This window comes from Triturus cristatus, chromosome 7, assembly GCF_964204655.1.
Source record: "Triturus cristatus chromosome 7, aTriCri1.1, whole genome shotgun sequence".
Classification (NCBI taxonomy): domain Eukaryota; kingdom Metazoa; phylum Chordata; class Amphibia; order Caudata; family Salamandridae; genus Triturus; species Triturus cristatus.
This window is the reverse complement of record NC_140590.1, coordinates 978847458-978991636: the sequence shown is the minus strand read 5'-3', so window position 1 is coordinate 978991636 and position 144179 is coordinate 978847458. Positions and strand designations below refer to the sequence as shown.

At 45.1% G+C, this 144179-nt stretch overlaps 1 long non-coding RNA gene across 1 annotated transcript; it reads left to right on the top strand.

The window, feature by feature from the left end:
- The first annotated feature begins 58331 nt into the window (after window positions 1-58331).
- LOC146810945 (uncharacterized) lies at window positions 58332-102015 on the top strand. Its single transcript, XR_014965756.1, has 3 exons — window positions 58332-58907; window positions 91745-91829; window positions 101661-102015. It is a non-coding gene; the product is annotated as an uncharacterized LOC146810945 (long non-coding RNA).
- Window positions 102016-144179: the final 42164 nt, after the last annotated feature.

The following is a 144179-nucleotide window of genomic DNA, read 5'->3' as shown; positions in this document are numbered from 1 at the left end:
CTTGTACCTGAGCCCGCTGAGTGACTCGTGGCTCAGACAGACTCTCACGGTCCCGCCGGACCCCGACTACAACAACGTATCCCCCAGCTCGAGGATTGTGAGCTGTGCGCCAGATACGTCCCTGCCTTGAACCTTTGCCAGAGACTGTCCCGCTACCCCCTACCCCTTCCGAGACTCATTGAGCCCGTGCTCTCCTTGTACATATTTGCAGTGATAACCTACTTGATAAAGATTGATTTCTAAGGACACACGGTGTGGTCACTTTGTGTAGTGTGGTGCCAGAAGTACGATCCTAGGGACGAGATTCCTCCCCCTGGGGAGTCTCCCACCAGTGCCCGGCTACGATACTTCGAGGGTGGGTCTCAGGGTAGTCAGGACCCCTTTCCGGGCTCCTCTGAGGTCGCCGTCTAACATTGGTGGCAAGCGACGGGATTCGGGCCCATCACCTAGAGATCGTACCGTGAACGACGGACGCACTACCGACAAAGATGGCAGAAGGAAGCGCCATGAGCCCCGCAGAAACCAACGCCAACAGGGTGTTCCAGGTGGAGCATCTAGAAGAATACACACACAAAGAGCTAAAGCAATTTTGCAAAGAACTTAAAATCGCTACCACCGGTCTCAACACTAAAGATTTGCAGAAAGCACTGAAAACTTGGGTGGATACCGGGGCCTCCCGCCCAGAAGGCACGGGGGAGCGCCCCGACGAAGCCGAACCCCCCCAAAATGAAAACAGCAGCAATCAGGTGCGAGGCATCGTACCAGACGGGGGCCTATCCCCGGAAGAACTCGCGGACAGAGAGAGAAGTCGTAATCATGAACTCGAGTTAGCCAAACTCAAAATCGAAGGCGAATTCCTTTGCAGCATGTGCTTCAAGTTCATGGAGATGGTCCCTGCTCATCCCTAGTTACGGCAATGCTGTGTGGTGCAGATGCAGTGCTGGATTGGCCCCAGAGCCTGGCTCCTCTGTCCAAATCCATATCATGTCATTTGCAAATGTGTCATGCTCTCCATAGTTTCTCAGTGGCATGGTGGGTGAACCAACTGTGTGTTGCAGGGCCTATATATGTACCTTGTATTGTAGATGTTACTCATCTTTCATTTCAGGCTATGCACTGTAACCTATGTAGATTTGACTCATGTGACATATGTATACAGGTGTCTGATTAATTCCTGTTTGTTCACCTTGCCCACAGCATCGTCGGGGGACACGGATGGAGACACCGGCACGGACCGTGCGGAGGGACCGGGCACCAGTGCCAGCAGTGACACCTTAGCTGGCACATCGAGTGTAACTGAGGCCGAGGGGAGTGAGCCGGAGGACCTGTCCACTGCCACCACAGATTATGAAGCTGACGGGTCCGAGGCTGAGCACTCCGAGGGGGCGGAGGCTGCTCCAACAGCTGACAGCAGCACAACATCTCTCCCTGCCCCCTCCATTGCCATCACCGGCCTCCCACTTGCTCGTGTCCCTTCCTGGCATGCTAGGTCACCACGTGTCTCCTTCCTGCCAGGCACCGCACCCCCTGCCCCTGTATCCACTGCTGCCGCCAATGCTGAGTCTGTGGACATCCTGCGGCAGTTGCAGGTTGGTCAGGCTGCGATGCTTAACGTCCTCCATGGCCACAGCCAAGTGCTCACCAACATGGAGGCATACTTGGAGGGCATTTCAGCATCGCAGGCTGACCAACGCAACTTGCTAAGGTCTATTGACTCGACACTGTCTGCAGCAGTGGGTCTCCTGCAGCACTTCGTCCCACCCCCTACCCATGCCCCATCCACACTTTCCACTCCCATACCTGTCCCACGTACACCCAGACGTCAGCATGCACACACCCCACCAGACACAGGCACCACACCAGCAGGGAAGGACAAGCGCACACCTCCTGGCACGCACACACAGGGTGAAGTAGACACACCCACTGGGTCAGGGGGCAAACGTAAGACACACAGCCAGAGTGGGAGTCCGCATTCTGCAAAATCCACTCCCTCCAAATCCACTCCCCTCAGCTCTCCTGGCCACAAATCCAGCAAGGACTCCTTCATGGCTGCTCTGTCCCTGAGCCCCACAGTGAAACCACCCCGCAAGCGGTCAAAGGAGTCCCCGGTCAGGGTGGTTGAGTCCCCCCCCTGTCCACACCCTCCCCGGGTAGCGCTGCGACCCATTCCTGTGACCCCCCCCTCCTTGGAGCCTGTGGTTCCTTTGGGTGCAGGGGAGACGCTGAGCGACCTGGCAGTAGTGTGCAGCGCCGTGCTCGAATCCACCTTTGGCGCTGCCCCACCCCCTGTGTTGGAGTCGTCCGTCCCTGCACCCACAACACCTCCCCTTGCCCCTCCTGTCCCTGCGGTGCCTGGTCCTTCCCCCCAACATGATGCCCCCCCCCCCTGTGGAAGACAAAGGAGTCTGACTGTGCAGGCAAGCTAGGGGACACACGTACCACTGTGTCCCCCATCCGGATTGGAGTCATGGACTGCCCTATGGGCCTTGTATATATTGACATTTATGATCATTATTATTTACATCCTGCTGAATAAAGCAATTTGTTTTTTCCTTTGAACACTACTGTTTATCTGGTATTGCTGTTGGTGGACCTGCTCCATGATTTTGGGTGGTGATAATGTGTTGGGTGTGTGGGAAATGTAGTCTTGTGCTGGTCATAGGGTGGACCCTGGTATCTGTGTGCCATCACAAGCTGTTGGCTAAATTACTTTGTTCATGTAAACAGTTACTGCATGGTGACATCGTCCCAAGGTGTGTTCCTTCCTCTGTGTAACCTGACATCTTCCCTGCAGGGTGTTTCCACTATGTGATGCTGAGCTGTGTCTACATCAGCTGGGGGTGTGACGGATTCCTTTAACTTTGCACATGCATGCTGAGCGATGTCTCCACCTGCATCATTCGTGGCATCCTTGGTGGTCACTGTACTTGTGTATGTAGACTGTTGACAAGACTTCATGTGGACATGTTCTCTTTTAGGCGCTATGCATGTGTGTACTTCCAGCCTCGCACACATGTGGTACATGTACTGCAGGGTCTTTGTGCACCTGACTGACATTTGTGGGCATTGTATCTGTGGGTACTCCACCCTTTGCGTTCCATGGGCACTGCTGGGAGGACTCTGCACCCACCCCTCCTGCGTCTGGGCACTGCTGGGAGGACTCCACACCCACCCCTCCTGTGTCTGGGCACTGCTGGGAGGACTCCACACCCACCCCTCCTGCGTCTGGGCACTGCTGGGAGTGATAGGCCCCCACCCCTCCTGTGTCTGGGCACTGCTGGGAGGACTCTACACCCACCCCTCTTGCGTCTGGGCACTGCTGGGAGTGATAGGCCCCCACCCCTCCTGTGTCTGGGCACTGCTGGGAGGACTCTACACCCACCCCTCCTGCGTCTGGGCACTGCTGGGAGGACTCTACACCCACCCCTCCTGTGTCTGGGCACTGCTGGGAGGACTCTGCACCCACCCCTCCTGCATCTGGGCACTGCTGGGAGGACTCCACACCCACCCCTCCTGTGTCTGGGCACTGCTGGGAGGACTCCACACCCACCCCTTCTGTGTCTGGGCACTGCTGGGAGTGATAGGCCCCCACCCCTCCTGAGTCTGGGCACTGCTGGGAGGACTCTACACCCACCCCTCCTGCGTCTGGGCACTGCTGGGAGTGATAGGCCCCCACCCCTCCTGTGTCTGGGCACTGCTGGGAGGACTCTACACCCACCCCTCCTGCGTCTGGGCACTGCTGGGAGGACTCTACACCCACCCCTCCTGTGTCTGGGCACTGCTGGGAGGACTCTGCTCCCACCCCTCCTGCGTCTGGGCACTGCTGGGAGGACTCCACACCCACCCCTCCTGTGTCTGGGCACTGCTGGGAGGACTCCACACCCACCCCTCCTGTTTCTGAGCACTGCTGGGAGTGATAGGCCCCCACCCCTCCTGTGTCTGGGCACTGCTGGGAGGACTCTACACCCACCCCTCCTGCGTCTGGGCACTGCTGGGAGTGATAGGCCCCCACCACTCGTGTGTCTGGGCACTGCTGGGAGGACTCTACAACCACTCCTCCTGCGTCTGGACACTGCTGGGAGTGATAGGCCCCCACCCCTCCTGTGTCTGGGCACTGCTGGGAGGACTCTACACCCACCCCTCCTGCGTCTGGGCACTGCTGGGAGTGATAGGCCCCCACCCCTCCTGTGTCTGGGCACTGCTGGGAGGACTCTACACCCACCCCTCCTGCGTCTGGGCACTGCTGGGAGGACTCTACACCCACCCCTCCTGTGTCTGGGCACTGCTGGGAGGACTCTGCACCCACCCCTCCTGCGTCTGGGCATGTACGCTCCATACATACACTGTTGGGGTGGGGGTACGCTCCATACATACGCGGGTGGGGGTACGCTCCATACATACACGGGTGGGGGTACGGTCCGTACATACACGGGTGGGGGTACGCTCCATACATACACTGTTGGGGTGCGGGTACGCTCCATACATACGTGGGTGGGGGTACGCTCCATACATACACAGGTGGGGGTACGGTCGGTACATACACAGGTGGGGGTACGGTCCGTACATTCACTGTTGGGGTGGGGGTACGCTCCATACATACGCGGGTGGGGGTACGGTCCGTACATACACTGTTGGGGTAGGGGTACGCTCAATACATACGCGGGTGGGGGTACGGTCCGTACATACGCTGTTGGGGTGGGGGTACGCTCCATACATACGCGGGTGGGGGTACACTCCATCCATACGCGGGTGGGGGTACGGTCCGTACATACACTGTTGGGGTGGGGGTACGCTCCATACATACGCGGGTGGGGGTACGCTCCATCCACACGTGGGTGGGGGTACGGTCCGTACATACACTGTTGGGGTGGGGGTACGCTCCATACATACTCGGGTGGGGGTACGCTCCATCCATACGCGGGTGTGGGTACGGTCCGTACATACACTGTTGGGGTGGGGGTACGCTCCATACATACGTGGGTGGGGGTACGCTCCATCCATACGCGGGTGGGGGTACGGTCCGTACATTCACTGTTGGGGTGGGGGTACGCTCCATACATACGCGGGTGGGGGTACGCTCCATACATACACTGTTGGGGTGGGGGTACGCTCCATACATACGCGGGTGTGGGTATGGTCCATTCATACACGGGTGGGGGTACGGTCCATACATACACTGTTTGGGTGTGGGTACGGTCCATACATACACTGTTGGGGTGGGGGTACGCTCCATACATACGCGGGTGTGGGTACGGTCCATTCATACATGGGTGGGGGTACGGTCCGTACATACACTGTTGGGGTGGGGGTACGGTCCGTACATACACAGTTGGGGTGGGGGTACGCTCCATACATACGCGGGTGGGGGTACAGTCCATACATACACTGTTGGGGTGGGGGTACGCTCCATACATACGCGGGTGTGGGTACGGTCCATTCATACACGGGTGGGGGTACGGTCCGTACATACACTGTTGGGGTGGGGGTACGGTCCGTACATACACTGTTGGGGTGGGGGTACGCTCCATACATATGCGGGTGGGGGTACGGTCCGTACATACCCGTGCCCACGCTGTGGAGTGCTTGTGTGGCCCGTACCCAGGCCTTTGGCACATGGGTACGGGCCGTACCGCCATTGTTGGGGTGACGTGGGTGTGGGCGTGGTACGACTCGTACCCACGCTCTTAAGGCGTGGGTACGGTACGTACCTGTATTGTTGTGTTGCCGGTTCGCGTCGTCGCCCACTTCCGTTGTGGCGGACGCTGGCGTTGCTGGACACGCCCCCACCCCCTCGAAGTGACCAGGGCCTGGAGGTCAGGTATGTCCAGGGCATGTGTGCTGTGTGACTTGGGTGGGGGTTTTGTGTCCTGCCCCTGCCCCCCCCCCCTTTGCCCCTTGGTTTTGTTCTGACCTTCTGCGGCGTCTGCGTTGGTACCTGTAGAGGAGGTCGACTGCTATGAGGGCCGGGATGACACGTAGGTTCGGGTCCATGTCTGTCCGTCTCGTACAGGTGCTCCTTGTGCGCGTCGTCCTGATTTCCCGGCAGTTTTTGGCTGCCGGAAAATATTCTCCGCGCGGGATGATGTCGGTGCGAGTCGTACTTCCTGGTTCATGGAACGCAGGCTGCATGCGTCCCGACGTCACGTTGGCGCTTTTCCGGATGTCATTTGTATGTTTATTTTCCTCGGTTGGTGTTTTGTACGATTCGTTACGGAAATAGTGTTTCCGTGCGAATCGTACTTGCATGTTTGTAAAGTTTTGCAACCGGGTACGAGTCGGACGGAGAATACGCTCCGACCGACGGTTCGTACTCCTAATCGGCACCTTAATGTTTTATTTCTTCTTTTTATTGTAGTTCAAAGCTTTTGATTTCCTTGGTGGTGACTCCTACTTGTAGTTTAAGCATTGATAGAGCTGCAGCTTGTGTAGTTAAATGTGTTAGGTAAGAAACAGTTTTTTGTAATGTTTATTCAAATGAGTATCATTGTCCTGCATGAATGTGTTTTTAACTGTTTAAAAATGGCAGCATATTTATATCATGTTGTATTGCGTGTAAAATTTACTGTGGATTTGTGCAAGATGTGTATTGTGTTGTATTGTGTGTAATATTCTTTTGTTTTTTCTTTCTAGTGGGAAACTGTTGTTGCTTGATGTGTCTGTGCAGAGTAGGTGCAGTTGATCCTCACTCTAGCTGTCTGCTGCAAGTTAGAGGTATTTTTTGTAGTTTAAAGTTACTTGTATGGTTCACATCGATATTATGTTTTAATATCACTATATATGTATCACACTAGAGGGTTCTAACAAACGGAGTAAATAGTCACATCCACATCACTACTCCAGAATATGATCCTCACACAAAGTAATGGGATGCTGATTCGACAAGACAACCAAAGTGTATCTTTAAATGAAGAGATGCAAAGGAAAGAGAAAAAGGGAGGGGGGGAGTCTTATCTTTTAAAGATGAGAACCCTCACTCACCCAAAGGTGACATGCTTCATCATTGGGTCCCCTCTTACACACTGTAACCGCAAGGTATGCAGTGTGGGCTACAACTCTCCGAAGAGAGGAGCGTGAGGTGTTTTAGAAGGTTTCCAATTTTGGCAATAGGAGTGAGAGGCAGAGTGCAAATAAAGAGCAAAAAGGTGTATTAAAACTAGCTCCTAGGTGACAAAAACAATTTTAATAGATGCCCCCATGCGCTAGAGTTAAAAAGAAAGTGATGTACAGGACTGAAAAAATGTCCTAATCGTCAACGGTCAATGCCAGTAGTTATATTTAATGTTTGATACAGCCACAGTTTGTTGAGGAGGATTTTGATACAGTGTTGTTTATTGTTGTCTTGTTGTTGTGTTTCATTAGTATATTATAATACAACAAGGGCACCCAAGTTAGGTCGACCAGGGACCCTGGGAATCAATTATTTTAAACAACAACGGTCCCTAGAAAGTTCAAGATAAAGAAACAACGGAATGAATATAGACTCAATCAGTACTATATTAAGTGGACTTGTCCAGCCGGACAGAGGTCAAGTATTTACTTATAAGCAGATAAACAATCGTTTAGACATTAATACATAAAGTGAGACACAAGCCTGTGTCCTATTTGACCAACCTAGAACAATACAAAACAAAACAAAACAACAGGGGGCTCAGGCAAAGCTCATGGTTTCTTGTGAAGAAACAGTAAACATTTTCAAAGAAACAAATCGCGTTGAACACCTTTACACTTTTAAAATTAATTATTTAGGACGTATAAGGTGTTTTTAAAGTGTCGACGGCATTTGGATCCATTGGGGGAATACAAGGATCATCATCAGGACAATGAGTAATATGCCGGTATAGTAGAGCCTGAATAACCTGGGACAAAATTGGAGGGGGAAAAGATTTAAAACGAAGGATTAAGAGAGGATACATTTAATCACAATTAAGCAAGAGGAGGGGTGTTTTTGTAACTTGTGAAAATGCTGACAACTTAGGAGGTGGTAGGGATAGAGCCATACATGTACTGTGAGAAGGGTGATAAAACCAACAAGGTTAAAAGATGATGCTTGGTGAGCCAAGGATGAGTGTGCATATACTAAGGAATTATCATGGCGATGGTTGGGACGGATAACAAATTAGCATACGGTGAGATTAACCGCGAGCAATCCAAAGGTAGGGGCAGGTGAGAACGTGAGATAGACTCACCATGCAAGTAATGCGTTACAACGCTATCAATTAATCAGAAAATGCATACTAGCGAATGGCAGGCACATTTGTAAGTACACTCCGAAAATACAGAATTGGAGAAACCTTATTCACGCAGTGAGCGACAGTATTATAGTTAATGCGGTCAATTCCTTAAGAACTAATTCCAGCATAGCGAACAATATATTAATTGAGTAACATGTGTATTAAGGTTCTAATTCGTCAATGCGAACGGAGTTGAAACGAAGGAAAAAGTGAACCCGTGGTGATGTGAGGCTAAGTAGGCTTACCGGTGAAAGAATCGAAGGAGAGGGTGGTGTGAGGGCTAGGTGAATAGACCAACCGGTAGTGTGGGGGCAAATAGGCTGAAACGAAAATGCTTCCGGGATTACCGGTATGTAGGAGGAACGGGGAATAGTCCGGCAGAGAATAGGTATAACGTCAAATAACAGCTGCGGCTGGGGAAAAAGGATTTCTTGGTTACAGCGATGCGAGAGTTCCCGGGTAGAGGAACGTGTATCTAGTGCTCGAGGAGTGGCGTCACGGTGTTAGTATGTATGTTAACTCACCGGAAGACGGAGGTTGGATCGGAGCCACGTGTGCGTACTCAGGGGCACAATGGCCTGCAATTGAAGGGAGGGAGAGAGAAGGGCGTTAGCCAGAGGTACGGCCAGTACAGGAGGGAATATAGCGCATACCATAGCTATGACTTACCGATAAGGTATTGAAACAGGCTGAATAGCGGGATTCCGGTTCCGACAATGCGGGAACTGGGAGTTTGTGTGGGTGGGAATATAAAAAGCCTTAGGAGTAACGTGATTGGTTTTACGTAGTTAAGTGGGACGTGAGTGAAATAGAGAGAGGACTGACGGCACCCTCAAAGGGAAGGGGCCATCTTGGAAGGCGATTAGTTGAGGAAGATAGGCATTAGTGGTGCATGTGAGAGGGGAAGAGCAAAAGTCAAAAATTATATATACAATTAGAAATGAACCATTAAAACAATGTAAATTTAGATTTAAAGCTCATGACAGTAGTAAACAGCTTTACAGTAGAGCACTAATCTAGATGAGTGTGGTCCAGTCTTCGAGACGGCTCAATCCAGTATTGAGACTGTTAGTTTTCAAATCCACTTTAGCTCTTCTTTGTTCAACAGTTTCGAAATGTCTCCGCCCCTGGGTCAGAGTTTAACCACAGTGATAATGTTCCAACGTATTTCGTCTTCAGAGTGTCCATTCTCTACAAAATGTTCAACCAGGGGGGCATTTGGTGTCTTACACCTGATTCTACTGCGGTGCTGGGAGATTCGTAGTCGGATTTTTTGAGTGGTCTGTCCAATGTAGATTGTATTACATTGGCAGAAAATTGCGTATACAACATTGTTGGTGTTACAGTTTGTAAACATTGTCAACTCATTCTTAATGTTGCCAAAAACAAATTCTTTACATTCAATTGTTAATGCACAAACTATACAATTACCACATTTTGAGTGACCTTTTAGAGGTGGTAGTGCCCAGATATCGTTCAGGGTGTTGCTGCTTTTTTTGGTGTTGGGTAATGCTGCACAGACCAAATGGTCCTTGATATTTTTGTTTTTCTTAAAGGCAAACATTGGGCGTTCTAAGTTAAGGGTCCTAGCATTCAGAACTGGCCAATTTTTTATGATGGTCTTCCGTATAGAATTAGATACTGTGCAGAAGGTAGTTACGCATACCAGACGGGTAGCATTGAGTTTGGTTTTGGGTTCTAGTAAAACCTCACGTGGACAATACGATGCTCTTTTCATTGCATTCCGTACAAGTCTGCGAGGGTATCCCCTATTGGTGAGCTTTATACAAAGCAATTTGGCTTCAAGGAAGTAATCTTCCTTCAGAGAACAGTTCCTACGAATGAGCAGTAATTGTGAAAAATGTAGAGAGTCTCTGAGTGCACGGGGTGGTTACTGTCATAGCTAAGCAGAGTGTTACGCTCGGTTGGTTTGCGGAATAAACTTGTTATAAGGATGCCATCCTTGTGTTTAATATTAAGGTCAAGGAAAGGGATGGACTCCCTATCATAGATCAATGTAAATCTCAGACCGCCACAGTTGTTGTTAAGCCAATGAAGAAAGGGCTCGAGTATTGTCTCATTAGCCGGCCAAATCATAAAGACATCGTCAATATATCGTTTCCATTTGCAGATACATGAAGAAAAGGGGTTTGTGGCTGCTAAAATGCAATTCATCTCCAATGAATACATATAAAGAATGGCCAGGTTGGGTGCAAAAATAGCCCCTATGGAAGTGCCCTTTACTTGCTGGTAGGACTGGTCCTCAAATAGGAAAAAGTTCCTAATAAGACAAACCTCCAAAAGTTGGAGTATATAATTAGTGGGGACTGTATGTGGGCGAGGTCTTAGATTGAGGGTGGTTTCCATCACAAGTAAAGCGTCTCTCTGAGGTATATTTGTGTACAGGGACTCCACGTCCAATGTACACAGAATATTGTGGTTAGGATCAAAGGGATGGTTTTCAATTAAATGAATCATAGACATACTGTCCCGGATGTAGCACTCAGCGTGGGGGACAAAGTCTTTGATAAAATGATTGACATAATGACCCAAAGGTTCTAAAATAGATCCGCAACCGGACACAATGGGCAGACCGGGAGGGTTTCCAGTCTCTTATGTACCTTAGGTAGTGTGTAAATGACGGGGGTCCTTGAGCATTTGGTGTTTAGGAATTGATGTTCCTGTCTACTCAGAAAACCTTGTTGAAGGCCATCGTCGGTAATCTGCTGAATTAGAGTCTGTAGTTCCTTAGTAGGGTTTGTCGGTAACTTACAATAGTGATCTGTGTTGGCTAGTTGGCAATCAACTTCATCCCTGTAGTTGTTAATCTCTTGGAGCACTATCCCCCCACCCTTGTCTGCAGGTTTAATCACTAGGTTGGTATTCTGGCACAGGGAGGATATAGCTGTCTTTTCTTCTCTCGTAATGTTGTAAGGGATGTAGTCATGTGCGTCAGCGAGATTGGCTACCTCTTTTAGAACCAGTTTTTTAAATGTGATGATCTCACTAGGGATCATACTGGCGAAAGGTGAAAAGGTGGAAGGGGGCCTTAGTGGTGTGTTAGTGGCCTTGGGGGGGCTGGGGTTCTGTAAGAAGTAACTCTGTAGTCTAATTTTGCGGAAAAAAACGTTGTAATTCCGTCTGTAAATCCAGAAAGTTGGGATATGAGGTAGGGACAAATGCCAGCCCCTTACTCAATAGTGAGATCTCATGGCTGGATAGTTCATGTGTTGATAGGTTAAAGATGGGAATAGTCAGACTTTCAGCGTCCATATTGATATCCATCGCAGAGTTCACCATTGATAGAACTTCTGCCTTGACTGACGTTCCCCGGGGGGATTGTACCAGCGAGGTTGTTGTTTTCCCCATCCTCTCTTTGGAGGATCTGGTTGGTCTAGCCCTAAAAAATGAGTATTAGGTTTTCGTGTTGAGTTACTTGTTCCTTCTCCTGCGTCAGAACTGTCGGAGGACTCAGCTGAGGTGTCCGAAAACCCTACTAGGTTGTGACGTCTGTTAAAGTGACCCCAAGGTCTGGAGTTCTGGGGGTTGTTGTAAGATCAGTTAGTGTAGAAGTCTTTGTTAAGATAGGGTTAGGCACGTTCTTGTGTGAACGCTTTTATGTCCTTTTTAACTTTGTTGGATTTCTTATTCTGTTCTATTCGATGAAATACCTCTACTGTTTTCTCAACTTTTTCTATTAGTTTCTTAGCATCAGGAACAGTGTTGCTATCTTTAATCTGTTTCTCAATGTCACTAATGATATTTGTCAATTTCTTAAGTTCTTCAGTGGCAATGTCAATGCCAAGCACCATCCAGTGTCTGGAACATGAGGTGCCTATATAGCTGAAATTATTGATGTATTTAGGATTGTCTGTAAATACACCAGGAATATTTCTAACTTGCAGGCCAACCGGAATGGTATTGGATTTGAGGTATTTGGTGAGCATGCGTATCATTAACTCAAGGCGGATGAATTTTTTATTTTGCTATTCTAGTTCTTCTGAGTGATTAGTACTATTACTACTGCCAGGGATATCGTCCGAGCTTGTAAAAAGTGAAGGGCCTTCTAAAATCTTTTTGATGTAGTCATCTGAATATAGTGGTGCGTTGTCAGACATAGCAGGTTAAATTTGTGCAGATTTGGGGGAGTGTAGCACAGTGTGAGGCACAGGGGAGAAGGCAGACAGGACCCGGGGGAAAGACCCACTTCGGAAAGGGGTAATAAGGTATTCACCCTTACAATCAAGCGATTGCGCTAAACATAATATAATACAACAAGGGCACCCAAGTTAGGTCGACCAGAGACCCTGGGAATCAATTATTTTAAACAACAACGGTCCCTAGAAAGTTCAAGATAAGGAAACAACAGAATGAATATAGACTCAATCAGTACTATATTAAGCGGACTTGTCCAGCCGGACAGAGGTCAAGTATTTACTTATAAGCAGATAAACAATCGTTTAGACATTAATACATAAAGTGGGACACAAGCCTGTGTCCTATTTGACCAACCTAGAACAATACAAAACAAAACAACAGGGGGCTCAGGCAAAGCTCATGGTTTTTTGTGAAGAAACAGTAAACATTTTCAAAGAAACAAATCGCATTGAACACCTTTACACTTTTAAATTTAATTTTTATTTTTTTTATTTTTATTCCTCGCGGTTAATTTCACCGTATGCTAATTTGTTATCCATCCCAACCATCGGCATGATAATTCCTTAGTATATGCACACTCATCCTTGGCGCACCAAGCATCATCTTTTAACCTTGTTGGTTTTATCTCCCTTCTCACAGTACATGTATGGCTCTATCCCTACCACCTCCCAAGTTGTCTTTCCCCCCTCCAATTTTGTCCCAGGTTATTCAGGCTCTACTATACAGGCATATTACTCATTGTCCTGATGATGATCCTTGTATTCCCCCAATGGATCGAAACGCCGTCGACACTTTAAAAACACCTTATACGTCCTAAATAATTAATTTTAAAAGTGTAAAGGTGTTCAACGCGATTTGTTTCTTTGAAAATGTTTACTGTTTTTTCACAAAAAAACATGAGCTTTGCCTGAGCCCCCTGTTGTTTTGTTTTGTTTTGTATTGTTCTAGGTTGGTCAAATAGGACACAGGTTTGTGTCCCACTTTATGTATTAATGTCTAAACGATTGTTTATCTGCTTATAAGTAAATACTTGACCTCTGTCCGGCTGGACAAGTCCGCTTAATATAGTACTGATTGAGTCTATATTCATTCCGTTGTTTCCTGTATTTCATTAGTAAGCATTATGGCTGCCTGTAGGCTGACTGCCCAGCAGGTTGTTGGTTTGCTTTATGTATCTGCCTCTGAACAGGACTCTGACAATGACTCTGAATCTGAGGCAGACTATCAAGTTGAATATTCTGGCAGTGAATCTTTTGTCCGAAAGGAATCATCTGATAGTGAATCTACTTTTAGTGCTGATGAAGTGGCACTTTTAGAGGAGGACACTTATATGCCAGTAGAGCAGCAAGAGCAAGCTGGATTGCAGGCCCAGGCTGGGAGGCTTCCCATTGGATGTGCTGAATGAACCCAGGGTTGCCCCTAATATGGTGAGGCCTGTTTTGCCTGCCTTTAGTGGTGTTGCAGGGTGTAGAATCAATACAGAGAACTTTTTGCCTATCAATTATTTCCAACTGTTTTTGATAATGTGTTTTTGGATGATATTGTTGAGCAGACTAATTTGTATGCAGAACTGTTTTTGAGGGACAACAGTGCCAACATTAAGATCCACTCTAGAGCTACCCAGTGCACTCCCACATATCTTCATGAGATTAAGTAGTTCTGGGGTTTAACTTTGTTGATGGGATTGCTAAGAAATCCATCCTTGTTTATATTGGTCTACTAGTCCCTTGATGGCAATTGCTATATTTTCAGCAACCATGAGCTGAGACCAGTATGTACTTTTGCAACGGATGCTCCATTTTGTGGATAATGCTACAACATTGCCACGAGATCAACCTGATTGTGACCATCTCTTCAAGATTTCTCTTGTTCCTGACTATTTAGTATATCATTTCTCAGAGATCTATGTTCAAGGGAATAATATCTGTGAATGAGTCTCTGGTCCTGTTCAAAGGCCATTTGGTTTTCAGACAATACATTTCCAACAAGAGAGCACATTCTGCTATTAAGATGTATATGCCATGTGAAAGTGCCGCTGGATATGTGTATAATTTCAGGGTGCACACTGATAGGGATTATTCAACTGACCCCCTTGGTTGCCTGTCCACTTTTGGAGTCAGTAAAATAATTATGTGGAAACTTGCCAGAGAACATTTCAATAATTGTCAACATTTATACGTGGACAATTTCAACACAGGTGTGTCATTATTTAAGGAATTGTTCAAGGTAGGAACTGTGGCATGTGGCACTATCTGCTCTAACTGAAAGGTTACCTGAAAGAGATTGTGTGTAAAAAAGTCAAAGGGAACAGAGCAGTGCCTTGCATAGCAATGACCTTGCTTTGAAATTTTCAAACAGAAGAGATATCCACATTCTCACAATTATTCCTGATGAAAGCATTTCACCTGTGACGGTTTGGAGTCAGGTAGAAGAAGTGTATATTTTAGACTATAACAAGCACTTGTGAGGTGTAGATAGAGTTGATCAATGGTTGGCGCCTTACAATGCTGCTCAAAAGTCATACATTGGGTCCTATGAGTTAGCTGTTCATTTGTTGCATTTGGTATCCTTCAATGCTTATGTTGCTTTTATAGAGTGTGAGTCTTCGCCAAGGGACACTCATTGGCCTAGGTTTGATTTGTTCCTGTCGTGGGCTCCTGGCCCAGCCACAAAAGTGGGGCAGAGTTTTTATTGGGATAAGTAGGGGAACACTGGATTGTACGAATTGGGTGACTAGTTTTCAGAAATGTCTGTATCTGGTAGGTTTCCCTAGGTGGTCATCGATCTTCGAACAAAAAAATGCTACTACCCTCCACTGCCAAATCAGATAATGTGTTTGACAGGAAATATTGATGTCTTCACATTGCATGTTGGGGCTTTCCATGTTGCAGGCACTAGGCAAACCCACACAAGTGAGGTACCATTGTTACCATAAGACATAGAGGAATGGTAGGTGGTAGAAAATGTGTTGCACCCTGTAGATTCCAGAACTTTCATCACAGAAATGTGAGCAAAATGTGTGTTTTTAGTCAAAGTTTGTGGTTTGCAAAGGCTTCTGAGTAGGAAAACTTGATGTGAGCCACACAAGTGACTGCTACCTTGTTTTCCCTAGGTGCCTAGTTTAAAAAATGTTCAGCTGTACAGATTTGCTAGGTTTCCATACCTGCCTGCTGCACTAGGGCCAAACTCCACAGCTACCCACAATGAAGAAAAGGGTCAGGTTTCAGTGAAACCAATGCAAAGTGTCCATGTTGTTTTTTGGGCATTTTCCTCTCCCAGGCATTAGGCCTACCTATACATGTTAAGTACCATTTATATCAGGAGGCATGTGAGAATACAGATTAGTAGAACACTTGTTATTGCTAGTGGTATTTCTCTGCATTTGTGCCTTCCAAATTTTGAAAACTGACCTCTGAATTACCTCTGAATCACATGCTAGAATGAATACCCACATTTTTGGAGATGTACAAATAACCACTGCTCCTAAACTCTGTTTCTGGTGTCTAGTTCAGAAATACGTGGGTTTCCATGTTTCCTATTTTCATTCATTATATTTTACCATATGAATTGCTATAGACCCATTGCACAATGGAAAATCATTGTAAGGTGCAGTTGAGTTGTTGGCCCTGGGTGCCTCGGGTTCTTAGCAAACCAACAACCCTATATATTCCTACAATCAGTAGGTTCTAGAGGACCTAATGGCACATTGCTTTTGTAAATTGGCCACTGTGACAAGAAGTTACAAATGAAAACAATGTCACAAATGGGTGTTTTTTTCCACTCATTTTTTTTATTATTTCAACAGGTAGTTTCTTTGGGAAAACCTTGAGGGATCTATACAAATGAACCATTTATGAACTCTGAATTCTGTCTACTCATCAGAAAGCTGGAGCTTTCCTGGATGACCCATGGGTTTCACCCTGATTTCCACCACAAACTGGAAGTGAGTTGAAAGCACATACATTTGGAAAAATGGGCTATGTCTTTTAAAAATGCCAAAACTGTGGTAATAAAATAGGTTTTTGATTCATCTCTGCATGTCCCTGAATACCGGGAAGATGGTGACTTTAGCACAGCAAACCTTTTGTTGATGGCATTTTTAGAAAAATAAGAAACACTCTAGTACTCTTTTCCTATTTTTCCCAAAAACCCAGAATTTAGCTCTATTTTGGTTATTTTCTCAGTCCCCTCTAGGGGTTGGATATAAAAGACAGAGGATAATAATGTTGTGAGCACGTTGGGATAATTGAATGAATTAATGAAACTATTTTCTAGCTACTCGAAAGAGTGTCCCAGTGCTTTTAGACATGCCAAAGAGTATTAGACAGAAGTTTATCTGCCCATACCCATACCTAACATCTAAATAAGAATGTTTCCAGTTCCTTTTAAAATGTAACTTCCTCAGGGATAAATCTTAAATATGCAGGTAATTTATTTCACAAGCTTGCTGCCTTAACAGTGAAGGAAGAGCCTCCCCTCTGAAGTTTCTAAAAGCGAGGAGTCAAAATAAGGCCCTCAGAACTAGAGCTCAGAAGCCTCCCAGGGCAATATGTCTTAATGCATTAATTTAGGTACATAGGACTCTATTTTAGAGGGCATGGTGTGTTAATGTCAAAGCTTTGTTCCTAATGCATTGATGAACTTGCAGCCAGTGAAGTTTGTCCTGATATGATGACATCGAGGTACATTTCTGGATTTTAATTAATAAACAGACTGCCATACTGTGCATGACCTGTAGCCGCTGGATCAGATATTCCGGGAGACCATGGTATAGAACATTGGCGTAATCTAGGCTAGAGAAAATCAGTCACCTAACCACTGTCACTTGGGCCTCATGGGGAAGCAAGTGAAAACATTTCTTCAGCATGCAAATAACCCAGAAACATGATTTCACCACTGCTAGCACCTGTGCTCCGAATGAAAGCTGGTCATCAAACACCACACCCAGATTTCTGACCACCACCAATGGAGGGGGCAGACTTGGCACACTATTGGGCCAGGCCCCAAGCCAGCCAGACAGGGGATCCCGTACAAACAATAAGACTTCCGGCTTATTCGAATTGCACTGTAATCGGTTGGCCTTCAGCCCATCTAGCAGTGCCACCATACAGCTGGAAAAAGCAGCCCTCACACGTGCCTTTGAGTCAGTTTAATGATGAAACACCTTTTGCAACAAAACAGCAGCTTTTGCAGTAGGTCAGTTTATGAATAGATGTATGAATATAGGAATCTTGCATGATGGGAATGCTAAAGATGTTTTACCTCCAGCATGATATATTGAATTGGAGCTACAACTACAATTCAAAACAAAGAGATACACTACCTACATTGGTGAATTTAGGACTGGATTAATTAAAAAAGAATTTTCCTATTAACACAAGATGAGCATCTTAATACCTCTAAGGCCTGCTAAAATAAGGACAATAGTATCTATCAAGCCTACTGTAAAAGGAAATATGAATACTTTAACAAATAAGGAACGGTATTGTTTTATTTTGAATTACTGCAATTAGGAGGCAGATTATATGAAAGGCTCCCTGTTTTATGTTATGACAGTGATTGTTGGAAATGACCATCTATTGTCTGGTATTCCTCCCAGCTTTTTGCCTTCAGTCCCCTATTTTTGCTGAACTTGTTTTTGTTGTCTTTTGGACTCTGCACACTTTACACCTGGTAGCCAGTGATAAAGTGCTTATGCTCTCACTTCTAAGCATGGTAAAATTGGTATACACATGACTTGTACTTTTAATGTACTTTTATGCCTCAAGTTTATGGTACTAACGGGCACATGCCTCAAGCTAGGCAATTACGATTCCTTAATAGCGATTATTAAGGAATCGCTATCGCAATTGCCTATGCATGTAGGTTTTGCAAAAATATTTGCGATTCCTACACATTCCTTAATTGCGAATCCCAAATAGCGATTCACAATTAAGGAATGCCTTCCCATTCATTCCTATGGCCTACAGGCCCATAGGAATGAATGGGAAGCCATTCGCAATTTGCGAGTACCAAATAGGTACTCGCAAATTGCGAATGCAATTTGAAGTGTGCTAGGGGGCCTTAAAGGCCACCCTACTGCACCCTCAAATTTGGCATGTATGCTCATGTGGCACACACATATGCAGTTGATGGTAATTAGCGTTTCCTAAATGCGAAGTCGCATTTAGGAAAGGCTTTGATGCATCCCAAATAGGGAATCACAATTTGCGATTCCCTAAAAGCATTCGCAATTTTACCTATATTGCGAATGGGTTTTGGGTTTGATGCATCGGAAATAGTATTTAACCGGCCGCAAATGGCCCGCTTCTGTGAATCGGCCCGTTTGCGGCCGGTAAAATGCTTGATGCATGTGCCGGTATATGTTTGCAGGGCCTATAAAGTAATTGCTACTACTGAGCTGGAGCACTCGTTGTGCCACCCACTAAATGGGCACTGTAAAACATGTTTCAGACATGCCATTACGGCCTCTGAGGGAAATGTTTTAAACTGATATTTCAAAATGGCAAAATAATCCTTCTGCCTGGCCTAAATCTTTTAGTTCACCCTTAAGGTAGGCCCTAAAGGCTCATAGGGCAAGATGCATGGTATTTAAAAAGTTGGAAATTAATACTATGTTTTACATGTACTAGCAGTAAAAAGAAACACCTAAGTGTTTTCTCACTGTGGCACTTAATAAGTGAAATCTTCAGTTTGAGAACAGCTGCAGAAATACTTCTTCCACTCACTTAGTTTAAAATCCTTTTACTAGTAAAGTCAGATTTTATTTTACGATTTTGAAAATGCCACATTTAGAAAGTAGCCATTTTTCACCCTAAATTAAATGTTCCTTTCTGCCAGTGTCCAGGTTCACATGACTGTTAATGGCTCTCTGTAGTGTGATGTGTATTCCTTCCGGCCAGTGGACAAAAGGACCTTGGGTGTGGGGAAGGGTATTTCTCGCTTGATCAGGATGTCCTCGGGGTTGTACCCAACCCCTTTCCTGAGCTTCAAGGGATACTCTGAGGGCTGTGCACAGCCCCTTCCTGACTTCTACACTGTTGCTAGCAAATGCAGCTCACACCTGGACCTACTTACTCTTTGTTTCACTAGACAGACTGGAGCCAAACCCAGGGGAGTGTGAAGGACTGACCAGCACCAGTCACCCGCCCACTAACTGGCACTGAATATAAAGATGGCCCCCTCAAAACCTAAAATCAGAACACTCCTGGACCTGAGAAGATTGCGAAGAAGGACTGCCCTGCTGTCTTAAGAAGGAAGACTGGACCTGCTTGCCTTAAACCCAGGACCCCAAAAGTGACTCCAATGATCATTTAGCTGAACTCCTGCTTGAGCTACAGAGACACAAAAAGCTTCCAGAGGACTCTCCTGCTTTCCAGCTGACTGGACTTCTCTGGACCTGACCTGGTCCCCATTACTGACCCCTGAGGGAGTGAGTCCTGAGCCCTGAAGTGCTATCTTCAAGGTCCTGAATCCTTGGTTGGAATCAGAGAGTACTCCTCCCTGTTCAACTGAAGGTTTTATGGGATCTGATGCAGAACGGCATTGGCCTATGCAAGGCCTCAGATGACAACACTGCACAGCTCCTGTTTGGCAACTTCCTTGCATCTGATGTAGAGCGATGCAGGATGATCCGGGGCCTCACAGTGCGGCACCATGCTCCTCCCGATTGGTGCAGAACCACGCAGGAAAAAGAAGGGACTTTCACTGCAGCACCTTGCAACCCGGTCGGTGGCCTTACTGAATCCGAGACAGAGCAATGAAGTACCTCATATTGCAGCACCGCACAGCTCCTGATCGGCGGCTCAACAGACCGATGCAGCACAAAGCAGAGCTATGTATCGCAGCACCGCACAGCCCCTGCACCAAGGTCAAAAGGCATAACTGCCACTGGACTGCACCTGGTCTGTTTCCTGATCAGCGCTCCTTCGCATTCCGCATAAAGGTTTGACTTTGTCCTATTCCAGCACGAACAGATACTTGCAGTTGATGCTTTGCACCTTTTGGCAGTACTTGAAATTTCAAAACTCAAAAGTCAGTTTCTACTGATTGGATTTAGTCATTTTGGAGTCAAATTATTAATTTAATTTTACTCTATTTTTCTAAATTGGTGTGGGATTTTTCTTGTGTTGCGTTTCCACTTTAATACAGTTTGAGTGCTGCATCAATACCTAACACATTGCCTCCAAGTTAAGCCTGACTACTTTGTGCTAAGGTACCAGAGCTTGAAGCACAGGTTTATTTAGTGACTTTAAAAGTTCACCCTATTAAGGATTGTTATTATTCTTTGACGAGGGTTCTCATATTCTTCAACAAATAATCCAACTTCTTAAAGTGATTTTTTACAGATTAATATAGACAGAAAACCATCTATTTATCTGGCTAAGTGACTTTTGATACTCTCAGTCATGACTGCACAGCTAATAGATATGCAGAGTGACACACAGTGTAGTTTAAAAAAGGGCTACGTTTTCCTATTGAAGCTTTAAACAGTGAAACATTTAATAAAATGCTGATGCCATTTCATTGTACTACATGAGTGATACATACTTAATGTCTTCTATAACACTAAAATCTTGAAAATATACTAGTTTTGAGTTCATTTTTTTACAAAACACAAAAGAAATATGCATAGATACAGATACATTGAGTAAAATATATATATTCTTACAGATGGAAATGTCTAAAAAATAAATACCATCAAATTGGGAACTCTAATTATAGATTTTCATCCCACTACCTATCAACTAAGGATGGTGTGGAAAGAGAAATTTTAGAACGTATTTGAATAGTGAGTTTTAATGATGAACCAAAAAGTAAATATATCCAAGGTATAATAAATGTTACATTTAACTGCATGGTCCTAAATACAGGAGGTTAAAGACCTATTTGCCGAGTCATTAACATTTGTGATCCACAGAATAACAGTAGAAAGCATGGGTTTCCACAGAATAACAGTGGAAAGCATGGGGTTTTCCTCACAGCCTATGGAATATATTGAGATTCTAATATAGACGTGGTAAATGAAAAAGAAAATAGAAAGATAAAAGAAAGTCATACGAAATTGGAATAAAAGCAAATATGGCAAACAATGCTTGTTTGATAGGATTGCTTTTTAGTTGATGAGCTGTGTAATGCAATGACATTAGTGTTGTGTTTTAGTTTTTAACAGGCATTTATGAAAAGGAAATTTATGAAATATGGACGTATTCGCTATATCTTGTCCTAAAGATGGTCTGATGAACCTATAGATCCACCAAAACGCTGCATCCACAGTTGCTGACTCTCATCATTATTTTAAAAGTGTATTAATTGTAAAATGATGGGATTACTTTTATTGGGATTGAAGTTAAGATTTCTGCTATAACATTGTTAATAAAATTTATTTTGTGCTGTGTTAACATTATGAATGTTGTAAGGATTAGTGACATAAAAACGTAAATGTTTGATACATTATGATAAAAGAGTAATTTGTAATACACAGATAGTTAGAAATATAAATATATATATATCTTTTTTTTGACATTTGATAGCTTTTTGTCCACTGTTAGCTCGAAGGGGAGTATAACTAGGTGATATATAACATTAACACACATTGAAAAAGATATGCTACATATGTCACCCAGAAAATGTCAAATTTAAAAGCATTAATTCAAAATGCTTTTTAGGCAAAAATCATAGAAACTCATGAAATATGTAAAATTATCCATATATTCAGTACAACTTTAAACACGTCAGCATTAGAAGAATTATTAGCCAACACGGGAATTACACAACAAACACATTTGGAGTCATGTTAAAAAGAATAAAATAGTTCAGTACTGTGCTTTCTAAATTCCATAACCAATTCAAAAATAAAACATCAAATGAAAAAAGTTGGCTACTTCTTTTAGGTGGAGAATGGAAACACACTGGATATATAGAAGAGACTTACCTCCAAAAATCATTAGAACATGACATGAGCATAACATTTAATGGAAAACTATTGACACTAGAAAAGGTAGAAGCAAAAAGGAACAAACAGCAGAAGAAGAAAAAACCCATAAAATGACAACAGTATTACATTGGAACTGTAGCTAAATTTAGCAAAATTATGTATTAGTACTAACATTTAGTATTAATGTTAAAGATTTTTATACATGCTTGTAGAAATAGATAAAACAAAAAGCAAATGCAATTTCTTGCTTGTTTAAATGATGATGCACATGAATGTGTCCTACTATACTTACGGATGGTCGGAGCACATCATGCATATGCACAGTAGTGCATCAAGATTACCATGCAAGAAAACCAGTGCCATGCTTCCAAAGATTAAAAATATTTAATGTAAAGTCACAAAAAGTATATAAATAAAAAAAGCACCATAAATACTTTTAATAACCCAAATTAAGAAATAATAAACATTTAATTACAACGAAGGGAACTGCATTTTCCATGTCACCAAAGTTCCATAAATATTAAGTACAAAGTATACGTTTCAATGACCAGGTGCTAAAAAATTCAAATTATAAATGGTATCTGTTCACTTTATATATTGCAGCAGAAGGGAATACAGTTTAAAAAGAATGAGATAATATGTCAATACAATCACAATTAAAATACAATAACACAATCGTCACAAAGTGTTCTAAATGGTATTAAAGTTTGTAAAGTGTCACAAGAACTTTAGTAACTCAATTTGTATAACAGTATCATCCTACAAATATGCTTCTCTTCCAAAATGAGTTCAGTTAAAACTAAAAGACATGCTTTATTTAACTTTTAAAAGGATTATGTGGAAAAGGTTTGCATCTGCTGCATATTGTTAAGGAAAATACACAAATTAGAGGGATAACAGATTTTATCGAACAAACACTTTTTTACTAATAAATTAAGTTCCAACCAATACCAAAAAATATGGCAGAAAGTCATATGTACTAAAAAGTGCTTATTGCATCTCAGTGTCTTTAATCCCTTTTACAAAATGAAAATTTATATTAATTACCATTTAGAACATTAAACTGGTAATCAAAACCTTGAACAAACAAAAGTATGGTTAAAATTAATTGAAAAATAGAACATAAAGAAGTTAAAACGGCCCACAGTTTCATTACATAGATTAATGACATTTAAAGAGAAGTGTGGAGTTCGTTTTTCCCAATTTTTCCCTCCATCGTACAGCTTTTTTTCTTTGACAATCTTGGCATTGGTAAAGCTCCTCTGCAGCTGAGGAAACCCATTTTGGTTAATTTAGAATGGGCACTTATTAACTTTTTTTCTTTTAAATGATTATTGTGTCTATGGAGAGACCAGCTGCTGCTTTTCTAACTATCTTGAAGAATATGTGTAAACTGATCTCAGCTTGTTTACTGTATTACTCTTCAATCAGACATGTCTTAATCCCCTCTCCTATTTGGTATAATATTTTCATTAAATTAATAATAGAGTGATATTTTGAAAAAATCTATATGACATAGGTTAAATCCTTGGTACATCAATTATTTGAAAAACAGTAGTTTATATACTTTTTGTCAGCTGCAGGATAAATCGCCAAATCCTATTTTTGTTTTTCTAGACAAAATGATAAACTCAAAGATGCTATGTGAGATTTGTCTAACTTTTCCATAAATATTACAGTTATTAATAAGAAAATTATTAATTTTGATGAATGAGATGTGCCTAAAAAAGATTGTATTTATAATTTTCTCAATATATTGGATGTTAACATAAAAATGTAGTCTACTTTCTGGGCTGCAAACACTGCACTAACATGTTTTTTCCTGTACAATAGATTATTTTGCACTACAATATCCCTTCTTAAAATAAATGTCTCTATATCTGAGTAGATTTATATACCTCATTTGCCTTCGTATTACATATCTGAAAATACTATACCTTATTTTGGAGAAAAAACGAAATATAGGATGCTAGCTTGATAACCACAATCTGGAAAATAAGGAAAATCCTAGTCCTTGAACAAGTGAAGGACTTTTAAAATAAATCCACAAGACAATGTAGACACTAGAGGTATTACACAAGAAAACAAATGAACAGAAAAGGTGAGAGATACTAAGGATTCAGTAGAAAGATAGGGATACGTGTTTAGTCTGATGTAGAGGTATCAGGGGTTTAAGGTATAGAGGTAATAGGTTATAGTATAGGTAGGGGTAGAGGCTTCATGTATAGGTAGGGGTGGAGGAACTAGAGTAAGACACTAGAGTATAGGCTGGGGTAGAACACTAGTGGGTAACCTGATGTGCTAGGATATAGTTAAGGGTGGAAATGTCAGGGTATAGGAAGCAGGCCGGGATGTTGTTCATAGAGTTTCGCTACGCAGAACTCCGCAAAGTGACAAAAAAAACTCCACGGAGTTCCGCAAGTGGCAGAGTGTGGTTCGAACTGCTGTTCGTGTTGATCTTCCTGCCGCTCGAGTAGAAATTCTACTCGAGCAGCAGCTCGCACTTGCCAACTTACCGTTCATGAGCGCGAGCGGGGCTAAAGCTCCGCTGCACTACGGGGAGTTTTCTGCGCTCCGCAAGCTACGGTATAGGCAACGGTAACAATATTAGGGTAAAGGTAGTGTTAGAAGTACCTAACGTAGGAGTGGAGGGATTATGGTGCAGGTATGAGTAATCATACTATGGTATATGTAGGGGTAATTGTGCGAGGCTGTATGCAGATGTAGAGGCACTAGAAAAAAATAAAAAGTAAATGGAGAAGGTTTACTCAGAACAGTTCTCATTAAATATGTTTTTCTCCAGGAACACCTGACACAACAATAGGTAGCTTAAAGGAGAAAACTTGTAAAATTGAACCCAGCAACAAAATAGAAGCACTAGTAAAGAAGAAGGACCAAACCCAAAGAAAGGACATAGGAGTGATTTATAAAATGGTGGGTGGCCTGCAGCCCAATAAGTCAGCAGAGGCTAAGGCCTCTGCTTCCTTAGTGGAGGACTTCCTACTGTATTTTGAGAACAAATGTTGACTGTGTGGGATGTTTCTAATGAAAGTATATCCTTTAGTATGATGGATGTACTTTCATTGCTATTGAATGCTTACTGGGCTACCATGTTGATATGGCCTGGTTGGTAACTCTTTTCCCAAAGCAACAGTTTGTTACTAGAAAACCAAAAGAAAATGTCCCTGATATGCAGGGAGTTAACTCCATGTGCATCACAGATATTTCAGCATTTTCCTTCCTGAGACTGCCATGCCATGCAGGGCACCCTGGAAAGAAAATAACAGTGACAATCATTCCACCCTAAAGAGGGAGACATGACCATCACTGTGACCTGATTGCCCATGAACTTTGTATCTGAAGTTAATGTATAACATCTTACAGACCAAGAGCCATAGAGCAAATTGGGGGGATAGGGAGACCGTTCCTGCACTTTATGCACTACACGCACTTTAGGGTCTACGGAAAATACAGCACATATCCTATTCTTCTGCCCGGCATATGGCAGGCCAAGGAGGAAATGGATTTGACCGCTGTGCAACTCATTGGGATTTAGGAAGCACGAAGAGGCACTGAGGGTACTCACAACTAGCACCGCACCGCACATAATATTTGCCCTATTCCGATATTTGTTTGTAGTGGGACTAATAGGAAGCAAAATGGGGCTAAAGCTGTGATGTCGTAACGGCCAATGTACCCATAATTGGGAACGTACCTCAAATTGAATTAAAGAACCAGTTATTTTTTTTAATTTACTTTCTCTTTTACTGTATCAAATGACGTTTTTAGCTAATTTTAAAAAGAGAAGTCATCGGGATGGATGTAATGGAATGTCTAGTGACCGATTTAAATTGTTTTACTCAAAGATTGAGGATTAATTTACTGAGAGTATTTATATATACTGCTTGATGCATTTTAGATTGTATTGTGAATGTTTGTACTATTATGAAACCTTTATGGCCCTTGGCCGAAATAAAGTATTTACACACACAATAGGGCAACCAGGTTAAGTGTTCTGACATACGGGGTCCAAGCTGATTCCACTGGAAGGAATACAGCAGCTCCTGTACCTCTAAATATGTCAGGAGAAGTGCAGGTTGGGTGGTGTAGGAGCATGACCAATTTATGAAGGTGCTCCTGCTGTGCCTAGATATAAATAAGCCTGCATGTTTGAAAATCAGATGATGTCATTTGAGATATTATCAGTGATTAATAGAAAGATGGTACATAAGTATAAATGGGGGTTATAAGTATGACTTATAGTGATATGAAAGCGGTGCATATGTGATCATTTCAAAAAATAACTATAAGTTATGAATTTATTATGCTTGTGTAGTTTAAGGTGTGTTTGGCACAAATAAGATAAAAATAAGTGTGTAAGGCGTGCATAAATCTTAAAAGTAAGAGATAACTATAACTGTAGAATTTATAATGTTTATGGAGGGAATTTGGGATTCTATAATAAACCTAAATAAAGTTTTCCTAACTATAACTGACATGTAACCTTTGTTTTTTTGTGTGAATTTCAATAGTTTTTACAATATTAGTAACATTTTTGTAATATTCGTCCAGTTTAGTTTAGTGGAGTGGAGAGTTATTAAGTGGAGTGTGGTACAATATAGTGGTGGCTATTGTTATAAAGTGTACTCTGGGACACTGTATTGTGGTACAGTGAAGGCAAGTGAAGTGGAATGAGGTATAGTCAAGTAGTGTACTAGTGGAGTGCCATACAGCGGAGTGGCATAGAATGGAGTGGGGTACAGTGAACTCAGCTAAGAGAGTGGCGTTTATTGGAGTAGCATAGAGTGTAGTGATGTACAGTGCAGTGGTATAGCATACAGTGCAGTGTGGTCAAGTGGAGTAAGGTCCTGTGAATATTGTAGAGCGTATTTGCGTACACTGTAGTGGCATAGAGTGTTGTGCTATACACTGGAGTGTTCTCCAGTTTAGGGTCCTAAATTGGAATATTGTGTACTGAAACAGCATACAGTGGAGTGGCATAAACTAAAATAGCGTACACTAGAGTGGGTTATACTGGAGTGCTATAGAGTGAAGTGGAGTAAAGTTGTGTGGTGCACAGTAGGTTTATGTAAAGTGGAGTGTGGTTCATTCCAAAGGTAGACTTGGCTAAAATACTAGACAGGGTACCAAAATTCACCCGGAACGCTAGATTTCAATTGATTAATTTATATGTCCTAAACAGGGCTTAACTCACCCCGGACTGCAATAATAGATATTTTAGAGTAGACGGTGCAGCCTGCCCGAGACGTGGGGAGATAGGAGCAGATTTCATACACATGCTGCGGCAATGCCTGACCCTGCAGTGTACTGGAAGGAGGTAACGACTGCTGCGGTGGAAATAGTGGAGAAGGAGGTACCTTGTTTCCCGGGTCACTGTCTATTGGGTTGGTTTCCCCATACATCGAAAATTAGGATCACAAGTAGATTCCAGGACCTAGCATTTGTACTATCAAAAAGGGAAATTAACAGGAAGTGGAAGTCCACTGGGGCCCCTTGAGCAGCTGTCTGAAGGAGGGATCTGGAGAGATGGACTAGCTATGAGGGGGAGGTTCTTATGAGAGATGCTAGAAGGGGCATAGGCACACTGGACATAGCCTGCGCCTGGCAGGCACTGGTGGACTATTTGTAGAATCCAGATTCGTAGTTGCAGGAACCAATCGCATTACCCAGGAGGGTCCCATGCCCTCCCATCCCCGCAAGCTGGAATGGTGAGTGAATGAGCTCATGTATGAAACAGCACCCCCCCACTCACATTCATGTAAACAAAGCACAACAAAGGACAGACACCTATAATCCATTTGAAGCGAATTACGAATTGGGGCGCTACTAAGCAGAGGGAGGTAATGAAGGGAATATCTTATGGGCCAGTATCGACTATTAACGAGTGTAATTTTTTAAACACTGTGCTCAAATGAAACTTCCATAAAATCAGTTTAAAAAAAGTTGAATGTGGTAGATTGCAGTGTTGCAAAGATAAATTGTGTAAAATGGAGTGAGTATGTTGGAGTGCCGTACAGTGCAGTGCAGTGGTGCCGAGCAGTGTACTGTAGACTACAGTGTAATACAGTACAATCCAATAGCGTATAGTGGAGTAGAGTGGGGTACAATAGAATTTAATAGTGTTTAGTGTAATAACGTTGAGTTTAGTAGCGTTAACTGTTTAGATGTAGAGTGTAGTGCTATATAGTGCAGTAGCATACAGTATAGTGGCATCCAAATCGATTGGGTTAATTATAGAAGCGTAGAGTGCACTCACATACAGTGAAGTGTGGTTTAGTGGAGTAACGCGGAATGTACTCTTGTAAAGCAAAATAGTATACAGTCGATTGTGGTACAGTGCAGTGGCGTATAGTGCATTTCAGTACAATGCAGTGATGTGGAGTGTAATAGCGGAGACTGGAATAGTGTACACTCCAGTAGTTTACCATCAAGTGGACCATAGTGGAACAGCATGTAGTGGAATAGCATAAATTGGAGTAGGGCACAGTGGAATAGCATAGAGTTGCAAGCCGTTCAGTAGGGGCGTCCAGTAAATTGACATATTCAAAAGTGTAATAGAATACAGTGGTGAACAGTATAATAGCGTAGAGAATAGCGTTGGACATTGCAATGGTGTACAGTCCAGCTAGGTCGAGTAGAGTGGAATAACATACAGTGTATTAGCATAGAATGTAGTGCATATACTGTAGTGTCGTAAGGTGGTGTAGCATACTGTAAATTCTGTACATTGGAGTGGTGTAAACTAAACAGCTGGACAGAGTGTGTAAATTAAAAGAAATTTAGTGGTTTTTTTGGGGGGCGGGAGTATTATATAGCGCGAACACAACCCAAAGGTATCAGAACACTTTACATGAGCTCCAGTTGCATTACAGATGGACACATTCATTTTGTTGGGCATGGGGAGATTAAGTGATTTTCCCAGAATCACAGGATGTTGAGTGTCCCAGTCGAGACTCAAACCCAGTTCCCCATAATTTGTAAATGCTGTAGGAGTCCCAAAAGGTGGTTAAATTCAATGCATGTTGCTTTATTTATTTCAATGTGGGTATTGTGAAATCCGTCATTCGGATTTTGTGAAAATTTGGCTGGATTACATATTATGGTGCGCATACGCTTATTTTGGGTTGTGCAGGTAAGCAGTATAACTGTTTTAGAACTTAGCATTTTTTAAAGTTTGTGAGATCAGTTTGTGTGGTATGTTTTCGTAATATGGATATATTTTATTGTACTACCACGGTACATAGTGTTGCCAAATCATTAGCTGATGTCTGTCTTTACAAAAGTTCAAGATTGTTTTTAGGCACACTTTTCCTGTGTTCCGCGTTTCGCCTTCGGATATAGATGATAGCTTTGGTATTTTTGACCTTCCTACTAACACTTTACTCTAATGTGGTAATAGGTTTTGCAAAATATTTATACGTTTCTTTATTTTTTTGGGGGGGGGTTGTGCGGTACTACCGCGTAACCACAAAATTATTATGTAAGGTTACCATTCTTATTTCTAAATTCGTCTACATTTTGGTGGCTGTGGATGGGCAATGGCGTCTTATGTCATGTAGTGTTTTCGAAATTTTCATTTGTATTTTTGGTACTGTGGTAGTACTACGGGACTTTGTAATTTAAATAAATATATAATTAAACTTATAAGCATTTTTCTCTACCTATTACCACTTTAATAAAGTGGTAATAGGTATTGGATAAATACCAAACATAATACTTACCTACATTACAAGCTGTAATGCAGAACACAGGGAAACTCGAAGTGAAAACAAAATGGCTGCTTTTAGCTTTTGTAAAGACATTAGCCAATCAGCTAATGACTTGTCATTGCAATGTACCTTGGGAGTACTGTGGTACCTCAGATATAGCTGACAAAACACTTACAGCATATGAAATACTTACCCTACTTACCTGCAGTACCCCACAGAATTATCCGCACACCATCACATATAATCCTGCAAAATGTCATCAAAATTCAACAGATGGTTTTCGCACTATGTAACATACAAAAGTCTATGTAAAATGCACTGGATTTTATGCCCGTTTTCGGGGTATCCTTTTTTTTCTTTGCACCCCTCTTGACCAAACATCGTGAAACTGTCACTACTGCGAGAATGAAGCAGGGACAGGAAGTCCGCAAAGTCTTGTGGATATTCGTTAAACGGGTGCAAAGTTCTTAAGGGACATAAATTCAAACACATTCCTTTCTCTTGTGGCCCAAACTATAACTACAGAGTGACTACTGCCACTATGTCATATATATATATATATATATATATATATATATATATATATATATATATATATATATATAAACATAATGAAATGCTTCTACAAATGTTGACATTCTGTTCAGAAAATAATTTTTTTATCTTTGTAGGACAGCTGTATAGACAGCAACGGGGGACCGCAATGGGCACGTGCTTCACCCCCAGCTAAGCAAACCTTTTCGTGGGCTGGTGGGAGAAGTACGTGGCCTGGAGGGATACCCCGGAAAAATGGTTGGACAAGGTGATATTTTGGGCCCGCTATATCGATGATTTATTTATCGTGTGGAAGGGCTCATATTCCTCTGCTGAGGAATACATATCAGTTTTGAATATGAATGATCTCAACCTAAAATTCAGCGGCCATATCAGTAGTACCCAGGTTGTATTTCTAGATCTAGAAGTCTATGTAGAGAATATGAAGATCTTGACCAGGCTCTATAGGAAGCCAACAGCCGTAATGCCGTGCTACACGCTAAAAGTTTCCATGCCAGAAGCATGGTAAGCAATATCCCCTATGGGGAATTGCTGCGTATCAAATGCAATTGAGCGACAGATGAGGAATATGAGATAGCCAAGAAGGAAACCCTGATTCGATTTAGAACTATGTGGTAAATAAAATTCCTTTACCGGGACTTAATTTGATACAGAAACATAATAAAATAGCTCAGTAAAATGAGAGGCAGAATCCGTGGTATTAGAGGTTCGGAATGGGCTTTATTCCAATGGACGATTATAATCGGTTGCTCCAAGTTCCATCACCACGGGGGTTCAGGAAGTGAAGTACATACTTTATTGACAAGAAGTGACTTTTATAGTACATACATTACAATGAAGCGAATGCAGTAGGCGTAACAATTGATAAGGAGAATGACGATTCATATGCGTAACCGAAAATGGGTGTAATAAGGAGTAAAAAGGAACATAATTGGTTATGATGTCACATATAGGTGGATCTATAAGATAATACTTGGCATAGATGCGCGCGCAGCAGCATGACGTGTGATTGACGTGCAACTAGGGGGTGAAGGGGACTTGACATTTAGCTCTACATGTGGAGACGAAAAGTCTGGGGGGTCAAGTCAACCTAATCCCAAATCATATCTAACATCCTATGTTTAAAGAACTATGTTATCCACAAAAGAAGGACTCTCGGACAGAATCTATTCTATACTGACTGTGCGTGCGTGTACAAGCGTCTAAGTGTCTACACTGAATGCGAGGGGGTAGGAATATTCCATGGTAACGGGGCTATGAATTACTTGCATGAGGACAGAGAAGCCGAGCCTTTGCTCAGTAGCTGGAAGAATGTTTACTCAATTTGCTAGACAGGAATGCATCGGCTAAGGAGTGAAGCAGATAATTCGAAGGCGAAAATACAGTTCTTGGCAGAGAATAGGCTGATGTCAGGCTTCGTGAGCCGCGCAGAGAATGAGACAAAGTTCATGGTCACAGATGCAGGCTCAGACTCGAGTTTTCAGAGGCAGAAGGCAAGAGGAGTTTGATGACAGGATCAGGGCCTACTTGCCTGGACTGTAAAATGGCATAAGTGAACCATACAAAGCCGGTGGCCTTTCGTACTTAGGAATGGAATATCCGGCCTATTCATGGCGGATCTGACAGAGGACATGTTGACGATGGACGCACATGTGTTTGCGTCTTCATAACTGGAACTGGAGGGAACATACATGTACTTGTGACATGCACATAGAACCGTTGGGGTCCAAGATAGGGGACATAACTGACCAGAAATATCCATATTTCCACATTCCCTCCTTGTCCCCTACTTGCCCGTTAAGAGATATCAATCTTCATCAATCCATTGATCTGTTCATATAACATCATTTGTTCTTCTTTCTTCTTCCGTGATGAATGAAATCTTGGTGGTGGAATACACAATGTGGCACACAGACCACAAATCGCTGGTCCACATTGTAGACATAGACAGCAACTGAATAGTATGAGAAGGCCAATACCTAGGAAGGATACAACTCTCCATCCCCAGGCTGATATCACACTCCAAAACCAACTGGACCAAGTCCAAGTGCCTGGGTTCTGGTGTATCTGGTTTACAATCTTATGAAGGCGAGTGATGGCTTTATATACTGATGGCGAATTTTCTGGTATGAATACGCAGCAGCTTGATCCGATGACCCTACAAGCTCCGCCCCTATCAGCCAGGATGACGTCAAGAACAAGACGATTTTGAAGCACAACAATCCGCATAGCAGACTGCTCTTCTGTTAAATTGCCTAGGGCGGAAATAGTTTCATTCACTACTGCTTCAAGGGTTCTAGTTAATCTACGTATCAGCTTACTATTAGTAACAGTACCTATATAGGGAAAGATGCCTTTATTGAAATCTACATACTTGTCCCATGCCGTCTCAGTATAATCGACAATTGGGAGATCTCTCCGCTCTCTATTGTGTACTAAATGAATATTTCTGTAATAATCAGGAGGAGCTAGGAAAACAGGTGGCAAAAGGAATGCAATGTAGCAGGTACCATCCCAATCTAGAGGTAGACGCATATATGCAGTCTGACCACATATAAAGTAGGAGTGGCGAGAAGCTCTAAATGAAGATTTGCCTTGATCACTGAATTCTACTATAGTAGTGCATTTACTATGGCCCATATGTATGGAACCAACCTTTCTTACACACAATTCACCCTTTACTGGGAATACTGACATGGTGGGCAAAATTAGTTCAACTTCGGATTCGACATTCAGTATCATGAGATTAGGTGTAAAATTACCTAATCCATATACTTCATTTTCTAGATCAGTTCCTGTTCTTTTGGGGCGACCCTCCTTGTCAGGGTAGCAGACCTTGAGTAAAACTAGGTTCAGGTTTCCCCATACCCAATGATCTTGGTAAACTGCTGTGTCTGAGTCTATGGAATTGATTAAACTAAACCATGCTCCACAGGAGCCATTATGTGTAAACGGATGTGGAAAGAAAGGCAGGACTCCTTCATAATTCTGATAGGGAGGGAGCCGGCCACACACCCAACAATTAGTGGCATTACTAGTCTGATGGGAATGATGTAACATACTAATGAAAGTGTTATTGCGCAGCGCAAGTCTATAAGACAATTCATGCGGAGGTAAGTCACTAAAAGAATGTTCAGCAGTAACATTGTAAACATTTCTGGCAATAGGGTAATATATGTGCAACAATATACTTGCAGTAATTATTAAAAGACTCAAGAAAAACAAGATTAATAATGTCACTATGCAGTGGCTACGCAGTGATTTACAATACGCCTGTCGTTTCAACATTTTCCGGGTGTTTTCTCTACTCAGGTCCAAGGGATACATGTCAAAGACAATTCAACCGCTTCACCTTGGAGAGGACTTAAACAATCAAATTGCTCGACTGGTTGGGCCTAAGCTTCAGTTTATAGTGTTCAGAGTTGCTCTGTTCAACAAAAGGAAGTTTTGAGTCAATGGGTGAAGACACACGAGGTGGGCTGTTTACATCTGCAGGAAGTCCATGAAATTTCTTGATATGACTTGAATGAATCCAGCCTTTCCTGCCTTCAATCTTCACGGCTGTTCTTGTGGTCAGCAGGACCAACTTGGGTGACTTCCACCTGGGCTCCAGCTGAGTCTTTCGGTCGAAATTCCTCACAAGTACGAGGTCCCCCGGAACTACGTCATGGGGTTTCACCTCAGTGTTGTCGGGAAAGGCTGCAGCTACCTGTGAACGACAAGATTGTAGTGCAGACATCAAGGAAGCCAGGTAATCTGTCAGCATATTACAGTCAATATCAGTTATTTTGCGTGGTATGGGCGTCCCCCACATATTTGGTGGTCTGCCGAAGATCACCTCATACGGGGATAGCCCTGTTCGAGAGTGTGCTACCATTCTCATGTAAAAGAGTGCAACGGGTAAGGCTACTACCCAGTCGACACCTTTCTCTCTGCATATTTTGGACAATCTGATTTTCAGTATCTGGTTATGTCTTTCTACGAGACCTGCTGCCTCGGGGTGTCGGACACAGTGGAATTTCCACTGATAACCTAACAGAAGTGAGACATGTTTCATTAATTCGGATGAGAACGGCTGGCCGTTATCTGAGTGAACAACACGTGGTAAACCGTATCGTGGGAAGAATTCTCGAACCAACTGTTTGGCAGTAGTCGGGGCAGTGTAATCTGAAACCGGGTATGCCTCCGTCCAACGGGACAGAGCGCAGACAACTACGAGAACATATTTGAATCCTCGACATCGTTCCATCTGGATATAGTCCATTTGGAGTACTTCAAAAGGGTGATTAGGAGGATGAAATCCACCCTGTTCTACGGGAACGCTTTTTCCTGGGTTAAACTGGCAACAGATCATACAGGTACGGACCTTTTGTTTGGCTGCTGCTCGCAAATGTTTATTGAACCAAATGTGTTGAATGCTGTCTAGCATAGCTTTTTCTCCGAGATGTGCTGGACTATGTGTAGTGTTAATTATAACTTGGACCATTGAATCAGGAAGGAACCACACAGACTTTTCCTTCATCATCCATCCTTGGTCCGTTTGGATCCCTCCTAATTCAGTCCATTTCTTTATTTCGTCTGGTGTAGCATGTGTCTGTATGTCAATTACGTCAAGAGTAGGATCTTTAACTGTCATACAATGTGTCGGCATCGGGACTATTGTCTTTGTCATGTCGGGGGTTTGAGTTTGAGCAGTCTGTTTAGCTGTTCTGTCGGCTAGATCATTGCCTTGGGAAATGATATCAGTAACCTTCGTATGAGCCTTACATTTCATAATCGATATTGCAGTGGGTAGATGTATTGCATCTAATAAGGCATGAATGAGGGGTCCGTGCTGAATGTGGGCACCGTGGGAAGTTAAATAACCTCTCTCTCGCCACAGCACGCCGAAGTCATGGACGACTCCGAATGCATAACGTGAATCAGTGTATATGTTGACTTTTTTATTCGTGGCTTGAATACAGGCTTGTGTCAGAGCGATGAGCTCTGCGGCTTGAGCTGACAAGGTATTTATACGATTAGTTTCAATGATTTCAGTGTCTGTTGTGACTGCATAAGCGGCCACTAACTCTCCTGTACTTGTTCTCATACATGAACCATCTACATACAACGTCAGATCTGGATCTGACAATGGGACATCGGTTAAGTCTTGTCTGGGTTTTGTCGTTATTGTAATAACTTCAATACAGTCATGAGCTAGTGGGTCTGTTCCGGTTACTGGCAACAGTGTGGCAGGATTCAATGTGTTACAGCGTCTGATTTCTATATGTGGCTGAAACAATGTAAGTTCGTACCCTGTAAGTCGCGCTATAGTCAAGTGTTGTGTTTGCGTTCTATTTACAAGAACCTCCACTGCGTGTGGTACTTGAACTGTCAATGGATGTCCTAACACTATGGCATCGCTTTGTCTGATTGCTAAAGCTGTCGCTGTCGCTGCCACTGATTTTAGGCATGCAGGCAAAGCCTGGGCTACTGGATCTAATGTACTAGAAAAATAAGCACATGGTTTGTGTGCTCCTGCTTGTTCCTGTGTGAGTACTGACAAGGCAGTACCTTCGCGTTCTGTAACAAAAAGTGAAAACTGTTTTCTGTAACATAGCGTTGCTAAAACAGGTGCTTGACATAAAGCTTTCTTTAGGCTTTCAAAAGCTTGTGTATGTTCCTGAGTCCAAGGGAGAACAGTCGATGCGGCTGCCTCCTGTGTTGTCAACTGAATGAGTGGTTTTGCTAGAAATGCATACTGAGGGATCCACTGCCTACAATATGAAGTGAGGCCTATGAAAGCCCGCACCTCCTTTTGCGTCTTGGGTATTGGCATGTTAGCTATTAACTGAATGCGGTCGGGTGTAAGCTGCCTTCCCTCCTTGGACAGCGAGTGTCCAAGATAAATAACTCGCTGGACACAGAATTGCAGCTTAGAAGGGGACACCTTGTGCCCCTTTTCGGCTAGAAATTGTAAAACTGTCAGTGATGCTTTTTCACATTCCGGTTCGCTTCTCGCGGTGATCAGCAGATCATCGACATATTGAAGCAGAGCAGTGTTAACTGGCATGTGGATACTGTCTAGTTCTCGTTTCAGTGCTTGGCTATAGATGCTGGGGCTATCTGTAAATCCTTGAGGTGCGCGTGAGAATTTAAAGCTACGCCCATTTAAACTAAATCCGAACAAATATTGGCTTTCCGGATCTATTGGGACGCTGAAAAAGGCATTCTTGAGATCGATTACAGTAAAGAATGTCGCATCGGAATCAATAGCTGTCAGTAATGACGAGATATCTGGGACCACAGGGAATTGTGGCACAATGCATTTGTTTAACTCGCGCAGATCAATAACCAATCGATAGACTGGCGGGGCCTTCGGATCTGTTCGTTTAAGAATCGGAATTATCGGTGAATTACATACATTGGAGTCTGTTTCCACAACTACTCCTTGGGCAATGAGCTCGTCAATGATTTGTAGTAAAGCCACTACAGCATCTGGTGGTAACTTGTATTGTCGCATTCGTGGTAGCACCACTCCTGCCTTTAATGTGACTCGATATGGTGTAATATTCATGCATCCGACATCAGTAGGGCCTTGTGCCCATAGGTGTGTAGGTAAAGTCTGCAGTCGGGGATCCATGTCTCTAGATACATAGTGACCTTTAAAATCACGTAAAAACAACCTTACTCCTTCCGGAGAACAACATATTATGGCTCCTAGAGCTTTCAGTGTTTTTATTCCTAACAAGTTTTCTGGACATGATTTAGTAAGCAATAAATCTGTAGTTCGGGTCAGAGGTCCTATCGTAAGTGGAAGTGGCTGTGATACTTCATTAACAATAGGTTTTCCTGAAAAACCAAGGGAAATATTCTGAGAGCCTGAGAGGGGTGCCCCTGGAACTTCACTACGTTTTATAGTTGTTCGACTTGCCCCTGTATCAAGTAAAAATGTTCTATCTTGGCCTAATAATTCACTATGTACATAAGGTCCTTCTTGATCTACTGGGATTTCAATAAGGGGTAAGTCAACTTCCCTCTCTAGGCTTTTTCATGCGTAACGCTGATACTCAGGATATTCATACTGTGCGGTCTGATACATTTGTCGTGTTGTTGTCTGTGTGGCAGCAACAGGCAGCGCTGGTGCAGCTGGCACAAACTGTATAGACTGTTGTGCGGCTGGCATGGCCTGTGCATGCTGCGGAGCTCCTTGTTCATTCTGATCTTGTCTAAGTGGCCGTGGTCTTTCTTGTGTTTTACCTATGGCGATATTATGTTTTAAAACTGGACAATCGTGTACGTAATGACCTGGCTTTTTACAATAATTACATGTCCCTTTTACAGGTCCTGCTGAATCGGAATGTGTCATACCCTTTTTATGTCCTTCAGCTGGAACTGTCTGGGAAACTAGCATTTTCATTTTCGTGTCTTTCATGCGTCTGTGTTCATGTTCTTGTTCCTCTCTAATTCTATTGTGATGGTACTGTAACATTTGTAACATTTGTGATGGAGTGTTACCTTGCCAGGTACTCTCGAATTTTAATACTCTATTCTTTACTTGGGGCAGGGCATTTTCTACTAATTTTGTTACAAACAGATGCGGGTATGATTCGCTACTTGCTTTTATGCCACTATTTATACCAAAACATTTTTCAAATCGGGCATAGTAATCACTAGTGTCTTCATCTTGCTTCTGCTTACAGGCTGAAATTGTTCCCCAATCTTCCTTTTTCGTAGTTAATAAACGTGGCAGTACCTGTACTAGCAAACCTGGTAGTGCTTTAGTTTTATCCCCAAGTCCTGCTCCTGCAGTTCGGGCCTTTTCTTCTGCTTCTAATACTGACCATTCTATCTTTTGGTCTCCTACCTCCCACTCTTTTTCCTTGAGTTTCTCATAAATACCAGCAGGCATCAATACCTTTAATATTGTCATAATGTCGGGATAGGTATACTCTCCCATGAGTAACATGTCTTTAATTTCTCGGTGAAAACCCGCTGGGTCTTTGTCATGACTGGGTACCACTTTCTTCATTTCTAACAATTCTATTTTCGATATGGGCGTATATACAAATACGCGCTTAAACTCGTTGTCCTCGCCTTTTATTGGGTGCACTTCTCGTAAAGGATTCTGTCTATCCATGTGATACGTGGTTCTTTCCTTAATGGGTAATGAAACATGTTCTGAACATACAAAAAGAATATATTGCTTTCTTGATTCTAGAATTTCTTTAATTAATTTAGTACCTGAACCTCTCCATTTATTCATAAGTAATTCAGTCAATATGTCAGGTAAGGGACCAGGGTCCGAATGCTGACTCCGATATAGTATAATGAGTTGTTGAATCATATAAATCCCAGCTAACCTCTGTTCATCTGGGGTGAGATTCAAAAATGTGCGTGTTACTGTATCATCACTATATTTTCCGGGACTGTCCACCCAATGGACAGCTGCCCTGGCTAAATCTTGTTCATCCATAGAATCGAGAAAATGATAACCCCTTCGTTCTCGGAGTAGTTTGTCGGCGGCTTGGAACGAATGCTCGTTAGACCTGATGTTAATTATAGGTATTTGGAAATTGCTGTTATTATCTGGACATATCGGACGTATCGGGTCAATAAGGCCTCTATTACTATTACAAGATCTTCCTCTTCCTACATAGGCTATGGTGTCTGACTGTCCTGCGGGCAGTCCGGACCCTTCCTCCTCGTTTTGTTCGAACTCGTCTACCGCTAATCTTTCTTCGTGTAGGCGTTCTATTTCTTTACGGATCTTTCGGCACATGGCTATTATACAATTTTGTTTATCATGTCTACCTTCTGATATATTCTGGCTCCATCTAGTAAGGATTTGCATTGCTTCCGGGTCTACCCCCGGTCGGTCTTCATTTCTGATCACACAATTTATGAGGAAACGTAACAGTTCCCCCTGTATCTCCACTTTCTGGTATTCCATAGCTCTGTTAATACATTCTGAATCTCGCCCTGTTTGGACAAAATGATATATTTTATCTAGATGCGCAGTCATTCCTGGTAACTTCCCTAAATACACTACGGCTCGTCTGATACGCAATGATGCCAAGGTCATTTCGTCCTCTTTGCCGGGCACAGGGTCATATCTACAATCTATAAGAAGTTCCTTAAGCGTACGGGCATTTACGAGTTTGGGGGTACTTGAATGTGCTGACTCTTGAAAAGTAAGTTTATTTATTCTGGGTGGCGTAGAAAAAATATTGGTAGCACCTCCCGTAGCCCCATCTGGGGTGTCGGGTGTGAAAGGATTCGTTGAACGTGACACAGCAACTATAGGTGTGGACACAGCTATAGAAGTAGCTGTAGGAACAGATGCAGAAACAGATGTGCTTGCCGGAACTTGTGACTCGATCTGTTGCTGTAGAGATACTGGTACTGGGTCTTGGCGTTGAACCTCCCTGGCATGCGGTCTATGTGGGGCGGAATTAGCATATTCGGGAGCTGCGTCATCTAAATACGAGGAAAGAAAAACATCTTCTGCGGTTCTAGGATGCCCCTTAGGATGTACCTTTATTGGGAATAACGGGGGTGGCAAGTCTTTCGGTATCTCTGGAGTAGCCTTAGGTAATCCTTCGGCTAGGAGGGGATACATACCATTCATAAGGGCATTTCTTTGTCTATCTACCTGTTCTGATTTCACTCGGATACCTTCCTCAATTAATAGATTTTCTCGAACTTTATTTGAACTCTCTTTATTCTTTTCTTCCTGTCGGAGTGCTTTTTCTGTACGTCTATGAGATTCTTTACGCCATAACTCAACGGCGTCTTTCTGTGACTGTCTGACTTTCCTTTTCCATAACTCTTCCTCGACTTTCATGATGCACTCTGCATCCCAGGTCCCCGCTGTGGGCCACCTCTGACTTTCTGGTAATTCCTTGGTATAGTCTACCCATAAATCAAGGAATAATATAGCGTCTAAGCCATGTTTGTGATACATGAAGTGCCCTGGAGTGTCCCTAGGAGGAATAGGGACGGCTTCTTCGAGTACCCCTTTTCTAGTAGTGATCTGTCTTAATTTCGAAAAGAGCGGCATATTGACAACTGATCCGATACTTAATCTTGAACACACTTAATACAAAAGCACAATAATGAACAACCATTCATACCACAATATGCAGGACGTTTAACACATTAAACATTAAACATTAAAACATCTTTTAACCTTTAAAATAACCAACAATGATGATCGTCTGCATAACTAATCACCAAGCATAATTCTTGACAATAACTAGATACTTCGGAATACTTGATATACTGCTAAACAGTACAGATACACTGCTAAAACAGTGCAGACCGGATTTGTGTACCCAAACCCGTCTTGACCGGCACAACCTATGTGCACGTCAGAAATGCCTCCCCAGTAATGGTACTCACCGGGTAGCTTCGGAAACGGAAGGCCTCGGAAACTGAACTTGGACCGGACTGGACTCGACTCGACTCGTCGGAAACTGGACTCGACTTCGAACTGGCGGGCCTCTGTATACCTCGGATCTTGCTCTCTCAGCTAGGCTCTGGTCGGGATACTTCGCACTTCTCACCGCCTCGTCTGGGTGTTGATCGCAGCCTCAGTCGCCCCCGCTTGACCGGAGGGAGATACAGGAAATCCTGCTGGTACGCGTTATTGTCCGTCCAGCTGTGGCAGGAGACCGGGCCTGCAACTCACCGCCGGCGCGTGAGATGAGAAAGTGTCCCTGTTCGGGCGCCATTCATGTGGTAAATAAAATTCCTTTACCGGGACTTAATTTGATACAGAAACATAATAAAATAGCTCAGTAAAATGAGAGGCAGAATCCGTGGTATTAGAGGTTCGGAATGGGCTTTATTCCAATGGACGATTATAATCGGTTGCTCCAAGTTCCATCACCACGGGGGTTCAGGAAGTGAAGTACATACTTTATTGACAAGAAGTGACTTTTATAGTACATACATTACAATGAAGCGAATGCAGTAGGCGTAACAATTGATAAGGAGAATGACGATTCATATGCGTAACCGAAAATGGGTGTAATAAGGAGTAAAAAGGAACATAATTGGTTATGATGTCACATATAGGTGGATCTATAAGATAATACTTGGCATAGATGCGCGCGCAGCAGCATGACGTGTGATTGACGTGCAACTAGGGGGTGAAGGGGACTTGACATTTAGCTCTACATGTGGAGACGAAAAGTCTGGGGGGTCAAGTCAACCTAATCCCAAATCATATCTAACATCCTATGTTTAAAGAACTATGTTATCCACAAAAGAAGGACTCTCGGACAGAATCTATTCTATACTGACTGTGCGTGCGTGTACAAGCGTCTAAGTGTCTACACTGAATGCGAGGGGGTAGGAATATTCCATGGTAACGGGGCTATGAATTACTTGCATGAGGACAGAGAAGCCGAGCCTTTGCTCAGTAGCTGGAAGAATGTTTACTCAATTTGCTAGACAGGAATGCATCGGCTAAGGAGTGAAGCAGATAATTCGAAGGCGAAAATACAGTTCTTGGCAGAGAATAGGCTGATGTCAGGCTTCGTGAGCCGCGCAGAGAATGAGACAAAGTTCATGGTCACAGATGCAGGCTCAGACTCGAGTTTTCAGAGGCAGAAGGCAAGAGGAGTTTGATGACAGGATCAGGGCCTACTTGCCTGGACTGTAAAATGGCATAAGTGAACCATACAAAGCCGGTGGCCTTTCGTACTTAGGAATGGAATATCCGGCCTATTCATGGCGGATCTGACAGAGGACATGTTGACGATGGACGCACATGTGTTTGCGTCTTCATAACTGGAACTGGAGGGAACATACATGTACTTGTGACATGCACATAGAACCGTTGGGGTCCAAGATAGGGGACATAACTGACCAGAAAAATCCATATTTCCACAACTAGAGGTTATTCTGATAATACCCTCCGCACGGCAATAAATAAAGTACAAAAGACATCTAGACTTGAATTGTTGATTCCTAAATCACATCAGACTGATGATACTTTGGAAGAGGTAGAGCCAGTACGTATAACAACACGCTTTAACACGCAATCCTCGAAGGTTGTTCAGATGTTTAAGAAAAACTGGCAGATTCTCAAAACAGATAAAGTCTTAAAAAGTGTAATTTTGGTGCAACCCCTCATTATATATAGAAGAGCTAAATCTATCAAAGATCATCTAGTCTCAAGCCATTATGTGTCCACTACACATAGAGAAGAGCCTATTGTGGGATTTTTCCCATGTCTTAAATGTAAAGCCTGCAAATTCAGCCATAAGAAGAGTACCTATGGGATACAGGGAAATGGGTATATATCGACCAGAAAAATCAATTGTTTGCTTAATTGCAACTCTGAGTTCACAATATACTGTGTAGAGTGTCCCTGCCCAAAAAAGTAGATAGGTAGTACCATACACCCTGCCAAGAGGCGTATTTTAGAGCATATGCGCGCAATAGCTGAAAAGGACAGCACCTATCCGGTGGCTCGTCATTTTGAGACTGTCCATCAGAGTAATCATGATTTGTTAAAATTCAATTACCCAGACCAAATTCCCAAAAATGAGAGAGGCGGGGATAGGGTCAGGCAATTACGCTTGTTGGAGTCCAAATACATTATAGAGCTTGGCACAATGGCTCAACAAGACTTGAATAATGATGAAGAGTTGTGGGCACACTTAGACTAATGGCCTTTACAGTTTCATTACACCTCTGAAAGCAAACAAAATAGTCTATTGTCTCTATAAATGATAAACTCAAAAACTACTGTAGTGAGCATGTTTCCTAAGGGAGGTATCTATACTTGTGTCTATTCCTGTAATAATAGGACAAATCACCCTTTCAGGGCGCAATTGTAAATATTATATATTAAGGAAATACACCTTTTTGTCGCCTAGATTTGTGATCACAAATCTCCACGTAATAGAACCATATGCCCATTTAGGGTGGTATAATTTAACCACAGCAGTTGTGTACCCCATATATAAGAAACTTTAAAGCCTCGCAAGTAAAAGGCATGTTATATCAATAGAGAAGCTTAGGACAACTCAGTGATGTTGGCTCTCAATGCCATATTTGCGAAATGATGACAAAAAATATACATGTTATTATAGATGAATTGTGACATAGTGTGGCTTAAAAAATAGCCTATTTTTCACAAATCATTTGAGGCTAACATTAACAACAAGATTTGGGATTGTCACATGAAATGGTTGAAAATGCGTACCGATATAATGTGGAGATGTGATGAGTTATGGTTTTCAGATATTTATCTATTGTGATTTTGTATGGCACCACAACAGGCTTTAAGATGGCCGCCACTGAATCAATGCATTATGTATGTATCAGACCATCTTTTAAGTCTACCATTTTTATCTGCACTTTTTTTACTTTAAAACGGTGGTGTTTTATGAACAAACTGACATTGACAAAGCTGTAATGGTGAAACACGTCTGTCAGCGCTGAGGGGGGATACACCTGAGTAAAGCAAGCTCTTATCACAAATTCTCGTGTGTGCTCCTGTGGTCCGTGCTCCGTCTGTTTGAGGGAAGGACACTTGAAAACGGAGTAGAGCGTATATATATATATACACACACGGGATTGAGGGAAGACGCTGTTCTCCGTGGCCCATCTACGGGCTTGAAAAGATAGAAATTAGTGCCACCAACGAGGGATGTAAATATCAGGACTTCAGCTCCCATAATGCAGCAGTCATTTGACTGGCCAATCTGTGGGCGTAATTACAGCATTTAAGGGACTGAAACCGGATGCACGCATTCAATTCCGATAAGCCTCTGAGGAAGAAAGAATAGAATTTCGAAACGCGTCAGGCGGAGGAATTGGCTGTCCTATGTGAGCAGAGAACGGATGTCTTTCCATACCCTGATTAAAGGCTTACCACCTTGTGTTTGTGGTCGAGTGCTGACTCAACGTGTGGGAACTGGTAACTTGGAGCTTTGATGTTTGGCGGCTGCCCAGCTGCCGAGTCCCGCACCGCCCCAAGAGGAAAGGGGACACGCGGCCTGAAATATTTCACGCCGATCTGTGGTCCACACACACGGGATTGAGGGAAGACGCTGTTCTCTGTGGCCCATCTACGGGCTTGAAAAGATAGAAATTAGTGCCACCATCGAGGGATGTAAATATCAGGACTTCAGCTCCCATAATGCAGCAGTCATTTGACTGGCCAATCTGTGGGCATAATAACAGCATTTAAGGGACTGAAACCGGATGCACGCATTCAATTCCGAAAAGCCTCTGAGGAAGAAAGAATAGAATTTCGAAACGCGTCAGGCGGAGGAATTGGCTGTCCTATGTGAGCAGAGAACGGATGTCTTTCCATACCCTGATCAAAGGCTTACCACCTTGTGTTTGTGGTCGAGTGCTGACTCAACGTGTGGGAACTGGTAACTTGGAGCTTTGATATATATATATATATATATATCTATCTATATATATATATATATCAATACTTTTCATCGGCGCTCACCGCACCGAAAGTTGCCTTCTCCCCTTTTCCCTGCCACTCACAATGGCGGTCCGTGGCGAGGAAGTGAACCTCAACAAATGCACCGAGGCTGAATTCATCGGAGTACGAAAAGATAACAGCAACCACGGACTCTTAAGGTTTGAATGCGCTAATTTATTACACAAAAATGGCCCACTCTACGCGTTTTGGGACTTGCTCCCTTGTTCACGAGTGTGGTGGTTACAATAAAGTGATGTTTAAATAAACAGCCATGTGATCACGTAGAAATACATCAACATAGAGAACAGACTTCGTGTTTGAGAGTTACTTCACTCTAAATTCAATACAAATAGGCAATTCCGCCATCTTTCAACGGTGTGAGTCTCATGGTAAGAAAAACTTTCATAATAGTCCCAATCTTAGTGAGACCATTATTACATTCATGAAAAAGGAACAGAGTAAATACATCAGTAATACTCCTTAATTCAAAAGGTTGGAAACTGTGTCTTAATCTATGCCAGTGTCTCTGAACGTCTTGCGCTATATCTTTGTGCTGTTGCAGCTTTACACAATATAATCCCGGTAAACCAAAATGCACCAATCCACAGATACTTTAGCTTATTAGCATTTCAATGACGACTTCTCTGATCTCTATGAAAACAAAAAAAAAAAACATAAAAAATCATAATTAAATCACATTATCATTTTAACTTACAACATACAATAAACCACAAAAACAGACACTTCTAGAATAATAAATTCATAAATACTTAAAAATTTGTTTTTCGGCTGAGACAGAATGAAGAAACAATGACCTTATTTCTTTAGTTTTTAGATCTCAACATTCGAGGACTTATTCCAAACTGTACTGAGAGTATATATAACCCGAGCAGTGCCAACACACGTCAAGTAAGGTATGCTCTCTCAGCCCAAATGAACTTCCATTTCTTCATCACAGTTGTGTCCATTAGGAACTAAGGTCTTATATTGTATAATCAATTTGGACTCAAGGCGTCTAAGATCTTGCACTCTATTCCCACCTCTTTCGTTGAGTCGTATTGAGTCTAATACACAGAAATTAAGCAAGGAGTTATTTTGCCCATGGTGACTCTGGAAGTGTCTTGCCATTGGATATTGCTTGTCCCCATTCTTTATTGCACGCAAATGCTCCAATTCCCTTTTCTTTGCCTTATGGATTGTGCTACCAATATATGCTTTTTTGCATGGGCAGAATAGGGCATACACTGCAAATTCTGTGTTACAGGATGTGTGTTTCATTATCTTGAAAGATTTGCAATCTGATGACAATTTGCATTCTTTCTTATGTGAACTGTTTTTACATGCCTTACAATTGCGGCATGGATAAAACCCCTGTATTCCCAGACTTCTCATCTCTACTGGTTCAACTGCTCTGCAGAGGGTGTCCTTCAAGGATTTAGCTTTTCTAAAAGTGATCTGGGGCAATGTCCCTATATTGCTTACAAGATCTTTATCAGTGTGTAACACTGGCCAGAATTTGGTGAGACTTTTCCTTACGTCATGTGCCTGTCTACTGAAAGTGGTAATGAATCTGATTTTCGGATCCTCTTCACTATCGTTTTTTTCTATCATTAATGAGGCTCTCATTCTCTCCTTCACCTCAGCTCTGGCCTTATTAATCACTGATCTTGGATAGCCTCTCTCAAGGAATCTTTGTATCATGATTGTTTCCTCTTTTTCATAACTTTCAGACGTGCTACAGTTACGTTTAGCACGTAAGAGTTCTCCAAGGGGAATACTGTCAATAAGGGAATGCGGATGACAGCTTTTAGCATGGAGTACGCTGTTTCCTGCCGTGATTTTCCTAAAAAGTGAACTTTCCAGTTTGTTGTTATGTATAGTAAGTGTTAGGTCAAGGAATTCTAAAGTTCTGTTGGACCATTGACTTGTAAATTGTAAATTGAAGTCATTAGAGTTAAGAACCTTTACAAACTCTTTTGCCTCACCTTCATTCCCCTTCCATACACAGAAAATGTCGTCAATATAACGGACCCAAAGTGCTACTCTGTCTTTGAAGAGATCTAATTTCCTCACAATCAGTTCCTCCCAGTACCCCAGATAGAGACCCGCAATGCAAGGAGCAAAGCAGGTCCCCATCGAAGTACCGAGGGTCTGTTTAAAGATTTTGGTGCCGATTACGATCCTGTAAAAAAATTCCCCGTACGACTCGTATCCGGTCTTTTTACCGTACGAATCGTACAAGTGCAGTACAAACTGCCAAGTACAATTCACATGGGAAAAACTCCATACGAATCGCATTGGGAATTATTCCCCACACGTCCTCGGGTCGGAAAATGTGTCCGACACATCCTCGGACGATTTACCGTACAAATGTGAAAAGTGAAGTCTGACCGCGCAAGTACGATCCATCCCGTGCGTCCGATGTTACAACCGGATGGAAAAAACACCGTCCGCACCGAACTCCCATAGCAACCATGGAGACATGTGCCCGCATACGCGCCCAACACTCCCCCCAGCCCTCCTATGTACGAGTCGAATCCCCACCCGTGTATGTACACCCGTGTACGTACGAGTCGAACCCCTACCCGTGTATGTACACCCGTGTATGTACGAGACGTACCCCCACCCGTGAATGTACACCCGTGTATGTACACCCGTGTATGTACACCCGTGTATGTACGAGACGTACCCCCACCCGTGTATGTATGGATTGTACCCCCACCCCAACCGTGTATGTACGGCCCGTACCCTCACCCGCGTATGTATGGAGCGTACCCCCACCCCAACAGTGTATGTACGGCCCGTACCCCCACCCCAACCGTGCATGTCCGGCCCGAACCCTCACCCGCGTATGTATGGAGCATACCCCCACCCCAACCGTGTATGTACGACCCGTACCCCACCCGTGTATGTACGGAGCGTACCCCCACCCCAACCGTGTATGTACGGCCCGTACCCCCACCCCCGTATGCATGGAGCGTACCCCCCATCCCAACAGTGTACGTACGGACCGTACCCCCACCCCCGTATGCATGGAGCGTACCCCCATGCCAACAGTGTACGTACGAATCGTACCCCCACCCCGTATGCATGGAGCGTACCCCCACCCCAACCGTGTATGTACGGCCCATACCCTCACCCGCGTATGTATGGAGCGTACCCCCACCCCAACAGTGTATGTACGGCCCGTACCCTCACCCGCGTATGTATGGAGCGTACCCCCACCCCAACAGTGTATGTACGGCCCATACCCCCACCCCAACCATGCATGTCCGGCCCGTACCCTCACCCGCGTATGTATGGAGCGTACCCCCACCCCAACCATGTATGTACGACCCGTACCCCCACCCGTGTATGCACGGAGCGTACCCCCACCCCAACCGTGTATGTACGGCCCGTACCCCCACCCCCGTATGCATGGAGCGTACCCCCCATCCCAACAGTGTACGTACGAACCGTACCCCCACCCCGTATGCATGGAGCGTACCCCCACACCAACCGTGTATGTACGACCCGTACCCTTACCTGCGTATGTATGGAGTGTACCCCCACCTCCACCGTGTATGTATGACCCGTACCCTCACCCGCGTATGTATGGAGCGTACCCCCACCCCAACAGTGTATGTACGGCCCGTACCCCCACCCCAACCGTGCATGTCCGGTCCGTACCCCCACCCGCGTATGTATGGAGCGTACCCCCACCCCAACAGTGTATGTACGACCCGTACCCCCACCCGTGTATGTACAGAGCGAACACACACCCCACCAGTCTAAGTACGGAGCGCAGCCCAGGCCCCAACACCAGCACCTTCACCCAACATCGCGCATGTACGAGTCGTACCAAGCCAGAGACAAGGACAGCACTGTACAACAAAATGGCCCATGTACACACCGTACACATGCTAAAAACACACGTACACAACCAGGACAAAGCAAAACAACACAAGAATACTCTATTCGAATCGCACAAAGCCACAAAACATGTCCAATAAGCACAAATACAACACATTCACTGACCTGCAACTGCCAAACTCCCAAACAGAGGCCCAAAACACAACCACTCCTTATAACACACCCACCCAAAGTTCAAACACAGCCACACCCACCAATGGACCAATAAAAACGGCCCACAGATACAAACCATGAGCCTTTGCAACAGACTCACTGCTGCCAGACCCCACAGACAACCCATAGCACCATACTTGAACCTTTACTACACCTTACACTTGCACACCTTCACACCCCCACCTTCACAAACACCCCCTCATCACATTCACACACACACCTGCACAACCACACCCACACACCCACAACCATCCACACCCACACCCCCCACAACCATCCACATCCACACCCACACCCCTCACCATGCCCACTAACAAGAATCCAAAGTTCACTAGCCAAGAGTTGGAGGTCCTTGTCGACGAAATCCTCAGAGTCCAGCCACACCTCTTTGGAACATTGGTCAGACAGACCAGCATTTCCGAAAAAACAGCCATGTGGCAGACGATTGTCGATGCTGTGAATGCTGTTGCGTCCACCAGAAGGACCAGGCATGAATGCCAAGCCAGGTGGTACGATCTGCGGAGGAGGGTCCGAGCCAAAATGACCGACGACCACAACCAGGCCAACATCACTGGAGGAGGGCCGCCCCGCAGACGCGTACAATACCATCCCTGGGAGGAGAGGGTGATGGCCATACTGCCGGTGGTGGCAGTGGACGGAGTAGAAGGACTCCGAGAGCCGGGTGAGTACACAAACAACTCACCTCACATGGGGGGAACGTCATCCACAACCAAACTCACAATCATGCACGCAACCACCCCAAGCAATCGCATGACTCAACCACACTCCATGAACACGCACATGCCACTAGCGCCACCATGCCCCATGCACCCAGCTGGACAATGCCAAGTCACAGGCCACAGAAAACACCAACACAAGACACGGTAACCCGGATGGCGGGAGTGTGGGCCCCAAAAATCACATTGTGCAACTCAGAAGCAGACAACAATGCCCTCTGCCCATATGGCCTAGGTCACAGCCAGAAAACAGTGTGTCCCCACACAGGAAAGACTTGCCAGCAAATGGCGGCCGCCTTGCATTAAGACATGGGGCTGAAGGCACTTTTTGCACATGACAGCAGCTAATGAACAGCCAACACTGTGAAAGAGTGGCAGCACACACCACCACAGCAGCAGCGCAGACACAGACACTACACCCAATGGGTGCCTGGAGATCAGAAACAAACTCACATGAACAAGCCAAGGGCCATTCAAAGATCTGCAAAAAGTGTGTGCCTAGGAAGCTGGGCTGAGGTGACAGAGGGTGACACACAGAGGGAGGGAGAGGGGGAGAGAGAGGGAGGGAGACACAGGGAGACGGACAGAGGGAGGAGGCTGACACAGAGAGGGAGGGAGAGGGGGACAGAGAGGGAGTGAGAAAGGGAGACACAGGGAGACCAATTCAGCCTTGGGTGGTGTGGGAATGTCTGCTCGTCAGCAGGTGGACTGCGTGCATGTAGACAAGGGTGGCCAGTGCCTGAATCCCCCTCTCTTCTCCATGGCAAAACACTGGGCCATGTCTCAACCTGTGCACGAGCACAACGACAGCTACCTGCATTATATAAGTGTGTGGAACAACTCCATGTGCCCACGTACAGTGCAACACGGAAGGCGCCAATGCATGGCTCGCCACACCTGCTCACTCCACTGCTGACTGCAGTCACAATTGACGCAGCAAGTAAGACTGTGTCACACATAGGTAAAGTCTCAAAATATGTGGCCAAGGGACATACCCATGCACAAGTGCACTGTGAGTGGAATGCAAGACATATCCAAATACCCAGAGGAAATGTGCCAACTTTGAAACGAATGAAACATGGATGTTGCATGGAACATAAATAACATTGTCTCTCTCACACACAGGTCAACATCGTGGATCACCCCCCCCACACTGGGGGGGAAGACTCACAGGACCCGGCTCTGCGGGATGACGATCCCACCGGCAGCGACGACTCTCACCACTCTGTGGACGACCCCGACCAACCTGGCCCCTCTGGTGTCCAACCCCCTGCAGCACCTGCGTCAGGTACAACTGGGCCAACCACCACCCCCACTCCTGCCACATCCCAGGAGACACCCAGGATCCCTGCCCCACCACCACAATGCAGCCAGGCTGACCAGGAGGTACACGGTGTACCGGGCACCCAGGAGGAGGCAGGCAACAACGCTAATGCCACCCCTCAGGGGTCCCGGAGACCCGATGTGCCCACAAGGGCAGGCCAGGTGCAAGTGGGCAGGGGTGGTGGGAGTGGAGGACGGCGGAGGCGCGAGCCTGACCAGTTGGCTGCGGAACCGGTATATTCCCATGTCAGAAACATCCTGGACACATACCAGCAGGACACCACGGGCATGGGCCAGGTTGTGTTCACCCTCAACGAGATGAAGGGGACCCTCGAGGAGATCAAGACCCAGCAGGCCCAGCAACATGCGGAGCAACATGCCTGTCTACTGCGACACCAAGGGCGGATGGAGGACAGACAGGCTGAGCTCGTGACGGTGTTCACGGGAATTCACCGTACACTCCGTCGGATGGCCGACAACATGGGCAACCCTCCCTGTGCCACCAGGCCAAGAACATCACCACCCACAGGGAGGGATCAGGAGGAGGAGGAGACATCCGACGGAGCATCCCAAACATCGTCACGGCCTGCTTCTGAGGGTTCCCGCAGGAGGGCGGGTCGTCCACGGAAAAGACCGTGAGGGTCGGCGCAACAGCACCATCTCCCAGGACACCTGGCCTGGCACCTGGCCCACTGGACCAACAGCAGCACATCAGCAAAAGACATTCTCTGCCACATGGACTTGCTGGTCACTGTCTGACCAATGTTGACAAAGACTGTGGCATGGACTCTGATGATTTCCAATGGCAAGGACACCAACTCCCCCAGTGAACTTTGGATTCCACACACCCGGAAAGCCCCTCTTGTCATACCCCCCCCCGTACCCCAACACAAATAAAAAGTCACACGATAAAGAGATGATGACTACATTTTGCATTATTACCTTACATGTGTCTTGTAAAGTCTAACCATGCCTGAGTTCTCATATGACTTCAACCATCCATACCCTGGGGCCTGAGTCTGGCACAGGACACACATGGGTCACAATGTATTAGGCAAGACACACATGGAGCACCATACACACCCGTGATGGGCCCAACCAGCTGAGGGGGTGGCCGCACAACCGTGCCGACAGACATATTGAGAACAGCGACAGTCATGCGCAGAGGTCAGGGATCATGTGGAGTGTCCTGGGGGGCACCCAGGTATGTGTAGACAGGTGGCAGAACCATGTCCTGCAAGCTTGAGTCAGGTGGATGCAGAGAATGGTGGCCTGGCCAACGTTGGATGCATGGGGATGGCACATGTCACAATACCCACACAGTCATGGACATCATGCACAATACAGAGTCTAATATGACCGTGGGTAGTCACATGTCTGGTGTGGTAACCCCTGTAGCGGGTATCAGGGGACACTTGCGTGTGTTGTTGACTGTGCCATGCCAGTGACGCTCATCCCAAGTGTGCAGTACGACATGCACACATGTCAAAGGAGTGAAGGGCATGCCTGGCACATATTGCACCGTCACACATAACATCTGTACACATCTCATCATACATCTATTGCCTTCTCGACTCAGGAGTAATGTACCACATCACAGCCTTTCACACCTGTGCCCCACACATGTAGTACTGCCCAGACAATGCCTTGATGTCCATCCATGGACAAGTATGTCAGCTCTATTCCTTCCTGTGTGCTGCCTGTCACCACTGTGATGTGTGAAAGGCACCGTACATTCGCTCTGAGGGCCTGTGTACGTTCCCTATCACTATGGGAGTGCTGCCGTAGGCCTACCCATAGTGATAGTGAGCGTACAGGCGCGTGTACGGTCCGTATCACTATGGGTATGCATACGCGAGCACACCCATAGTGATAGTGAGCGTACAGGCACGTGTACGGTCCGTATCACTATGGGTATGCATACGCGAGCTCACCCATAGTGATAGTGAGCGTACAGGCACGTGTACGGTCCGTATCACTATGGGTACGCATACGCGAGCACACCCATAGTGATAGTGAGCGTACAGGCGCGTGTATGGTCCGTATCACTATGGGTACGCATACGCGAGCACACCCATAGTGATAGTGAGTGTACAGGCTCGTGTACGGTCCGTATCACTATGGGTACGCATACGCGAGCACACCCATAGTGATACGGACCGTACACGCGCCTGTTCGCTCACTATCACTATGGGTGTGCTCGCGTATGCGTACCCATAGTGATACGGACCGTACACACGCCTGTACGGGCCGTTGCTATGCATTTGGGGTGCCCTAGGGCCCCGGAACGCACCGTACCTGTGTGTGAATCTCCAAATGACATAGGGGACACATGAGGGACAAGTATAAAGGCCTACATACATGCTGGGTGTCATGGAGACCAAGTTTAAAGTATGAATTTTTTTCTACAGGTGCACAGCAAAAGTCAGTTTGAATGAATCTACTTTGTTGCAATGTGGTTCTGGAGTTGACATCATGCTCAAGATAAAAACAAAATTAAAACCCACTGACTGTGCTAGGTTTGAAGGGATTGGAGGAAACATAGGAGGCAAATGTGAGTGACCAATCACTCTGTGCTCCTGTGCATGAAACAGGCCAGCAGGCAGATATAAGGCAGCCAGGTCCCATGAGAGAGCACTTGCCTGCACATCTTTGGATTCTACGACCCAGCTGCTGCTCCTGATTCCCTGGAACCATGTCAAGGTCTGTGGAGAGGGCACAGCCTTTCACCCTGGAGGAGAACCTGGCATTGCTGGATGTGATCCTCCCACAGTACCCCCTGCTGTATGGGCGACCAGGGTATCAGGTCAGTGCAGAGTCCACTAGCACAGACTGTGTCCCTTTTTCGTGACTGTGACTTCTGCCATTGTGTCCAGGTGTGACACACATGCAATGTACTGTAGGGGGGGTCTCAGGGGGGGGAATGCCTGATGTCTCCCAGCCAGAGCATGCCGTGGTGCATGTCTGCCGTCCTCACTTGCATTGTGTTTACTGTGACAATCACTGCATGGTGCATGCCACATTCTGCCTGTCTTATCCTCCTGGGAATGTAGCCTCTACAGTCCTCATGTGATTCTGCCGTCAGCCCAGTGTGACAGGTGACTGTACCCACAGATGTGTGTTAGTTCTGTGTACCTGTGCTGAGAGTGTCCACATGATGTGTTCGTACCCTGGACATCGGTTTGTGTGTAAGTCCCCTGTCATGTGGGTGGGTGTATATGTGGAGTGTAGCACCCAAGCTGCATGAGGAATAGATATACCCTGCCCATGTGATGTGAGCAGGGAGCAGTGCTGTGTGTCTGACGTGCAGAGCCAGCCCCACACCTGTGAGCCCCCCCGTCTAGTGGCACATGTGCAGAGTGAGGTTTGTAGCTGCATTTGGCAATGGGAGGTGAATGTCCTGTGCCTGTGTGTGTCTGTGTACTCTGCTGAGGTAGCGTGAGTGGCCTGTGGCATGTGACTGCTTTGAGGTGCTGCACATAATCCTGGTGTAGCTTGTGATGCACAGTGTGAGCCTGGATCATTGATTGTGTCGTTGCCCTCATTCCACCTGTGTACTTTAAATGGCACGTACTGTTTTTGCCCTTCCCCAGAGGATCATGTCCCTATGACAAAGGTGCAATGCGTTGGATGCATACTATGCCTTGTTGTAAACAGCAAAATTGTTCTAATATGTGTCTCTGTGACATGTGCCAGGTGTATTGATGTAGTGTCACTTGTTCATCCTCACAGGTAGGCGCCTCTGCCAAGAAGCAGATCTGGATGAACGCCGTCAGTGCCGTGAGGAGGACGGAGGGTCGCAAGCGGCGCCTGGCCCAGGTGAGAAAACGCTGGCAGAATATCCGGTGCTGGATGCGGAGGATCGCACGGGTCCTGCTGGGGGACTCACCTGAGACCCAAAAGAACCGCGGGCGCCGCCGTCTGACCCACATCCACAAGCGTGTGCTGGCGGTGGTCTTTCCAGACTTGGACAGGCGCTTACAGGAGAAGCAGCAGCAGGAAGGGGGTAGGTACATGTGTGTTTGTTGTGTGTCACCAGCATTTGTAAGTGCACAGTTGCATGGATACACTGCCAGGGTTTAAAGGTGCTGTGCAGATCCTGTTACCCACAGTATAGCGGTGCTCTCCTGCCTCCCTTCCCTTCCTTGCAATGTGTTCCCTGGTCTGTGTGTAGTCACTCCTTCACAAGGTTATCTAGGCTGGCACTTTATCCACGTGAACAATGCCTGTAGCATCATGTGTGGGGGTGGTGTGTAACAGGTTTTGGGACCTTGCCTGTGCCCTGGCCAGTTCAGTACTTGTGGGTTCCATGTCAGTTGGCACTGATGCTGAGTCCAGACATGGGAGTTAGTCTCTCAAGTGTCATGCCTTACAGCACGCATGTCCTATGTTGTGGCCTGTGACATGATGTGCATGAGTGTGCGATACGCATAGTGCAGGGATGGTGGCTTGTGTTGCAGTCATTCCCATTCAGGACCATGGAGTTGTGTGGCCACTACTGTCCCCTGGGGCATATTTTCCTAGGTGTCATGTGTGTCATCACAAAATGTGGACACTCTCAGTGTCTACAGCATAGGTTGTGTTCTGTGCCATTGTCCCCTGGCACCATGTATATTGACGTAAAATGTAGTACAAGTGTCCACTATACAGCCTGACCTGATTTTCCTTGTTCATACTCACGGTGGCCAGTGCCTGTGTGTCTTGTTACAATCATCTGATGATGACCATTTGTACATGATTATTTGGACAGGTGCACCTTGGGTATTTTGTGTCCAATCTTGCATTTATCCAGCCCATGTGTATTTCACCCAGACTAAGAGATGTAAGTGCTTCCTGTGTCTCAACAAATTGTCTCATGTAGGGGGTGGTTGGTGCGGGCAAAGCTTACATGTCAAAACCTGATATCTCCTTGCTAGGTCTGGCCAGTGTGTGATGTTTGTCTGGACATACACTCAAGGTGCAGTGAGCCAGTCATGGTGGGCATGTTTTCAGTATTACCTATGCAGCATGTGACTAAAGTTCATGGATATGGTCCCTGCTCATCCCTATTTTCGGCAACGCTGTGTGGTGCAGATGCAGTGCTGGATTGTCCCCAGAGCCTGGCTCCTCTGTCAAAATCCATTTCATGTCATTTGCTATTGTGTCATGCTCTCCATAGTTTTTCAGTGGCATGGTGGGTCAACCAACTGTGTGTTGCAGGGCCTACATATGTACCTTGTTTTGTAGATGTTACTCATCTTTCTTTTCAGGCTATGCACTGTGACCTTATGTAGATTGGACTCATGTGACATATGTATACAGGTGTATGATTAATTGCTGTCTCTTCACCTTGCCCACAGCATCGTCGGGGGACACGGAGGGAGACATGAGCACAGACGGAGCGGAGGGACCGAGCACCAGTGCAGCGGTGACATCTTGGCTGGCACATCGAGTGGAACTGAGGCGGAGGGGAGTGAGGCCGAGGACCTGTCCACTGCCACTACAGAATATGAAGCTGACGGGTCCGAGGATGATCTCTCCGAGTGGGCGGAGGCTGCACCAGCAGCTGACAGCGGCACAACATCTCTCCCCGCCCCCTCCATTGCCATCAGCCGCCTCCCACTTGCTCGTGTCCCTTCCCAGCGTGCCCAGTCACCACATGTCTCCTTCCTGCCAGGCACCGCACCCCCTGCCCCGGTCTCCACTGCTGCCGCCAATGCAGAGTCTGTGGACATCCAGCAGCAGTTGCAGGTTGGTCAGGCTGCGATGCTTAATGTCCTCCATGGCCACAGCCAAGTGCTGAACAACATGGAGGCATACTTGGAGGGCATTTTCTCATCGCAGGCTGACCAACGCAACTTGCTGAGGTCCATTGACTCGACACTGACTGCAGCAGTGGGTCTCCTGCAGCGCTTCGTCCAACCCCCTACCCCTGACCCATCCACACTTCCCACTCCCATGCCTGTCCCACGTACACCCAGACATCAGCATGCACCCACCACAACAGACACAGGCACCACACCAGCAGGGAAGGTAAAATGCACACCTCCTGGCACGCACACACAGGGTGAAGTAGGCACACCCACTGGGTCGGGGGGCAAACGTAAGACACGCAGCCAGAGTGGGAGTCCGCATTCCACAAAATCCACTCCCTCCAAATCCCCTCCCCTCAGCTCTCCTGGCCACAAATCCAGCAAAGACTCCTTCATGGCCGCTCTGTCCCTGAGCCCCACAGTGACACCACCCCGCAAGCGGTCAAAGGAGTCCCCGGTCAGGGTGGTTGAGTCCCCCCCTGTCCACACCCTCCCCCAGTGGCGCTGCAACCCATCCCTCCGACCCCCCCCCTCCTCGGGGCCTGTGGTTCCTTCGGGTGCAGGGGAGTCGCTGGAGGACCTTGCTAAGGTGTGCAGCGCCATCCTGGCCTCCGCCTTTGGTGCTGCCCCACCCCCTGTGGTGGAGTCCTCCGTCCCTGCACCCACGACACCTACCCTTCGCCCTCATGTCCCTGCGGTGCCTGGTCCTTCCCCCCCACATGATGCCCCCCCCCTGTGGAAGACAAAGGAGTCTGACTGTGCAGGCAAGCTAGGGGACACGCGTCCCACTGTGTCCCCCACCTGGATTTGAACTTTGGATTGCCCTATGGGCATTGTACATTTTGAACTTTGTGGTGACCAAATATTAATATATGATTAGCACAGTATATCTAAAACCAGTCCGCTTAATTTTAGCCTAACCAATAGTCCGAAACTCCTGTTAGGCCTAATGTGATAAAAGGGCCGGGAGCAGAACGACGGCCATTTTGGTTTGAGGCTCCCTCGTTGTTCGGTCACATGGTCTTTTCTGTCCACCATTTACCCTTAGTTTATCATGCTCTGGTTAGGATGAAGTAATCGAGTTAAATATATAGTTAAGCCCAGTGTATCTAATATGTCTAATCAATATGAAGTCGCAGTTTGTTATTCATGTGCTGCAACCCACTGAGCTATCTTTGTAATGTGCAAGCTTCAGGTGTATAGAATTGTTTCTGTAATGTGGAAGCTTCTATCTTATTCTTGCCTTCTCAGTAAGAGACTTGTTATGCTACATTGCTTTCCTCCAGCTAAGTCTATAATATGGATGTTTCTGTATGTTTCTGTTATAAGAAATAGAAGCTTGTTAATGGCAGAGAAGACCTCTGATGCAGACATTTGTTCTGTAGCTCCGTGCATGGCACAATCCCCCTCCCTCTTGGAGTGTGATTTACTAAGAGCAGCTGAAAGTAAACGGTCTGAGGCCCCAAGGCCGAGTTGTGAGATAAGCACATTCCTGTGCCTGAGCTGAGCTAATTATATGCGCCAAATATGGGTCTTCCTCTCTTCCGAGCCAACTTGTAGATTTCCATGTGCTGACTTCATGTATTCACTGAAAGTATATCTGTCTGGTTTTGACTGTAATTCTTCAGTCTTCCTCGGCGCACCTGATGGGTGAGGGTCGATGAGGCTCCTCTATATAGAGTTCTGTCTGGCCAATAAACGCTTGAACCTTCTACGTTGCCAACTGCTCATTATTTGACTTACATTGCAGGCCACTGGTAAGTGTGGACCTTGAGACTAAATTTTGGATACAACAGTTGGCGACCACGAAGGGACCCCGTGATAGGGCCTTCTAGTCACCCTTCACCGGGGTTCTACGAGCTTAACTCAGGAGCTGACCGTGTTGGTTTTGAGAAGTTGGCGGCGGAGAACGGACATTCGTACCTGGGTGCACCCGGTGAGTAATTTGTTTGTTTGAAGCATGCGCTGTTGAGCAGTGCATTTGTTTGAAGCACGCGCTGGAGAGCGGTGCATTGACTTTGAGGCACGCGCCGGAGAGCGGTGTGCATTTTGTTTGATTTGAAGCACTCATTGTGAACGGTGCATTTTGAAGCACTAGGTGCATTTTGTTAGAAACACGTGCTGTTGAGCGGTGCATTTGGAACAGTTAACTGCATTTGATCATTTGGAACAGTTAACTGCATTTGATTTGAGGGGTCATGAGGACCCTAGGAGAATTACGGCGGTCCTGCAGGATGGTCCATTAGGGACTGACTGTAGGGACTCCGCGGATCTTTTGTGATTTGGAGACACTGATCAGACGCCTAGTTGTTACCTGTGTGTAACACATGGCCGGATTGCACTCGGAAAAGCCTGTGGCTGTATCTGGGTAGCCATGAGACATATCTGAGGTGCGGCTTGGACCACATCAGAACAGTCTCAGTGGTGAACCAGGGAGGCAATGGGATGGTCCGTAGTCCAGTTCGTGGTTACCCCTGTCTGACAGCCTCTTGCCAGTCTGTTGGAAGACTGCTTGTTGTGATTTTGTCGGTCCTTTTGAATAATTCTCCACGAACGGGAGTCGACGGGCTCTGTTCGTTTGTTTGGATGCATCAAGTTTGGATGGGTTGAACTGCAGAAAACGTTGTGTACACCTATTTTGCATTTTTGGTTAAAGCGCCGGCTATTTTTTGGGAAAATGTGTGTGAGTGGCGAATATATGCCTGCAGAAAAAAAACATGGCCATGTAAATGCGAGATTGTATGTTGGTAGGATTGCTCAGTTGGATGTAAGTAAGCTATTAGTGAATAAGAATATTGTGGTATGCTCAATTGTGTTTTGGAGGTTGCTAGCGCTGGAAAAAGCGTGTGATTGAATGACTGTGAATATGTGAAAAGAATTCTGAGAAGTGAGATTGTTGAGGAGTAAGTTTAATTTTGGTCTCATCACCGTCAATGCGTCGCAAAAGGAAATTGAGAGGGGTGTAGCTAGAGAAAGAGCAACCCCTGTGATTTGATGACACCCCTAATGTACAAAGTATTAATGTAAAATAATTAGTGAAAAGTTTAGCTTGAGAAAAATTGTGGGTATTTCGAATTTGCAAATTGTTCATGAATATAGGTTTGTGTTCTTGGTGGTTCAGTGAGTCAATGTGCTGGGTCCAGACGGTTGTAGGTCCTGATTCACGCTGAACATGCAGAGACTATTTGCTCTGTACTAGTAAGTTATGTGCTGTACATTATTCATAGTGAGCGTTTTTTCTAAACTGAGATTGGAAAAATAAGATTATGACCCCCTGAAAACAAATTGTATATAAAAAAGGATTTTTCAAAAGGGCGAATTATTGCAGTTTATATGGAATTGGGAAGACTTTTTGTCTTTGACAGCTTCAGAGTGAGGAGAAGGTGGGGGCTAAAGAGCGCAGAATGCCGGGAGGTGAAATCACTGCTCAGAAAGCTTCTCTGACATAGAATCTGTGTAATGCCCGCAGCCGGGGAGCCTTGGAAGGAGGGGGGCCGGGAGTAGATAGAGAACAGATGGCTAGCAGCCCAGGCTCAAACCAGCACTGAGGGGCTATTTTTAGCTTCTCTGATAAGACAGGGCAGCTGAGAAACGAAACTCCAGAAGCCTCCCTTTGTTCTATTCTGTGCAAGACCAGTGCCCAAGGAAATGTCTATGGAAGACTGCTGTCTTTATTTCTTGCATTGATTCTAGACAAAAAAAAGTAAAATGATGCTCTTGCTTGAAATTTTGAGGGCTATATGCCTATTTAAAAACGATTTTTCTAATTCAGACAATTCACAGTGGAAATTGTGGCCCAAAGCTGTCACCACCTAACTGGTAAAATGATAATAGTTAAGTAATGGGAATTTATTTTTGTGCATTATGTTTTGTCTTTTGATTAAAAGTTATAAGTGTTATTTTGTCTGTTATGGGACATGTTTTTCTTTTGTGTGTGCTGTAGTTCTCTCTTCTGTCCACAGATTGTTCATGGATTGTTCTGGGTGGTTTTAAGGCTGACAAGACACGTGAGTTGGATTGGTAAAGTGATCAAAAGTTTATAACTATGTAAGGAAACATGAGATATGCGCCGTCAAATAGGAAATCAGGGTACATTGTATTGAAATAAACATATTTTTGTCATAACACCTTTTCAAAAAAGAAATGTTCGTGTGTTTTTCATTTTTTATTCTTGCTGATCCTGTGTTGTCAGAAACGACACAGTCAGTTCATCTGACAGCTGGCCATCATTAAGATGACCTGCTGTCAGATGGGGGTGTGAGTAGGGCAGAAAAATCAGTTATTAATTTTTAGCCTGACAAATTAAGCAGGCCAGAATGTTCGGCTCTGAGCTGTAGGTACAGTAATTGCGCATCACTGCTCATTTATATATGCTATTGTAGTGTGTCTATGCTTTCTGTGCTTGGTATACTGATGGCTTGGCATATCTAATTTTTATTTTATATATGTTTTGTTTTTGTGTCGTATTGACAAATTCTGTTTTAACAGTAATACAAGTTCTCCTGTGCGTAACAGAGATGGTCGCAGCGCTTGGCTGGAACTTGTTCACAATTACTAAATTCCACAGACATGATATTATCATTATCATGCTGTCAAAATAGTAGACAAACACGTTATCAGTGTATGTCTAATTGGTATTGGAAATGAATAAAACAAAAAGGTTATGTAAGACTAAAATATGTGTCACATGACTGCCCTTCTCTTATAGACAGGTAGCCTTGGTCATATGTTTCCAGATTGGACATTATGGAACCATTTTGATCTGTACATTCTGGTCTCAGAATGATTATCGAGACACGAAAGGTGGCACAATTAAGCATAAAACGCTTTGGGTTCGAGTGGCAGACTTTAAAGAACGTCTCCCACTCGTGAATGTAATTCACACTCTTGGTCACCAAAGACTTGGTGTCCATGCTGTCGGCAACGGCTTGGCTGACGAGGCAGCAAAAACAGCAGTGGCTACATACTTAGTGGCAGCGGTAACCAGATCAAAGAGTAAGATTGATGATGACATCTTGGCAGCTATTGCTGCTACAGAAAAGGGAGGCGATTACCCGAAGGGTTTTCCTTCTCGTTACATTTACCATTTAAGTCCTGATAATGTCCCATTAGTGAGGATTAACGACGTTGGTGACAGAATTATTCCCAACGCGGACTGCAGACCCGCACTGATTCTGGCTGCTCATGAGGGGTTGGCGTCAGCCCACGCCGGAGTGTCAGCCACTATATCTCTGCTACAACAACGTTACTGGTGGTTCGGTTTATATAAACAAGCGCGCGCTTATGTTCTCGATTGTGACATTTGCCAACAGATTAAACCTTCTACTGTTGCGCGCCCATCACAAACACAATTGTACATATCCAATAAACCATTTGGTTGTGTTTATTTGGATCACTGCGGTCCTTTTTCTTCTGATACTGCGTACAAGTACATCTTGGTTGCAGTGGATTCGTGCACACGTTTTCTGTGGGTATGGCCACAAAGGAGTGCTGACTCGCGGACTGTCATCAGAGATTTGCGTGTCTTTGTGGGAACTTTTGCGTGTGGTACCTTCCATTCTGATCAGGGCCCTGCGTTTGCCTCTAAGGCTTACAAGGAGGCTATGAGAAATTTGGGGGTCCTAGTCAAATTTTCGTCCCCCTACCGACCTGATGGTAATAGTGTGGTGGAGCGAATGAACCGTGACTTAAAGCAATCATTGACAGCCCGTGTTTTGGGCACAGGCCGAAACTGGCTAGCCCATTTGTATAACGTCCAACGTGCACTTAATAATCTCCCTAGAAGGTCTCTGGGTGGGCGGACCCCGTACATGATGCTCTTCGGAATAAGAATGTTTGTACCAGACCTTGATGGTCTAGACATGGCGGCGTCGACCGCACCCTTTGACGTAGATGATCACTGTGCTGTTTTACAGACTCTGCAAGAAGCCAGAGACACTCTATCGAAGGAACACATGCCCTCCACATCTGAAGCTGAAGTTCAGATTCCGGTAGTCGGCTGGCTACCCCGAGTTGGTGATCTGGTCCGTGAGAAGGTGGAGAACAAGAAGGAGTTCGGCCCCTCTTATCGTGCACCAGTTCCAGTGCTTGGAGTGCAGGGTACAAGAACAGTCGTTTTACCTCCACTTCCTGGTCGCAAAGAAAACAGGTACATCTCTATTGACAATGTCAAACTTCAGCGAGTGGCCGATACTTCTTAGTGTGACTCCAGCAGTTTCATGCCAGACGCTGCAAAGAAATTCAATGTTGACTCTTGCTTCTAACACCTTGCCTGATGTTGCCATCGAGATGCAATCGGTTACTGATCCCTTGTTGATACCATCGGCTGGTGGTTTGCCCGAAGAGACCGAAGACGAGCCTTCCTGCGAGAAGTCTCCTGATGCTCCTGTGATGTGATTTCACTAAGCTGATCTTTGAGGTATGGGGTCCCCTATTCAAGCCTAAGAGACCTTCTATTAGCATAATAATAATATTAGCTTCTTAGTAAAGGCGCACCTAACGTTTGGTCTATGAGTTGAAACGCCTTAGTAGTGCTTACATTTAGTCCACAGCACCCTCATTCTTGTTTCCGGATAACAAGTCTGACGGATTTCAAACCTACCTAGTTCTATTGATATAGGTTCCTTCAAGCTTGATTATTAAAAAGGTTATTGAACCCTTGTGCTACTGAATACTTGAAGTGTAGCTTGTCCTTATGGCAATTAATATTGCGGCGCATAGCCGTGCGGCCCTGAAACGTCACTTGACGCAGTATGGGGTGCCGGACGCGGGCATGGACGTCATCTTTGTGGTGGGAGCCGATGCGGCTCACCCCTTTGAGTTGTTTTACTCTTGGGTGACGATTCCGGCAGTCAGTGGTAATGATAATACATTTCATTCTTACACTGCCACTGCCGTGCCTGCTGCCTATGCGCCTTATAGGACACAGGAGATACCAATATCTGCTTGGCAACATCAGATTTGGTTTAATGGCGCCCTCCCCCATGTGGTTATACCGCCAAGAATGGGCCCTTTATCAATTGCGGGGGCCACTTGGCCGGTACTAGCCGGATTTACGCCTCATCCCCGTTACCTCACGGTGACGGTGGATGAATTGCGTGTACTACACACTGCCCTTATAACAGTATATAGGGCGTTAGTGCAGTATGTGTCGCGCACTGTACAGGCGGGGGCGCCTGTTAGTGCGGGACAACCTAGTGATCGTCACGCGGTGGTCATTAGTCCTGTTATGGTCAATTCTGTTGTGGGCAAGCGCCCCCTCACAAGGGATGATTATCCTTTTTGGCTTGCTGAAAAATTTGACCAAATAGAGGCGGTTTATCGGCATACAACTCCTGTGGAGAAACACAGGATCCTCACCATTAGTTTGCCTAAAGACTTAGTTCCCCATATAGATGACTGTGTATCCTGGGGTAAGATTTTTGCTGCGACGTACGCGCAGTGCTTCGGCACTCCGTCTATGTTACAGCTGCCCTCCATCATTAAACAGGTTCAAGAGGACCATGGAGCGGAGTCTGCGATAGAATTGGGGATGCGGCTCCTCGGAGATTTTGGCCTGGTGGCTACCATGATAATGGGAAACCTTAAGGGTGATGCGTTGCACTTTCAGGTTCGTAATGAACTGAAGAAGGTTGCTGAAGAGGACAAGCCGCAGGAATTTGCTAAAATAATCGCAGAAGCATATCGTGATTTGGGTCGTAGCTCTTTAGGAGTTAAGCCTGTGATCAAGAATACCGATTCTAAGCAGCAGGGTAAGGCAGGAACTTCTGGTAAGGATGAACGACCCTTTTTTCCAAAACAAAAGTGGCCGTTTAAACAACAGGGCAAGCAGCAGCAGAAACAGGGCTCTCGGCCTGCCTCTCCCGTACAGTCAAGTAGTGAACGCACTTATGATCTGCGAGATCGTGCTACTATTAAGTCTCCTGATAGATTTCAGGTTTCTGAACCGCGTTCTCCTCGTTCTTCACAGGAAACATCGGCTACACAGTCTGGTGGCGGAGGAGGTGGCAAAGGTCGGGGTGCTCCACAACAGCGTGACCAACCCCGACAGACTGAGGGTAAAGGCAAGCAGGACGAGTTTGCTCGACAAAGACCCCCGTTTCAGAAGAAGAAAGTGGCGGCTCTGACGGCAACATATGCCTCAGATAGTGCGGACACAGCTTCGGAACCGGACATGGGCGCTGACGCTACTAGACAGCGCAGCGGAAATTACCATAGTCCGTCAAGCTCTGCGTCCATTTCTGGCGGCGACAGCAACTGATGTATTGGTTACTGTTGAAACAGCTGACACCAGAGTGGCTCCCCCTGATAGACTTTATGAAATAGTCTTATTAATAGAGGGTGACATACAACGTACTATAAAAGGGATTTTTTGGGATAATCTGACCACCACCTATGATATCCTCCTAGCGGAGGCAGATTGGCCCCCGGCCTTCATTTTGGACGCTCCTAGAGGGGAGGAGAAAATCCTCCCGTCCTTTGCGCACACGGTGCCTAAGGACCAAGCTGAAATGTACGCTGGTGAGTGGGCGCTGGCGCTTGCGCCAGCGGTATATCGTACTCAGGTGGGTTGGGACCGGTTGTCCCCCTGCCATGAGATTCCATTGCGGTCTATGCCCCAGCCTCAGCCCCAATATCCCATGCGTCGTGAAGCTAGACCCCACGTCGCGGCGATCCTTGAACAATTGGAATATCAGGGTGTAATTGAAACATGTGTGTCCCCTATGAATAACCCTTTGTTCACTGTGACGAAGCCTGACGGCTCGTACCGTTTAGTTTTGGATTACCGGCACCTAAACTCCCATTGCCGGACCTGCGCGGTACAAAATACACATAGCTCGGCTCTAGTCGACAGTCTCGTGCGTAAACGATTTAAAACGACACTTGACATTTCCAATGGCTTTTTTAGCCATAACCTGTCCACACTGAGTAGCCAGTGGACAGCGTTTACTTCGGGCGGTAAACAAAAACAGTTTACGAGATTAGCCATGGGCTACAAAAATAGCCCTGGCGTCTTTTCCGCTCGCGTGGTTTCCCTCTTAGAAAGAATAGACCCCGAGGCATACTCCTATGTTGACGATATCTACCTCACGGATGACGAGCTGTTGCCGCATCTGTCTCGAGTCGACAATATTGTAGTGAGTTTTGCTGACTATGGCTACAAATTCAATTTTGCGAAGTCTCACATCGCGGAATATACAGTGTTGTTTTTGGGCTACGAGCTCAATAATGAAGGAAAGGGGTTAGCTCCCCACTTTCTGGAGAAGTGCGCATGCTTGAGTGCGCCAACGACACTAAAGAAATTACAATCTCTACTGGGCTTTCTGAATTTCGGCCGTACGTACATTCCTGATTATGCCCAGCGTATCAAGCCGCTTTACGCCTTGGTACAACCCACATTTTCGAAGTCTAGCTGGCAGCTGGAACATTCTAAAATTTTACAGTCTTTACAGGCTGACCTTCTTGCTTCACAATATTTGCTGACACGTGATAACCGCACCAACCTGGTAATAAGAATAGTGCCAGGCGCCGTGGGTTTCACGTATTTGACGTTTAATGAGGGCGATACAGTCCCCATTGCGTACAAATCCCACTTGTACACCTCTGCTGAATTACGTTTTTCCGCGGTCGAAAAAGTTCTGACTGCTGTCCAGATGGCGATCCTTAAAGAACGCGCACTGTCACATGGGAAACAGATTCTGGTTGTAACACCCTATCACGCCTTAGAAGCGGTGACAAAGGCAAGTGTACCAAATTCTAAAGCTTTGCATCCTCGGTGGATACAATGGGCCACAACACTGACGTCGCCAGACGTCACCTACATCTTTGATGCCTCATTACAGACTCAAGAGTTCTTGCAGTATGACTTCGTTCATCCAGCTCCTCTGTCTTTGCGCCCGCTCGAAGAATACCATTGTGTCATATACACTGACGGGTCTGCGCAGCCCGCAATTGGATCAAAGCACGCCTACTCAGCGGCTTGCGCAATTGTCGTAGGTACTTTCGTAAATGGTGAATTCCAATCTGATGCAGTGCATACGCAGTCATTGGGCGATTGTACCGCGCAATTGGCGGAGCTTCGGGCTCTAGTGCTTGCACTGGAGTTTGCTGATCCCCGAGTCACTACTGTAATAGTGAGTGATTCTTTTTACTGTGTCCAATCCTATAATGACAATTTACACTTCTGGTCTCAGAATGATTATCGAGACACGAAAGGTGGCACAATTAAGCATAAAACGCTTTGGGTTCGAGTGGCAGACTTTAAAGAACGTCTCCCACTCGTGAATGTAATTCACACTCTTGGTCACCAAAGACTTGGTGTCCATGCTGTCGGCAACGGCTTGGCTGACGAGGCAGCAAAAACAGCAGTGGCTACATACTTAGTGGCAGCGGTAACCAGATCAAAGAGTAAGATTGATGATGACATCTTGGCAGCTATTGCTGCTACAGAAAAGGGAGGCGATTACCCGAAGGGTTTTCCTTCTCGTTACATTTACCATTTAAGTCCTGATAATGTCCCATTAGTGAGGATTAACGACGTTGGTGACAGAATTATTCCCAACGCGGACTGCAGACCCGCACTGATTCTGGCTGCTCATGAGGGGTTGGCGTCAGCCCACGCCGGAGTGTCAGCCACTATATCTCTGCTACAACAACGTTACTGGTGGTTCGGTTTATATAAACAAGCGCGCGCTTATGTTCTCGATTGTGACATTTGCCAACAGATTAAACCTTCTACTGTTGCGCGCCCATCACAAACACAATTGTACATATCCAATAAACCATTTGGTTGTGTTTATTTGGATCACTGCGGTCCTTTTTCTTCTGATACTGCGTACAAGTACATCTTGGTTGCAGTGGATTCGTGCACACGTTTTCTGTGGGTATGGCCACAAAGGAGTGCTGACTCGCGGACTGTCATCAGAGATTTGCGTGTCTTTGTGGGAACTTTTGCGTGTGGTACCTTCCATTCTGATCAGGGCCCTGCGTTTGCCTCTAAGGCTTACAAGGAGGCTATGAGAAATTTGGGGGTCCTAGTCAAATTTTCGTCCCCCTACCGACCTGAGGGTAATAGTGTGGTGGAGCGAATGAACCGTGACTTAAAGCAATCATTGACAGCCCGTGTTTTGGGCACAGGCCGAAACTGGCTAGCACATTTGTATAACGTCCAACGTGCACTTAATAATCTCCCTAGAAGGTCTCTGGGTGGGCGGACCCCGTACATGATGCTCTTCGGAATAAGAATGTTTGTACCAGACCTTGATGGTCTAGACATGGCGGCGTCGACCGCACCCTTTGACGTAGATGATCACTGTGCTGTTTTACAGACTCTGCAAGAAGCCAGAGACACTCTATCGAAGGAACACATGCCCTCCACATCTGAAGCTGAAGTTCAGATTCCGGTAGTCGGCTGGCTACCCCGAGTTGGTGATCTGGTCCGTGAGAAGGTGGAGAACAAGAAGGAGTTCGGCCCCTCTTATCGTGCACCAGTTCCAGTGCTTGGAGTGCAGGGTACAAGAACAGTCGTTTTACCTCCACTTCCTGGTCGCAAAGAAAACAGGTACATCTCTATTGACAATGTCAAACTTCAGCGAGTGGCCGATACTTCTTAGTGTGACTCCAGCAGTTTCATGCCAGACGCTGCAAAGAAATTCAATGTTGACTCTTGCTTCTAACACCTTGCCTGATGTTGCCATCGAGATGCAATCGGTTACTGATCCCTTGTTGATACCATCGGCTGGTGGTTTGCCCGAAGAGACTGAGTATGCTTATCCTACACGTGGTCCCTCACCTGTTTTCCAATCTACGGCGCTTGGACAATCCCGTTTCTCCTTTGACACTAACTCATTGCCCTCAAGCCCCCCATCGAACATTGCAGTTTTTTTCAGCTGGTTTAAGAGACATTTTTTGATTGCCCCTTGGACATACATTTGGCTGTTGCTTTTCAGTGTTTTTTTGTTTATGTCCATTGGATTTGTAATAGTTTTTTTCCGTCTTGTGGATGGCCACTATCTGAGTGAGAGATCGACAATTAGACTTATCAATGGAACTTTGGCCCCCCACTCCTCGTCCCACATCATGAAGAGGGACCAGACTTTTGTGAATATTACTGCCTGGCCCGTCTTGGATGGAATCGCATGGGATGCTGTTAAATTCCAAATTCATGGGCCTACAGAGGTCATTAATGTACCTAATGTATTTCGTGTTTCTATGGGTGATGTGGTTAGGCAGAACATACGTTCTGATGATTGGGATGTACACGCCATTGAATCACTGTTTTCTGATTTGAAATATTATGCCGCTTTTGATGCTGAAGATTTATACGAAAATGCGGCTAATTATGCGGAACAGTATTGTTTTCAACATTATGGCAATCATTTCCTGCATAAAGCAAATACGTTTAGAAATTTTGTAAATTTTACCCAATGGGAACACTGTCCTACTGCCGAATTCGGAAGTTCACAAACACTGGTTAACAAGTATTCATATTTTACCGATTTCAGTGTTTCCAACCCGGCAGCGTTTTATTTTAAGGTGCTGCCTGAGTCTGCCGCAAAAGTTAGACTGACACACACGAAGCTACTTTATTCTAAGTCCTTCATGGACGAGTTGTCAATCAAAGGTTATGATGTATGGAAGGCTACTATTGATCTAAAGTCGGTTTGGGGTTCCAAGCCGTGGCAGGTACAGGGTACAGAGGCTTTACATCGTGCCTGTCTTATACCAAATCATATTTTATTTTTAAATTCATCCATCTTCCAAACCACCTGTTTCGGATTGGCTACTTCTAAACAATTAAAGTCACCTTCTGTGCCAGATCTGGGCGCTTATCCCAATTGGGATAACCACACAGATCTGTCCCGCGCTGCTTTGCAATCCTTAGTTTCAAATACATCTTTCAATATTTCGAAAGTTGATAGTGAGGGTTGGTTAATTTGGCAAAGCAGTTCAGATATCTGTCAACGACGTTTTCTGGGACTGAAACCGGGATATACTCAAGAACGTGTAGACCCTCGGTTTGAGTCGTCACATACTGTCACTACATACTCTGTGGGCAAGTTATGTCAATCTTGGCTGCGACATTCCACTTTGGCGTCTGTCAAGGATCACTTATCACAATTACATGACAGAATAGATTTGAATGATTTTGTTAAGGGTCCTGTGAGCGGCAGAACCAAAAGGTGGGCGTATGCTATTTACAACGAAGTCTGGAAGTTGTCACAGATTGAGGCGGCTTCCAGATTGAGAGCTATTGACCAAGCAAACATGGAGAAGGTTTTAGCCGTTATAGATAATAGCATTAGCACTCTCTCTTCTAGGATTTATACATTAGATAATATTGTTTCGTCAGTTGTTGATATTGTGCATGATGATATGTCTGTGTTATATCATGGTCAAAACCAGTTGCGTTCTGTTATGCAGTTTGCGTGGACATTGCAGACGTTAAAGGCAGGGAGGGTCCCTTGGGACTATTTGAACACTACATCGTTATTCCTTCCCTTTAACCTTACTGACAAGCAGCGCTTTATGTCCATGAAGGATGCTACATATTCATTGTTACATATTGAAAAATTAGAGCCATTGCCCTTCTCAGTAGCGGAGATCAATTCGGCTACGTGGCTAGCACACGGATTGATAACTCTCCCTTTTGCGCTTTTTAAGTTTACGTCTTGTATGAAACATTATGCTTTAGGTAGATATGAACCGCTAGGCACCGCTTTCATACACGAGGTTTGGTCCCTCCCCTTTACGTATAGATGTACTAGGGACGGAACTGAGGTTTATTTGAAAGGCGAGGAATGCACCACGTCACCAGACCATTCCTTGGTTTGTAGGCACATTCAATTACACGGCGCGTGCAATGTACAAGCCCCGAATTTGGCCTGCGTTCTGCGAGGTATCCCAGTGCCTATGATTACCTGGAATCGAAGGCCAGATAGAAACATCCAGCCGCCCATGCGGGGGTGGAAAGAGAACATTATTGCAGCAGACAACTTTCTGCGAGACAGTTACTATGTATGGGATTCCCACTAACATCCCACAGCAAGCTTCAGTATTCAAAATTAAATAACTACCGTTAGCAAGCAGCTTGAAAGAAGGGGTAATCATAGGCACTGGGATACCTCGCAGAACGCAGGCCAAATTCGGGGCTTGTACATTGCACGCGCCGTGTAATTGAATGTGCCTACAAACCAAGGAATGGTCTGGTGACGTGGTGCATTCCTCTCCTTTCAAATAAACCTCAGTTCCGTCCCTAGTACATCTATACGTAAAGGGGAGGGACCAAACCTCGTGTATGAAAGCGGTGCCTAGCCGTTCATATCTACCTAAAGCATAATGTTTCATACAAGACGTAAACTTAAAAAGCGCAAAAGGGAGAGTTATCAATCCGTGTGCTAGCCACGTAGCCGAATTGATCTCCGCTACTGAGAAGGGCAATGGCTCTAATTTTTCAATATGTAACAATGAATATGTAGCATCCTTCATGGACATAAAGCGCTGCTTGTCAGTAAGGTTAAAGGGAAGGAATAACGATGTAGTGTTCAAATAGTCCCAAGGGACCCTCCCTGCCTTTAACGTCTGCAATGTCCACGCAAACTGCATAACAGAACGCTGGGATTCTGCTGATACACAGAACTATGCGAAGAACCCCAGGACCTCAGTGAATTGTGGTGTACCAGAAACTCACCTCAGAACCCAGAACCCAGTATCCGGCTAGCATAAGTGTCCCATTAGTTATCCGAGATTTAGCTCGGCGGTCCCAATGTGTAGACAACCCAGAACAAGCGACTCAGTACATACTCAGGAATGGTGGGAATCGGAAATACCTGTTCGTATATTATTCTCACATCAGTCCACAACAATAATCAACAGAGACACGTTGTAAATAAAAGAGGTTTATTTTTATAGACCACGTGTCCTAAGATGCAGTACTTTTGCTAATACAAGCAGACAAATGATTAATATCAAAACCAGCAACATAGTTACAATACCATACAATATAAAAGTGGTGATCATATTATAATGTCAGTGGATACTACCACCTTCCCTTTACTAAGAAGCTAATATTATTATTATGCTAATAGAAGGTCTCTTAGGCTTGAATAGGGGACCCCATACCTCAAAGATCAGCTTAGTGAAATCACATCACAGGAGCATCAGGAGACTTCTCGCAGGAAGGCTCGTCTTCGGTCTGCCTAATAAACATGATGTCTGTGATACTAAAAGCACTAATTTTCAGGCATTTGCAGCTGCGCGTGTGTTATGGCTAAATAGTGGGCCGATCAACCTAGAGCGAAAAACATGCATTGTGTAATAACCCAGACTGTTTGTCACACCATGTACAGACCAAGGTCGCTGCGCAGAGCCTGGGATAGTAACAACAGATCGCGCTTGTGTGAAGCAAGTCTCGAGTCAACAGTTTGTTTTAAGAAATAACATGTAAACGCAGTGTCGTGTGCAAAAGCAAAAAGATGGCTTTCTAACATCTAACGTGGTTATGCTAACTTAACAATGCCTGTACGTATTCAGAGAGAACTCACTACACACCCCCTTGATCGAAGCACTATTTAGTAGGCAAGAAAAGAGAGAACGCAGAGTTCAGTTTCGTCAGAGCAGAACAAGGCGTAACCAATTCAAACGTTCAGAATGAGTTAAAGTCTGAAACGAAAAAATTGAAAAGCAACAGGGGAAACTGTGGTGTCCGGAAAAAAAATATAATCAATAAAAAAAAACTCAAAACAACCATCATGGAGAAAACAAAAAAGTAAATGCCGCGGCAGGGTGCTGTCCAGGAGCGACAGGTGCCAAGGACGATAGTTCAATCAATCCATGAATGTATAGGCAGCATATGTGGCAACCGCTTCCAACAAAAAATCATTTGCAGGGCCAGCGAAAGTCTCAGCCATCCAATCCATCAACGAGAAGGAACACACGTGTTCTTCAATCAGCGGAGCTTCCAGCACGATCAGAGGGCACCCGGAATGCACTTCCAAATAGCTCATAGCCAAGAAGTTGCAGGCAGCTGTAGAGATGTCCCAATTACCCAGGATCCCATGTGCTGCTCCACACGCCATTATCCGGACACCAGAACAGGTCAACTCGTGAGACACTAAGGGCCTCATTAGTCGATCGAAATCCGGCACCGGAGACACCAGGCTGGTCAAGCACAAATCCAAAGGCCATTCAAAGGGGCAATCCAGGCAGTGTAGCACAGGCTGTACGCAGGTGAAGTAGCAATACCGGAAGGACAATCCATACGCCAGGCTCAAAGTCGCCAACGGCAGAGTTCCATAAAAGTCAAGCATCCTATCCCGAAGAAGCTGCAGGCGGGACAGGTGCCCGAGTGGCACAGATGGAGCAGCCATTTCGTAGAATGAAAAGGAAAAGCAGCACACCTGCCGCTAGCGCCAGAAGTAGCGGAACACCTCCAAAGATGCTCGAGAACAGAGAATGAAAAAAGCCCGGAACCACACCAAAAATAGTTTGGAAAGAGGTCACGAGACCCGAGCCCACAAGTTTAAAAAAATGAGCCAGGCCGGTCGTGGACGAGGCATTGAAAATAGTTTGGATCAAAGAGCCGAAATGTAGGGGGAGGTCAGTATTCAGAAGCGCCTGTACCTCTGTGCGCGTATTAGCAACGTGAAGGTCGAATGTTTCACGAGAGGAAGTCAAAGACACCTCTTTTTGGGACAATAAGGCTCTTATTCTGCTCAACTGATTGAACTCTGCTTTCAAGGTTGGAATCGAAGGCCAGATAGAAACATCCAGCCGCCCATGCGGGGGTGGAAAGAGAACATTATTGCAGCAGACAACTTTCTGCGAGACAGTTACTATGTATGGGATTCCCACTAACATCCCACAGCAAGCTTCAGTATTCAAAATTAAATAACTACCGTTAGCAAGCAGCTTGAAAGAAGGGGTAATCATAGGCACTGGGATACCTCGCAGAACGCAGGCCAAATTCGGGGCTTGTACATTGCACGCGCCGTGTAATTGAATGTGCCTACAAACCAAGGAATGGTCTGGTGACGTGGTGCATTCCTCGCCTTTCAAATAAACCTCAGTTCCGTCCCTAGTACATCTATACGTAAAGGGGAGGGACCAAACCTCGTGTATGAAAGCGGTGCCTAGCGGTTCATATCTACCTAAAGCATAATGTTTCATACAAGACGTAAACTTAAAAAGCGCAAAAGGGAGAGTTATCAATCCGTGTGCTAGCCACGTAGCCGAATTGATCTCCGCTACTGAGAAGGGCAATGGCTCTAATTTTTCAATATGTAACAATGAATATGTAGCATCCTTCATGGACATAAAGCGCTGCTTGTCAGTAAGGTTAAAGGGAAGGAATAACGATGTAGTGTTCAAATAGTCCCAAGGGACCCTCCCTGCCTTTAACGTCTGCAATGTCCACGCAAACTGCATAACAGAACGCAACTGGTTTTGACCATGATATAACACAGACATATCATCATGCACAATATCAACAACTGACGAAACAATATTATCTAATGTATAAATCCTAGAAGAGAGAGTGCTAATGCTATTATCTATAACGGCTAAAACCTTCTCCATGTTTGCTTGGTCAATAGCTCTCAATCTGGAAGCCGCCTCAATCTGTGACAACTTCCAGACTTCGTTGTAAATAGCATACGCCCACCTTTTGGTTCTGCCGCTCACAGGACCCTTAACAAAATCATTCAAATCTATTCTGTCATGTAATTGTGATAAGTGATCCTTGACAGACGCCAAAGTGGAATGTCGCAGCCAAGATTGACATAACTTGCCCACAGAGTATGTAGTGACAGTATGTGACGACTCAAACCGAGGGTCTACACGTTCTTGAGTATATCCCGGTTTCAGTCCCAGAAAACGTCGTTGACAGATATCTGAACTGCTTTGCCAAATTAACCAACCCTCACTATCAACTTTCGAAATATTGAAAGATGTATTTGAAACTAAGGATTGCAAAGCAGCGCGGGACAGATCTGTGTGGTTATCCCAATTGGGATAAGCGCCCAGATCTGGCACAGAAGGTGACTTTAATTGTTTAGAAGTAGCCAATCCGAAACAGGTGGTTTGGAAGATGGATGAATTTAAAAATAAAATATGATTTGGTATAAGACAGGCACGATGTAAAGCCTCTGTACCCTGTACCTGCCACGGCTTGGAACCCCAAACCGACTTTAGATCAATAGTAGCCTTCCATACATCATAACCTTTGATTGACAACTCGTCCATGAAGGACTTAGAATAAAGTAGCTTCGTGTGTGTCAGTCTAACTTTTGCGGCAGACTCAGGCAGCACCTTAAAATAAAACGCTGCCGGGTTGGAAACACTGAAATCGGTAAAATATGAATACTTGTTAACCAGTGTTTGTGAACTTCCGAATTCGGGAGTAGGACAGTGTTCCCATTGGGTAAAATTTACAAAATTTCTAAACGTATTTGCTTTATGCAGGAAATGATTGCCATAATGTTGAAAACAATACTGTTCCGCATAATTAGCCGCATTTTCGTATAAATCTTCAGCATCAAAAGCGGCATAATATTTCAAATCAGAAAACAGTGATTCAATGGCGTGTACATCCCAATCATCAGAACGTATGTTCTGCCTAACCACATCACCCATAGAAACACGAAATACATTAGGTACATTAATGACCTCTGTAGGCCCATGAATTTGGAATTTAACAGCATCCCATGCGATTCCATCCAAGACGGGCCAGGCAGTAATATTCACAAAAGTCTGGTCCCTCTTCATGATGTGGGACGAGGAGTGGGGGGCCAAAGTTCCATTGATAAGTCTAATTGTCGATCTCTCACTCAGATAGTGGCCATCCACAAGACGGAAAAAAACTATTACAAATCCAATGGACATAAACAAAAAAACACTGAAAAGCAACAGCCAAATGTATGTCCAAGGGGCAATCAAAAAATGTCTCTTAAACCAGCTGAAAAAAACTGCAATGTTCGATGGGGGGCTTGAGGGCAATGAGTTAGTGTCAAAGGAGAAACGGGATTGTCCAAGCGCCGTAGATTGGAAAACAGGTGAGGGACCACGTGTAGGATAAGCATACTCAGTCTCTTCGGGCAAACCACCAGCCGATGGTATCAACAAGGGATCAGTAACCGATTGCATCTCGATGGCAACATCAGGCAAGGTGTTAGAAGCAAGAGTCAACATTGAATTTCTTTGCAGCGTCTGGCATGAAACTGCTGGAGTCACACTAAGAAGTATCGGCCACTCGCTGAAGTTTGACATTGTCAATAGAGATGTACCTGTTTTCTTTGCGACCAGGAAGTGGAGGTAAAACGACTGTTCTTGTACCCTGCACTCCAAGCACTGGAACTGGTGCACGATAAGAGGGGCCGAACTCCTTCTTGTTCTCCACCTTCTCACGGACCAGATCACCAACTCGGGGTAGCCAGCCGACTACCGGAATCTGAACTTCAGCTTCAGATGTGGAGGGCATGTGTTCCTTCGATAGAGTGTCTCTGGCTTCTTGCAGAGTCTGTAAAACAGCACAGTGATCATCTACGTCAAAGGGTGCGGTCGACGCCGCCATGTCTAGACCATCAAGGTCTGGTACAAACATTCTTATTCCGAAGAGCATCATGTACGGGGTCCGCCCACCCAGAGACCTTCTAGGGAGATTATTAAGTGCACGTTGGACGTTATACAAATGGGCTAGCCAGTTTCGGCCTGTGCCCAAAACACGGGCTGTCAATGATTGCTTTAAGTCACGGTTCATTCGCTCCACCACACTATTACCCTCAGGTCGGTAGGGGGACGAAAATTTGACTAGGACCCCCAAATTTCTCATAGCCTCCTTGTAAGCCTTAGAGGCAAACGCAGGGCCCTGATCAGAATGGAAGGTACCACACGCAAAAGTTCCCACAAAGACACGCAAATCTCTGATGACAGTCCGCGAGTCAGCACTCCTTTGTGGCCATACCCACAGAAAACGTGTGCACGAATCCACTGCAACCAAGATGTACTTGTACGCAGTATCAGAAGAAAAAGGACCGCAGTGATCCAAATAAACACAACCAAATGGTTTATTGGATATGTACAATTGTGTTTGTGATGGGCGCGCAACAGTAGAAGGTTTAATCTGTTGGCAAATGTCACAATCGAGAACATAAGCGCGCGCTTGTTTATATAAACCGAACCACCAGTAACGTTGTTGTAGCAGAGATATAGTGGCTGACACTCCGGCGTGGGCTGACGCCAACCCCTCATGAGCAGCCAGAATCAGTGCGGGTCTGCAGTCCGCGTTGGGAATAATTCTGTCACCAACGTCGTTAATCCTCACTAATGGGACATTATCAGGACTTAAATGGTAAATGTAACGAGAAGGAAAACCCTTCGGGTAATCGCCTCCCTTTTCTGTAGCAGCAATAGCTGCCAAGATGTCATCATCAATCTTACTCTTTGATCTGGTTACCGCTGCCACTAAGTATGTAGCCACTGCTGTTTTTGCTGCCTCGTCAGCCAAGCCGTTGCCGACAGCATGGACACCAAGTCTTTGGTGACCAAGAGTGTGAATTACATTCACGAGTGGGAGACGTTCTTTAAAGTCTGCCACTCGAACCCAAAGCGTTTTATGCTTAATTGTGCCACCTTTCGTGTCTCGATAATCATTCTGAGACCAGAAGTGTAAATTGTCATTATAGGATTGGACACAGTAAAAAGAATCACTCACTATTAGAGTAGTGACTCGGGGATCAGCAAACTCCAGTGCAAGCACTAGAGCCCGAAGCTCCGCCAATTGCGCGGTACAATCGCCCAATGACTGCGTATGCACTGCATCAGATTGGAATTCACCATTTACGAAAGTACCTACGACAATTGCGCAAGCCGCTGAGTAGGCGTGCTTTGATCCAATTGCGGGCTGCGCAGACCCGTCAGTGTATATGACACAATGGTATTCTTCGAGCGGGCGCAAAGACAGAGGAGCTGGATGAACGAAGTCATACTGCAAGAACTCTTGAGTCTGTAATGAGGCATCAAAGATGTAGGTGACGTCTGGCGACGTCAGTGTTGTGGCCCATTGTATCCACCGAGGATGCAAAGCTTTAGAATTTGGTACACTTGCCTTTGTCACCGCTTCTAAGGCGGGATAGGGTGTTACAACCAGAATCTGTTTCCCATGTGACAGTGCGCGTTCTTTAAGGATCGCCATCTGGACAGCAGTCAGAACTTTTTCGACCGCGGAAAAACGTAATTCAGCAGAGGTGTACAAGTGGGATTTGTACGCAATGGGGACTGTATCGCCCTCATTAAACGTCAAATACGTGAAACCCACGGCGCCTGGCACTATTCTTATTACCAGGTTGGTGCGGTTATCACGTGTCAGCAAATATTGTGAAGCAAGAAGGTCAGCCTGTAAAGACTGTAAAATTTTAGAATGTTCCAGCTGCCAGCTAGACTTCGAAAATGTGGGTTGTACCAAGGCGTAAAGCGGCTTGATACGCTGGGCATAATCAGGAATGTACGTACGGCCGAAATTCAGAAAGCCCAGTAGAGATTGTAATTTCTTTAGTGTCGTTGGCGCACTCAAGCATGCGCACTTCTCCAGAAAGTGGGGAGCTAACCCCTTTCCTTCATTATTGAGCTCGTAGCCCAAAAACAACACTGTATATTCCGCGATGTGAGACTTCGCAAAATTGAATTTGTAGCCATAGTCAGCAAAACTCACTACAATATTGTCGACTCGAGACAGATGCGGCAACAGCTCGTCATCCGTGAGGTAGATATCGTCAACATAGGAGTATGCCTCGGGGTCTATTCTTTCTAAGAGGGAAACCACGCGAGCGGAAAAGACGCCAGGGCTATTTTTGTAGCCCATGGCTAATCTCGTAAACTGTTTTTGTTTACCGCCCGAAGTAAACGCTGTCCACTGGCTACTCAGTGTGGACAGGTTATGGCTAAAAAAGCCATTGGAAATGTCAAGTGTCGTTTTAAATCGTTTACGCACGAGACTGTCGACTAGAGCCGAGCTATGTGTATTTTGTACCGCGCAGGTCCGGCAATGGGAGTTTAGGTGCCGGTAATCCAAAACTAAACGGTACGAGCCGTCAGGCTTCGTCACAGTGAACAAAGGGTTATTCATAGGGGACACACATGTTTCAATTACACCCTGATATTCCAATTGTTCAAGGATCGCCGCGACGTGGGGTCTAGCTTCACGACGCATGGGATATTGGGGCTGAGGCTGGGGCATAGACCGCAATGGAATCTCATGGCAGGGGGACAACCGGTCCCAACCCACCTGAGTACGATATACCGCTGGCGCAAGCGCCAGCGCCCACTCACCAGCGTACATTTCAGCTTGGTCCTTAGGCACCGTGTGCGCAAAGGACGGGAGGATTTTCTCCTCCCCTCTAGGAGCGTCCAAAATGAAGGCCGGGGGCCAATCTGCCTCCGCTAGGAGGATATCATAGGTGGTGGTCAGATTATCCCAAAAAATCCCTTTTATAGTACGTTGTATGTCACCCTCTATTAATAAGACTATTTCATAAAGTCTATCAGGGGGAGCCACTCTGGTGTCAGCTGTTTCAACAGTAACCAATACATCAGTTGCTGTCGCCGCCAGAAATGGACGCAGAGCTTGACGGACTATGGTAATTTCCGCTGCGCTGTCTAGTAGCGTCAGCGCCCATGTCCGGTTCCGAAGCTGTGTCCGCACTATCTGAGGCATATGTTGCCGTCAGAGCCGCCACTTTCTTCTTCTGAAACGGGGGTCTTTGTCGAGCAAACTCGTCCTGCTTGCCTTTACCCTCAGTCTGTCGGGGTTGGTCACGCTGTTGTGGAGCACCCCGACCTTTGCCACCGCCTCCGCCACCAGACTGTGTAGCCGATGTTTCCTGTGAAGAACGAGGAGAACGCGGTTCAGAAACCTGAAATCTATCAGGAGACTTAATAGTAGCACGATCTCGCAGATCATAAGTGCGTTCACTACTTGACTGTACGGGAGAGGCAGGCCGAGAGCCCTGTTTCTGCTGCTGCTTGCCCTGTTGTTTAAACGGCCACTTTTGTTTTGGAAAAAAGGGTCGTTCATCCTTACCAGAAGTTCCTGCCTTACCCTGCTGCTTAGAATCGGGATTCTTGATCACAGGCTTAACTCCTAAAGAGCTACGACCCAAATCACGATATGCTTCTGCGATTATTTTAGCAAATTCCTGCGGCTTGTCCTCTTCAGCAACCTTCTTCAGTTCATTACGAACCTGAAAGTGCAACGCATCACCCTTAAGGTTTCCCATTATCATGGTAGCCACCAGGCCAAAATCTCCGAGGAGCCGCATCCCCAATTCTATCGCAGACTCCGCTCCATGGTCCTCTTGAACCTGTTTAATGATGGAGGGCAGCTGTAACATAGACGGAGTGCCGAAGCACTGCGCGTACGTCGCAGCAAAAATCTTACCCCAGGATACACAGTCATCTATATGGGGAACTAAGTCTTTAGGCAAACTAATGGTGAGGATCCTGTGTTTCTCCACAGGAGTTGTATGCGGATAAACCGCCTCTATTTGGTCAAATTTTTCAGCAAGCCAAAAAGGATAATCATCCCTTGTGAGGGGGCGCTTGCCCACAACAGAATTGACCATAACAGGACTAATGACCACCGCGTGACGATCACTAGGTTGTCCCGCACTAACAGGCGCCCCCGCCTGTACAGTGCGCGACACATACTGCACTAACGCCCTATATACTGTTATAAGGGCAGTGTGTAGTACACGCAATTCATCCACCGTCACCGTGAGGTAACGGGGATGAGGCGTAAATCCGGCTAGTACCGGCCAAGTGGCCCCCGCAATTGATAAAGGGCCCATTCTTGGCGGTATAACCACATGGGGGAGGGCGCCATTAAACCAAATCTGATGTTGCCAAGCAGATATTGGTATCTCCTGTGTCCTATAAGGCGCATAGGCAGCAGGCACGGCAGTGGCAGTGTAAGAATGAAATGTATTATCATTACCACTGACTGCCGGAATCGTCACCCAAGAGTAAAACAACTCAAAGGGGTGAGCCGCATCGGCTCCCACCACAAAGATGACGTCCATGCCCGCGTCCGGCACCCCATACTGCGTCAAGTGACGTTTCAGGGCCGCACGGCTATGCGCCGCAATATTAATTGCCATAAGGACAAGCTACACTTCAAGTATTCAGTAGCACAAGGGTTCAATAACCTTTTTAATAATCAAGCTTGAAGGAACCTATATCAATAGAACTAGGTAGGTTTGAAATCCGTCAGACTTGTTATCCGGAAACAAGAATGAGGGTGCTGTGGACTAAATGTAAGCACTACTAAGGCGTTTCAACTCATAGACCAAACGTTAGGTGCGCCATGTTGCAGGGATTCTGCTGATACACAGAACTATGCGAAGAACCCCAGGACCTCAGTGAATTGTGGTGTACCAGAAACTCACCTCAGAACCCAGAACCCAGTATCCGGCTAGCATAAGTGTCCCATTAGTTATCCGAGATTTAGCTCGGCGGTCCCAATGTGTAGACAACCCAGAACAAGCGACTCAGTACATACTCAGGAATGGTGGGAATCGAAAATACCTGTTCGTATATTATTCTCACATCAGTCCACAACAATAATCAACAGAGACACGTTGTAAATAAAAGGGGTTTATTTTTATAGACCACGTGTCCTAAGATGCAGTACTTTGGCTAATACAAGCAGACAAATGATTAATATCAAAACCAGCAACATAGTTACAATACCATAGAATATAAAAGGGGTGATCATATTATAATGTCAGTGGATACTACCACCTTCCCTTTACTAAGAAGCTAATATTATTATTATGCTAATAGAAGGTCTCTTAGGCTTGAATAGGGGACCCCATACCTCAAAGATCAGCTTAGTGAAATCACATCACAGGAGCATCAGGAGACTTCTCGCAGGAAGGCTCGTCTTCGGTCTGCCTAATAAACATGATGTCTGTGATACTAAAAGCACTAATTTTCAGGCATTTGCAGCTGCGCGTGTGTTATGGCTAAATAGTGGGCCGATCAACCTAGAGCGAAAAACATGCATTGTGTAATAACCCAGACTGTTTGTCACACCATGTACAGACCAAGGTCGCTGCGCAGAGCCTGGGATAGTAACAACAGATCGCGCTTGTGTGAAGCAAGTCTCGAGTCAACAGTTTGTTTTAAGAAATAACATGTAAACGCAGTGTCGTGTGCAAAAGCAAAAAGATGGCTTTCTAACATCTAACGTGGTTATGCTAACTTAACAATGCCTGTACGTATTCAGAGAGAACTCACTACACTCGCATCTTAACACTTGAAATGCCTGTTTTAAATAGGACTGCCACCAGAAGCGCCTTTATTGCTGATGGGCAAAACAGCTGTTGCTGTTGCCACAAATGGAACAGGAATGTTTATTTAGCTAAGACTCCCTCAGAGTGACAACTTTGCATTTTAGAATGCTGTAAACGGGTTAAAAGTTGTCATGTTTTTAAATTAGGCTATTGGGTCTGGGCTTCTGAAGGGAGACGTTTGAATATGAAAGGCGAGGGATGCTGCTTATTGTATAGGTGGAAATTATTGCAAAACAACCGGTTTCTTTAACAGATAAATTATTAATTATGAAATTACCAACATTAATAAGTGTTCTTAAACTTGGTTTTCCAAATATTTAGGAATCTTAGCATTCCTATTATGGCCTCCTAGCATTAATATTGACTTCAGGTTGGTGTAGGTTCACATAATAGGGACATTTGCATATGAGATGTCATTTGGCCAGCCTATGAGCTAACACAATGAGGTTTGTACATTTGCTAGAAGGATTTCTCGCCATTTCAAAAGCGCTGTGTATCTCCTATAACTTTGCCTATGCCCAGTTGCTACACGCAGGGATTGATAGTGTTGACAGACACCGGGTCTGATAGTGTTTGACAGCAGTGAAATCTGTTTCAGATTTTCTCCTGTCAAACAGGGGGGAAGGAGGAGAATATTGGCTTCCTGCTGGCCCCTTAGGAGGTTCGCTTCCCGCTAGCCCCTTAGAAATTAAGCCCCTTGGAAATTAAGTTAGCCCCCTTAGAAATTAAGCCGAGGTAATATGTATGTTGCTCTTCCTTTTCTCTCATGTTCTATTGTGATCTTTAAGGGGAATTAGTGGTGGGTAATTTTTGTTCTACTAAGCTTAGGCGAAATGACTAGTTCTTCATTAACTAGTCTGTGTGAATACACTCACAGTCTTTACTAGGAGCTGATGTTGAGTAATTTGGATTAGGAAAAAAACAGTTTTGTCTTCTTGCAGCCCTTGGTACATTGTTCAAGTACGCATTCCCAGGCTATGTACCATGGACCCCCATATCATGTCAGCATGTGAAGTTAGCATGATGTATCTTGGTTTGTAACCATACTTTATATACACGAAATATGCTTTGTAGGATGGCCTATTTCTCTCTATGTTCCTTACACGATAGAAAGGGCTGAAGAACTATACTGAAGCCATCTTGGATCATGACCAGTCGCGCCACAGGCCACGTGGTTCCTTTTGCCCACCATCAGCATGATTTAGCTCGTACCAGCCAAGAGACAGGTTGAATTGTATTTACGGCTAAGGCCCAAGGTCACATCTGCTATAGGGAGTATCAAGCGAATTCCTCTAGGCCTGGGACGAGAAGGGAGTCACCCTGTCGACCTTCTCTGTAAAGATAGCAACCCCTTTGTGTGCAGCTGTAATTAAATATGGTATGAGCTCAAGAGTAGTCTCATGGCATATGGCCACTCCCTCAAAGATAGCAGGCCGCCTGTTTTCAGTCACCTTGTTAAATACTAGGAACTGTTTTTCTGTACTTGGAAGAAAATTAACAACTATGTTACATTTCCTACATCACTAGGTTCTGCGGGATCTTCCAGAGTAAAAGGGAGAATGATACCCTGCAGAACGGTGATAAAGATGAGTCCTAATTTCCCATCAGTGCCAGCTACAGATGAGGGCTACATGTCCTGGCCCTACAGTCTCAGTACCCAGAAAGTAGTGAAATTGGACCGTGGTTGCCAATGCTTCATCAACTACAGCATCGTGCGTGCTTCATTGGATGACGTCGGACATCAGAGAAGGAGGAGGCCCGTGGGCCACAGAACCTCAGTGCAAAAGTGCAAAAGAGAGGGATCCCTGTTATTGATGGCAGGACCGTCATTCAATTTCTTCAGTTTTCTACCTGTCATGTGCTAGTAACCTCTGACAGCGCACGGTCCCCTGACCCCCTTGGCCTGAGTTTTGGCCAACCCCCTTTTCCTTTGTATCAACGGAAAGGCAGTGCCCCATAGAATCTACGATTGGCAGAAGGCACTATATTGTGGTATGTCAACAAAAAGAGGGATAAGTGGGTAAGATTAACGAGGTCCAGTGTACGTACCCTAACGACTAATGAGACAAAAAGAGTACAAAGTTCCTCAGGTCAAAGAAGAGAAGGTAATAGTTTCAGCAAGAATTGTCGTGTGTCACGGAAAGGGGGAAACCCTTTTGTTGGAACTAGGGCTCTCACACACCCAGCAAGCTAGGTGTCATGCTTCATTATTTGAGCCTGCCCCTCGTCACGTCGGCGCTGCAATTCCTGACGGGCTCCCAATAATGGGGCTCTTTGGCGGGGATCTTCTGTTCCTGCCGAAGGGTGCTGTGGGGGTAAGGGGCCCTAGACTGTGTAGATGTGGTGTGAGGATAAAATAGGTACTGTTAGTCCACGAAAAAATGTATTTAATGAAGTGGTAAACAGCCTAATTAAAAGAAATGAGAAAATGAGGTGGGGATAGCTACTAGTGGTTATGACGCTAGTTGTGTATGCCCTACACTCAGGAAGTGTATTGCATCAGAGATAGATCTTGAGAGAACAGTAACAAGGTACTATGCATCTAAATGCCTGTCCAATCGTAATGAGGGAAGCATGAATTTTCCTTAACAGATATGACAATGAAGTGTAGGATTCCAATGGCTCAACCTCATTGAGTATGCTGGTTCTTTCCCTTGAGCAGAATGTTTCCCTTGAGCAAGGCAGTGATTTTGTGTAACAATGTGTGCATTCAGTTGAATCAGTTAGATGTATATAATGTGAGAATGTCTTTATTAGAAAATGTATCTGAGTACCTGTATATAGTAATGCAGAACATATCATTCCATATATGTCGTCCAAGAATATAGGTTGACCTAGGTTTTAGGCCTCAATTTGAATTTTCCACATGCCATCTCTTTGGCTTTCAGAGACATGATTAGTTAAATGAATGTTGGTTCAGTGCAAAGTAGTGGGGATCTCACCCTCTGCAGACAATGGAATGTCCGATTCTTGGTTCCAGTGGCACTTACGGAGGAAGGAGTGTTCCCCGTTTAGTTCTTGTTCGAATATTGGCTACATTACCCCAAAAGGGGCCGATCCTATTCAAAGGCTGCACTGCCTAGCATCTGAAATCCATACAGATACAGGTACCTGGTCTATTTCTGGTTGATTTGGGGTCTTTTGACTACCTGGGGTTGGAAGCTCTTCATGATCCTTTTAAGAGTAGCAGGTTTCCTCTTTACTTGCTGTCTGTGTATCCAATGCGGTCCGGCCTGTTGCGTTTCCTGTGTAGCACAGGTTCGCCCATCTATTCCTAAGCCCAAGCCTAGTCAGACCCGGATAGATACTCAGCGGGCCCGAAAAGGAGACACATGATCTGATGCAGATAGATGAGGGAATCTTTGAAGATTGAATCGATTTTTAGCTATACTGTGCTAAAAGGGCCGTTCTGTGGTGACCAAATATTAATATATGATTAGCACAGTATATCTAAAACCAGTCCGCTTAGTTTTAGCCTAACCAATAGTCCGAAACTCCTGTTAGGCCTAATGCGATAAAAGGGCCGGGAGCAGAACGACGGCCATTTTGGTTTGAGGCTCCCTCGTTGTTCGGTCACATGGTCTTTTCTGTCCACCATTTACCCTTAGTTTATCATGCTCTGGTTAGGATGAAGTAATCGAGTTAAATATATAGTTAAGCCCAGTGTATCTAATATGTCTAATCAATATGAAGTCGCAGTTTGTTATTCATGTGCTGCAACCCACTGAGCTATCTTTGTAATATGCAAGCTTCAGGTGTATAGAATTGTTTCTGTAATGTGGAAGCTTCTATCTTATTCTTGCCTTCTCAGTAAGAGACTTGTTATGCTACATTGCTTTCCTCCAGCTAAGTCTATAATATGGATGTTTCTGTATGTTTCTGTTATAAGAAATAGAAGCTTGTTAATGGCAGAAAAGACCTCTGATGCAGACATTTGTTCTGTAGCTCTGTGCATGGCACAATCCCCCTCCCTCTTGGAGTGTGATTTACTAAGAGCAGCTGAAAGTAAACGGTCTGAGGCCCCAAGGCCGAGTTGTGAGATAAGCACATTCCTGTGCCTGAGCTGAGCTAATTATATGCGCCAAATATGGGTCTTCCTCTCTTCCGAGCCAACTTGTAGATTTCCATGTGCTGACTTCATGTATTCACTGAAAGTTTATCTGTCTGGTTTTGACTGTAATTCTTCAGTCTTCCTCGGCGCACCTGATGGGTGAGGGTCGATGAGGCTCCTCTATATAGAGTTCTGTCTGGCCAATAAACGCTTGAACCTTCTACGTTGCCAACTGCTCATTATTTGACTTACATTGCAGGCCACTGGTAAGTGTGGACCTTGAGACTAAATTTTGGATACAACAACTTTCAAGGGACAAACAGATTTTTGGATGCTGAATAAAGCAATTTCTTTTTCCTTAGTACACTACTGTCTGTCTGGTATTGCTGTTGGTGGACCTGCTCCATTATTTTGGGTGGGGATAATGTGTTGGGTGTGTGGGAATTGTAGTCTTGTGCTGGTCATAGGGTGGACCCTGGTATCTGTGTGCCATCACAAGCTGTTGGCTACATAACTTTGTTCATGTAAGCAGTTACTGCATGGTGACATCGTCCCAAAGTGTGTTCCTTCCTCTGTGTGACCTGACATCTTCCCTGCAGGGTCATTCCAATATGTGGTGCTGAGCTGTGTCTACATTGGCTGGGTGTGTGACGGACTCGTTAGACTTGGGCCATGCATGCTGAGCGATGTCTCCACCTGCATCATTCGTGGCGTCCTTGGTGGTCACTGTACTTGTGTATGTAGACTGTTGTCATGACTTCATGTGGACATGTTTTCTTTTCGGCGCTATGCATGTGTATACTCCCAGCCTCGCACACATGTGGTACATGTACTGCAGGATCTTTGTGCACCTGACTGACATTTGTGGGCATTGGATCTGTGGGTACTCCACCCTTTTCTTTGCAGGGGCACTGCTGTGAGTGTTAGGCACCCACCCCTCCTATGTCTGGGCACTGCTGGGAGGACTCTGCACACACCCCTCCTGTGTCTGGGCACTGCTGGGAGGACTCTGCACACACCCCTCTTATGACTGGGCACTGCTGGGAGGACTCTGCACACACCCCTCTTATGACTGGGCACTGCTGGGAGTGTTAGGCACCCACCCCTCCTGTGTTTGGGCACTGCTGGGAGTGTTAGGCACCCACCCCTCCTGTGTCTGGGCACTGCTGGGAGGACTCTGCACACACCCCTCCTGTGTCTGGGCACTGCTGGGAGGACTCTGCACACACCCCTCTTATGTCTGGGCACTGCTGTGAGTGTTAGGCACCCACCCCTCCTGTGTCTGGGCACTGCTGTGAGTGTTAGGCACCCACCCCTCCTGTGTCTGGGCACTGCTGGGAGGACTCTGCACACACCCCTCCTGTGTCTGGGCACTGCTGGGAGGACTCTGCACACACCCCTCCTGTGTCTGGGCACTGCTGGGAGGACTCTGCACACACCCCTCTTATGTCTGGGCACTGCTGGGAGTGTTAGGCACCCACCCCTCCTGTGTCTGGGCACTGCTGGGAGGACTCTGCACACAACCCTCCTGTGTCTGGGCACTGCTGGGAGGACGCTGCACACACCCCTCCTGTGTCTGGGCACTGCTGGGAGGACTCTGCACACACCCCTCCTGTGTCTGGGCACTGCTGGGAGGACTCTGCACCCAACCCTCCTATTTCAGGATATGTATGCTTAGAACATACACGGGTGTGGGTTCGCTCCATGCATACGCGGGTGGGGGTGCGGTCCGTACGTACACTGTTGGGGTGGGGGTACGCTCCATACATACGCGGGTGAGGGTACGGGTCGTACATACACGGTTGGGGTGGGGGTACGCTCCATACATACGCGGGTGAGGGTGCGGTCCGTACGTACACTGTTGGCATGGGGGGTACGCTCCATGCATACGGGGGTGGGGGTACGGTCCGTACGTACACTGTTGGGATGGGGGGTACGCTCCATGCATACGGGGGTGGGGGTACGGTTCGTACATACACTGTTGGGGTGGGGGTACGCTCCATACATACGCGGGTGAGGGTACGGGTCGTACATACACGGTTGGGGTGGGGGTATGCTCCATACATACGCGGGTGAGGGTACGGGTCGTACATACACGGTGGGGGTGGGGGTATGCTCCATACATACGCGGGTGAGGGTACGGGTCGTACATACACGGTGGGGGTACGCTCCATAGATACGCGGGTGAGGGTACGGTTCATACATACACTGTTGGGGTGGGGGTACGCTCCATACATACGCGGGTGAGGGTACGGGTCGTACATACACGGTTGGGGTGGGGGTACGCTCCATACATACGCGGGTGAGGGTACGGTTCGTACATACACTGTTGGGGTGGGGGTACGCTCCATACATACGCGGGTGAGGGTATGGGTCGTACATACACGGTTGGGGTGGGGGTACGCTCCATACATACGCGGGTGAGGGTACGGGTCGTACATACACGGTGGGGGTGGGGGTACGCTCCATACATACGCGGGTGAGGGTACGGGTCGTACATACACGGTTGGGGTGGGGGTACGCTCCATGCATACGGGGGTGGGGGTACGGTCCGTACGTACACTGTTGGGATGGGGGTGCGCTCCATGCATACGGGGGTGGGGGTACGGTCCGTACATATCCGTACCCACGCTGTGGAATGCTTGTGCGGGCCGTACTCAGGCCTTTGCCACGTGGGTACAGCCGTCCCGCCATTGTTGGGGTGACGTAGGTGTGGGCGTGGTACGACTCGTACCCACGCTCTTAAGGCGTGGGTACGGGACGTACCTGTATTGTTGTGTTACCGGTTCGCGTCGTCAACCACTTCCGTTGTGGCAGACGCTGGCTTTGCTGGACACGCCCTTACCCCCTCGTAGTGACCAGGGCCTGGGGGTCAGGTATGTCCAGGGCATGTGTGCTGTGTGACTTGGGTGGGGGTTTTGTGGCCTGCCCCTGCTCCTGCCCCCCCCTTTCCCCCCTCCCTTTGTTGTTCTGACCTTTAGCGGCGTCTGCGTCGGAACCTGTAGAGGAGGTCGACTGCTATGAGGGCCGGGATGACACGTAGGTTCGGGTCCATGTCTGTCCGTCGCGTGCAGGTACTCCTTGTTCGCGTCGTCCTGATTTCCCGGCAGTTTTTGGCTGGCGGAAAATATTATCCGTGCGGGATGACGTCGGTGCGGATCGTACTTCGTGGTTCGTGAATGGCAGGCTGCGTGCGTCCCGACGTCACGTCGGCGCTTTCCCGGATCACATTTGTATGTATATTTTCGTCGGTCGGTGTTTTGTACGATTCGTACGGAAATAGTATTTCCGTGCGAATCGTACTTCCATGTTTGTATCTTGTTCCGACCGGGTACGCGTCGGACGGAGAATATACTCCGTCCGACGGTTCGTACCGGGTTTTTACAGGATCGTAATCGGCACCATTGTTGTCAAAAATAAAAAAAATTTGTTTAAGGCAGATAGACATCATTTCAATAATCATTTCTGTGTGAAACAGATATGAGACAGATCTCCCATTCAAGAAGTGCCTACATGCCTGGAGTCCCAATGGGAGGCCAATAGTTTTCATCGAGAGGGAGCTGCATGGAGAATACATCCAGATATGTGGATTTCTTTTTGCAGCCTTTTGTCAAAGCATTACCCTCGTATGTGAAAGATACGGGGGATTTTTTGAGACGCTTGGACAATTTTGAGTGGAAAGAAGAATTCTCATTGCTGTATTTAGACGTGATGAGTTTGTATACATGTATACTGCATGAATTGGGACTCCAGGCATGTAGGCGCTTCTTGAATGGGAGATCTGTCTCATATCTGTTTCACACAGAAATGATTATTGAAATGATGTCTATCTGCCTTAAACAATTTTTTTTAATTTTTGACAACAAAATCTTTAAACAGACCCTCGGTACTTCGATGGGGACCTGCTTTGCTCCTTGCTTTGCGGGTCTCTATCTGGGGTACTGGGAGGAACTGATTGTGAGGAAATTAGATCTCTTCAAAGACAGAGTAGCACTTTGGGTCCGTTATATTGACGACATTTTCTGTGTATGGAAGGGGAATGAAGGTGAGGCAAAAGAGTTTGTAAAGGTTCTTAACTCTAATGACTTCAATTTACAATTTACAAGTCAATGGTCCAACAGAACTTTAGAATTCCTTGACCTAACACTTACTATACATAACAACAAACTGGAAAGTTCACTTTTTAGGAAACTCACGGCAGGAAACAGCGTACTCCATGCTAAAAGCTGTCATCCGCATTCCCTTATTGACAGTATTCCCCTTGGAGAACTCTTACGTGCTAAACGTAACTGTAGCACGTCTGAAAGTTATGAAAAAGAGGAAACAATCATGATACAAAGATTCCTTGAGAGAGGCTATCCAAGATCAGTGATTAATAAGGCCAGAGCTGAGGTGAAGGAGAGAACGAGAGCCTCATTACTGATAGAAAAAAACGATAGTGAAGAGGATCCGAAAATCAGATTCATTACCACTTTCAGTAGACAGGCACATGACCTAAGGAAAAGTCTCACCAAATTCTGGCCAGTGTTACATACTGATAAAGATCTTGTAAGCAATATAGGGACATTGCCCCAGATCACTTTTAGAAAAGCTAAATCCTTGAAGGACACCCTCTGCAGAGCAGTTGAACCAGTAGAGATGAGAAGTCTGGGAATACAGGGGTTTTATCCATGCCGCAATTGTAAGGCATGTAAAAACAGTTCACATAAGAAAGAATGCAAATTGTCATCGGATTGCAAATCTTTCAAGATAATGAAACACACATCCTGTAACACAGAATTTGCAGTGTATGCCCTATTCTGCCCATGCAAAAAAGCATATATTGGTAGCACAATCCATAAGGCAAAGAAAAGGGTATTGGAGCATTTGCGTGCAATAAAGAATGGGGACAAGCAATATCCCATGGCAAGACACTTCCAGAGTCACCATGGGCAAAATAACTCCTTCCTTAATTTCTGTGTATTAGACTCAATACGACTCAACGAAAGAGGTGGGAATAGAGTGCAAGATCTTAGACGCCTTGAGTCCAAATTGATTATACAATATAAGGCCTTAGTTCCTAATGGACATATCTGTGATGAAGAAATGGAAGTTCATTTGGGCTGAGAGAGAATACCTTACTGGACGTGTGTTGGCACTGCTCGGGTTATATATACTCTCAGTACAGTTTGGAATAAGTCCTCGAATGTTGAGATCTAAAAACTAAAGAAATAAGGTCATTGTTTCTTCATTCTGTCTCAGCCGAAAAACGAATTTTTAAGTATTTATAAATTTATTATTCTAGAAGTGTCTGTTTTTGTGGTTTATTGTATGTTGTAAGTTAAAATGATAATGTGATTTAATTATGATTTTTTATGTTTTTTTTTTTTGTTTTCATAGAGATCAGAGAAGTCGTCATTGAAATGCAAATAAGCTAAAGTATCTGTGGATTGTTCCACGAAGGAAGACAAAAGTGACACCCATGGTAGGATTGTCCCACAATCATGAGTTTGTTATAAAGAGACTGTTTTGACCCACTGGGGTTCTATATCAAGTGCATTTTGGTTTACCGGGATTATTTTGTGTAAAGCTGCAACAGCACAAAGATATTGCGCAAGACTGTCAGAGACACTGCCATAGATTAAGACACAGTTTCCAACCTTTTGAATTAAGGAGTATTACTGATGTATTTACTCTGTTCCTTTTTCATGAATGTAATAATGGTCTCACTAAGATTGGGACTATTATGAAATTTTTTTTTACCATGAGACTCACACCGTTGAAAGATGGCGGAATTGCCTATTTGTATTGAATTTAGAGTGAAGTAACTCTCAAACACGAAGTCTGTTCTCTATGTTGATGTATTTCTACGTGATCACATGGCTGTTTATTTAAACAACACTTTATTGTAACCACCACACTCGTGCACAAGGGAGCAAGTCCCGAAACGCGTAGAGTGGGCCATTTTTGTGTAATAAATTAGCGCATTCAAACCTTAAGCATCCGTGGTTGCTGTTATCTTTTCGTATATATATATATATTCGGCTCCAAGATGTGTCCATCAGTTGAGTCGCACTCGGCCAGCAGCAGCAAGAGAACTCTCTTTCCATGGTATGGACGGATACCGCTTACAGCCATCAACAGCCTCCGTGTCAGTTTGCCTGGCGCGTTTCGAAAGCTCCTCAGCGTTCCCATTTAAATACTGCACTCCCTCCAATGGGATGGTCATATGGAACTGTGCATTATGGGAAGTATAGTTCGTAATCGATCATCCCCCAAATGGATGCACGCATTATACTCTGTTATTAATAGGTCACATGGACCCCGCAAGTGGGCCAGTCCTAAATCCTCTGCTGTTGGCCCACATAATCGATTTGGTGAATACCTTGTCGAGTGGCCCCCAGTTATCGCGGGGTGGAGTAGACTTCGCGGCAGGACGGCCGCAAATACATTCAGCTCCAAGATGTGTCCATCAGTTGAGTCGCACTCGGCCAGCAGCAGCAGCAAGAGAACTCTCTTCCTATGGTATGGACGGATACCGCCTACAGCCATCAACAGCCTCCGTGTAGGTTTGCCTGACGCGTTTCGAAAGCTCCTCAGCTTTCTCTTCAGAGGCTTTCACGGAAAGGATATATATATATTTATATATATGCATACTCCATCCCACTCCAGCAAAGAAGAAGGCACGTACTCGAAGATGTCAGGTATGGCTTTCTTTATTAATTCAGGTCTCACATGACCCCATGGCTAGAAAGACGCGTTTCGGCTTCGCAGAAGCCCTTATCAATCTAATCGGCGCCCTGTATCTTAAAGGTATATATAGCCCTTCCTCTTAAAGACCCTAATAGACATAAAAGAAGTACTATTGCACTTTAAACACATATAAATGAAAGACATTTCCACAACTGTAAAAGCTTACTCCAGACATTAACTGTGGAGAAATGTAGCTGGTAACCATACGAGATGCCATAATATTTATAAAACAAGTAGTGTAGCGGATTTGAACAACACATTGCATCAAAATGAATCGGCAGGCTTCGTTATATTTATCTAAGCATATTATGTGTGGAAATAAAAATCCAGGATAATATAATCACCGGTCTATCGGGGGAGGAAATTAATCTTTTGCTAATTCCTAATGGTGGTGCCAATCCCTCTAGAACATTAAGCCCGTAATATAAAAAAATACACATTCAGAATTGAAAAGCATACTGGCGTGCTGAAAGTAGTACAAACATTATAAAACAGGCATTTTTCAATCCGTGTCGCTAATTAAAGTAAACATGAGACCAAAAGGATTATGATTTATCATAATGAACTGCAGGAGTTGGTATTGGCTAACACCTAAATGAAATATGTATATATATATCCATACCTCGCTGCTCTTGCCAGATCAAGGGGACCCACGGGAAGTGGTGCGTAAGCCGGCAGAGCGTTCCGGCTATTTCCACAATCCAAAAGTACTATTCAGCGTGCTCTCTGGGTATAATTCACTCAAAACCAAGTAAGACGTTTGCAAAAGCTGTTTATTCCACCATGCGTTTCGACTGTCCAGCAGTCTTGGTCACGTGACCAAGTCTGCTGGACAGATATATTACCTACTGGCGGTCGTCAGTAGGTAGATATAGTTAGGACCTATTTTACATAGGAAATCCACAACATTCTATTTGAAATAACTTTGCCGCCGATTGACGAATCTTCGCAAACTTTTCAAAACTTTTGGCCAGCTCCGGTCCGCTCCTATCCTGAAAGTTCCATGGTGATTCGTCAAGCGGGGGCCGAGAAAAAAGTGGGGTCCCAAAACGAGTTTTTCCCATGTAATTTCCCATAGCACCTTTAGCCGCAGCTACAGCCCGAACTGCTGAACGGAATTACACCAAATTTGACACAGAGGTAGTCCTTAGTTCAGACTCGTGCCTTTTGCATAAATGGTGTAAATCCGTTCAGTAGTTCCTGAGAAAATGACATTTAAAAGTACATATATAGCCATTGCCTCGGAGGGTCCGCGTACCCTAAGCGCAGCCTAAGCGCACCCTGCCGTGCACGAGCTGCATTCTAATTGGCTGTCAACACTCCAAATCAGGAAGTGTTGGCAGCCATCGTGTGCACAAGAAACCAAAGAAAAGCCTTGCAAAACGTGAAAACGAGGCAGGGTAGAAACACCCTGACCTCCTAGGCCTGCTCAGGGGGTCCCACAAGGACCCCCAAGGCCCCCTAAATTTGTTTTTAAAAAATGCGGATGCGCGCAGTATGCGCGCATCCTGCCGATAGAAAAAAAAATTCAGCGTGGGCTCCTGCACTAAATATGCTAATTTGCCCCCGGAGGGGCCAAATCCTGGGGGCATAATTAAAAAATAGTGTGGGGAGGTCCCAATCCCCTCCACACTGCCCTGGGGACCACCACCCCCTGGGGCTCTAACATAATATAGGCGGGGGCTCATGGCCCCCCCGCAGCCCCGGGACTGCCACCCCCGGGGCTTCTTTAAAATGGGTGGGGGGGGCTCTCAGACCCCCCCCAGCCCCGGGGACCGCCACTCCCCCGGGGCTTTTAAACATGGAGCTGCGTTGCGGAGTGTTGTAAAAAGGGGCGTGGCCTCTGAACACCTCTTTGCAACGCTGCTCCCTGGCGCAGACTGGAGGTACCTGGTGGGCTAGTTGGCCCCCAGTGGACCTCAGGATTGAAGAGGAATTAATTCCCTATCTTAAAACGCGCCACAGGGCGAGTTTGCACACGTCACCTCAGGCCCCGCCCCCTTCCTTCACCATTAAGCAAATATTCCTCTAAAATCAGCCGAACTACGAATTCCGATTTACTCACCTGCTATCAGGAGTGACCTCAGTGCTGCAACTTTGAGCCCAGTGCTGATCCTGAAAAGTAATTTTAACCGTACTTACCAGTTACTTGAATTTCCTTCCATAGGCTAACATTGACTGCTTTCACTTGGAAATTCTTCTAAGTGTGGAGTTTTGGAACTTACAAATATTCCTCTAAAATCAGCCGAACTACGAATTCCGATTTACTCACATGTTATCGGGAGAGACCTCAGTGCTGCTTCTTTGAGCCCAGTACTGATCCTGAAAAGTAATTCTAACCGTACTTACCAGTAACTTGTATTACCTTCCATAGGAATCCATTGTGTGGTTTTCACCAGAAAAGTTTGTGTTGATTTTTGAAACGTACAAATATTCCTCTAAAATCACCCAATCTACGAATTCAGATTTACTCACCTGTTAGCAGGAGAGACCTCAGTGCTGCTGATCATGAAAAGTAATTCTAACCGTACTTACCAGTAACTTGTATTTCCTTCCATAGGAATCCATTGTGTGGTTTTCAGCAGAAAAGTTTCTAAGTGTCTATTTTCACAAACTAAAAATATTCCTAAAAAATCGTCTGAATGACTTAAACACATTCTTTCAACTGTTTACAGGAGATGCACCAGTGCTGGATCCAGGATCCACCACTGAGTAAGAAAAAGTAATGATAACACTACTTACCTGCTAAGTGGATTTTCTGCCATAGGATAACATTGATAATTCTATGTGAAAAGATTTTTAAGTGTCAACTTTTAAAATACAATAATATTCCTTAAAAATCAGTACTGGAACCAAAACGCTTTTAATCAACTGTTTACAGGAGATGTCCAAGGACTGAATCGAGGATCCAGTCCTGTGGTTAGAAAAGTAATCCATAAAGTAACTAATTGCATCTGACTAGAAATTCACATTGAGCTCAATGTTGCCTTGTGTTTGAAATTGTGTTGCCCATTACAACAACTGTAACTACTGTACTGAGTCTTTTGTATACTTATTTATATACAACAACTGACACATACACTGGCTTTATTTTTCTAGTTTGTTGGACATGTACCATTGAGACATATATTTGCTCATCACCACACCCATAAAGATATTCACTCACCCAAACAACTGTTATAACATGTAGCTTTAACTTCATATACCTACTGAAACAACTATTCACACATCTTTTGGCTGTCACACCCCCCCCACCAAACCACACACACATTCACCCTCCCATACAAATACTCAGTTAACTAATCAATAACTGATATAGACTTTCCAATAGCTAGTAACCAACTGGTGCAGTAGTTTACACAACAACTGACAAAGTGATACAGATATTCACACAGTTTAGTAACTATCTAATATATTTGGTGAGACACTATAAATTAGTCAAGTAAACAGTCAATCACACTGCTGCTAAATCCTCCATCCAGATATTTATATTTACATATCCACTCATTCTTCAATGCAAATTGCTATATATATATAATACACATTTAAATAACGAACCAAACCACATTCACTGGGCGATGTCATCTGTGATGTCATCAGTGATGTCATTTGAGATGTCATCAGTGATGTCACTGACCATGTCATGAATGATGTAATATGTGACATCATCAGCATTGGATTGCGGGCGCGTGAAATGTAGTTAGTACAACTAACTATATCGGAGGAATTTCAATGGTTTTGTACGAGTGAAATGTCCAGCTAACTATAACACCCCTAAAACCTATGTTTTTTTTCAGTGAATTTCAAAGGTTTTTTAAATGCTAATTCCTAACTATATCAAGCCTGAAACCTATGGTTTTTTCAGTGAATATATATATATATATACATACATATATGTATATATACAAAATCCTCCACAGAAAGTGGTCCGCTTCCACCAAACGAGGACAGTGCAGGGCAGCAGGTGTGGAGCCCCTACAAAATCAGAAGGAAGGCAAATCTCGTAGTGTCCCAAGATTAGCAGCCTGTACACAGCATATCAGTTTCACAATAACTTTATTGGCAATGCGTTTCAACCCAGCCGGGTCTTCGTCACTGCCTCAATTACAAAACAATGTGCACGACTTCCCTTCAAAAACCCAACAGTGAAAAACATAAAGAAAATACTTCACAAATATGTGGATAACATTTTTTAGCTAAGATTTGTTGCAGTTCACAAGTTTCCTTTTTAAATCAATTACAGTGATTTGAGGGAAAAATCTGATAATGACATGAGAGAATTAAATATAACATAAAAATAATAGTCATGCAAGCCCTGTGGCTGTATTGCACCAATATACATTGAACATCCCCATCCTTGTCACTTGTTGATGTTGCATGGCCTTGCTGTACCATGGCTCCTGCGTGAGTCCTACAGCCGTACACAGGGTCAAGGGGCTGCAACAGTTTTCCCTCTGGACCTCAAGGGCCAGGATGTCAAGGTACCCCTCCTGTGCTCCCTTGTACCTCATTTTTTTCTTAACTCAGGACATGGGAATTGAGTCCCAGAGTCCTAAAATGGCAGCTGCAACATTACTCTTCATGTTGCAGCTTGACCAATCAGAATGCAGTTTTTTTAATTTGTGGTGCCGCAGGAGTACTACAGTACTCATGTGGGACCAACTGTCCAGATATCACCATATTTTGAACGCTAATTTCTCAAAAACGGCTGACCAGGTTTATACCGAATCAAAAACAAAGCACGCTTTTTGAGTAAACATTCAGCTGTCTGCCAAATTTGGTGTAATTCTTTTCAGCCATTTTTTCCTGTATCACTTCCCAAAATTACTGTGTGAATTTACATGGGGAAAATACATCTCCCTCAAAGCCTTCGGCTTCACTTATCACATGTAGGGAAGAAAGTGCTGCTAACATTTGCTCAGAAATAGTTAAACATCCAGCGACTGTGCTGGGGAAAACAAGCTCAGGTAAGAAAATGCTAGTGGGACCAACATATGTATCCTACAATAGAGCAAGTGAATGCATGGCAGCTAAACCATGGGCAATATTAGTTTTGAATCTGCAACCTTGCCAAGTAGGCATTTACTGAGGCTGCCTAATAAAGACCACTTACCTGGAGCTGAAATGAAACCATCATTCACGATATCCAAAGCATATTCTGCAACAAACATGAAGGGGAGAGTACCACAGACATCGTCTACAGGCAGAGAGGCAACAGCAACGTCAAAACAACAATCGGCCTCTTCAACTATTCTAATGTAATCTGAGCATGACCTACATTCTGCTCATGCTTCAGACACTCTCTAGCTGGCCCAATAGGTGTTCAGGAAAAGAGCAGAATTTTTACAGTTGAGAAGTGTGTTGGTGATGGTAATGTTGTCAACACTTCAGAATACATTTCTCTTTCAACAACATCCGAGGCCAACATAGAAGGTGCTCTGTCAACATCCATGGTAGAAGGGGATGTGTGAGAACAACTGTTAGCCCACACAGAGCACTAGAGAAATAATTACACTTAATTTACTCCCTCTGGAATTTGCCAATATTGAGAGCCGTGACACCGGACCAGAAGATGAAGAATGGAACCCCCCACATCTAACGTCTGATAGTGAAAGACATGTCCCCTCGGAGAGTAATGTACAATCATTGGGTAACAATCACAAATTATCCAAAACATTGGAAGACAGGAGTTCTGCCATGGAGTAAGGCCTGTAGGTCTTCCTAGCGAAATACTCTGAAACTGCACAGACAATATCAGTTCTTCCTGCCATTAAGACTTAAAGGCAACAGTTCGACTTCATGATCGAAAAGGCGCATACTACTAATGTGCTACAACAAGGAAACAAACATCAGTCAAGATTCAATACAAGCACACTCAGTAGGCTGACTGCCTCCATTCTGACTGGCTGCTGACAGAGTACAGAAGGCCACGGGTAAATTGGTAATGCCATGGATAGTCTTTGAAAATTGTTGGAGTGTCAAGAAATGACAATGTCCCAGATGGCTCAATTTGCATCAAGAGACAGCACAACATCCTCTTCACTACTCTTAACATCATCCCTATTGTTAAATGCACATGCATCCCCTAAAAGTGTTACAAGAAGATCTGCTATAGCTGCTAATTTGGCTTCAGAAGTTAAAAAAAGGATGAAGAATTGTTTTTTTGTTTAATTGATTTATTACTTCAACAAAAGTTGTTGACAATTTGGCTGTTGCCTTTAAATTGTCGTTTAAATAAACATTAAACAACCACATCTTTTCTTTTTTCTTAAAATTGTACATATTTGTGACATATCTTGATGTTTCAAAAATATTTTGTAATTATGTCGTTCCTTACGACACTACCAATCACATCTTGTTGTAGCCTCTGGTTTGGTGATGGGTGATCCTCATCATTATAATCGTCAGCATTGTCCTTCACATCCTCACACATTGGCACATGTCGGCTAACCACAAGGTTTTGCAGCATGGTACACACTACAATGATACGACAAACGTGTCCGGCTTGTATTTCAAGGCACCATCAGTTAGATGTAGTGTTCAGAATCTGGCCTAAAGAAGTCCAAATGACCTTTCTAGGGTGTTTCTAGTGTATTGAAGTACCATAAAAATAAACTAAAGGACTATACCTACCAATAGTCCCAATACCATTACCAAATAATCAATCAGTTGGCAGTGAAGAAGGTACAATCATTTATTAAACAAAATACTCTATAGAGGAGCCTCTCCGAACCTCACCCATCAGGTGCGCCGAGAAGACTGTTGGCTAGTATTCAAACATGAGGTTATACTTTTCGGTTCAACACATACAATCACTGTAAAAGGAAAAACACCAGTTGGCCCTCAAGCTCCAGGAAAAGACCATATATGGCACACATCAGACCGGTACAAATTCTTGACTATCTATTACTAATGAGGTCAGGAGGGGTGACTCCCTTTCGTCTTGGTGCCTGGCAGTGTAGACACGACGCCTCCAGGAATGCACTTATCGCCCCCAAAGCCAGATGCAACTTTGAGTCTTAGAACAGTCAAGTAAACAGCGTATCTTCAGCTGCTACCAGTAACTCAGATGAATTGGGGCCTGACAACTGCACGTGATCAACACGTGATCACGGCCCGTGCTCGAGCATATGTTCAGAAGATGGCGTCTGTATGGTTCTCGGCCTACTCTTTTAGCAACAGATATACAGGGAGGAAATAAACGAGTTTCCTCCTAGCAAAAGCATATATATCAAACAGTGAGCGTACGTATAGATGCATCAAGCTAACATAATATAGGTCCGATACTCCTTATATACGGGAAATCTACTTTTTTATCCCTCAGAACGGCCCTTTTAGCATGATGTAGCTAACTAAAACGGTTCAATCTTCAAATATTCCCTCATCAATCTGCATTAGGTCTTTAAGCTCCTGCTGAACTAGCTGAGCTTTTACCGCTGTTGGGGATGACCAGACACAGAGGAAGTGAATTTTGTCGCGCAATAAAAGCAACATGCAAGTCCACATTGTACACAAACACAACACGTGAATATGATACCGGCTATACATGCCAGCACCATCAAAATTTTCCATCCCCAAGTAGACAGCAAACCCCAGAACCAACCAAAGAGAGACCACGTACCAGTTTCGACATGTATCTCGGAAGCTAAACGATGTAGCTTCTGTATAGCCAAATGAAAGGAGGGGGCGGAGTCAGGAATATAAACACAGCAAGAGCTGCCGATCACACGGCATGCTCCTCCTCGATCTGCCAAGATAACGTCCAAAACCATACGGTTTTAAATCGAAACAAGTCTGGTCGCCTGTAGCTCTACTGTTATATTGGTCAGTATTCCTGCAGTAGTGTTAATTACCACTTCAACTACTCTAGACAAACGTCGTACTTCTTGGCTAGTAATCATAGGCCCCCAAAAGGGTAACACTCCCTTCATAATGTCGGTAAAATACTGCAGTGGAGTATCGGTCTGATCTATATCGGTGGTATCTATCACCCTTTTATTTCTACTAATAAGCACGCTACGTTTATCTAGTCGGTGATCCTTGTGATAATTAGAAGGGGCAATATAGACTGGAGGGTACAGGAAGGACAGGTAGCAACGTCCAGCCCGACCTCGTGGAAGCCGAGTATAGGCACTTTCTCCACAGAAAAAATATACGTTAGGAGGAGTTAACAACGGAGGGCTGCTAAAGGTACGCAACTGATAAGTGTAATTACATCGGCTTTCTCCTACTGATATGTACCCTACTCCTTGAACACAAAACGTAGAGGTACTGTTCAATAAGGTACTGGAACAGCCCTATCTTCAGTAACATTACGGTCCTGAAAGTGTCGATAATATTGAGTGAAATTGAATTCAACAAAGTCCAAAATTTCAAGTGGTATTTTCATGCGTTGTATACATATTCATACAAGCATTCGGATCTAAGGTTCCCTTTCCATTATTCCCATCGGGGTTGAACCCTTGATGAACCTCTATATATGCTAAAATCATTTCATAATCTTTCTCTGAAAACCTTCGAGCGGCCACAGTGTAATGCATATATCTGTTTTTTTTTCTTTCAGTTGCGACGAGGGGCTACTGCTGTGTCCCTGTCTCTAGTGCACTCAGACTGGTGGTGCCTCTATTTCCCGGCGGTGACCAGCCCGGACTACAAAGGTGGCCGCTTGGAAGTCACGGCAAAGGCGAACGAGGCCCCGGCACGGAGGAAGCGGATGTCCACACGGGCGGTGTCCGGGCCGTGGTGAGCCGCCTCGGCCACAAACACCCCAAGGATCACCGGTGGACGAAAAAGGTGACTCCCGCCATAGGTGAGAGTCATACAACACTGTGAATGGAGAGGCAGCGCGGATGCAGATGCTCGGTCAGGCGGCCTCGGGGGCTGAGACAGTGTTTGGCGACCTCGGGGCAAGTCAGATCTGGAATATACATCATCGAAAGCAATTTGAACTTCCCAGATAAGACAAAGGTAGGGATATAAATAAGTCGTGCTTGTGCATAACCGATGGTAAAGGACGTAATATTGGTGGCACTGTGTGCTTGATGAAGCATTTCAATGAATGCGTTTTTCACATAGGTCTGACGATGCCTTTCCTTATGAGGGGCTAAAGTATGAAACACATGTTCCGGAGGTGGGGTAGTTGTTCCTAAAACAGTATGCATAGGGTGGCAAAATTCTAAATATATGAATACTCCCAGTAATATAATTAGCAATATTGCTATAGTAGCTATAAATGCAATTTTAACACGATTGGTCCAACTAGAAAAAACAGGCATATATGTAGAAAAATAGCATGGTACAAAAGGACGTTCCTCTTCAGGAACGAAACGAGCAAAGGGATACATGCTAACTAAAAGTCCAACAATAAACTAGGGCAATGCAGTCCAACCTGCCAGAGGGTGCTTCTTTCCTGTGTCCGTTTAGAGCCTCACAGGCAGGTTCCTATTGTTCATCACAGATAATACCAAAACAAACTTCTCACGTTGGAGACATGTTCTCACACAACCCTTGAAGAAAACACAACCTGGGCCCCTTTGAATATGAAATTCAGTCTTTCTTTCTGAACAGAGCAAACAAATGTTCAAGGCTCTCAGCGCGTTCAGTCCAGTGTCTCGCTCAGTACACCAGAGCGTATCTAACAGACATTCATAGCACAGGTCTGTACCCTATCACTCAAGACTCTCCCTATCTCCTACCAAGTTCACCTGGTGTACCGTGTTGTTTTCTGGGCCGCAGGTTGTATCGAGTATGGCCAGGCACTTCTTGATCAGAGAACAAAACAGAGGTTGAGGAATCCGGTGAAACAGGGGTACTGCGAGCCTCTGGGTTAGCTATAGGAACAACAGAATCTGGGGCGATCAATTGTGCTGATGACAGAGCCCCTTCCGAGCCCGGTGCACCTTCTCCTTGCCCGTCTCCAATTACCTGGGCGTCAGAAAAAGGGATGAATCGAGGAACTCGCTCACTTTCCTGAGTCAGAACCCCGTCCTGGATTCGCTGATCATATGGAAGCGGGAGGGGTAGTTTTTTCAGATGTGACACATGAATCCAGTGTCGCTTGCCGTTCACTTTTGCTGCCGTCCGCGTGGCCAACAAGACTTGAAACGGTTCAGACCAACGAGGATCCAAGCTGGATTTTCGCTGATAGCTACGGACCAGAACCCACTGTCCTGGTTCCAAGCGATGTCCAGGACCCTCCGGCAGGGGCTGCAAAACTGCTGAGACCTGTTGATGAATGGAACAAAGATCTGAAGTCAAAGCATACAAATAGTCTGTCAGCATAGGATACTCTATATCACGAAACGTTCTGGGTCTCGGGACGCCCCAAACATTAGCAGGGCGCCCAAAAATGACCCCATACGGAGACAAACCAGAACGAGAATGTGGGGTAACTCGTATTGACATTAATGCCAGTGGCAGAGCATCTGGCCACTTCAATCCAGTACTTTCTTGAATTTTAGCTAATTTTAGCTTTAATATCCCATTATACTTCTCGACCAACCCAGCGAACTAGGGGTGTCGAGCCGCATGGAATTTCTGTTTAATCTGTAGTCCATTACATATATGTGTGATAAGTTCTGCATTAAAATGCCTTCCATTGTCACTCCAGATCACACGAGGCAATCCGTAGCGAGGGAAATACTCCTTCACCAACTCTTTTGCCGTTGCCAAAGCAGTGTATTCTATTGTCGGGTAGGCTTTCACCCATTTACTGAAAGCGCATACCACGACCAGGACATACTTCAAATTGTTAACGCGCTCCAGCTGGATATAATCCATTTGAAGCACCTCAAAAGACAAAGATGGTGGTGCAAAGTTTCCACTCAAAACAGGCTCCCTGCCCCCTGGATTATGTCGTAAGCAAACCATGCAATATTGTACCAAATGAGCAGCGGTCCTAGAAATATTGGGATTGTACCATACAGGATCTAATAATGCACAAATGCCTTTCACCCCAATATGAGCTGAACCATGTGCCATTGTCACCACCGCATTCACTAAGGCATTAGGCAACAGCCACCGCTGCTTTTCTGTCAGATCAATCCAACAACCATCTGCATCTAATCTCCCAATTTGCTCTTTCCAGTGAGCCAGTTCAATAGGGGTAGCTTCTTTCTGTATTTCTCGGAAACTCTCCATGGTATTATCAAACATCTCTGTTTCAGCCACCCACCTAGCAGAGCTAGTCACAAACAGTGAGGTCAATTTGGATTTCGCAGTTTCCTTAGCTACTTGATCGGCAAAGGCATTACCCTCCCCCACTGCATCAACCACTGCCTTGTGTGCACTACATTTGACTACAGCCACTATTTCTGGTAACGTCAATGCAGTCAGTAATCGCAAAATCAAGGGGCCATGCTGTATTCGCTGACCATGAGAAGTAAGAAAACCTCTTTCTGCCCAGATTCGGCCAAAACTATGAGCCACGCCAAAGGCGTACTGGCTGTCGGTGTAAATATTTACTCTCAGTCCTTCACTTAACTCACAGGCCCAAAACAATGCCACTAATTCAGCCGCCTGTGCTGACTAATAGGGTACTCGAGAAGTCTCAACTATAGTGCGAAGAGTAGTTATTGCATATGCAGCAGTTGTCATGCCATCTGGTAACTTGAAACAAGAGCCATCGACGTACAACTCCCCTTGAGGGTCAGATAGAGGAGTGTCAGTCAGATCTACCCATCCCTTCGTTTCGTTCTCAGTCCGAAATATACAATCATGAACATCATTGTTCTTTTCATTCAAAGGGAGGGGTAGTAACATAGCAGGGTTCAGAGTGGCACATCGTTTAATCGTAATGTGTGGAGCAAACAAAGTCAATTCGTATCCGGTAAGACGCGCACTCATAAGGTGCTGGGTGTTTGTTTTGTTCAATAATGTATCCACTGCATGCGGTACCATCACTGTGAGGTCAGTGTTCAGAACGAGCCCTTCCGACTGTCGAATAGCCACCGCAACCACAGCAGTAGCTCTTAAACAGCTAGGGAGTACTCTGGCAACGTTATCCAACACCGCCAAGAAATAGGCACAAGGTCTCTGCTTAGCACCAAATCCTTGTGTTAACACAGAAAGCGAGCAACCGTCCACCTCGTGTACGTAAAGCACAAAAGGTTTCCGGTAGTCAGGAGTACCAAGAACAGGTGCAGAACAAAGCGCAGATTTCAAAGAGTCAAAAGCATCTTGACAAGCATCGGTCCAGGGTAAAGGTTCATGCACATCTTTAGTGGTTAAATACAGAAGAGGTTTAGTAAGAAGGGAAAAATTAGGGATCCATTGGCGACAGTAAGAAGTTATGCCAAGAAATGCACGAACATCACGCTGAGTATAAGGTACAGACATATTAAAAATGGTAGTCACACGCTCAGGGGTTAGTCTCCTCCCCTCTGTCGACAGTAGATGACCGAGATAGGTCACCTCCTGTCGACAATATTGAAATTTAGAAAGGGATACTTTATTGCCATTAGCAGCCAAATGAGACAATAATTGTACAGTGGCCGTCTTACAACCTTCCTCGGTATCAGAGGCCACTAACAAATCATCTACGTATTGCAAAAGCACATTACCAGGGGGCAAGACCAAATCATCCAACAATGTTTTCAAAGCTTGACTATAAATACTAGGACTCTCTGTGTACTCCTGGGGAGCGTGACAGAACCGGAAGCTGCGACCAGACAATGAGAAGCCAAAAATATGGCGGCTATCAGGATGAATTGGAATGCTAAAGAAAGCATTTTTTAAATCAATCACAGAGAAATATTGAGCAGTAGGAGGAATCATAGTGAGAATAGTAGTGATGTCTGAAACCACAGGGTATTGGGGCACCACTATTTTATTAATTTCGCACAAATCAATCACAAAACAATGGGTATCAGCATAGTCAGGATCACTTCCAACAGGGGCTTTTTTTAAGATAGACAAAATGGGGCTGTTGCACACATTAGCAGCTGTCTCTTCCACCACACCCCTTTTTACCAAATCTTGTATGATGGAGAGCAAAACCTTCTCGCCTGCCGGAGAAATTTTGTACTGAGGCATGCGAGGAAGCCGAGCATTTTGCTTCAAAGTAATAGAAACGGGCGGAATCTTTAATAATCCTACATCTGTGTCACCAGTGGCCCACAATGTTGCTGGAATAGCAGCAAACTCAGGAGGGAGGGGTTCATTTTTAGTGTAACACTGCAAAGTATGCTTCCCAAGGGAATTAATGGTCAAGTAAACACCATCAGGTGAACAATGAATCTTAGCATGTAATTTCTTCAACAAATCTAAGCCCAACAAATTTTCGCCACAATGGGAAGTCAAAAGAAACGGGGAGTCTATCGTAACAGGACCAATTGTAAAAGGAATAGGTTTGGAGATGGGGCTCACCACCGGAATTCCCGAGAATCCTACTGAAACATTATTGTGCCCGGACAGAGCAGCCCTTGGCACCAGGGAACGAGAGATAGAACTATTCATTGCACCCGTATCAACTAAAAACTTTTCAGAAGTCCCCATCAAATGCGCCTCTACATAAGGTCCTTGCTGATCAATGGGTACTGACACCTGGCCCTCACTCTGTTCATGGATATCCTATGTATAAGCATACCCGTCGGTCGCGTCTATTACACACTCCTCATTATAATACTGCCTACCTCTTGGATTATCAAACTATTTCTTTTCTTGTCCACTTGCGCCGCCTCTTCTCGTCGCATATCACTGCGATCCACACTTCCCCGACCTCTTCCTCTACTTCTCATAGCCCCGTTCTGGGCCGGCAACAACGGACACTGAAATCGCCAATGCCCTTCCTCCTTACAATAAGCACACTGATTTATTCCCAAAAGGATAGCTGGCCCTCTGCCTCGTCCAGTTCCCGCCCCCCTTGGGACGAACCCTCTACCGCCTCTCTCTATGCCTCGTCCTTGAGCAACTTGTTGCAAAAACACCCGTGTTTTAAGATCCTTCGATCTCTTTTCCGTCTTATCCTTACTCTTGTTTTCTCTATGTGCGTAATATTGGGCCATACTCAATATAACCGAGGGCATGGAAGTGGTCCAGGTACTTTCGGTGGCTTGTAGCCATGCAGAGACTTCTGGTAACAAATTGGTCACAAAACGATTAACAAATAATCGTATACCGCCTTCCAACGATAAATCCTGTCCACTAAAATCAATGAATACGCCCTCAAATCTAGTGAAACATTGAGAAACACTTTCATCTTTCTTCTGTTTACATGCGGTCAATTTGTCCCAATCCACCTTATGAAGCGGAATTAAGGAATGCATGTAAGTGATAATACGGCCAGGTAATGCCAAAAATTCAGGATTCGGCTTATTTCCAGGCTTACGATCCTTGTCCCAATCTTTTATCTGCTCTCATGTTCCGCCTAATTCTTGAGCATGGTCCTGATCATGCACTTGACACCATACGTCAACGGGAACTAACAATGAAAAAAATAGCTCTATGTCAGCTAAGGTCATGACGGCCGAAGATGCCGCTTCTGTGAGTTCTTTATAATAAGCCGTGGGATTCTTACGGGGGTCGGGTAATTGTGATTTTAGCGAGAGGACTTCACTCCTCTTTCAGGGGGTGTAAACCCATTGCTCCTGCACTCAGGCCTCTACACGAGGTCTAGTCACCACACCCTGGTCATTCTTTAGTTCCGGTATTTCAGGATGAAAGATAGGATGAACTTCTCGCATAGGATGCTGAGTGTCCCACGAGGGACACTTTTGATGCCTTCGTTCTCGATAATTTAATAAAACCTCCACATTTCTATACACTTCATCTGGGCTAAGTTCAGACTTATGAGCCCGGTCCCGGATGTTACACATCACTTGGGGGGCCATCCCTCCTGGGAAACACTGTTCCCAGAGAGTAATAATACATGCAGCCATGTGTTTCAAGGCATGTTGCTGCATAACAGGCTCATAGTCTCGAAGCGTGTTCCATATATCAGTTATAGTGTAAATAGGCTGTCGCATCCACTGGGATGACTGATCCTCAATCATCTGTTTCTCATTCTGTCCTACAGCCGAACGGGTAAACAACTTCCATGCGTCGAAATCCCCCGGAGCAAGAAATGGAGTCGAAACAGCTGGAGATGGGGTCGTGCTCGCAGAAAGGGAAGCCCATACAGGGGTGGGGGGAGACAAAACAGCTGTGGACAGAACGGAAGACGGCAGTGTAACAGGTGATAAAGTAGCCGTCTCAGACACTGAGGGAGACAAAACAGAGGATGTTCCCGGAGAGGCAAGGGAAGAGGAAACAACAGGGGCGGAAGCTGGAGGGGCCTGTACTAGAGTCGGTGGACGAGTATCCAATAAATCCTCTATCTCATCTTCCACTTCAGTCCTAGCCACATAGGTCCTATCCACTCGCAATCTAAATTGTCTGTCTGCACAATCAATCCCTTGCTCAGTTTTTGCTTTATCATAAGCTATAGCTTTCTGCGTCTGATTTCCTTTCATCCTACATACTTTCTCCTCCCGCATACGTCTACGCTTTGCTTCCTTCTGCCACAAGCTTAGGGAGTCAAACATTGACTGTTGACTACGTTTAGAAAATAATCGATCCTGCAGAAATGTTTTCTTTTTTTATCAAAAGACCCGGTAAAGGGCCATTGTAATTCCACATTATCTTTAGTATATTTATGCCATAGTGTATTAAACAAGAGAGGTGTAATACCATGCTTTACATACATATCATAACTTGGGCTGCCCTCAGGCAGAGCAGGTTGACTTTCAGCCAAACGCGTATCATTAGGGCGGCAACAACATCTAAAACAACTGAATTTGCTAAAACATGGCATGGTTATTGTCATCACGCGTTCCTCATTCGATCATAAAAATAAACATCTACACATGGCCATGTTCAAACATTCGCAAAACATACAATCTCACGCTCATTCAAACATACACAAGACAATAATATATATATATACATACAAAGATATTCAAAATGACTTCTTTTCAAACAAAGAACAGAGCCCATCGACTCCTTTAGTGGAGAACCAATCAAATTCAGATTCCAAGACCGACAGATACCAAAATCAAGCAGTCCAATGACTACCAAGAGACCGTCAGACAGGTATAACCACAGACCGACCTACAGACCACCCCGCAGCCTTCCTGGTTCACTCTTGGGACTATTCTGACTAAGCCTGCTTCCTTAGCACCGCTTCAGATGTGTTCCCAAGGCTACCCAGGTACAGCCACAGGCTTTTCCTAGAGCAGTCCGGCCGGGCGCGCACTACACGTGCCACGCCAGGCGTCCGATCAGCGTCTCTATTATTCACAAAAGGTCCGTGGAGCATCTATACGTGCAGCCACCACAATGCTGCCCCGTCAGACCCCCAAGATTCTCCGTGGTACACTGACCACCAAATACTCACACAGTTAACTGCTTCAAAAGCACTGCTCAACAGTGCATGCCAAGAACATCAAAACAATTCCACTCACATGGTGCACACAGGTACAATTGCATGTTCTCCACTGCCAACTCCTGAAGACCAACAAGGTCAGCTCCTGGGTCAAGCCCGTAGGACTCCGGTGAAGGGTCACTAGCAACTGGGGATACCCTGGTCGTGAGAGCGGAGTAAATTCATACCAAAGATGGCTAAATTTCAAAGGATCCTTTTTCCGTGCACACGCTTGACCAGAATTACCCATTGTCCTTACCACCCGTTTCCGGGGAGGACGACCCAGTCACGGAGTCCCGGCGGAGTCGCCAACTAAAGTACCATAAAAATAAACTAAAGGACTATACCTACCAATAGTCTCAATACCATTACCAAATAATCAATCAGTTGGCAGTGAAGAAGGTTCAATCGTTTATTAAACAAAATACTCTATAGAGGAGCCTCTCCGAACCTCACCCATCAGGTGCGCCGAGAAGACTGTTGGCTCGTATTCAAACATGAGGTTATATACTTTTTGGTTCAACACATACAATCACTGTAAAAGGAAAAACACCAGTTGGCCCTCGAGCTCCAGGAAAGGACCATATATGGCACACATCAGACCAGTACAAAGGCTTGACTATCTATTACTGATTAGGTCAGGAGGGGTGACACCCTTTCGTCTTGGTGCCTGGGAGTGTAGACACGGCGCCTCCACGAATGGGCTTATTGCCCCCAAAGCCAGATGCAACCTTGAGTCTTAGAACAGTCAAGTAAACAGCCTATCTTCAGCTGCTATCAGTAACTCAGATGAACTGGGGCCTGACAACTGCACGTGATCAACACGTGATCACGGCCCGTACCCGAGCGTATGTTCAGAAGATGGCGTCTGTATGGTTCTCGGCCTACTCTTTTAGCAATAGATATACAGGGAGGAAATAAACGAGTTTCCTCCAAGCAAAAGCATATATATCAAACAGGGAGCATACGTATAGATGCATCATGCTAACATAATATAGGTCCGATACTCCTTATATACGGGAAATCTACTTTTTTATCCCTCAGTATATATTAGCTTTATTGTTTGCATCCTCCAGTTCAGACCCTGGGATGGGCAGTGGACTCATGAGCCATGGCTTCCAGGGGTAACCAGCATCACATGTATGATAACAAAACATATACACTACAATACCCACAATGCATTTCTTCAAATATCCTACAAATATAATTGAAAGATCTTTCACAATTAGAAGTGGTTGTTCATACTTACCGAGTAGCCATGTTCTTTGAGAGAATAATGCGTTTCCATCGTATGAAGGATGTAGCTTCTCCAGAGTATCATCAAATCATGCTTTGATATCGTGCACAGAAGTACATAAAACAAATATTTTCATTGCACACCATCTGCACATTTATGGAGTGCTGCATCTTCCGATTTCTGTACACTTGTTCTTGCCTCCGTGGAGCCACTAAGGATACATGAGTGTAGTCTATGGCACCTATCAAATCCAGAAATTTGGCTAATGCATTCAAATTGGCATTGATGGAATTGGTTGTTTGATTGTCTGTTGGAAAAACAAGGTTGTGATCTTGAATGTTGATCAAAGCATCAACGACTTGCTTGAATATTTTACAAAAGGTTGGTTGCGCCATACGATGAACCATAAACACTGTGTGCTGGATGGAGCCAGTAGCTGAAAATTCTAACAAAGCAAGGATTCTAAGGAGGGGTGGTATGGCAAGTGCTATTGCCTACATTAGGCTGTAACACATCACCTAGGGATGTTAGGATGTCTTGGATAGTACGCATGTCCATCCTATATGTTTATAAAATGTCAGTTTCAGTCAAGCTCAATGGATCTAACCTGATTCTTCTCTGGCGTCTTGTGACTATCCATTGCCTACAACGTTCAGCCTGGTTACAAGCCTCTTCTCGTACTACTTGCTGTAGTAGAACAGGGTTTCGGCGTATTTTAATGAAGTGCCCAAACAGGGCTGCATCCATGGTGGTCACGTTTAGTAGTTTCAATAGGTAGCTATGAAAAGGCCATGTTCAGCCTATAATCTGTCTTAATGTGGTGCTTCTCCTTGCAGCTGATAGTCCTTTACTTCTTTAAAGTTATAATGCATATATTTTTGCTGTTTATTTTTTATTATACGATTTCTTTTTATTAAACGCTGTTTATTAAACACTTTTCTTCCTGTACGGTATAACAATTCCAAACATTTACCACCTACTTTAGGCAGGTAGTAATGATACCCGGATGCATAATCTAACACATGCAACAATTAACATCTGTTGTTATTTACCACATGTTAAAATACACAAAAAGTAAATAACACCTGGCATTATTTACCAGATGTGATAAAAACTGCATGACATAAATAACACCTGTCGTAATTTACCTCATGCTCTAAATACGGATCGGAAACACTAGCAATTAAACGTTTTTTCAGGGCAATCGGAAAAATGTGATTGATGGGGTAACCATTTGAGCACAACTGGTAATCACGGCCTACGTGTAATAATGGCCTACATTGTTTAGTTATCTGTAGTAAAAAGAAGATAAAGATAATTATATTTGTTAACTTTGATAAAACACATTGGGGGATATTCTCAAGAACGTGTGATAACTATCGCAAAATTTGCTTAACACAACATTGCATATCGCAGTCTATCGTGGGAAAATAACACCGTGTTAACGTTGTATTCTCAACACGGCGGCACCATGCGATAGTCTCAAAATAATGCGCCAAATGACATTGTTAAAATCAACGCGATGCCGAAAAAATGCGTAACCCCAACGCGAAAAAAGTGGCGATGTGGCCAACCGCGACAAAAAAATCAGTGATAAGCAGCGACATGCCTGCAATTCCCACGCATCATGCGGGAAAATGCACCATAATAGCCGGAAAAAAAAAATTATGATAATAAACTGCGTAGTACCATGGATGTACCCGAACCAACTGCAGAGGACAACGCGAACCCCACAAGCCCCACAGACGACCAGCAAGGAACATCGGAGTCGGGTAAGGCCAAGAGAAGACACGGTTCATTCCGCAGGAAAACAGGATCACCGTTACGGAGGTGACAGAACACTACCAACAACTGTTCGTCTCCTCCAACGTGTCAATGGCAACAAAGACGCAAATATGGCAGACTATCTTGGACCCTGTGAATGCAGTGTTGAAGAGGACAATGGAAGAGGTCAAGAGGCGCTGGAAGGATGTGAAGGCCAAAACCAAGAAGAACCTCAAGGCCAACATGAAAGCAGCAACGCAGATTGGAGGTGGGGGTCCAGCGGCACACCAGGAGCAGGATGACATGGAGAAAATGGTGGCCATAGTCATCAGATGGGATACAGTGCCAGGAGTTGTGGCACCGGACACTGCTCAACATGACGTGACACAACATCAACGGGGTGAGTACCGACCAGGGCCTGGGGGGACGGGGGAGATGGGCACAATGGCACACATGCAAAATTAAGCAGAGCACACTGCACACCCACAATGACTCTGGATTATGTCCCTGACCCCGTGGCACACTCCAGCACACATACAAACACCAAGTAGGCCCCTGTACCCCTTGTCCCCAAAGGGGTCCCACCCCAAACATCACCAATATCACAACCAACACATGCACACGTGCAAAACCCAGCAAATATTCATATTTGTGAGCTACACCGACAATGCAAGTGACTCCACACGACGATTAGCATGGCTGCAATCCAATCATCATGACATTGTGCACGCCACAACACTGAGGTGGCTGAGTGTGGACCACATCTGGAAAGGAGCAGGCCACACTCTGACACCTCTACGTTCACAAACCGCCCCTGACATCAACAACACACCTGCGGACAAAACATGCTCAAGAGGCACAACTCGACCAACAGCCCAATATACCCAAGTCCGAAACATCCCAGCACTGTCGAAGCACAGAAGTCAAAGGCACACCGCCTGAACGGGATAAGGGGCAGGCAAATCAGAGCAGCAGGAGCGACTCACCCACAATGCAGCACACACACATGAACAGAACAGAGGACACAACTGGTTCCGCCTGTGCGTGGAAACGGGCCAATCATAGCTGGCATAGCAGGAAACTGTGAGATGAAAATGTACGTGTGCAACCTCACATGCGTCATGTAGTTCAAATGTCCACTGTCCCTCATCAAACAGTCAGCTCCACCCAAACAGTCACAATGTACATTGTCATGCAGTCCCGATGCAAACATGAACAATGCGTCAACATACATGTCAACACAATGTTAAAATGTATCTCCCCTTCACATAGCAGAGGGACAATCAACACCTCCTGCAGAGCAGATCAGACAACTCATCAGTGATGATGAAGGGGACCTTCACACCTTCGACACCGATGCCCTACAACAGCTCATGGACATCTTAGGCAACCCACCTCCAGGAGCAGGGCAGACCACACAGCGGGGAGCACCCACCACCACGGCTGGCTCCCAGCACGTCACCGAAGCACACATCGCATTCCACGGCCAGGTGTTAGACTGCCAGAAGGAGGTGGCTGAACATGCGAAGGGTGGTGTCAGAAATCATGGCAGCCAAACTCAATAACATATGTGGTTGTCTAATTCCCATCAGGGACCACTTAGACACACCAACAGATACACACACAGCGACCTAGACACATGCATTTGCACATTTCCAGTACAGAACCACGCCCAGAGCCCTGGGACAATCATTCACACCCCTACGCTAAAATTGTGTATACCGGCCCAGTCCACTCCTCTTACGTATGAAGGGGGGGACGACGGAGCTACATGTCCAATGTCTTACACACTGGCTGGGGTGACATGGTTACGTCTGCTGTACACAGCACAATGTAATGTGGCAGGGCCCGGGGCCATCATGCATACGTAAAGAGCACATGGACACACTTTGATAGTCAGTTGAACTAGCTACGAGCACGTGCGCCCAGCTACTCTTTATTACCAGGGTCACCTGACCGGTGACGCCTTTGCTGGATGGGTGTGGGGTGAGTGTGAGCTAGCCCTCAGGGAGTGGTTGGTGCTGGCAACAACTTGAACAGTGATCACCATTAAAGCGGAAACAGGAAACACCAACATAACACAAACAACTGGGAAGCATCATGTTGGTAGCCGGAGCAAGTACAGCGGTCACCCAATGTTCAATCTGATGGGTCGGCGAGTCACAGTGCACTGAGGTAGGGGCACCAGAGCTGATCATGCTCATGTGAAGAAATTGTCTAATATTGTGTGCCTTAGGGATATTCCTGCTGCAGGTGCAGTAGGGTGTGTTACACCTGCCACATCTTCCCCATCATCGTCCCAGGTCCTTCCCACTGCCTGAGGTGACATAGTTGCGTATGCAGTCCACAGCACGTACCTCAATCATAGCTCCTGGTGTGTAGCTGGACTACCACCGCCAGTCTGCATTGCTGTCTTCTGCTTGTTGCCTCCTGCCCTCCCATTGTCTGTGCCTTCACACCTCCGCACACCTGCCTCCTCTTTCACATCATCGTCCCAGGTCTTCCCCACTGCCTGAGGTGACATTGTTGCGTGAGCCGTCCAAATCAAAAAAGATCTATTGGAAAGGGTCCATGAGTTGTGGTGCACTGAGTTGGTGGCACCTGAAGAGCTGAGCAGGGTACCAAGCTGATGATGGCATCCAAGACATGTGTGATCAGCTCTGATAGTCTGGCTGTAAGACTCTTTCGACTCTGGCAGTTGTTGGTTGGAGGTGGTCCTGGCGGTGGTGGCGTGTGCATCCTGCAGTGATGCGTCATCCGGGCAGGTCAGGACTCGATTTGATGGGTGAGCCCTGGTGGACCGCAGATGAGGCCGGAGGCAACGGTTGGCGCAGGGCGTTGATGACCCCCAGGCCATTGACTCAGAGGCCATCCAATAGTCAGTCAGACAGGGTCCATGACTTGAGCTGCACAGAGTTAGTGGCCCCAGATGCACTGCAGCCGGCACAGGTACACCGCCACGGGACGGTGACTTGCGGTGCACTGACGGTGACTTGCGGTGCACTGAGATAGGGCCACGAGAGCTGAGCGGGTCCTCATCGATTTAGAAGGTAAATGTCGTGGAGTGTTTTAGGGGACAGTGGAAGGTGTCCTTCCAGGGCATGATGCAGAGGGCAGAAGCAAGCCGAAACAGGTAAATGGAGGAGTAGAATGCTACAGACTCCTTTTTACCACCAAGTCAGTATCAGCTACGTGATGATGAAGACAACCCCCAGTCCATAGACTCAGACGCCACCAAAGTACAACCAGAGAGTGTCCATGATTTTCGGGGCACAGGGCCAGTGGCACCAGGGCTGAAAGAGGATGCAGTCTGCGATGAGGCCTGTACAATGATATAAAATCTGCCACGAATAAATAAAGGCTCAGATCCAAATATTTGACCTACTTAACCACAGTGAGGCAGCAGTCTGCATGGGCCCACAGCCACATGTCATTGGCTTTCGATGCACAGAGTTGGTGGCACCACATCGAAGAGAGAACAGTGTTATGAACTCAGCCATAAAGTGTGTACTCTGCCATTGCATAATCAAGACCCAGTTCCAAATGTGTAACCTACTTGACCGCTGTGTAGGCCGGAGGCAGCGTTCAGTTTGGGCCAACCGCTGTTCAGCAAGCTCCTCCTGGAACTCTAACACACGACGTTGAAATGGCATGTGGAGATGACTTGTGGTTGACGGAGGTAGAAGCACCAGAGCTGAGCGGGTGTGCAGCCTGCGGCGATTCAGTGTCCTGCCTGGTACGGACAGGATTGGATTGGTGTGAGGCTTGCTGGACCGCAGTGTAGGACGAAAGCGTAGTCAGCAAGGGCCCAAGGACATGTGTGGTTGGAATGCTATGCACAGAGTTGGTGGCACCACATCGAAGTGAGTATAGTGATTTAAACTCTGCATTAATATGTGTACTCAGCCATTCTATAATCAAGATTTCGTTCCAAATGTGTGACATACTTGACCACTGTGTAGGCCGATGGAGTACGTCAACGAGAAAAGAGTGCTGCGGGCCTGTCTCAAGGAGGACAGCGATGGTCTGAGGAGGCTGCCAAGGTTGCTGGCCCCGGGCTTGGAGCTTGAACAGGTATGTGGTGGGCCCTCTTTGACACAAGCCAGTGTCACGCTTACAGGGGGGGACGTGATGAGCTACTTTACGCGCTCTTCCCCACTCCCTGGGGTAACATGGTTGTGTCCACTGCTCACTACACTCCAAAAACCAGCAGTATATGTCGACATGGGCATGTCTGTGGTCTGCATACTGCAGTCTGACCAGCACATCCACGCCACACTTGGCATTGAGTACATTCTCATTCATGGGTCACTTGCCTCCTTAGCACGTGCATGGTTCCCACCTCTCCCCACATTCTGCTATTGTGTGGCTGAGGTGCATTGCCGTTGATGGCTCGTGTACATGGCTTGCCCAGGTCACCACAGTAAGTTGTGCTGTCATGTCTGGTAGGTGGGCATGTTGTTTGGCATGTTGTGTGTGAGTTTGCAAACGTGTGCGTTCCCAGAGTTGTAAGTTGCATGATTGTGGAGTTGAGGTGTGTGGTGTGTTCATTTGGTACTTACCAACGAGCAATGCGTTCCCATGGGTGCCAGCCTCAAAGCGCTGGTTGATGATGGACTGTCAGAAGATAAAGGAATCATGCACACTGCCTGGCTAGTTGGCGATGACATTGGTGAAGAGTCCCCGGTGGTCCACTATTGCCTGCACATTGATGGAATGCGTGTGATTCCTGTTGCGGTAATTCTGTGCAGTGGCGGCAGGGGGCAGGAGGAGTATATGTGTGCAGTCAATTGCCCCCAACACATGCGGGAAGGCAGCTATGGAGTAGAAGCCTTGCTTGGTTTCCAGCTGTTCCTGCACAGTGTGTGGGAAGTGAAGGTACTGGGGTACCAAGCTGATGATGGCATCAAAGATAGGTGTGAGGAACTTGGATAGGGCTGGCTGTGAGACTCCTCCGGCAGTTGTTGGTTGGAAGGTCCCAGAGTCCAACATGTGCAGCACAGCCACCAGCTTTGTCTGCGGAGGGATGTTGATTGTCCGCTGTGTTGGAACCGTCAGCCTGTGGACAATGATGGTCAGGATGCGTAGGATGGTTGTCCTTTTGTGCCTGTAGTGGGCAATGACATCCTCTGGTGTTTAGTCCGTGAGGCTGGTGCGTTTTCTGAAGGTCCGCTGTCTTTGTCTGTGTTGCCTCTGTGGTGGTCCGGGGGGTGTGGGCCTGGGATTGGTGGCGGAGGGTGTTGTGGCCCTCTTGGGGCTCCGAGCTGCATGATGAGTATCTCTATGGCATCTGTTGTTCTTCAGGTGTGGCTGTGGGCTGGGCTCCCTTTATGGTGCAGGGTGTCGTCCGACTTAACACCAGGTCAGAGCAGGTGTTAAATCCCTGCTGCTAACGCACCTTATTGCATGTTTTGTGTTCTTATCGCCAATCTGGCTGGTCGTGAAGAATGTTGGGAAGTGGTGTTTTTGCGACTTTTTGCACGGGAACATCTACTCAGCATATCATTAGCGTTAGTTGCCGGTATCATCCGTGGCGATAATTTTTGCGGCGGCTATCGGAGGAAAACTGGTGTTATTGGCTGTTAGCACCAGCTTGTGAATGGTGTGATAAGTTTTTCACCACTTTGGCTGCGATAAAGTGCCACTAACTCGGTGATAAGTCCTTGAGAATATGCTCCATTCTGTCTTGGAGAATGGAGAAGTTGTTGTAACTGTTCTTTGCAAGGTACAGCTAACAATGGATACTGCTTGGTATTAGAATATTCATTTTTTGTTTAGGTTTCATCAATACAATGTTGATCAAAAAATGGCTAATGGTAGAGTTCTCAACATTGCTTTGGGTTTGTAATTATAATGATGACACCCCCATTTTGCAGGGACTCATGTAATTTCTTTCCATATTTCAAAGGGACCTATGCAGTAGCGGGAATGCCATGGAAACTTTGCACACACCCTCAATGTTATGTGTTTATATGTATTCACAAACATTGCACGGCCCATTCCCTCTCAGGAAATGCTTACATATTTACTTCTGTCAATAGAAGGAGTAAGTCTCTTACAAGGGTGCTAATGCGCGGGGCACACCCCAACAATTGAGGAGGGTTTAGAATGGGTTTATCCAAGAGAAAAATATTTGCCCTTTGAAAAAAAACAGATCAAAATGTTTTTAAAGTGCAAGCACAATAAAAATGCATAAGATTTAGAGATACCCCAATGTACACTATGCACAACTAGGCCTATGAAAATTCCTTTGCATGGATGCAAATACGAGTTGGTAGTAGGATTTCACAAAAGAATTCCATGTATGCATGTGGGATCTTGTGGTTATTGCAGTTTCCCACAAGCAATTCTGGACTCTTTTACGTATTCCAAAAGAAACCTGGAGTATATTTCTGACTTTCTTTGTAAATGTGGGCCATATGTGTGAAAATTCAGAAGGTAGCTTCAAAACCATGCCGACATTTACGACTGTCATAAGTTCCAGGCACATTTTTTGTGAAGCCTTTTTCAGGTGGAACCAGTGCTTTAAATGGGCCGATACTGTCCGGTACGGAGTACCGACACTTTTTTATTTTGAGAGGGAGAGTACCGGCGCTTTCAAGCACTGGATGGAACCATCGTAGGAGCAAGTCAGGCAAATATGATTCTAATTTTATTTTACAGGATTAGTCCCTTAAATGCCATCCAAATATAAAATGAATATTGGGAAAGCCAGTAGGTCAGGGCTTGGCTGCTAGTCTTTTTTCTTTGTCAATGCTTATTATGGTTTGTCATTTTTATAAACGTTATTAAAAGGCACTCGCCTATCTAAAAACAAATTGGCTAAAAGTAAACGCATTTTTGGTTTCAAAAAGCACACATTGTCACAGTAGTCCCTCGCGCGGAAAGGAACTACTTTGTGCGTAGATGCGCTTTTGTGAAAGAACAGAACACAGTCACTCACAGTGAAGTTAGCCAATAGCTAAAGTGGGCTGGCCCAATGCCCCTACCGTATGCTGTAGTGGACAGACTAATTGATGAAGAGGGTTGGCTGAAATCCCCTATTTATAATTTATATATAGCATTTTCGTAAAATTTTAAGGTTTTGGCTAAAGCTAGATCTAAAAATTGTTTACTTTTTACTTTTCTCTACCACTGTTTTCCAAAGCCAGTCTTTTCCAGGCACATTTTTCTACTAGTTTGTTACCACACACTGTTTCAATTCATGACGCTGAAAACTGAGTGGGTGATGGATTGGGGCAATGATAATCTTAAAAAAGAGTTTAATTGAATAAAACGTGGCACCTCTGCCCAGCGCCTTATGTTCTTATCAGGCGAGTTTAGTTATTTTGCGAAATGAAGATCGCATTAGAGAATTATACCATTTAACCACTTGGTGTCACCCATGCACAGTACAATAAGAGACCTTGTACAGTTGTTTTAGAATTAAACAAATAATGCTCATTTCGTTTTTTTATTTAATTTAACAATATTGTTTCAATTATATTTCACACGTTGAAATGCGTCAGGAGAGACGCTGACAAGCGCCTACTACACAAAATGTTGAAAATAACATTGTATTAATTGAAAATGTGTGTAAAACACGTTAGGTTCATTTTTGGACTAAAGTGGCTCTACTTTTGGACCTTCGGAAATGTCAATAAATGCAAAGCAGCCTGCCAGGTGGAAAGCAGCAATTATCCAGGTGCCAGTCCACTGAACTGCAAGGGTGGTAAAACAGAGAGGAGCAGTTCACCGCTGAGCCTCATCCGTCCCCTCCCACTGAAGCAGGCGGAACAGCTGCAGACTGGACCATCAAAACACCGTGTCCTGGAGAGCTCGAAACAAGGACATCATAAATGCATAGCATCTGATGAAATCAACAATAACAACCTCTTGTTCCAATTTGCTTTGAAAATCAAGCGAAGCTATTCGGAGTGTGCATTCTAGTACCACACTGGAAATTAAAATCAAGTAACAGAAGTAAATGTATGAAAACTAATTAACCACTGATTAATGCTTGTCTCCAGTGTACTTCCCACGCCCCATCATCTGTCAGTGCCGGTTTAATCAGGCGAGTTTAAGGTCAAATATTCTGATACGTCAAAAACAGAGTGACGTCAATGCCCCCCCCCCCCCCTAAGCCACATCACTGTAGTATGTCTTCTACATTCTCAAAGTGTCTACTACACCTCATATAGCGAAGCAAGGATGCCATGGCGCAAACACGGAAAATGCCCCCGTGACTGCGGTTGTGGTAGTAAATACAGCAATTATCAGGGTTCAGTAGCCCCCTCGGATCTCTGGGCCGTGGTGCCACTGCACCTGCTGCACCAATGGTACCTACGCCCCTGGCTACGCTGCCTCACAAGGTATAAAGGATGTCTCCAAACTTCATGCACCTCACCCAACATCTCCAGCATTTGTTAGATAGTTGCTGTGGGCATGACTTTTATTTATGTATCTGTTATAATATATATGGTAAAAACATGTCTACTCTCAGCTACTTGAAACCATTTGTAATTAGAAAAGGATCAACAAACTGGAACCGAAAATTGTACTTTAAAACTGTGGTAGCAGTATAGCATGAGCTTATTCTATTCCAGCGGGGTCCTTTGAGCTTCACTGGGACAGTATGCTGATCAAAGTCTGGGGCAGGGCAGGGCCGGGCTGTGGTTGCATGGGAGGAGTAGGGGGGGGGGGGCAGTTATCGGTGAAGGCAGTTGTTAAAGTCCACGCTGGCTGGTAGCTTGATTCATGCTCAGAAGTTTAAATAGTTTAAAGTTTAAATAACAAACAGTCCTTAGCCACTATCCTAAGAGTACGAGGGAGGTAATTATTCAGCCAGCATTTCTTGATATATGCCGAAGAATAATGTACCCACGTGAAAAACTGATGCAGAAACTCCCATCGGTCTCACAAAGCACCCACAGACAGAAGACACTGTCACCACATAGGTGACCAGAACCAAGGAACCAAAAGAGGCCAAACCTAAAGCTGCAGGTGTACAAGTGGACCAATGGACAGAAATCTATCCAAACTTCTCGAGTGGCAACAATTAAAACAACGATCTGGAAAGCATATACAAAGTCTTCCAAAATAGTACAGGATATATGTAAAGCACCAACAACAAGACTAAAAGACCCAAGAAATTCCACCGAGGATGTGCAGGGCCCTGCCACATGGGGGAAACTGGCAGAGATTGGAGACCTGGGAGCAGCAGGGGTTAACGACCGTGGGAGACCTCTACGAGGAGGGAGCCATGATCCCATTTGACGACCTACGACATGCCAGGAGGTGATTTCTTACAATTTACAGCCCTCACGGCTGCCATCAGGAAACACTGGAGAATGGTCCTCACAGAGCCACCTACTTCTATGGGGTGCCAATATGTGGTGATGGCAGCGGGCACCATTAAGGCGGTGACATGTCTCTATAGACGCATGACGCTAGAATCATTATCCCCCTGACAGCCCTGAAGCTCAAATGGGAAACGGACATAGGGGAGGACATCCCGGACAGAGCATGGAATGAAATCGTGGAGCGGGCCTGGAAAAGTACAAGAAATGCGAGATTTCAGTTGGTGCACTTTCACATCCTACACAGAGCATATCGTACACCGGCGTGTTTGCATGAATATTTCCCGTCCCAGCCAGCGTCCTGCCCAAGATGTTCAGCAGACAAAGTGGATTTTAAACATATGTTGTGGGACTACCCACTTCTTGACAGCTTTTGGGAGGAGGTGACAGCCTAACTGACGGATCTCACTAATAGGGGCTTAAACCCCTCCATGCCAAACTGTATTCTGCATTGGTTTCCCCACACCTCAAAGAACAAAATAACTAGTACATTTATTGATTTGGGATTCCTATTAGCCAAAAGAACCATCACCATACATTGGAAAGCGAAAAAGGGCCCTAGTATAGCTAAGTGGAAAGCAGACTTCCAGAGGTGGGTGGAGTGTGAGGGAGTTATTAGGTTACAAATTGCACATCGTATGGGCAGTGAGAAGGCACTGGAGAGGGCGAGAGCTTGGGAGAGGCTAGTGGTGGCTCTCAAGGCCCCTGAGGAAGAAACTGAGGATGCAACTGCGGATGGTCCTGTGGAAGCCATAGTTTAATATATATTCAGATTTGAACCCATCTTATCTTGTCTGCCCACACCTGCAGTTGGCCCTTGGGAGAGATGCATGACCCCATGTAGCTTTAACTTATCCCGATTGTCTGGCCACTTGTGACATTAGCTCTCCGGAGCTGTAGTGGATGGCCCTTACGTGACACGCCTGGGAGGGTGGTGAGGGAAGGGGGTTGAGGGGGAGATAGTTGGGATTGGGATTTGGGAGGGTTGGGTATAGTTTATAGAGAAGCATTCAAACATGGCTGGAAGGACGAGAAGATTGAAGAGCCACTGAAGTGACTTAATAGCATAGATTGTCTTGCATAACTTCTAATGCAACTGGGGTAGGTAACTGAACCCTATTGTCTTTGCTCCTATTTGTGCTGACCAACTGGTTTTGCTGTAAAACAATAAAAATTGTTTTAAAGAAAAAAACAAGACTAAAAGTCCCAGTATTATTTGAATACCGTACATCAAAGAGAAAAGGATGCTTAAAGAATTTGAAGAAAAAATATACAGGCTAAATGTAGCCACCTCTCAGCCTCGTCCCAGGTGCCGGACACCAACCACAAGAACAGAAACAAAGCACAAATTATTGCAAGTGATTATACGGGTTTCCAACCACTGAGACGAAAAAGTAGAGGTGACGTATCACCAAAATTTGCGCTGGGAAACTCACTTGCCCCAAAAAAGATCCTTTAGGCAGAGGAGGGCATGGCGAAGCAAAGAAACAAGCTCGTAGATATACACACACCCAACAGAGGCTAAATAATGACAGACCGCAATGAACAAGAAAAACCATCGGCAACACAGTCACCAAAATCTGTGCTCGCAAAGTCCCATGTCTCAAAACGAAGGCCATTAAGCCAGGGGTTGGCAAGACACACAACAAGGGGACAAGGTCATAGATAATCAGAACTGCAGGAAGGAAGGACTCAATGCGCTGCATGCGATGTGTGCGCTGTGTGAGGAGGAAGACTATGGGAGCTGCTGTGTTCATGCTTCCCTCCACATGGTGCCTATGACAACCGGTTTCTGCTCCTGGCCTCTGCTGCTGAGGACTGGTCATTTTTTTCTTTGAATGTTGCAAATTTGCGGCAGGCCTCTGCTACCGGGGTGAGCATTGGTGGCAACAGTCGAGCCAGGTTCGAGGGGTTGCAATTACAGTGGGGTTAAGGTGGTGCTTGGTGAGGCTTGTAGCCTTCAGTGCTTAATTTGTAAACACATAGGTACCAGGGCCCTTTTCAGGAGCCCACAGCAGGTTGCACCACACATTGCCCTGTCAGCGCTGCCAGCGACAGTACCTACACAACTACTAACCATCACACTCCTGAAAGTGTGATAATTCTGATGGTTTAGGCCTCCAAAACTATAAGAATGGCTTGGGGTGCAGGTATTAGTCGTTTTTTATGTATATTAAATTAAGAAACAACTGTTGTTGTGCTCATCTCTAAATTACACAAACATTGCCACCATGTGGTAGACTGTCATAAGTGCCAGTGTTGACAATTAAGTGCTGGTGCTGAGCACCGGAAATCACTGGCTCAAATTAAGCACTGGTAGCCATTCAATATTGAACACAGTGGATTCTCACTACTACTTACTCCCACACTCCATGAACCCGCTGCGAGTTTGGAGTCTGCTTTATGCTCATATCCTGAAACTCTAAAATCCTGAAGTGCACAAGGGTACTGGAGTTCTGAAGCATGGAACCTCTGTTCCAGAAAACCCTAGCAAGAACTGGTAAGGAGCATTAGTCCACAGCATTTGTCTGCCATAGCTTATTACCGTTAACAGAGAAAGCTGCAGTGGCAAACATTGAAGTCTGACTCTCATGTTTGGAGCTTGCTTGTGTCCCTCTGGAGCACATCCATTTCTCTTGGGGTGGACACTAGACGAGCCTTGATGACCCGACAATTTGCCTTAACTAAGAGGAGCTGAATGAGAGCATGCACAGTATTGTTTAATTAAACTTAATCACTCCACCAATGAATGGATTGAAATATAAAGAACAACCCAAGCTTCTTACCAGTCCATAAACCATTAGTAACAGCACCAGTTTCAGCTTCTATATCCCTATCTGCTTATTTACTGATTTTATTGCCCACTGTTACATTTGGAATTGCCATTTGGCTCTTACGAGCCTGGCAGTCCAGGCTTGAACTCGTCCCTATCACACAGCCTTGTTTTTCAATCAACCTACTCCTCATTCCAAACTTCACCCCCTTTCTCAAGCACTTCCTGCTCTATTTCAAGGAGGCAAGTCACGGCCCACTCCCACCAAATATTCACCACCAAATATTCTTGTTCATGGGTTACCACTAATGCCACTTCTACCCCTATAAAATACAGATCTAATTAGCAATCCACTGGGGCATCACAGCTTATGCTTTACGTTCAATATTATAAAGTACTAATAGCGGTATTTAATTTGGGCTTATAGCTACCCCTGAAGAAGGGCTGTTTGGCCCGAAATGCATTGGGTCTCAGTAAAACAGCTGCTCCGGATGAATAATGTTTACCCTCATGCTACAGAACAAGGCCCGGTTGGGCACATCTATAGCAATTGGAAAAGAATTGGGAAACCTGAAGCCTTTTATGTGAAGGGAGAAAAAGGGAATCAATAAAAAATGTATGAAAAAAACATGGATCAAAATGGATTAAAATGGATTAATTAACTTATGATGAAGTTCATTGAATTTTGTCTGCATTGGCTGCGCGACTGGTGGTTGGAGTGTAATGTCGCTCCACATGTTATGAAGTTACTCATTCGTGACTTTGGGGCTGAGCACCACACCAGTCTGCACGCACATATTTAATTGCCTTGGAGCATTGTGAAAAGATGGACTGCTGAACATTTAGGTGTGCGTTCTTTCATTGTATATAGTCACAAAACCATAACTACCTTTCTTCAAGTAACTATGAGTATACCACATTGTTGAGAAACCCCCAGCAATATACTGGCCAGATTCAGACTACATCCCATGCAGAGGCATAATCCCAGGCCCATGCATGATAGAGGGATAGAATGTAAAGCTACTGCTGCACACACCGAAATGCTTCACAGAAGAGAACTGCTATACGAATAGTTGGCCCAAATGCAGTACTCTAGCTAATAGCACCAATAAATACCTCAGCGACTAATTCTGCAAAAATGGGATCATGGCTGGTGCCAGAACCCTCTAACCCACCTTACAAGCAATGGTTTGTAAAATCCGGAGGCATATGTAGCTCGTCCATCAGGAGCCTGTTTCTCTAAAAATGAACCGGAACTCATACTGGCTCACGCAACACAGAAAAAAATGAATGATCTGACAACTCCAACATCCTCTTCACAAGAACAAAGCCTTTCAGAGTATTAAAAAAGAGAAATAAAAATAGAGGAAAAATATGCATTTTGATCAAGGCCACTCGGCCTATAATTGTCATAGGGAGATTCTACCATTGATCAAGTAATGTACGCATCTTTGTGGAGCTGTAATTATGTAAAAAGAGATCATAAATTTTAGAGGTGACATATATATCCCTAAATATCTAATAGGATTTCTTGAAAAATAATGAGCGTGCAATGTTGCCGGCAAAATTTAGAGAGTGCAATTAAAGAGTAAAGTCTCTGATTTGGAATTATTAATCTTGTAGATCCCTATGTCTGTAAATTCTGTAATTCTATCACAAGCATTGGAGATATTAGCCTCCTCTGCAGCAAGATATAGTACCATGTCGTCAGCAAATAGTTTCAGTTTTCATGCTCCGAAAACCATGGGGGGAGGGGGGGGTGATATTGGGAGTATGCGGTATCGTGCAAGCTAAAAGTTCTAAAAATCAAGAAAAGAAAATTGGTCACATAGGGCATCCTTGGCGAGTTTCTCTTTTTATCATAATCTGACCAGCCAGTTGTGCATAAACAACTACGTATGCTGTTGCATTGTTGTATAGATTCCTAAGTAGCTCAACGAAACTAAATGGATAAGCACATTTAACAAGAAATGCAAATAAAACTTCCACTGTACTAAATCAAAAGCTTTCTCCGCGTCCAGCATAATGATGACCGCTTTCACTTTCTGTATAGAGTAATAGTCAATTGCCTGAAATAAGTCATTAGTATTGATAGTCATATTTCTACCTGGTAGAAAGCCATTTTGATCGGTGTGGATTTTTGTTTTGGATATTGGAGCTAGTCTAATTGCCAGGATTTTAGTGAAAAGTTTGTAATCACTGTTCATCAAGCTAATTGGACAATAAGAGTTCATATCATTCTCTTGTGTATTCTTCAGTAGAAAGCTAACTACCACACATTCCGTAAAAGTGATGGGTATTTTGCAACCTGAAAGGATTTGAATGAACAGTTTGGCTAGAAACTTGTTTAATTGATGTGCAAAAAATGTATAAACCTCTGCAGGTATCCCATCTTTACCACGGCTTTAGAGCTAGGAGAGGATTTGATTGCCTGCATGACCTCATCTATAGTAAGTGGAACAGAAATACTCTCTCTTAACTCCTCCTCTGTAGTTGTATTTCTGATGCAATCTAGCCACCTTTTTATTTTCTCCATGAAGGACAGCCTGAATCCGAATACAGCTTTGTATAATGATTTCCAAAAGCCTCAGCTATTAACTGAGGTTGGGTAGCTACTGTACCCGAGACTGGGTCGGTAATAGATTTTATAGAATTATTGTTGCTTCTGCTCTTAATCGACGAGGCTAGGTATCTGCCCATATGTTTGCTCTCCTCATATCTTTTTGGGAGAAACGTATTATGATTTAATATCTCTGCTGAGGTGAAATGTTATATTAGGTTCTGTCTTGTTTAACCTACTTCCACTTCATTTTCCGAGGATGGCCTGAGAATGGATGCCCACGTTGCCTGATTTAAGACTGCCTGTAGTTGTAATTTTGCCTAATTTATTTGTTTTTATTTTGTGACAAAAGATATAGTCTCTCCTCTAAAAAACGGAGACATCAGAGGCTGTATCTATATTAAATTCCAAAAAATCCTCCAGCGCTATTTGGGGTTTTTCAGCTGATTTTCATGTGCTAGTAAGGATTCATCGAATACCCATCATTTTTCACAACAATAGATTCGGCACTGAGATACTTTATTAGGCAAGTGAAGAAATCTCTGCCTAAGTTACAAGCCACTCAGTTAAATTTGGAAGAAGGAGGGCTGACACTTCCTAGAATGCAATGATACTATCAAGTGGCCTTGTTGGACTAGCTGGTAAGATCCGCTAAAAACATTTCAAGCTTTGCAAATTTTATTAAAAACATGTGAAGCGCTGCAGAAATGGAACTTTTTGATTTACTATAAATCGCGAGGCTACCTAAGAGGTCTAGATCCAAGACACCTCGGGTGATTGTGGACAGATTTATTAGGACCTGGAAAGAATATAAAGTATATCAATTCCATCCACAATTAAAAATAACGGATTGTATTCCTTCAGAGCTGCCTCTAAGAACAAACATTTCAAGTCGATGGGCAAATCTGCGAAGGGACACCTTCCTACACATAAACAATCCTCCCCTGCACGCAGACACCCTTACACTATGGTGCAAGGGTGCCTGCATTGGCGCTAAATTGTTAAACTTAGCGCGATCGCAGGGGGAAACGTATGGCTGCACCACATTCTTGTAAATATGGTGCAGCCTTGCGTTTCTGAAGTGGCAGAGCACAGGAGACTAATGACACGCTCCACCACTTCATTGTACATATCCCCCTATGTTCCAAGGGGTAGTGGATTCATGATTCTCATTGAATGCGGATATAATTGATTGACTCCTTGACAGCTGTATCGTATTTTTTTTAATTGTTTATTGCTTTATCTTTAATGAAATGCCAGATATGAATTTATTTTTATGTATTCGGTATTTGCTACAAATGAAATTGTACGGCTGTTTTCCTACATCTCAATATTTTGTTTTAAAGCACAAATCCCTTACACGGGAGGATGGCAATCCAATCGACTAAAACCATGACTTCAATGTTTGAAGAATAAGGTGCTAGAACACGAAGAGAATTGCTTCAAGGTGTGGTATGAATCCACGAAGGCTTGAAAACAAAGCAGTCAGTGTCGCCAAAGACGTTACTATGTGAGTAGTTAGGCCACCAAAATGGGCCAGCACCTTAAAAACACTCCCTGTGTGCTCCATAACACAGCAAAAGAAGAAATAACAGTTCTTCTTCCCTTAACCAAAACTGGCAGTGGCAAAGCCCATAGGTCTCATTTCTTTTAAAGAAACAATGTAATTCCTATTCGCATGTTCTTGGGAAGCTGCGATCTGTGCCAGCCATCATATAGATGCTGTACTATCTTTTTTTTTTTTAATTTACAGCATGGCATCTTCTGATATTTCTTTTTTTCGAAAAAACATAAATACTATGAAATGCTAAAAATTGTGGAAGACATTTCCCTTTTTTTTAAAAAATCTAAATAATTCCATGCATAAAATGTAGAAGTAAATTAGCTGCACAGAACAAAAAACGGATGTCAATTCTGGGAGCAAAATGGAATGTGGGTGGAGTGAAGAATTGTACGCAATATTGAGCAGAAAAAACAGAATGCCTGCTTTGCACCAACATGAAGTGGTTGTTTGTCTGTGTAGGTTCAAGCTAACTAGGAGGTTGTTGCAGTTATTAAGCTTAGTAGCGACCAGAGTTAAGCATGGATTTGGCAGTGTTGAAGGAAAGGTGTAAGCACATCATCCAGGTATTCAGTAGCTGAAACTTGGTGGTGGTGGGGGTAGCAGTAGAGAGGATGAAGACAGACGTAACTTCTGGGGGCGTGACCCCTTTCTCTCTCAAAAAAGAATGAATTCTTGGTTTGGTAGTTTGGTCTGGGGAATGTGAGTGGGGTCTGCTATTTCGGTCTCATTTCTTGAGCAAAGAATGAAAGTCATTACAGTGACCTTTGATGCAAATAGGAGAGAGAGAGAGACAAAGATACTCATCTAGTAGCTGAATTTCAAAATGTGAAACCAGATAACCGGGAATGAATACTGGCTTCCCTGCTTGTCCAAATTGTGTGATCCTAGGCACATATTCTATTTCACAGAGTCTCCTTTTACTTTATTTAATACTTAAGTTGAGGATGTGTGCTGCAAATGCACATCTAGGCCACGTTTAGAGTTTACACGGCTACTGACTTTAGTTTATCAATGGTGTTATTGGGTGGCGCACCATGAATATTTTACTTTTAATAGATGTCTGTCTATGCACTGATATAATCTAATATACGAATGTGAAATGCATCTGTATTTTAAAGAAATACACTTTTTTAAATTTTGAAATAATCGCATCTTGTCTTTACAATGTTTGTTCCTCAATATACATGCCAAATGTTTTCATGGCTTGGCTCTTTCATGGACTCTTAAAGCCAAGCCAGATCCATATCTCGGCTCTGGCTGGACTTTCCCTATTAATTTGCCGGTGCACCCTCCTCTATTGGTGACTCGGGCCTGGTACATTAGGCCTTCAGTTACTTGATGAAATGATTTGTAAAAGATGAGGTCTAGAAATATGGACTGCTGTCCACATGCACTGGTTTGAAATCTCTCCAATCAAGTCTTCTTGTAGCAGAGATAAAGAAGAGTGCTTGCAGTGAAAGTTCATTTAAAATAAGTGATTCCAGAGCAGGGACTTCAGGTCACTGTGTGGTACGTAACCATAAAGAGATGAAACTTTAAAGATTGAAGAGAAAATAGTGCCTAAAAGCGCAACTGTAGTTATCTGGTCGTGCCTGACCGGGACAAGTCATACGTTCAGGCAACAGAGATGGAGCATGGGCCAGATACTGGGACCCTGTTAGGCCTCCTGAACAACGTAATTAAAATCCTGGTTGTGGAGTGTTGCGAGAAACAGAGTCAGGGTGCATCACTCAGCGCCGGTTCAGATGAGCAGCAAGTGGCAATGCGAGGTACTTATAGGATGGGTTGCACAGTGGCCTTTCCTATAGAGCCGTCTACAAGGCATGTGATAGGAGGTCCTGTGTCATAGTTGAGGATACCTTCAACAAAGGCTTGCAATGCAAGGTCCTGCGTCGGGGATGTGTTGCACAGTGGTGCTTTCAAGGAGCTGTGGTCTGCGATGCAAGCTCCTGCATCAAGAATGCATTGCACAGAGGTGATTCTGGTGAGAACCTGCGAGGAGATGTGTCGCGCTGCATCGGTCCTGCCCAAAAGACCACAGCTGGGCAGGTAGAGAACATTCAGACCTACTTCCAAGGGTCCAGTTGCACCACTTGGGGGGGGGGCAAGACTCACAGCAGACAGAGTTCAGGTGCTGGTTTCAAAGTGGGTGGAGCCTTTTCTGTCCCTGAGGCTCTGATCAGGAGGCCAGCCAACTTGGATTCACTCTTGTGGTCCTTGGTTCAAGATGTAAGCCGAGTCTTTTTCACTCAGGCAGCAAGGCAGCAGAGTAGCAAGACAGTAGACTAGCAGTCCTTCTTGCAGCAGAGTAGCACAGCAGTCCTTCTGAGTCTTCCAGACTTCCAGACAGACATGTATGGAAGAGTTGTCTGGGCGTTCAATATTCATTCTTGGTGCCAGCTTTAAAGTAGGAGAAGGATCTGAAGGTTTCCACCCCCAGAGAGGTTTGGACTTTCCTGTCTCCCTGGGGCGCAATAGACTGGTGTGAAACCCTTTGCGAGTGTGCTGAGGCAGAGCCTTTGTGATGTGCAAGTGTGGTAGGTAATGGTTTATCCCCCTCATCAAGTTATAGACAGCCCATTCTGCCATTTCCTAGTCCCTCTTTGTCTTCTTCTCTGGTAGCAATACACAAAGCCCAACTGCCAGCTACACCCAGTCATGTGACCCAGGATACAGGCGTCAGGAACCAAATGGTCAAGACAAGAAAATGCCATCTTTCTAAAAGTGCCATTTTCAGACTTGTGACTGAAAATCAGACTTTACCATTCAAGAGGATTTTAAATTACAGTTCTTTAGATACCAAACTTGACATTCCTAACTGCTCCCATTTGAAAGCTGGCACTTATTATGTGTAATAAGGTTACTCGATGGTAACCTATGGGAGAGGTAGGATTTGAAGTAGGGAAAAACGAATTTAGGAGTTTTTCACTACCAGGACATGTAAACGTTTGAAAGGGCTCTACTTAAGTGGGTGGTACAATCCGTGCTACAGGCCTACTAGTAGCATTATTTTACAGGCCCTGTGTACCTGCAGTACAGCTTTACTAGGGACTTATAAGTAGGTTCAATGTGTCAATTGAGTGCAAGCCAATGTTACCATGTTCTAGGGAGTGAGCACACACACTTTAGCACTGGTTTGCAGTGGTAAAATGTTAAGAGTCCTAAAGCCAACAAAAACGAGATTATCAAAAATGTTGGAGTGAGGCAAAAGGTTTGGGGTGAGACCATCCTAAGGCTGACAGGTATAACAAGTGATTTGCAGCTCAATCAAAGGACCAAAAGTGCAAGTTCCTAGTCAGGTGTCTAGTATTGACAAATCAAAATCTTCAATTGTGTCTTTCAAAAATCAGGTAACAATGGCATAAAGAGCCTTTGTGGAATGGAGAAGGTGCGGGGAAAATACAGTCACAAAGCAAAAATCTTCAGTGAGGATTAAACTACCCAAACATTTGTACTTCTACTGGCTGAGAGTAATGTAATGCTTTCAATGAGATAGTAATTTGATGAGACCGGCAAGTACAGGTCAGGATTTAGACGGCAAGATCCTGTAATCACTGTTGTCTGCAGGAAGCAGTTCCCTTAGTTGCTGAGGCAGTTGTTTTTCCACCCGTGCCTTTGCAGATGCAGAGCTATTTCACACATATGGTCCTTTGTATCCAATACCAGTGGTCACCCAAGTGACAAATCAATGAGGATCCAATTGGTGAATCAATGAGGATGGCAGAGGCACAACCCAACAGTGTCTTTGGAATCTAAAAATGGGATTTGTTTATTAGGCAAAGTCTCATACCTTAAATATTGGATACAGTAAAAGAAGTGATAGGAAAACGATATAACAACAAAACTGAATATCCATAGAGTGCAAAACCAAATCACTATCACATAGCGACCAGCGTCCTGCAGGCCTGGGGGTCTAACGCCTCGACAAAGCTGAAAAAGACTTGTCTCATGGAAATTATAACCAATAAAATCACCTCAATATCAAGACATAACACAAGACTATTCTTCCTGAGCACTATTAGCAAGCCAACCGAAGTTCACAGAAATATGAAAAGTTTCATTGACCTGGCTGGGACTCAGGACCTTTGGAGCACATACTGACATCATATTTGAGAAAAAGCTCATGTAACTAACTCATCTGTGACATCTTTAGGATAACAGGAATACTTTCTTTTAGAGCACCAAGAAATTTAAGCTCCCACCGTAATGGCATTAAAGCAGACAGTTCCCAAAAAACACAGTATCACATATATCACCAAGAAACAGTGAGAGCGCCAACCGAGGAATACCAGTTCTATAACATATTAGTAGCCACGACACAGAAAGAGGACAAACTATGGTGCCGCCATACTGTTGTTTTGTTTTCTTCATGATATTCAGATGTGAACATCTTTGTTGCGAATCTTAGAGTCACAATCTGGGACATTTTCTCACAAAATATTTTACCTTTTCTACAAACTGTAGAAAAAGTAGTTTGCAGCAGTTTTACCACATACGTATTCTTAGGGGTTATTTCAAGCAACCCATTCCATTACAGCTAAGTGTCCACAATGAGTTATGTAACAGGTCCCAAGAACCTTCCATAAAAACACCTGCTAACTGTGTGAGCATTGATTTTCTGTGAGTAGAAAGACCACTTTGATTTGGGCTTGTGGTAACATTAGCTTGTGTTTACACTGTCTTCCTTCTTACCTCAATATCACAATGCATCACATGATGACTGTTGTTGATTCTGGTTTCTAAATGAAACTTGTCTAGTTTTCACTTGAGTAAGCAGAAAATCTTCCCAGAGGAATTTCCATGTTGTACTGTCTCAAGGATGGTTCTTACTTTCTCAGGCTACATTAATGTATCAGCTGATCTGTACAGCTAGGACTGTGAGAATTGGTGAATGTCAAAGTACCAATATGCTGAGAGAATCCTCAAATGTATTTTGTAATACACTGTTTCTTTTAGAATGTTTCCTATTGGTCCAAAACTCTGAGACTTAAGTATTCCCACAGAATATATGAATCTCTTTGTCTAAAGCGCTATATAAGAGTGTGGATTTTGCTGGCAAGAGAGCCCCCCTATTCCCCATCTAAGAAGGCTAATCTTTACCAGATTTTATTTAGAACTGTACTGAGTTCTTTGAACTTATGATTTATATGCTTTTCTGCTAAATTTGCTCATGGCATCTTTTCGGTATTTTGCCAGTTAATACTCATATAGAGCATTGAAAAGAGAACCTTTGTCTGTCATTCTTGTCAGCAAGTTTGCCTAATTAAAAGAGACGGTTTCAGTTGGGGAGCACCCGAAACCATATCGGGACTACACCGCTCCTGGTCCTAGAGGTTGGTGCATCCCACGAGTTAGAATTTGAAACGGATTTCCACGCGACAACTGGGACTTATTGTATTGTGCGGTTGGCTTTCTATGTTTTACACCATTCTTCTTCTGGCACTTCCAGGTTCAAATGACAGGATACACCAGAGTATTTTGATGGTCGGCACTCCACACTCTCAGCCCAGGACGCAACGAGACTATCTCGTCATGAACCCCACCCACTAATACAACGCCCGGCACAGGAGGGGGAAAGGGCGTGGCACTGAAGGGGTTAAGAAACTTCAAAACCTGGCTCTTCAACAGACCCCCCCCCCTTGATGGACAGGAACCTGCTAACCCCCCTCCCCAGCACCTTGAGACCCTTACGGGTGAGTAGTCGCGCTTAACAAACGCCTGATTGATTGATTGATTGATTGATTGATTGATTGATTGATGGTCACTACATGAGACCACAACTTCTATATCTATTGGTGTCCATTCCCAACTCTGTCTGCCAAGTCCTGAGGAAAGCACCTTTGAGACATTCAAATGGAATAGTAGTGTTTCCTCCAACAGGCGAAGCAAATATTTTTGTGACTCCTCTTTTCATGCTTGAACTGAGGAGAAGTAGGCCTCGCGTGGGTTTTTCAAAGTGAACAGATGGCCTACATTTAGTAGGTAGCTGTCCCTCATGTCCCGCTTGTCTTTTTTCAAAGGATGATGCCACCTGAGGTCTTTGAGACCTGCCTTGTTGTTTTGAAATCTCACAATGCCCACAACCTACTGGTGCAGTTGACTGGTCCATAGTCAGCAGATATTCTTCAGACCCCTTTCTTTCACAAGAGTGAACTAATGAACAGTGGCCCAAACATGGGAATTTGCATGGAAATAACTAATCTACCAAACAAACCCACACCAGAGAGACACCTTTAGCCACTCCACAATACAATTCCACTCATCTCGATGGGATGAGATAAATTACTAACACAAGGAGATGATGGATGCAGCGCTGAACCTTTTCAGACACTCACCACCAGTCACAGATCTGGGTTTAATCCATCATTGTTCTTTAGCTTACTTCACCACCCCAGTTCAGACCCAGCCATATCCAAATCAGTCTTTACCCTGTTCCCCAGCCCAAACTGCCAAGCCAGGTCTTCCCTGGACCTCAAACAAGCATCCTGGGACCAGTGTCGATGGGACTGCCACCTTCTGCCCCTCAGTGGTGGTTCCAACAACATCCTAGCGATGCCCTAAACCAGATTTACTTGCCCATAATATAGTTTATGGTATTGTCAATAATGAACAGTGTGGTATTTCCGCATTTCAAAAATAGTGTCCCATTCTGAGTTAAGGAGGCCGCAATGATGGATAACCTGTGGTATCAGCATTTGCTCACTCAACTATCACAGGGTTTTCTATTTCCGACCTTTTTCTCCTGTGCACATTTCACATCGTTTTTCCTGGTGAAATAGGCACAGGTAAAAATCTTGAAATTTGTGCATCTTACAATCCCAAATATGATGCTAACCTGATTGCACGTGAATCAAATTACTGGACCAATTGCAACCTGGGCCATAGCCAATGAACAGAAAGGACTGGAGTGGTTCCATTTTTTTCAGAGTTTGATGCCTGACCTGTGAATCATAAGAGAGACCAGAGAATCCTGCCTATAGTAAGGCGTGCATTTGAAAGCTTCATTTGCACACATTGCCACCAATAAACCTGGGCACACTATGCCCATCCTCATCAAAAGTAAGTAACTGGGCTTGAGTAAGATGGCGGCATCCTAGATCGCCCCATCCGGTATAGCTCCTGGCTTTGAGCTTAATTCACTTGGCAAGATCGTATCTGCTACTTAATATGTGTGTTATTTCGACTTGAAGGCATAGTGACCCGCCGACCTCAACAGGTTGTGCTAAAGGCCCAGAATGTATGCCTTGAGGTTGAAGGCCTAGGTCCATCGAACTGAGGAGCTTTCCAGGGAAGCTCAGGTGATGCCAGCGCAACATCAATTAAAGTGTCACAGAGACTACTCACCTACTGGGTAGGTGCCAGCATAGTGCCAAAGACAAAAAAAACTGCAGCAACCAGTTGCGCAAGAAATTACCCCAGTACACTAGATACCCTAATGTAAGAGCTGAAAGTAGCAGAATTTGAAGTTAGAGAAAGACACAACATTGAATGGCTGTATGGCTTGCTGGAAACGGTAGAGGAAGAAAACTTACTAATTTTTCTGCCACAATTCCTACTATAATTGCTTGGAGTTGACTTACCTGATGTTATTAAATTCCAATGAGCTCATAGGATGTGGCACAGGCAACAAACAAGCATGAATAGCCCGAGTCCAGTACTAATGTGCTGTTTATGCATTCAACTTGCCAGCCTAGTTTAATATACCGCCAAACAACAACGGCCATTTGACTATAAAGGGGAAAAGGTCTCCTGTGCTGCAAACTTCTCATGTGACACCCATCTGTCTCGCAAGACGTTCCTCTATCTAAGATCTATCCTCAAACAAATGAGCCTCCAATTAAGTCTCCTGGACCCAGCAGCGATGTTATTTGGGATTAAAGGTCGGATCATGATCAGCTCGACACAGATGTGTTCTTGAGACCCTTTGAAGGTTCCCAAACAGACACTGCACCCCCACAGCAAGACTCTGACACTCCTCTTGCAGAGCCTAACACACCTGCCCCTTCAGTCACTGCCCCAATCATCACAAACCAGTCTCATGTAGATATCCCCTGCGAGAAAATGCAAGAAGTCTTGAATAATTTAAAGATAGTGATGAATGCAGGTCCACCCTCAAAGCTTAGTTGATCCAGTGAAAACTCATAACATGAACCTGCTTCAGTTGTTAACTATGCCCGGGATGGGCACACACATGGCTTTACAGTATCTTTGCTACAAGTCCCTCTCCTTTTGAATCAACAGAGGAAGAGACTCCTGGATGACACTGGATGTCGGTGACCCTTAAAAAGTTCTGGTTAGATGTGTTCTATAGCAGTCTCTTGCTTTCTGCACCCATGTGCTACATTCACACTCGTTATCCACTGGTTGCTCTAGCCATGGTTGCAAGAGCACACTCCCTATAGACCACCTTCTTTGACTCATTGCTCCACTAAGGACATTATAATATGCATTCTACCACCCTCCTTCATTAATTGTTTTACACCTTGTTGAGAATTGAAAATGCACAGAACGAAACCTCTTTCGATTTGGTCACTAATGTCAACAGTCTCATCAGTTACATTAAGCGGAATGATACATTGAGGAAAAATGTCCTGCCTTTTTTTGTAAAAACAGATCTGTCATGCTCCAGGAAACTCACCTCTCCGAGATGGAATCCGAAAAGCTCCAATGTGAGTACCTAGGATCTGTATTAGAGGCCTCAACCCATGACATTACAGAGAACATGCCAACTTCCCCCAGTTGCCATATGGGGAATATGGAGTGGCCGTACTTTATCGCAAAACCTTCCTGCACAGGATTTCCCGCTCCCGGTGCAACTCTGAAGGCCGCTACAGTTTTGTAAAACTGAATATCCAATGCAGCATTTATGTTTGTGGCTCGATTTGCACTCCAAACGCAGAGAACAGAGAGTTCTTTACCTGTCTCATCAGAGTAATGACAAGGGTGGGCAACTCCAAAATACCACCCAGATCTGCAGCATAACAATGAAGGGGTCGACATCATGACCTAATATTTGATCACTTACTGGTAGGCCTTTGGCAACTCATACATCCCATTGATTTAGAGTACACTTTTCTCTTCTGTCCATATGGGACAGAATCGAGAATTGATTAATTTTGCAAAGATTGCAAAGTGTATCTGACCAAGCCCTGATAACACTTGAAATAGGTCTCCAGCTGCAACCCTCGAAAAAGCAAGACATAGAGAATGGGCACAAGTAGGTTCAAGATGCCTGAAGGGAAAACAAATCTGCTGGGATATTTTTTTGACTAGATGGCTCTCAACTATCACTCTGTGACCTCACCGTTCACACTATGGGCAGCTGGAAAAACCTATTTGAGAGATATGCTTTTACGCGTCTCTGTAGTAGTATGAAAGGTGGCACAGAATAATAAGCAAGCCCAAGAGAAATATATTGCTGCTCTCACTCAGATATACCGTGCCATGCAAACAAGTGCACTTCTTAGATCCCTGACATTGAAACAGTATGAGTTAAACACCTTACTTATAGGCCAGGCAAAAAAAGCCCTCTAGTGCCTTAAAAGCCTCCATTATGAGCATGGTGAAAAGGCTGGCAGGCTCTTCGCATTTTAGCTAAAGCAGAGGGCTCCACAGTCCACCATTCCATCCATATATGGCCTTTATGACACCATGCTCACCAATCCCACAAACATTACCAGTGCCTTTGCCTCTTGTATGGAGGCATATCCCGCACAGCAGCACCCCTCATGCGGGAGATAGAACAATAAATTATTTGAGGATCTGCAAAGTCCCAGACTGACACCGAAATATAGAGCGAATCAAGGTAACAAAATATCAGATGATGAAATGGCAGAGGCGGTTAAATGACCACCCACCAAGAAAACACCAGTGGTGACGGAGTACCAGTGGGGGTTTACAAGATCACAGCACCTGGGTTGGGCCCTCTCCTGGGGAAACTATTCAGAACTATCATGCAGGACAGAGCTCTGCCAGCAGAGTTTAATAAGGGCTACATTGCTTGATCCCTAAATCAGGCAGAGTCCTACTCCGCTGCGAAAACTATAGACCCATATTGCTTATTAATATTAATATTAAAATCTTGGTCACCAATTTGGTCATTGCCTCTCTTTTACACAAGACCCATGTTGGGTTTATTCTGAGTGGTTCATGACATAACCATATGTGTGCTGTGCCACATCTATTGTGGTTTTCATGCCATGTTCAAGATGATAGGTGGCTCTCTACCTCAATGCTGAGAAGGCCTTTGACTGAGTGGAGTGGGGATACCTCTTCAGAATACTCAACAGGATGGGATTGGGCTCCAAGTTCTTAGCCACAGTATAAGAACTCTACAATAGCCCTTTGGCTCTCATCAACTGCAATGGCTCTATGCCAGACATTTATAGATGTTTATGACACCTGAACATTGAGATGTATCATGGGGCACAACATCTCTCCCAGTGAACGTTCCACTTCTACGCAGAAATAGAAAACCCACCATGGGTGATATAGGAGCTTCATCCTCATAATGGCACAATAGGGTCCTCAGTTCTCTTTTGCACACCTACAGTTGCCCATCTTACAGGGGTTACGGAAGATCTGGGCTGCTTGTCATAATTCATTAAAGCAACATCCTTTTAAGCATTTGAGTAGTCCTATTTGGAGCAACTCAGAAATTCAATTTTCCAGTAAGCCATTACACTAGCTGAAATGGGTTAACAGAGGGATCCATACAATAGAAAGGGTTCCCTCGAAGAGAATAGTGCGATCTTTTAAAGACCTGCGTGCAGAATTCCATCTAGACCCATCTTAAATTCTGCAATATTTAAAATTAAAACCCTGCATTACTGAGAAATTGAACAATCCTTTCTGAACTCAGTAGATTCACTCTACATGACTGCCTAGTCAAGTGGGGCATGTGTAAGAAGCTGTTATCAGAGCTATATGAGGCTCTGACATCCTATACTCCAACCCGACCTCGAACCACCTCCACAGTATTTAGCAGCCGTACCTAGACAAGACATCTACAAAAGGTGACTGGCTGAAGTTGAAGCAGGATCATGGCAAAGGCTGGGGGAGGCTAGAATAACATTCAGATTTTACAAGATCCTAAATGATTGGTATTGGTCCCTGCACAAGCTCCACAGAGGCAAATCAGTGGCAAAAACACAGTGCTGGAGATGGTGTCATCAATAAGCTGTAGAGGGCATATCCTATGGTCATGCGCAAGACTGAAGCTTTACTGGAATCAAATATGGCAACAACTGCAAGCAACCAGTAACCTCTTTATCTCTCCCATGGTGGAACCCACACTTCTGCATGACACACAAGACATAGTGGGAATCACCAGCCTCAAAAAGAGGTGGCCGGATTTGGCTCTTGGGGCAGACAAACAGTGGGCCATATTTATCATAGGATTATGTCACTTTTGCAACAAGCAATGGGGTACAAAAGCAGCACAGCCCTTTGGTATGACTAATCAAGCCATGCACAACCACAATATATGGCTCTGAGTGGCTTGATAAATCTGGAGTAATGCAGTGAAGCGTTAATCAGCGTTCTGTGGGTAGTTCGTGGGTGTTCTCACGTGTTAGAAATAGGGGTCTCTAGTTGGCAACGGTTTGCACCTTTGTACAAGTAGGGACCCTTCTTCCTAGTCAGGGTAAGGGGGATACACTTCTAAAATAACCCCTGCTCACCCCCTTGGCAGCTTGGCATGAGCAGACAGGCTTATCTCAGAGGCAGTGTGTAAAGCATTTGTGTATGGACACAGTAACACAGTGAAAACACTACTAATGGACACCACAGCAGTTTAGAAAAATAAGCAAAACTTTATCTAAACCAACATGACCAAAAAGACAGAAATCCAACATACAATACTGTAAAAAATAGTTACTGTGCAAAATATCCTTAAAATTGCAGGAATATCGTGAAACCACAGTTCCTCCGACTCAGTAGCTCCTGTTCGGGGCTACCGCGATACTGAACGCGACAGAGTCTAACAATTCCAGCCAACTGTGTCGGTACTGGTCAGCTAAACCATCAACAGACTCGGAGACAGTGCCTTTCTTATTACGGCCAATGCACGATGAACCGTCGAGGTTGCGATGTGAGACTGAAGCGTTGCAGTGTGCGGTGTAATCACGGCTCAGTGTAGGCTGCGGCTCGTTGACGGAGTCGTGAGACCAAAGCTTGCATTGCAGGGTGAGACGGTGCTCGATGTGGTGCTGGCAGGTCGCAGTGTGGCAACGGAGTCGGTTGATGTTTAAGTAAGGCCGCGACGGAGTCTGTGATATCTGTGCAGTGTGTAGCGAAGCGGTGCGGATTGCGTTGCCCACAGGACCTGGTGCAAGCAGCGGCTCATTGACGGAGTCAGTGAGACCAGGATTGCATTGCGAAACAAGCCAGTGCTCTCTGCGGTGCCTTCTGGACACGGAGTCAGTGACGGGCTAGGAGACAGAGCTGGCTACTCTTTTCTTCTGCGGCGACTGGAACCAGTGGAACCCGAGAGGGCGCCCAGAAGTATGGTGAGGTCTTTGCTGTTATTGAGACCTCTTGAACAGGGGGCAAGCTCCACTTCATGCCCTTGGAGACACCTTACAAGCAGGATACACACACAGTTCCTCTCCTTGGCAGAAACAGCCACTGCAGGCCAACACCAGACAGCACACATGTAGTACTCCTCCTCCAGTTTCTTCCAGCTCTTCTCCTTGGCAGAGGTTCCTCTTGATTTCCAGAAGTAGTCTAAAAGTCTGGGGTCTCTGCCCCTCTTTTTATACAGTAAAATACGTTGTTCTCTGTGACATAGAAGCTCTTTGCCCAGACAAAAAAAAAAAAAAAACACAGTTTTGTCCTCTCTGGTGCAGCTTCCTGGCAGGAGGTGGAGACAGCATCAACCTTGGCAGACCATGCCCATTTAGGTGAAAGGAAATCTCCTCACTCTAAACGCAGTCCCAGTCTATTCAGCCCCGCCCTGACTCACCCTGCAAAGGCACGACACACCTAACCCCCCAAGTGGCTGTCTAAAAAGAATGCTCATCTCCAGCCTCTGTCACTTCAAAGCCTGACAGTCAATGTCACAACCTAGCAGAGGCACATTGGATGGCTAAGGAAGAAAATACCTACTTTCTAAAAGTGGAATTTTCATACCCAGAATGTAAAGATCACCCTTACTAAAAGATGCATCTTAACATTCTGAGTTCTGGCATAGTAAACGTTAGTTTCCAATCTTGTTCCCATGGGCAGTAATGCTCATAAGACCTTATGAGCAAACTTGTTATTCTATCCAATTGGACAGATAGCCTTTCAATAGTGAAAAACTAAGTTGGTAGTATTTCACTATCAGGACATGCCACACACACCAGGGCATGTCCTACCTTTCACATACTCTGCACCCTGCCCACAGGGGTACCTTAGGCCTACCTTAGGGGTGACTAACATGTGAGAAAAGGGAAGGTAAGGGCCTGACAAGTGGGTGCACTTGCCAGGTCGACATGGCAGTACCAGACTGCACATAGGGTCTGCAATGGCAGGCCTGAGTTACATTTACAGGCTGCTTATGACGGTGGAACAATCAGTGCTGCAGGCCCACTGGCAGCATTTGATTTACAGGCCCTGGGCACACATAGTGAACTACACTAGGGACTTACCAGTAAATCGAAAATGCCAATCACGGAGTCACCAATCCATCATAAAAATTTACAGGGAGAGCATATGCACTTTAGCATTGATCAGCAGTGGTAAATTTGCCCATAGACATAAAACCAACAACAGGTCAGAAAAAATACAGGAGGAAGGGAAAAAGTCCTGGGATGACCCTGCAAAAAGGGTGCAAGTCCAACACCACATAACACCCATGGATTTTGGCACATTCACAGATTTACCATAAGTAGTAGACCTGGGAATGTGTAAAAATTGCTATGTATCTTTATTTCTCCTCATTTGTCCTCTTTCTATGTGTGCTGCATTCTGAGGAAGATGCCTCATAAGATTGTTTTTGCGTCCCTTACTGCACAAAGGCAATCCCGCAGACAACACAGGCACCTGTGCACCACTGTGCAAGAGTTCCTGTGTTGGCGCTAGGCAGCACATTGTACTCCAGTGCTGGGAAATTCAGGAATGTGCCATAAAATGTTGAATAAGTAGAATTTCTGCCCTTTCCCTGTCACACAGCACAGAGCAGCAAGGTGACTTGCTGCACTGCGTGACTTTGTTGATAAAAAAGTCCCATCGTTTTTTACACCACTGGAAATCTCTGGACCCATCGACTGTAAAAGAGTGTCATGACACCATGGTAATGATGGCCTCTCGTTTGCTTGATCCGCATGATAAGAATCAACTGATCAAATTTGAAGAGATCTGGGGCACTTGTCTTACGTTAGACGGTGCACCTTACAGACAAATTATGAAGCAGGGCTTCAGCTAAGAGGACACTGTCAAATTAAGGGGCATATTATCAACTACGAGCAATAAATATCGCTCAAAGCGTCTAGCGCGTTTCTCATTATCGCCGGATCACATCGCCATGTTATCAGCATATTTGCAACGATTTGCCAACAGGCGATGTGAAATCCGGCGATATACGGCGATTTCCATTAATATCGCATGAAAACCAGCGATGTGAGAACTGCGCTGAAGGGAATGTTGTAAATAGGGAGAAGTGGATGCAATCCACCTCCTTTATGCACATGGCTAAGTCGGGAATTTTTCAGACGTACATTATCGGTGATATCCGCGGTTAGCGGGAGTTTTTATATCGCTCCTCAAGTCCAGGGGCGCCTTGTAAATACAGCGCTGTTGTGGTGGCCCCTCTTCCATGTTGTATTTGCATGGAAACGCGTACTTTGCCTCTGAGAATGCCTACTTTGCATCTCATTGGAGATGCGAGGCGAGGCATTAGGAATCCTGCTGCTAACATGCTCTAATGCATGTTAGCGCCGCCTAGTAAATAGGGCGATGTAATTTTCGCCGCTTTTTTGGCTTTTAAAGCCAAACAAGCGGCGAAATGGCCCTTGATAATATGCCCCTAAGGACTTTAAAAATTCGAAACCTAACCTATGGGGTTACCCCCCTCGGAAGCACTTACGTATAAATTGTAAGGAGCAGTTGTTGCTTTGTCTTACTTTTCTCATTGCTTCTGACAACGTTTTCTGTTTCTGCACTGTCGAATGCTGACAATAGGTTTACTATATGTATATTAAGTGTACTTTACCTGCTTGATAAAGTGTACAAGGTGACCTGAAACTACTCTTTCGTCCGTATCCCTGGTCATGGATCTGGCTATCAGTAGAATTTGGGCCCAGAATGGAAAGCAGCATGCAGACACAGAATGACCAGGTCCAAATCCACATGTGGTATCCCCATTCTGAGGACAAATGTGTTTCCATTTACCACCTCCTCTGAGCAGCATGCAGGAAATGGAATTGTGGGAGCGAATGCAGGGAAGTTGGTGAGAGGGGATCAGCC